This window comes from Haemaphysalis longicornis, unplaced genomic scaffold, assembly GCF_048455015.1.
Source record: "Haemaphysalis longicornis isolate Haplotype H1 unplaced genomic scaffold, Haemaphysalis longicornis Haplotype H1 scaffold_14, whole genome shotgun sequence".
NCBI classification, from domain to species: domain Eukaryota; kingdom Metazoa; phylum Arthropoda; class Arachnida; order Ixodida; family Ixodidae; genus Haemaphysalis; species Haemaphysalis longicornis.
In genome coordinates this window covers 54,623,343-54,764,292 of record NW_027526245.1, presented here as the reverse complement: position 1 = coordinate 54,764,292, position 140,950 = coordinate 54,623,343, and the positions used below count along the sequence as shown (strand labels likewise).

The following is a 140,950-nucleotide window of genomic DNA, read 5'->3' as shown; positions in this document are numbered from 1 at the left end:
GCAGTCTGTGTTAATTTCGGGAATAGTATTCAACAAAAGTACGATGGACATGTCAGCACACGACAGAGTCGTCTTGTCGTGAGGTGCGCGCCCGCAGACCTTTATCTGCTACATATATTATCTGCGAGCAGCGCGGAGACGGGCTTACAATATAATCTGCGTCCGCGACTAAATATCGTCATATGGCACAGGGAGCCTGCAGAATAAACCAGAAACTGAAATCAGAGGGCCTTATCACATACCACACTCTTCCAACGACACGTTTCATCGCTTGTTGAACGGCCTACCCTGTATACTTCCAAAAATGCGTCCGCCGTACCACGGCCGCTCGATGGAGCGGCCGTGGCCGTACGGTCAGCTCTTCGTTGAAGTAGAAAAACAAAAGAAAATGAACGCGAGATTTATGTGTGGGATTACTAAAACGTTCATTTCGTGATTCCGCTCCGCATTTGTACACGGCGTCCCCCTCCCCCCCCCAACCCCCACCGATTTCTCGCGAAATAGCAGTGCATTTCGCGTATAGTTGGTCTAGTTGAAACATACCTGGCTTAAGTTTAGATGAACTTCTTTAGCATGCCAGAAGCTGCACTGTTTTTTTTTTCAGTTCCGTTAGAGCTATTATGTTTGTAAATTCCGCATTGGCACAGTATTTATTTTTCTGTGGTTTCATTTCCTTGGTTCTCGCTATATGGCGTGTGTGGGCACATATTTAACGACGCACAGGCTTGGAATATACTTTACATTTTCGCATGGTTTATATTCTTATAAAAGGCATAAATTATTGTCCGGGATTGGGTAATCACATCCTCGAAACATATTTTTCTGCGGCGTATATATGCGAAACGAAGCCGCATTCGTTGTCCACCCTGCAAAATGAAGCCAACCTCTTATTGTGCCAGTATCAGGTCTAAACGAGGCGTCAGTAGAATTCATTTGTGCGTGATGTTTTGTAGGTGACATGGGTGATATGTTGCGGCCGTCGCCGACGCCAGGAAGAGCGGCGACAAAGCGCGCAGAACCGCGTCCCCGGGTAGCTCTTGCAGGCGATCGCGTACTCTACGAAGACGCAGCTGCTTTTTAAGTGACATAAACGTACTCTTTGCCTATAGTCGTCACCATAACAAGTTTTTTTAGGGCGCGGAAAGGCGAAAAGAAGCGAAATAGAACCAAAATACTGCACGAGCCCCTATCAGTCACGCAGCGCAAATCCCGTCAACGCCGCGGAGAAGCGGCGGCAGGCGGCGCAGCGATCGCGAAGCTCGAGGCGTATATACTTCCAGTTATTAGTTCAGCGCTGTCTTCTGTCTCATCTTGTCTTTGTCCTCATCGTGTCGCGCTGTTTTACACCATAAAATATGCTCTGTATACATAACAGTGCCTGCTTTCTAAGTGGACGTACCCCAGCCATGCTGCCAGACAAGAGAGGGTTGTCTGAAAGCAGACCGGCCAAGCAGCTGCAGGAGGCACTTGACGCAGAGCAGCAGACTGTGGCCAAAGAGACGCCAGCATACATTAGAATTGCCAACAGCAGTTCCTATCAAAACCATGGTTTTGAGGACATGGAATCTTTCAGCCAAAACATGGACAGGAGCATCGCTGAGCGAATTCAGATGTTGGCAAGAGAAGGAATTACACCTGTATCAGATGTGAAAAAGTTCCTGCACTATTACGTGCAGGACGTACTTTTTGCAAACAAGGAAAAGCATGATAGCAGCTGCAGGGCCTTTTTTCCAACACATCGTGATACCAGCAACCAGATCCAAGCTGTGCTTAAGAAAGACCGCTTCAGCACAGTTGATCAAGAGAATGCTAGAATCTTAATTGAAAAGATCAGAGGTGAGCAACCCGAATCCTCTGTTGTCTATCGGCCGTATGCAGTACGCAGCTGCATGGGTAGCAGCAACTTGAACAACGTGGAAGAGAGTGTTGCCAGCGAGTCTGAAGACACGTCGCTGTCCTGCTTCCAGACAAAATTCATGAGAAACATGCTTAAAAAGTATGGAGGCTCAGTAGTTTGCCTGGACGCAACACACAAGACTAGTGAGTATGCCCTACCACTTTTCTTGCTTGCTGTGAAAACACCTGTGAGTTGTGAAAACATGGAAAGTGTCTGTAAGCACAGCCATCACCGTTCCGTTTCCGCGGCCGTTATGACGTTAAACTGCCATTTGCGTTAACGGCCGTTATTGTTCCCGTGTAACAGGGGTATTAGTCTCCTGCGTGGCTCCAGCAGTGACGGTAGAGTGCCTACGCGTAGCATCATCGCACTGCAACTCACAGCAGAACAGCCCCCCCAACAGCAACTCTACCGGGACTTGGCACTGCCTCCATTGCTGTACAGCTATGATAGGAGTAGCTAGTGGGCTCTGACATCAAGTTAGAAAAGCATCAGTGCAGCATTTTCCCCACTACACAACTCGCACGAGAACAACTGTGCTGCAGGTACTCTGTTCCGCGATGCCACACTTCTTAACGAACATTCAACCATGGTCGATGGGAGATCGTGGCCCACACACCTCCCACGCACATCCCGTGAGCTTCTTTAGATGCGCACGCTTCAGCCAACCACTCGTCGTGAACGCGTGGGAGCCGCTCGTGAGCCGTAGAAGCGGTGCACCTTCGTTGCTGCTGCTGCCACCACTGCTGTTATCAAGCGGGCAAGTGGAACGATTTGACAATTTGCGTGAACACTGATAGAAAAGCCTAGGCACCTAGGCATTGCGTCAAAAAAATCGTTGCTAAAAGCTTTGGCATCATCTTGAGATGGCGATGGGTGGGACGAATTTTTGCTGTTTCGACAGTTTCGGTTTTGTATCCGATTCTAACAGGCATGCGATTTTTCGGCTTATTTTTCTAGAAAAAAGTGCGCATTAGAATTAAGTAAGTACAGTAAGCTAATGTTACACAACCAAACTAACCTAACCTAACCTAACCTAGCCCCACACAACCTAACATAAGGTAACCAAACATCTTAAGGTTGGGGGGCGGCCACTGTAGGGCCTCTCTCCCAGGCGTAGCACACCACCGCGAGAATGGGGCACACCACCGCGAGTGCAGCTTCTGCCGTCGCATGGGCGAGAGGCGCTCCTTTTGCAGCGCGCACGTCCTGCGCGACCCGCTGACCAACGCGGTGGTGTGCCCCATTCTGCGCAAGCACCGCTGCGAGATATGCGGGGCCACGAGCGACAACAGCCACACGCGCTCCTACTGCCCCATGAAGCCCGAAGGGACGCACAACATGGCGCTGCTCAAGAGCACGCCGCGGAACAGCACACACAGAAGGAGGAGGAAGTGAACGGGGACAAATAATCGATACGAGATGGCCTCATGATCCTCTACAAGTTAATCATTACAATAAAGCACCTAACCTAGGATAATTGAAATGGTGATTAACCAAGCCAAGTTACTTATTCCCATAAATAGCACTTGGCACCTTCCACGGCCCCTGATCACTTAGCGCAAGAAAAACAGCTTAAAAAATTAATTAGTCTTGATGAAACACCCCGTATACCCACACATTTCTTGTACCCATTTTTGATTTACTACCCTTACTTATATGTTGTCGCACTGTATTCCTTCACGGTCCACTACATCAAGGGATTCGAGAATGTAGGCGCTGATTTTATGAGCCGTGTCTAGGCCCTAGCATTTTTTTTTTTTCGCGCCACTTTTGCCTTTTTACATCCTCCGCCATTTTTTTTTTCGCGAGAAGTTGTGAAAGTGCACGTGTTCTCACCCGGCAACTTTCTTGTGCGGGGGGTGATGTCATGAAGTGGCCTGAGCGCGGGAAATACAAGAAGCAACGGCGGGGAAAAGGCGCAGCAAGCGTGCGAGTGGCAAAGTGAAGAGAAAGAAGCGAAGATCGAAAAGGGTCTCTAGACAAGGGAGAACGAGGAGGAACGAGGCTCGGGGGTTCGAGAAATATCGAGAAGCGATTGAGGGCAACCAGCGGAGCGTCTACCCCGTGGTGGCCTGGCGGACCAGCGGCAGTCGACCGGACTGCGGGTACGCCGATCCTGAAAAGATCCTGCGCTCCAGCGGCAGTCGTCCGGACTGCGGGAGCGCTACCCCAAGCACTGCTCGTGTTCCCGCCGACCAGCTTCTCGGGCAGACCAACGGTAACGTCGTCATGGCGCGGTGACTGTGCTCGGATGCCGGGGCCACGCCGCGTCAACGACAACAACCACCAGTGGTAGCCGCCTTCGACGGGAGCTTCTACTCGCCGCCGCTCCAGCTGCCGCCAAAAACTGTGAGGCCCTTGAGCATTTTTGCGCGGCTTGGACTCGGACCCTTCTGGCAGCGACGGCGTATTCGCGTGCTACGCCGGACTTCGCGGCATGTTTATTCTTTTTTTTTCTCCTTCCTTTTCTGCCTTTTATTTTTTTTTTATAAATATTTCCGTTGTTTGAATTTGGTTACCTGCCTCGTCACTTGTGAGTCGCTCCCACTACGGCCCTGAACCTGCCATAACATCACACCTAAGGAAGCCCGCGCACCAGGGGCCGGGGGCACGCCTGTACTTTTTAACCGGTGGGTGTCCGGCAGTACGGTTTGAACCAGCCACCTCCCGCAGCCGCTGCCGTTGCAGGTGACCCCCTTTTGTTAATCGTGATCTCACCATGCGTTTGGACAGTTTGCCATGGGCATTTTCTGCTCTCGTAGCTGCACCTGTCACTGCCATGTCCGCAGCTCGTTACCCCAAACACCTGAATGTCCCGGTACGTGATAAACATGAACAGAAACAACATTCGCGAGAGAAAGGATGTGAACTACGGTGGATTGATCAAACGGGTCATCAAGGGCGGTTAGGACAGAGAGAGGCTGTTGGTGTAGATGCGAACCGGAGAAGAAGGTGGATTATGAAGTAAAAACTGAAATAGTTTGTCCAGGGCTATTGCTTCTACGTCGAACAAAGAGTTTGGGGTAACGATCGGGTAACGCCGCACTGCTGTAATAGAATCAGGCCCAGGCATGATAACAAAGCCAGCACCAGCTGAAGTAGAGGTACCGTATGCGATCCATCTGTGTAGGCGTGTAGGCCAGGGATTCCTCATCTTTGGTTAGCATCGGCAGCAGTAAGCCTCTCGCTACGAATTCGAATCAATCTGGCTGGATGAGTGAGAGAGTCAATGAGAAGGTCTACGTTGGAAGGTTCTGTAGTAGTAGTAGTGTAGTGTAGTAGTAGTAGTCGTGGTAAATGCCTTCGAACTCATAGACCTAAAGGCGGTTCTTCAGTGCATAAGGCATGCCAAACTGGACTTCATTAGGAAGTACTTGGCCAAGGAAAAGACGTGGCCATTAGTGAATATCGGGGAGAACGCCAGTCGGTGCCTGAAGATGGCTCGTTTTCTCAAGGCGGAGCCCCAAAGTGTTCCCCACCAGAATAAGTGCGGGCGTTTTGACACGGCAGAAATGGATCACATCACAGTCCTCCTGAACATGAAGTTTGATTGGCTTAAAAACTTCAAGTACATCAAGGATAGCCCGATTTGCTCGGCCGGTCCTCTGTGGTGAAACAGTACCTTGCTGATGACCGCTCCCGCCCTGCTGACTGGAAGGACACACGACTTCTTCTGTTCCACCTCCTCAAACCCGAAAGCAAAACTGACCCCCGGTCCTACATGGCTGTATATAATGCAGGAGACTGGGAGCAGATAACTAACTACCTCGTAATTCGGGTGGTGCCGAAGGAAAAGGAGCACAAGATTGTGATGAGGGGGTTTGGGTGCAAAACTGCGGAGGACCGAGTGAGAGGCATTGGCCAGGAGGAGTACGCAGGGCGATTTCTCAATGCTTATTCCGACGAGCATGTGATGACGCTTGGGGAGATCCAGTTGGCCAAAAAGCTACTAGGATTCTAGAACCCGATGTCAGTCGATTCTAGTAGCTAGAACAACCAGTTTCGCGCAACGACAGTTGCACCCGTGGCTGGTGCAGTTCTTGATCCGGTATTTAACATCCACATATTCGAGAAAACGCACACGGCTTACCAGAGATCACTCATTTATGTTCCAGATGCTGATCGGGTTTTCTGGTGGGACGGACAAGAGTGGGGCATCGAAGGACTTGACAAAGATACCTGGTTGTATGTTTACCTCCAGCAAATGAAGGTCTGTATAGAAGACCAACCATACCCTTCCTACCTGCTGGTGGTGGTGCCACCACAGGTTCTGGTGGTGGTACCACCACAGGTTGCTGGTGGTGGTGCCACCACAGATGATGGTGCCACCACAGGTTCCTTAAGTCACGTCGCTTGGCCCCATTAAGAACGAGGCCCTGTCTCGGAGAAGGGCAAAAAGTATGGGCATGTCATTAAAGTAGAGGACCCGTACGTTTCCGAGACATACTTTGCGTACTCCAAAGAAGCGTACGTTAAGAATGTCGAACAGCCACAGTCTTTCTGGAAGGTTTTTTAAAAAATGCTACGGCGCCAACAACGCATTCATGACTACCATCGATGACTACATTGGTAGCTGATCCTGGACAATAACATGTACACGGAAAACCACGACAAAGGGAGAACAGACTGACACTTTGAGCCCAGCATACCCCACTCCCACCACCGGCCGAACACATCCACACCCGTAGGGTGGCACCACCCCATCATGACAATGTTGCAATCCTGCTCTCCCACTTTCTGCAGTGCACAAGAACCTTCCAAGCACCCAGCAGCATTGCGCCGTTACAGCTGGAAAAGGACATTATACACCACAGTGAAGATAAATCCTTTACGTACAAATGCATGGATCTCAAGAGGACCATGACAAAGGAACGGCACTTGCAGCTTTCAAGATGAACTTGTCGCACACTGAGTTGCACCTTGCAGATGTTGTAGTTGCCTGTGATGCCATGGAGGAACACCGGGAGCAGTGGAGTAGTGCAGATATGTCTTGCGTGAGCCCTGCCACTATCCGAGCTACAGTCGAACCCCGCTACAACAACGCCGCTTCAACGAAATTTCCGCTTCAACGAAATATTTCCAATTCCCCGTCAGCTAGCCATAGAAGTCAATGCAACAAAGTCCTCACCACAACGAACCATTTGTGAGGCTTGCTTTCGCTTCAACGAAATTTTCGATGATTTGGGCTGGGTTTGAACAATTATTTGACAATAAAATAAGCATAGCGCCAGCTATCTGTAACTTTTTATACATTCAGGACGCTTAGTTTCACCGAAAATGCGCGTTGCGACCATACTGCCACCCAAAACAAAACAAAAAATAACTCATAGGCGCACGCCATTGCTTGATGGTGATAACGATGTGGCTGGCCGTCTTTACACGAGGCGCAGGCCCGCTTCGCTAAGGTGGCTTAGCTTCGCCAAGGCGGAGCCCCAGAGCTACAGCCAATCCGTATCCAGTTGAAATTGCATGAATGTGCTCCGCTGCTGGCGCGGTGCCGTCATGTGAGCAGCTGTCCTTGCCGTTTTCCTTCTACCATTCTTCATAGCCAAGAGCGAAAATCATGTTTGCGCGTTTGGTCTTGAAGCCTAGTCATCCTATCTTAGTCGCGAGCGCGCGGTCCTGTTAAATGCAAGCGCGCGCGTCTTGCCTGCCAAGGTCAGTAGCTGCCGTGCCCAGTCAGAGGATAAGATAACGGCACTGCTCCTGCCACAAGCGAGAGGGGGGCTTCCCACGGCCTAGCAGCTATCTGCAAGTAATCAGCTCGGTGGACACGCCTCCGTAACGCGTTCTTTGGGTGGTGAAAAAACAGATAACCATTGGTATGTTTGTTATCCGAATAAACATGAGTTATTGCGCGTCACTCCTTTTTCTAAACATTGTATTATGCTGCCAATGTTGCGGAAACGCACAGGGCTATTTTTCTGGCCTTTCCGTGGTGTGTTGGGGCAGATTTCGCCTCAACGAATTTTCGCTTCAACAAAATTTTTAGCACGTCCCGTCAATTTCGTTGTAGCGGGATTCGACTGTAATCGGCCTCACTGTTGGTACATCTACTAAATTCCCTCAGCAATTTACTGCCAAGCCTCCTCCTGCACCCCAGGATACAAGTATTTCGAGGACCCAGGATGAAGAAGATTATTCTTTTAGATTAGAAGATTATTCCTGGCAGAGGTGGCTCGGCTAGCCCCCAACCTACGAGTGCACCAGCCCTGTCCGCGCCATGAATTCCACGGTGCTGCAGCAGCCAGTCGACCAACCCCAGGGGAACCAAGGGACTTCTTCTTTGGTGGGGTTTTTTGGCGCAAGGGCATCTAAGGCCAAGAGCGCCATTGCTACGATGAGGTAAAAATGTGCTAATGAAATGAGTGCAAATAATGCATAAAATTACTTCGGTGTAAAGGGCCGGATCCAAAAGATGAGTGAGGAGTGTGATGAGGCATGGAATGAGCTAACGGTGTATAGGGCCATGGTAAATAGAACCCTACGGATGAACAAGGTAATGAGGTGGACTTTGGTGGGGTTTTTTGGCGCAAGGGCATCTAAGGCCAAGAGCGCCATTTCTATGATGAGCTAAAAATGTGCTAATGAAATGAGTGCAAATAGTGCATAAAATTACTTCGGTGTAAAGGGCCGGATCCAAAAGATGAGTGAGGAGCGTGATGAGGCATGGAACGGTGTATAGGGCCATGGTAAATAGAACCCTACGGATGAACAAGGTGGACGAGAATGCTACTTTCTAAAACAAACCTGCTTTAAAAAACCGATAGCATCAAGGTATTCCAAAACTCTGCTGAACTCGAACACAGGACAGTCTGATAAAAACATTGCAATGTGCCGTGGCATATTCTTACGGTACATTTCCGGGAAATAGCGTCTCCTTTCTGGTTCCATGGCCGAGCACTCAACCAAAACATGGAGGACTGAAAGACCCTCACCACATCTGGCACAGTTTGGAGGCTGGTCACCAGTCAGGAGGTAGGAATGCGTGCCATGTGTGTGTCCTATTCGTAGTCTGCATCGCCAGACCTCAAAGGCCCTGTTTTTTTCCCTGGCAGCTGATCGGCCGATTATAGGTTGTACCAAGTGAAGCTTGTTGTTGACTTCTCCATCCCATTCTTTCTGCCAGAGCTGAAGGAGTATGTGTTTTACTGCTGGTTTCATATCCAGGTAAGGTACTTGCGTGATGTCAATACTGGTTCTTTCAGCTGCTCTGGCAGCAGCCTGGTCGGCTTCCTCGTTGCCAGCTATGCCACAATGGCCAGGAACCCAGCACACTATAATTTCTAAATTTAGCTGGTGTGCTTTGTACAGAGCTTTAAGAAGCACAGTAAATGTGGGATTCTTGGTTCCCTTTCCTGTGGACAGGGCTGTGACAACGCTGAGCGAGTCTGTGAAGATCACAGACTTTTGTGTTTTGCTTGTGATAATGTGGTCCACAGCCAGATATACTCCGTGTGCTTCTGCTGTAAATATGGTTGTGTTTTTATGCATTGTTTTTGCTATCGAAACATGCTGTCCAACAACTGCACAGGCCACAGCCGATTTGGTTTTCGATGCATCAGTGAAAAACTGAGCAGCCTTGTACTTGTCTTGGAGGTATGCGAAGTGCTGTTTGACTTCCAATAGTGAGCCTTTCCTGTCTACTTGTCTAAATGAGGTGTCGCATGATATGATGCTTGTATCCCAGGGTGCCACGCATTCATCTGGAGTAATTTTGAGGGTGTCATCAAACGAGATCGATAGTTTTGTAGAGATGGAGTTGATCAGCAGTGGAAACGGTTGAGCTAAGGAAGGTCGATTTGAAAAGAGCAGCATTCTTGAGTTATCTCTAATCAGGGAGTCACACGGGTGCTCGGGCTGTGACGTAACCTTCAGGGCATAAATAATACCAATAAAAGTTCGCTGGTACTCCAGAGACCAACAGTCTGATTCAGCATAGAGGCTCAGTACTGGACTAGTGCGGAAGGCCCCTGTGGCCAACCTGATGCCCAGATTGTGGATAGGATCAAGCATTTTCAGTGCAGTGCTAGAGGCTGACCCATAAACTACACATCCATAATCTAGGCGGGACAAAACAAGACTTTTGTACAGGTGTAGTAAACACTTCTTGTCAGTGCCCCATTTCATGTGTGCTAGTATCTTAAGCACATTCATTGCCTTCAAACACTTCAGTTTCAGATGCTTCAGGTGGGGGGTGAACGAGAGTCTCGAGTCGAAAATCAATCCGAGAAACTTATGTTCTGTTTTAACAGGAAGCAGCTGTCCATTTAAGTAGATTTCTGGTGGAGGGGCAATGCCCCTTTTTTTCGAGAACAGTACACAGGCACTTTTTGAGGGGTTAAACTTGAAGCCATTCTCATCTGCCCATTTGGAGAGCTTATTCACTGACAGCTGAATTTGGCGTTCACAAAAGGAGAGATTGCAGGACTTGAAGCCGATCTGCACATCGTCAACATACACTGAGTAAAACATGGTTGGCGGAAGTACAGTGCGTAGGGAATTCATTTTTACAATGAAAAGTGTGCAGCTCAGCACACCTCCCTGCGGCACCCCTGTCTCTTGTGTGAATGGTTTAGACAGAGTACTGCCTATCCTTACACGAAATGTCCTATCAGAGAGGTAGCTTTCAATTGTTTTTAGCATATTTCCTTGTATCCCAAGGGCACAAAGATCTCTCAATATACCAAACCGCCAAGTAGTATCATAGGCCTTTTCAAGGTCAAAGAATACAGACAGAAAGTACTGTTTATGCGCGAACGCATATCTTATTTGGGACTCCAAGCGCACAAGTTGGTCAAGCGTGGATCTTTGTTCTCGAAAGCCACACTGGAATGGATCCAGGAGCCTGTTTGCTTCTAGAAAATGCATTAATCTTCGGTTGATCATTTTTTCAAATACTTTGCACAAACAGCTAGTCAGAGCTATAGGTCTGTAGCTAGATGCAACTGCTGGGTCCTTCCCTTCCTTCAATACTGGAACAACAATGGCCTCTTTCAGCCTTGGAGGGATATATCCATTGTTCCAGATCCTATTAAAAAGTGATAGTAATGCAAGTTGAGTTTCTGGGTGCAAGTTCTTGATCATTTCATAGTGAATATTGTCAGGTCCAGGTGCTGCTTTACCAAGTGTGTTTAGGCAAGCTTCGAACTCAGCAATAGAGAACTCAGCATTATATGCTTCACTTGGAGGTGATTTACGATGAAGTTGCAGTTTTTCTTCCTTACGTTTCAATTTAAGAAACTTCGCTGAGTAGTGCGCTGCGCTTGAAACCGACTCAAAGTATGCTCCCAGTGCATCCGCCTGATCTTCCAGAGTGCCACCAGCATTATCAACTAGAGGGCGGGGGCAAGTCTGCTGCCCTTGCAACTTGCGTATCCTATTCCAATGAGGTGGACGAGAATGCTACTTTCTAAAACAAACCTGCTTTAAAAAACCGATATCATCAAGGTATTCTAAAACTCTGCTGAACTCGAAAACAGGACAGTCTGATAAAAACATTGCGATGTGCCGTGGCATATTCTTACGGTACATTTCCGGGAAATAGCGTCTCCTTTCTGGTTCCATGGCCGAGCACTCAACCAAAACATGGAGGACTGAAAGACCCTCGCCACATCTGGCACAGTTTGGCGGCTGGTCACCAGTCAGGAGGTAGGAATGCGTGCCATGTGTGTGTCCTATTCGTAGTCTGCATCGCCAGACCTCAAAGGCCCTGTTTTTTTCCCTGGCAGCTGATCGGCCGATTATAGGTTGTACCAAGTGAAGCTTGTTGTTGACTTCTCCGTCCCATTCTTTCTGCCAGAGCTGAAGGAGTATGTGTTTTACTGCTGGTTTCATATCCAGGTAAGGTACTTGCGTGATGTCAATACTGGTTCTTTCAGCTGCTCTGGCAGCAGCCTGGTCGGCTTCCTCGTTGCCAGCTATGCCACAATGGCCAGGAACCCAGCACACTATAATTTCTAAATTTAGCTGGTGTGCTTTGTACAGAGCTTTAAGAAGGGCAGTAAATGTGGGATTCTTGGTGCCCTTTCCTGTGGACAGGGCCGTGACAACGCTGAGTGAGTCTGTGAAGATAACAGACTTTTGTGTTTTGCTTGTGATAATGTGGTCCACAGCCAGATATACTCCGTTTGCTTCTGCTGTAAATATGGTTGTGTTTTTATGCATTGTTTTTGCTATTGAAAGATGCTGTCCAACAACTGCACAGGCCACAGCCGATTTGGTTTTCGATGCATCAGTGAAAAACTGAGCAGCCTTGTACTTGTCTTGGAGGTATGCGAAGTGCTGTTTGACTTCCAATAGTGAGCCTTTCCTCTCTACTTGTCTAAATGAGGTGTCGCATGATATGATGCTTGTATCCCAGGGTGCCACGCATTCATCTGGGGTCATTTTGAGAGTGTCATCAAACGAGATCGATAGTTTTGTAGAGATGGAATTTATCAGCAGTGGAAACGGTTGAGCTAAGGAAGGTCGATTTGAAAAGAGCAGCATTCTTGAGTTATCTCTAATCAGGGAGTCACACGGGTGCTCGGGCTGTGACGTAACCTTCAGGGCATAAATAATACCAATAAAAGTTCGCTGGTACTCCAGAGACCAACAGCCTGATTCAGCATAGAGGCTCAGAACTGGACTAGTGCGGAAGGCCCCTGTGGCCAACCTGATGCCCAGATTGTGGATAGGATCAAGCATTTTCAGTGCAGTGCTAGAGGCTGACCCATAAACTACACATCCATAATCTAGGCGGGACAAAACAAGACTTTTGTACAGGTGTAGTAGACACTTCTTGTCAGTGCCCCATTTCATGTGTGCTAGTATCTTAAGCACATTCATTGCCTTCAAACACTTCAGTTTCAGATACTTCAGGTGGGGGGTGAACGAGAGTCTCGAGTCGAAGATCAATCCGAGAAACTTATGTTCTGTTTTAACAGGAAGCAGCTGTCCATTTAAGTAGATTTCTGGTGCAGGGGCAATGCCCCTTTTTTTCGAGAACAGTACACAGGCACTTTTTGAGGGGTTAAATTTGAAGCCATTCTCATCTGCCCATTTGGACAGCTTATTCACCGACAGCTGAATTTGGCGTTCACAAAAGGAGAGATTGCAGGACTTGAAGCCGATCTGCACATCGTCAACATACACTGAGTAAAACATGGTTGGCGGAAGTACAGTGCGTAGGGAATTCATTTTTACAATGAAAAGTGTGCAGCTCAGCACACCTTCCTGCGGCACCCCTGTCTCTTGTGTAAATGGTTTAGACAGAGTACTGCCGATCCTTACACGAAATGTCCTATCAGAGAGGTAGCTTTCAATTGTTTTTAGCATATTTCCTTGTATCCCAAGGGCACAAAGATCTCTCAATATACCAAACCGCCAAGTAGTATCATAGGCCTTTTCAAGGTCAAAGAATACAGACAGAAAGTACTGTTTATGCGCGAACGCATATCTTATTTGGGACTCCAAGCGCACAAGTTGGTCAAGCGTGGATTTTTGTTCTCGAAAGCCACACTGGAATGGATCCAGGAGCCTGTTTGCTTCTAGAAAATGCATTAATCTTCGGTTGAACATTTTTTCAAATACTTTGCACAAACAGCTAGTCAGAGCTATAGGTCTGTAGCTAGATGCAACTGCTGGGTCCTTCCCTTCCTTCAATACTGGAACAACAATGGCCTCTTTCAGCCTTGGAGGGATATATCCATTGTTCCAGATTCTATTAAAAAGTGATAGTAATGCAAGTTGAGTTTCTGGGTGCAAGTTCTTGATCATTTCATAGTGAATATTGTCAGGTCCAGGTGCTGCTTTACCAAGTGTGTTTAGGCAAGCTACAAACTCAGCAATAGAAAACTCAGCATTATATGCCTCACTTGGAGGTGATTTACGATGAAGTTGCAGTTTTTCTTCCCTACGTTTCAATTTAAGAAACTTGGCTGAGTAGTGCGCTGCACTTGAAACCGACTCAAAGTATGCTCCCAGTGCATCCACCTGATCTTCCAGAGTGCCACCAGCATTATCAACTAGAGGGCGGGGGCAAGTCTGCTGCCCTTGCAACTTGCGTATCCTATTCCATACTTTATTTTGGTCGGTGTAAGAGTTAATGCCCTCTATGTACTTCTCCCAACTCTCACTTTTTGCTATCCGTCTCACTCTTCTCGATTGGGATTTGATGCGTTTGAAGTTTATGTAGTTTTCAGTCATGGGAGAGTTACGGAAGAGGCGCCATGCTGCATTTTGTTTTTTCCTAGCACTTTGGCAGTCCTCATTCCACCAAGGAATCGGCTTTCTTTTTGGGTTACCAGAACTTTGTGGGATACATTCACTAGCGGCTTCAATTATGTGCTTTTCGATAAAGGAAAGTGCGCTATCAATGTCCAGTGAATCTAGATAGTCACGTGGAAGACAGGTGAGCTGTCGAAACTTTTTCCAGTCAGCAGACCCCATCCTCCATCGTGGTACACTGTTCTGATCATGTGTCGACATTACCTTTTCTTTCAGCACGATTGGAAAGTGGTCGCTTCCATAAGGGTCATCCAGGACATGCCAGTCCAGTAGTGGGAAGAGAGTAGCAGTGCAGAGAGCTAAGTCAACTGATGAGGATGTTTTGTGCGTGGGACTGAAGTATGTGGGCTTCTTTTTGTTCAATATGCAAGCTCCAGTGGAGACTAGTAATTTTTCTATCATTCGCCCTCTTGAGTCGTAGTTTTCACAGCCCCAGATGGGATGATGGGCATTGTAGTCTCCTGCTATTATGTACGGCTCTGGGAGCTGGTCCATTAGATTTTCAAATTCAGATTTCTGTAGTCGCTTGTCTGGGGGAATGTAAATGGAGCAAATTGTTATTAGTCGCTGCAACCATATAACTCTCACAGCTACAGCCTCTAGTTCAGTCCTGAGTTTAACTTCCTTAGCTGTGGTTGACCTATGAAGGATAATAGCCACACCACCCGATGGCTGGTTGGTGTTTTGCCTGTCCTTTCTGTATGTGATGTACTGGGGTAAAAAGTCTGTGTGTTTGCTGCTTAAGTGGGTTTCTTGGAGACACACTGCCAAAGGTGCATGCTCCCAGAGCAGCTCTTTAACATCATCCAAGTTTTTCAGAAGCCCCCTGCAGTTCCACTGCAGTACACTACAAAAAGCCATTGCTAGTATTGAGACGTTTGTTACTAAAGACAGGCTCAGCTTGTTAGGTGCCAGAGCCTTTTCCAGTAGGAGACACCTTAGGGAGCTCTGCTTTTTTGGTCAGTTCCTGGGAGTTCGTACGTTCCAGAGGTTTGTGGCGATCCTTCGGCGTGATTGACGCAGAGGATGGCTCACTTGTGTCCATAGCCTCCAAAGAAGGCTTCTTTGTTGACGGTTTGAGACCTGGGGCCTTGGCTGGCCTCCGGTTCTCCTGTGAAGTTACGACCGTCTCAGTGGTGTTAGTCAGCTGTGCAGACCGCGAGGCTGCAGCTGACACATTGACCGTTTTCGGGCCACCATTTCCTTGAGGTGCAGCAGGTGTCACTGTTTGCACCTGGGGGGCTGAAGATGTCTCCTCAGGCCCTCTCAACGAGGTCCCTGATTGGACAGTTGCCGCACGTGACGCCGCCCCCTGACGCGCCACGTCGGCGTATGCTATCTTATGCGTGATAGCGAGACGCCTGCGTGCTTCGGGGTAAGAGATGTTTTCTTTTACTTTCAACGCAATGATTTCTTTTTCTTTTTTCCATTGCTGGCATGAGCGTGAGTATGCAGCATGGTCACCGCTGCAGTTGACACAGTGTGGTGGGGCAGTGCAGCTTTCCGACACGTGGTCGGTTTTGCTGCATTTTGCACATGTCTGCTTACCCCTGCAACTCTGTGATCCGTGGCCAAATTTCTGACAAGTATAGCACCGGCGCGGGTTGGGGATGTAAGGTCTGACTCGGATTTTCACGTAGCCAGCTTCTACGGTCTCCGGGAGAACCGTTGTGCCAAAGGTGAGAACAATGTGCTTGGTGGGGATTTCTTTGTTTTCGCGGCGGATGACTATCCGCTGAACTTTGATGACATTTTGCTCATGGAAGCCTTCAAGAAGTTCATTTTCAGTAAGGTCTAGGAGGTCTGCTTCACTTATGACACCACGCACGGTGTTCATGGAGCGGTGAGGACTGACAGTAACAGCGTTGTCACCAATTTTGTCAACTTTGAGGAGCTTGTCACATTGAGTCTTATCTTTAACTTCAATCAGCAGGTCGCCATTGGACATTTTTTGTGCCTTGTAGCCAGCCCCAATGAGGTTCGATAGACATTTGGACACAAGAAATGGTGACATCTTTCTCATTGTTGTGTTCTCATTTTCCGAGTGCATCACGTGGAAGCGTGGAAAACATTCTTGCCTCTTTGAAAGAAAAAATTCAAAGGTGGTTGCCTCGGTGCGCCCCCTTTTAAGAGAGCGATTCATGAAAAGGGATTAGAAGATGCCATACAACAAGTATGTGTTCGGTGGCAAGGCCGGTCGCCCACCACCGAGCCCAACAAGGGAACGTGGCTTTTTCAGCACACGCTAACCGTACCTTGCCACTATAACCCTATGCTTGAAATCAGGAGTGACATCTTTGCACAGGGTTAACCCTCGCCGCCTGGAGAAAAAACGGAGAAATAAGGAAGAGAGAAGACGACAGGACAGGGTTAGGAAAGACGATAGGAAAGCAAAAGAATGAAGAAGAGGACAGGAAAAGGCGACTGGCTGATTCCCCCCAGGTCGGGTCAGACTGGGGGCACCGTCTACGGGAAGCGGGGGCCGAAGTGGTAACCAAGGGACTTCACCAGCCACGAATGGCAGACCACCGTTCTTTTCTCAACATGTGCCAGCGTATGCTAAGCAGCAGAGCAACAACAATGGCAGCTGGGACCAGGCACTTCGTTTCCGCACGAAACAACGAATGAAGAAAGCCCAGGCGATCCTCGAGCAGATTTGAACACCTGACAAATGAAGGGACAAGAAATAGAGTTCTCAAAATGAGGTGTGCACACTGCTAGCGTCGAAGCTTACGCAGGCTACAGCACTTAATGAGTTCAAAACAGCACCATGGGTCGCCCCAGTCTATGTTGGACGTATGTGGTACCATTTCGAAGCTCATGAAAAACACACACACAAAGGCAAGAAAGTCAGTTTGAGAATAACCAGAGATTACTGAAGTCTAACTACCATATCTTCGTACTTATAACCCGCACCAAAAATGCGAAAACTTCAGGGTTAAAGAAGAGGTGCGGATTATATGCGAGGTATTTTCTTCGGTGCAGCTTCACGGCGATGTGCATTGTGCAGTGAGGCCCCTACAGCAGTAACAAAACCTAGGCCACTCTTATCCCACGGACAGTGTTCATTCTGCACACACACAGCTAACAATATAACAACCTGAGCAAAAATATTGGACAAGTCAACTAGAGTTTTCCACAAAAAGAAAAGTTCCTTCAAGAGTAAAGAGAGTTAGTGCCACCTCCCAAAAACACCACAAAAACACGGCTCCATGCAACGGCACCTGGGGGCGCTGCATATGAGCTAATATTGGGCTTCTTCGATTTACCAGTCTCGGATAGTCCGCGGTGAGTCCGAATTCCTGTTTGGACAGGAAGTGACGTCACAGTGACGTATGCATACAGTTTTGGCGGCGAAGTTCTGCGCTCTCCGCCAGGCACCGCCCGGCAAAAAACGAGAGGCGGGAAAACATCGTCTGCTCTCGAAGATGTCACCGGAAGATGTTAGCGCTCTTGGCGCTGTGCTTAAATTACCGGAATCTGAGAGTTCACATTCCGATGGAAGTGACTGCGACAGCGACGACGAATATTCCGCCAACCTCTACGTTGCGCTGCTGATATTAACGAAGCTGGAGAGGGTGCCTGGATGCGTGCGCACCCGCCTCCCCGTTCAGAGTGGTGCCATTCTTTGACGGAGCCGATGCCACCAGAACTGGTTTGCTCTCGATGCCACCGCCATGCCCATGCTCGACGACACCATGTTCATGCCCAGCTAGCGCGCCGGCCGGTGCTGGTAGTGGGAAATTGCTGCCTGCGAGCGTAGTTCGCCAGTAGTCGTCGGCACAAAATGCCCTGCTGCTGCATGCCGCAGTGCAGTAACCACTCCAGGAATGGTTTGCGAATGTTTCAGTTCCCAAGGGATCCGAAAAGAAGAATTGTATGGACTGCAAGAATCAAGCGGGACAAGTTGCAGCCTACGAACACCTCGTGTTTATGCAGTGTGAGTACAGCGGCGCTTCCTCGGAATAGTTTTTTTTCGCGTGAATTTTATTAAGCGGGAGTGATGATCGCAGTAGACTGCGGATAATATAGTCATGATTGGGCCAGCAATTAGATTACAAATTACGCAAATTAGTAGCAGTAACGTCAAACTGTTAAAAAAAACAACACCGTCTCCTTCACGCTATCAAAAGCTATGTCAGCGTCTGTGTTATTTGTGATACGGTGTTTTACACATTTGTAAGTGTTCTTCCAACTTTTCGGTGCTGCAAAAAAATCAGTACGAGTTGTGCATTTCGACCTTCCAGACGGGGCAGCTCAACTAGGAGAAAGCTGTGCTGAAGGGACCGCCCACAGTTTACCAGATAATGTTCTGGCCCCCCATAGTATAACCAATGTTCATTCACGTTTATTGGACGTTACTCGCATTTGCGGAACAGCTTGCAAATCATAAAAGTGCGGTTTTAAAGGGGTCCTGAAATACCTTCCGCCGATGCATGGATGTACATGTAACCAAATAAGACAATGTATTAGCAATCTCCTCCCGCAAGAATTTTGTTAAAGCGATGAGTATTAGCTGAGAAATCGTAAATCAAAAACCGCGCATTATCGTCACGCCGCGTTTCCTCCTCCTTTCGCTGTTGACGGCGCGGGAGCCTTCCCTCCCATGATGCTGCGCGCTTCAGCGGTGACGCACTTCCGCTATGGCGCTCCGCATACTGCCGTCTGCTACGGGCAAGCTTTGTTGACGCCATGAATCCCGCATTCCGCTCAAGGCTGGAAAAGCGAATGAAAAATCTGGCCGCATTTGTGCGGCGGCCTGGCCTTGCCCTTTCGCGGTGTGCGTTGCTGCAGGGCAGCACGTGACTTTTAATCGGCGGCGAACTCGCAGCCGCTCGGGGTGGATCGTGCGCTCGGTCCCTTTCATGCACCGCTCACTGCGCCGTATCAGATGTGGCCCCGCTGGTGCCGGGTCCTATTTTGTGGTGGTGGTTATTCCTGCCGGCAGCATGTGAAAAAGACATTTTAAACCGATACAGAACCCGTGCACAAAACGCTTCAATCATGTGACCAGTTAAGCTTGGGGCGACACGTGGTGGAGAGCGGCAACGTTGGCAAAACATGCTCCGGCGCGGCTCTGAGCTTTCTAGTGCTGGAGCGAGCGCCGCTTCTTTGACAATCTCAAACATCAGTTGCCTTGGCAACAAGGCACAAACCTCCCCAGAAGTCAGTTACGGTTGCGTGATCCCGGTTCAGCTCGGGGCCCCACCTCGCGACATGTGCGCACTGCAGGCGTACCACTCACTCCCATTGGGAAGTGTGAGATGCGTTTGGCATTACAGGAGGCGATGGTGTGTGTGTTGTGGACGCCTTTGTTTCGCGATGAAATGCGACGTTGTGCTTCTGCGGGTGGATAGTGCTTCCCATGGTCTGGATTATCTTTCTCGAGCGACGTACGACTCAACCTCGCATGGGGTATGTGCAGTGTGCGTGGCTAAAAGCCATCTCGGCTTGCGCGCCAGAGTTAAGTGACTTGCTGTTTGTCCCCGCAATCCGCGCGCGAGGTGAGTGCCGAATTTATGACGGGCAGGAGGAGGCAACCTATCGTCTGTCAATCGCGGTTCAGACTTGCAACGCATGTTGTGACGTTGTGTTCATTCGAAACGCATCTCTGGATTGTTTTGAAGTGGAATAAAATGTATCCGTCAAACCCGGGCATTCGGCTCAGGGCGTTCTCTGCGATTGCACGAAAGAAGTGCCACGGGGCTTCAACGCTTTCTTTACGGAACGTACTCAGGTAAGAGAATATCCATGTCGTGTTATGGCCGTGTTGCATTCAATACGAACGGTTAAGCGTTTGTTTACACTTGTTTCGTTTGTCGTAAAATGTCCAAGCACTCCGACACTCCGCTGGCAGATCAGCCGGCGAGCCGACGCTGAGCGGATGACTCATCTCTTTGCCGGAAGTGCGTGAAAAAGCCGCCCAATAGCAGGATGTCTAGCTCATGACGAACATCTTGGAATCGATGATGCAGACATGTGAAGATGGCGGCGTCCAAAAACACGAAGGAAAGGGTGACAAAAAAGTGACAAACTTTGCAACAAAAGTGTGAGCTTTCCGCTGCGCGTAAAAGAGTAATACTTGGCCCAGATGACCTTGACGACCCAATCTAACGATTGCGCTACCTCATTTAGTGTGCTCAAAACGCCTTTCAGGGCCCCTTTAAATGTCGCAGTTGCGGTAAAGTTCGCAACAACACATTAGGAAAATAGTTAAACACGTATGAAACACAGCAACGTTGGTGTGCGAACACGGGTGATATCTCGCGAAGGAAATAATTTTGCGACCTTCCATGAACGCGCAGGCTCCTTTTGAAGGGGACAGGTTCGAGCAAAACCGGGCGGATGGTTGGAAAAAGATAAAGCCAAATGCCGTGCCTACAGTGTTTTCCTTCAGACGTCAGTTATTACTTCCTTTTTTCCGCGTGCTTTTACAGAGAATTTAGCATTATTTGCCACTGCAATCTTATGACTTCATTGTGTGGCCGTGTACGCATGCAGCGCTTTTTCGTGTTGATAGCAGCGCTTATAATTACAATAGTGCACTAAAAAAGCAGGTCGAACTTTGTTTTGTTTCTAGGTGTTAGAGTTGCGGTGGCGGAACTTTGCCATTTGTTTTTGCTTTTAAATATAACGAACGTAAGCCCATAGGAGTTGATTTCTTTCTTGGACGGTGTCGGATGTGACGTTGGATCACAGCTCTCTGGAAGAAGGGGGAGGGGCGGTGTTCTTATGCTGTTTTTGCGGATGTAAACTAGTAAAAAGGCGCCGGGAATGAAGTTTGTGACCTTGCCCAAAAATAACGTTTCGTCTCTTTGCAGAGGAATACAGGCGTTTTAAATGTGCAGCAAGGGTAGCGTGCGGATGTTCAGACATGAAAGTGTAAAGACATTAAGAAAGCCAGTCGCGGCATGCCTAATGCTGTTTATGGGATGCAGTTTGATGTTCTCCTTTGCTTTTGCAGCTTTGCCTCGTCGCAGAAAGGCACCACAGGAAAGGACCGGGACCGCTCTCGTCTCAGCTCTACATGGAGATCAGCACGATGTAATCACTGATGGTCATGCAGTTGCGATCGACGCAATGCCGTCGCCGGGCAGCCTTGGGCTGCCTGAAGGACAGAATTGCAGCTCACATGAAGCCAGCTCAACTGCACCGGTAGCGCACGAAAAAGGCCTGCAAGGCTCAGCCAGTGGAATGAAAGCTGGGGTGTCTGACCCGGAGTCTGCTAATAAGCTGCTAACAGACCTGACACGGAAATGCAGCAAACTTCAAGACTTGCATACCCAGGCAAACTCAACGATCCAAGGCCTCCGAAAAAAGGTTAAGAAGCTCGAAGGTAACATAGAAACCTTTGGAAAGAACATGAAATTTCTGAACGAGGACCAAATACATCCACTGTCGCGCGACAGCAACAAAAGGTCTCCACAAACTGTAAAGCAAGCGCCTCAAAATTAAATTTTCATGCCGGACGTCCGGCTATGAAACCTTAAGGGAACTCCGGTACCCGCTGCCGGCTAACAGGATTCTTGCGCGTCGAGTACAGGGACTCAAGTTTCTGCCTGGGATACTCACAGACGTGGTAGACCTGCTGAAAACGAAAGCAGAAGGCATGCAAGACATTGAAGAGGACTGTGTTCTTTTACTAAATGAGATGGAGATCTCCCAAGGCTATGAGCTCGATCGCAAAGCTCGAACTTCTTATGCAACATGAATTTTTAGGGCTGCATAATAACCTGTTTACAAGCAATACAGGTTCATCGTGCAACTCTGGCGGAAGAACAGCAATGCTAGTAGCGTAGAAATTTTCTCACTGCTCTATACTAACGCTTGCGTTGAACGCGTTATTTCTGGCTGTGAAAGAAAATCACCCAGCGCCGTACAAGTGCATTTCTGTAGTTACATATGTAAAAAAAAAAAAAAAAAAAATGCGCCACGCTGACCAGCGTTTGTATTGCGTTTTAAACGGTTAATTTCAGGTGACAGCTTTGCATAATAGCGTGAGACAGCTAACCTTCAAGTATTGTTAAATTAAACGCCACCAAAAATATTGCCTACTTCACTGTAATGCCGCCGTAGTGCCCTTTTTGCAGTGTTATCGTCCGCACAAAGGCGCATCGCTTCCAACATACCGCTTGACACGCGAGCGCCGCACGGAGTGGGCATGAGCACGGCGGCCGCCGTAGCAGACGACGCGGTTGTCTCCACCCTGAACGGGGAGGCGGGTGCGCGCATCCAGACACCCTAAAGCTGGTGAGGGGGGAGCACCACCGAGTGCCCCTGTATGTTGAGCGGGTCGTCTCCACGTACTTGGAGTTTGAATTTCGCAAAATGTTCAGGCTCTCACGGTCCACAGTCGCTCAGCTTGGTGCTGAATTTGAGAGTTCTGAATTCTAACCTGCTGGGCACCGTGGACGAAGAAAAATGAGCTCCGAGAAGACACTGCTCATCGCCCTCACGTACATCAGTACGCAGAGTGCGGTGTACCGGATTGCGGACAAGTTCGACGTCGCCGAATCTAGCATGCACCTCCCCATCAACCGGGTGTTGGCATTCTTCTATTCCATCAGCACCCGAGAGATGCGGTGGCCGGACGCTGACGAGCGCGGAAGAATGAAGCGGGCGTTTTTGTCACTCGGTCGTCGTGGTGCTCTGCCGGACGTCATTGGGGCCGCCGATGGATGCCACATCCGCATTTCCACACCATCTGAGTCGGAGGAAAGCTATTATAACAGAAAGAAGTTCCACTCGATCATCCTGCAGGGCATCTGTGATGTGAATATGTTGTTCACCGATGTGTTCGCCGGGTTTCCGGAGAGTGCACACGACGCCCGTGTGTTGCGGGAAAGCTTCTTCTTCAAGAACGCGACGTCCAAGTGCGAAGGTAAGGACTGGTGACCTAATAACTGCAAACTGTCTGCCGCAAATACAGAGCCATACGTAGGTCACTTGTGAAGTGCTGATTAATAATTCCATGTAAACCATCTCCCTGTTTCGGGCCGATGCCATATCGGCGATAATGTGCACATTTCGTTGGGCCAGATGTTCCAGCTGCCACGCATGCTGAGCTTAATACCTTTTGAGGTGGAAAAGCTCAAGGAAAGATCATGATAGAGAAATGGTAATGAGGTGGGTACATATTTACCCATTAAAGTATGTACTACAGTACGCAGCACTTCTGTAAATTCGATTGAAATTTGCAAAGCAATAATTTTCCAACAATGGCGTTCTGTGGTGATAGCACCTATGCCGCCTGTGTTATCTGCTGCTTTCGCCCCGACGCACCACGTGCAGTTTGTACGTGACGTCACTGTGGTCCCATGTGTGTTTGTTATATATGTATGCTGGTGGCATGGAATAAAGGTTGTCATTATCTCGCCTTCATTGTCGGCAGCTCTGTCCCTTTCCCGGTTCTTGCGGCAGCCCAGCTGCACTCGGCCTACTTCTAGGCCGCAACATGACATGGTGTCAGAAGATGGCGTCTTTTGATATTCAAGGGGTGTTGCACCAATCTTCAAGCACTGCCATGTCAGAAGACAACAGAGTCAAGCCATTCCCCGGCATGTTTGCTGTTCCACCTCCGCCAACGTTTGACTTCAACCGGACATCCGAATGGCCTTCTTGGATTCAGCTCTTCGATGACCAGCGCTTTGCCTTGGGCTTAAACGAGCGAAGTGAAGAAGCACAAGTCCCGACTCTGCTTTATACGATGGGAAGGCAAGCCAGAGAAATCTTCTCAACTTTCGCTTTATCTGAAGAGCAACAGAAGCAGTATGAAGTCGTCAAAAAGAAGTTCGACAACCACTTCGTGTCCGCACGGAACCTAGTTTATGAGAGCGCATGTTTTCACCGACGCATTCAACAACCTGGCGAATCAGTCGACCAATTCATCACTGCGTAGCACATGCCGGCGGACCGGTGCGACTACCAGGAAAAGGAACGCATGATTCGCGCCAGGTTTGTCGTCGGCCTGTGATGCGAAGCTCTCCGAGTCGCTACAAATAGATGCAAATTTGACACTCGAAAGTGCTTGGGCAAAAGTTCGCTTGAAGGAGACCGTCCAATGACAGAAGCATCAACTGCGAGAAACCAGCGATGAACCTTCGGCAGCGGCAGCCAGCAACCTGGACGCGGTCAGCAACCAAGGGCAGCCCCGGAAGAACTCTTCAGGACAGCGCCCCGGCAGCTCGTCAAGGAACAGTGCACCTGGCATACAAGGTCAGCACACCAGAGAACAGTCCTACTGACCACGCACCCCCGGTCTATGCCCCAATTGCGGTCAAGGCGCGCACCTTAGGACCTCATGCCCGGCAAAAGCTGTGAAATGCAACTGCTGTGGTTGTTCCGGACATTTTGCAGTGGTATGTCGGAAAAAGGCTGCAGGCGACCGAAAGAAGGTGCAACTTTCTTCTCTCCATATGGACAAGGGAGCATATTTTGTTGGCGCGGTGCACGGGGAGCACTCTAATTCTTGGTATGCTTAGGTTGTCATAAACGGCACTCTGATGTGCTCTAAACTAGACTCGGGTGCAGAAGTTTCCGTGGTACCCTCAACGTTTTCTGGATTGCCTAGCAGGTTAGACAAGTGCGACATAACCTTAACAGGACCCGCGAATGAGCCACTCCATGTTCTCGGAAAGTTTGTTGCCAATATCCAGTGGAAACAATGCACGGTCCGACAAACTGTGTACGTTGTCTCACCCTTACGCTCCATACTTTTTGGTCAAAGCCAGACAAAGCCAGAAGCGTACGCCACACAAAGTGAGGCAAGAAGCCCTTAGCATGGCTGCACGCTTTGTTGTTGTTGTGGACCAACAACATACCGGTTGAACAACAAGTGGAACAATTGTGGAACAAAAACATACAACACAGTGGAACAACAAGATACAACCTACAGTGGAACAACAACATGCAGTTCCATACAACGCCTCAAGCCACACTGGAGCAGGTATGCGATGCCATGGAGCCCAGACCAGAAGTATGGTGCAACGACAAGTTCCTAGTGGCTTTCCCCCCCCCAGGCAAACAGAATATTGCAGAGTTAGGACAAACACCCAAAGAAAACGCCGAGGCCTTCCTGGCCTTCCCGAGCGTATGGCTCTGGTCTGTCCTAGCTGGTGCATAATCTACGGTGGGAATCAGCTTGAATGTAAATGAACAGAAAGGAAGAGGGATCATCGGAGCGTCATGTTTCTTCCTCTCCCTTTGTGTTCGTTTACATTCAAGCTGATTCCTATCGAAGATTCCCGAGCGAATCTCCAAACCAAGGTTGACGCGCAGGCGGAAGTCGCCCAGAAAACCTCGCCGTGCTTCAGCAGCTGTGCTCAACGAAACTTGCAGCTACGTTGAAGCTTCCGTGAGTGATACGTGCGGAGACAGTGCTGGAAAGACGACGCCTCCCTACTCGTTAAATTTGCCATGAAAAACTGGAGGCTCGAGTTGACTGACCATGAAACCAGTGGAAGAACGTGTGGCGTTTTCTACATGTGGGAGCTCGTGGCAGAGTAGCTACAAGTTACTCAAACAGCAACCATAGGTGAAAACGGAATATGTGTCGTGAATGGTTCCAACAAGCAGCATAAGCAGCTACTGCGAACAGCAACCAGTCTGAAAGCGATGGTCTGGGTGACCATGGTTACTAGAAAGCAGGAATTCATGGTATGGTAGTGTATTACCTTGTTGGTTATGTCCAGAAGAAGGTGACGAAAAATATCTATTGTGAGGATAGCCAGAGTATACTGACAGCTTCCCCGAGAAACTGAACTTGGGTCATACAAGCCAGGGTGTCTTTGAGAACCGTCGTTGAAGCTGTACACAGTAGTCAAAAGGATGGAGAAAACTGTTTCCCAAAAACTGAACAAGTCTCCTGTGTCTGATGACCTGTTTTGGGAAGTGATAGACAAGATGGAAAAGGCTTCTCTGCCTGCATTGGGATGTGATGAGCACTGTCAGGAAGTTAGCATCACGGTCATCAAGTTTTATGTTATCATGTGAATCAACTTCCATTCAAGGAAGGAAAACGGTGAAATGTTGGTCACTCAGCCAGTACAGCAAGCAAGGAAAAAGGCGAAGCTGCTTTAAGCCATCTTTGTTAGACTACTGCTCTCCAAGAATGGCATGCTCACTCAGTAAAGAATATTCCTGCCGGGAATCTGAGTTTTTTTTATTCAACTGATAAGAAGCATAGCTGCTGGACACTTGTAAGCTTTAACATGATTCTTGAGTGCCAGCGCTGAAATACCATGTTTTCAGCTCCAAATACATGCAACAATGTTGCACTGACTGGCGTGCAATGCTGGGTGGAAAAGTAAAACCCATATGCAAGTGCCCATCCAGCCCGCCACTTAATGCATTGAAAAGAAAGTAATATAAACGAGTGGGAGATGAAAGCGCGTACGACTTTATACACAACATAATCACACTCAGGTTTGCACATATTGAATGCCCAAACCCGAGCCTTATCTCGTCACAAAACCTGTTCAACCACGTGAAAAAAATAAAGCGCCGTGAGTAATCACCCCGCAACACACATTAGACGCATGCATTCGCAAATATTTGAAGTTATTTACGTTTGGTTGGTAAGTGCCCGTCAAGCAGTCATTTTAATCATGGGAAAATCCCCACTACACAAGCTAAAGCAACGAGAGCAAACGAGATAGTTGCAAGTCAGCGCCGTCTTTAGCATTCTTCTCCGTCGTTCGCCCGTTTGCACTCACACTTTCACATGACCACTCATTTGTTAGATTTGAAGGTTCGTCTTAAGTTGTGTAACCTGGGAAGGGTGGGAGCTAGCAGATGCACGACACACACACTGGGGTACGTCGCCGCCTTTCTATCCTAACAGACGACACGCCAGCTGCTGAGCAAGACTCAACTGCATCGCCGTTAGTTCCCCTGACGACTGTTCCAGCCGCGCCGAAGACAGGGCGCGTATGGGAAGCTGCGAAATTAAAGTGGTCTAGAAACGTTGCTCTATGCGCCATTACTAGTTTTTCTCGTGACTGGGTCTGTTCGACCATGCATTCCTACAAGGTGGCCAAAGAAATCGAGGTCGAACAGTTGTTTTTGTATTACTTCAAAAGCAGTTTTAACCCTTAATTGCGTATCAAGCAAAAAAGCAGCAGTTTTACTATTACCTCAACTGCACAACAAGCTAAAACTAGTACCGTACATAGCATATCCAAAGCCGAGCATACAAAGATGGTGGAACTTGACAGTGTCAATGACGACGAGTGTGAATGGAAACGCGTTAGTTGCATACATGTTAGTCTGAGCTTAGTGCCTGTGCGAAGTGCAGGCATTTCAAGTGGAAAAGGAGTCGTCCATGTCAATATCAAAGGATATTGAAGATCGCATTTGTGCAAACAACTTCGTCACCACCATGGTGTGGACCGAGGCTTTAGCACGTCCCAAACCAAAACTCCTGTGCCTGCCTCACCTGATATTTCGGACGGCGGACTCTTTATCTGCAAACTGAGAAAATCACCAGTGGCCAGGTGGTATGGCCCAACATCAATGCAAGCCCACCTGCCTCATCTGCAGTGAGAATCCCCTCACGGGATCTCAAGCCTGCATAGGAAAATTCAGGCAAATCCAGCACGCACCCCCGAAATCAACCAAAAACCGTCCCCCTGGCCGGCGGTGATAATAAGTGACCCGGAGTGAGCCGGGGAACAGGCAGGCGGGTACCAGCCAGCCAGAAAAAAAACATCACAGCAGCAGCTCAAGATAGCACGGGACCACAACGGTCCTGCACTCAGCAGCGGTGATTTCCCTGCTCTTGGAAGCAGTGGCTGAGCCACGTCATCTCCAGATACGGCTTCCCAAGCAGAGATAAACACGGTAGGCAGCTGGGCTGGGGTAGCCTCTCGCTTTCTTTGCCCTCCTCCCTCCCCTGAGCTCAACGAACTTTGCCAAGAGCTAGTGGCACTTTGAGCAAAAAACGCAAAACTAATAAGATATCTGCACTGGAAATAAGATTACCATCCCTGAAGGAGATTCCTGCAGTCGAGGTGGAGCACATGCGCGAAATCCCTCAGCTGGAGGAATATCTAAACCTTGACTGTCTGAAAACATGGGTCATAGCCCTCAAAGGCGGCATGGAAAGCAGCGGTCACCCTCGCAGTTTCCCACGGTTCGTCTAAATCCATCCTTTTGGATTCGAGAGCAGCGTTTCGGAATTTCGAGCTGGGTTGGATCACTATCACCGCTCAAGCAATACTGCGAAGAGCTTGTCGGGACAAGGACCCCACCTTGCGATATCTCGTTTGGACTCCAGGTCATCAGGGCTTACCAGGGAACGAGGCTGCCAACTCGGACGTCCACACACTCATCTACCAGGAACCCGGCAATTTCCTAGGGGACCTAAAGCCAGACAGTTATCCAGTATTATCATTTAAAGACATCTCCGCCCAATACAGGGGCAACTATGGTTTTATGGGTAAGATGCGTGAATTGTCAACCAGTTATTTAACAGATCGAAGTCAGCACGTAACAATTGGGGACTTCATATCTGACCCACCAACAGTGTTAACCGGTATACCCCAGGGCTCAGTCTTGGGCCCGATTCTATTCTCTTTGCACATAAACGATTTTCCATCAGTTTGGAAACATTCACAGGCATTAATGTTTGCTGATGACACGGCTCTTATATTCACAGGTGCGACAATCGACGAAATTCAGCCTAAGATAAATCCCGATTTCGGAAGTGTAGTGGCGTGGCTCAGCAACAGTTACCTCTCCCTTAATCTTGATAAAACCAAATACATCATTTTCCACTCAAGGAGAAAGCAATTAGGTTCCAACTGGTTACCTATTTCCTTAAACAACAAACAAACTCGGCTGCTCGGCTGCCTGGACCTACTGGCTCAACAGGCCCTGGTTCAGCATGCTTGAACAGCGGTCACGACTAACAGGGTCCCCCAATTGCGATTTCGCCTACTTTTGTGAAAGGTGTGCTACCCAATAATCTCTCTAAGCTACCTTTCTATAACATATCAGTTAATAAATGTTCATCATCATCGTACCCACAGCAGTGGTGGCTGAAAGTTTGTTTCATGCAAGAATGACTTTTTAAAGGAATGAACGGTGGTTCGAACGAACCTTGCGACACCTGCGTGGCTACCACTTTAAACAAGCTTTCCGGGTAACGCCCGTTACATTCAGGTACTTGGTTGAGTCCTGTCGACCTACCCTGGAGGCCCAAACAACTGTGATGAAGGACCCAATCTCCATTGAAAACGCGGGGCCATGGCCTCTACAACCTGTGTTGTTATGCCGAGGACAGGACGATCGTCAACCTGTTCAGTATCGGGCGATCAGCTGTGAATGTGCTGTTCAGGGAGTTCTGTAATCAACATTCTTCAAGACGACTGGGTGGGGATGGTTCCTGCAGATGGAATGGCCGCACACATGCGCGAATCCCATGCAGTCACAGGCTTCGCCTAAGCAGGTAGTGGCTTAAATGGGTACCACTTTCCCGTCTCACTTCCGAAAGAGTCAGCAGCTGACTACTACAACTACCAGGGCTGGTAGGTTCTTCAGTTTTTCTGTAGTTCAATTGCTGAAACTTATTTTGGTGCGCCTCATAAAAATGGCCTTACTTGCAGCGACGCTAAATGACTGCATGTTTCTAAATTCCATTTCATTTAATTAAACCATTCTGTGTAACCCCGAATTGGTCTGTACTGCCAATCTAAAGTAAATAAGTAACTATTTTCGGTTTGGTGAACTGATTGTCAAAGATGTTTACTGATTTAAAGGATCAGAACTTGCAAGTGTTTTCCCTAGCAGGTATAGCGATCATACCTGCCCCGGTCGACCACCGCAACCAGTTCCAGTATGTGAACATTAGCCGGCCAGGTGGATGTCATGATGCTAGTGTTTACGGCGCTTCAAAACGGTGTACAACCATGTAGAGCGAGGACTTCAGTTCCCCAGTTGCTCTCATGAGCGGCACTGAGGTGCCAGTCATTATTTTGTGCGACCAAGCATTCCCATTGGGCAGCCGTACGCACACACTGCCAGCAACTCAAAAGAGGTCCCATACAGCTACAATTTGTCAAATACTAGGCGTATTGTAGAGAACGCGTTCGGGCGACTCAAGGCACGGTTTTGTTTCATTTGAGAAGCGTTTTGAATGCCAAACAGGATATCAAAGCTGCGCGCATTCTGCACATGTGGGAGTCCCCGAAGGACAGTTTGGAGCGACTGCGGGAAAATGAGGCAAGTGCTCTGCACGCAAAGCCCGCTTGTACCACACAGGCGTCCAGTGACAGGGGGCACCAAGTCCAGGACACCCTTGCCAATTACTTTTGGAGGCAGGCCTAGCGCATCGCTTAAGCCCACATTACATCCAAAGAAATGGAAAAGTGCAATCGTCCAGTGTCAATCCTACATATCCGTTCTGGTCTACCAAAGAGAACTTGCACCAGTAATTCTTGGTGTGCTTGATTTTTCTCTTATAGTTTAATCATTTTCGTATTATTGTGTGGTGCTGGTATTAGTGCCTCCTTTTGTACTTATTTTTAATTAGGCACAGTCAAACCTGACTATACTGAACCTGTTCAAATCGGATTATCCTTTATATCGAACTATTTCTGGACACAGTACAATTACAATGAGAATATAGAGCAAAAACTATGCTTATATCGAACAAAAACACCAGCGACAGCGAATATATTGAACGTAGGCTTGTGCGAATATTCGACGCTTCGAATAATCGAACGAATATCACAGTATTCGAATTCACTTCGACACGAGTGTAAACTTTCGGATATTTTGGAGTATTCAGGGTGAACAAAAATCAAAACTGCGTTAAAGTACTCTCAGGAGTTTTGGTTTTGTTACGCAAGCCGCAGTGCCATTGACATCAGGCCTACATCTTGACTACATGTGGAGCCAAGACAAGCTAAGCCACATTCAGGGCGTTCTAGCCATCTTAAGAGCTCCCCTTTCACCGTTTCGAGCAATGAACCGTAACTAAACAACTTTGTGGCATGCATGCAGTGACCAGACGTTGATCGCACTCCGCGCTTGACTTCAGTGTGCCTCAATTGTTCCAAGTGACACGGCCAATGGGTGCCAACCCAATATGGAACTTTTTTGTGAAGGTCCCGCCAGGCCAGGAAGCTCGGTGTCTCGAATGCAACGCTGTTTTGAAGATGCCAACGGAGACTACGACAACTTTGGCGACGTGTTTGAAGAGGCATTCGGATGCCTTAGTGGCGTATGAAAAGGAGCGTTGTGCACGGAAAAGTGCCAAGTGTGATGAGGTAGAGGACAGTGGTGGTGCGCGCATCGGAGACAGCCTCGACGACGACGAAGTTAAACCATTAAAAAACGTGGACAATCACTTTGTGGGGGTATGTTCCGGCTAGGTGTCGCCCAAAGAGAACTTGCATAATAGCTTAGGCAATAATGTGACGGCGGAGAAGAAGAAGAGAGCGTGTCTGGGTAACAGTGGATGATTCGGGAGAACACGGTTCTCAGGGCTACCCACAAGACGCGGTAGCCGTGCTCCACCGAGGCCGTCGTCAGGACGCCCGGGAAACCAGCAAGGCTGCAGTGCCATCCGTGCCTTACCTGTGTCGACCGCGCATTGAATCGCCGGAATCGACTGTGACGTCGTGTTCCCCCGTACCAACCTACCGACCGCCTCCGAGAACTGGGACTGGCCAACACCTTATCATTGAGTGCGCCCTAACAAGTGAGACGTTTTATCGATCACGGGTGTCCCTTCAAGCGTAACTGTGAACTGTTGATTCCTTTACGCGCATACAGAGCTTGGTGTCTGTAGGATTGACTTTAGTGTTGCAGCCTATTTGTAGCGGTAGCGTACTGTGATATCGTTAGCTCGTCTCGTCTCGATAAATGTCCGTCTTCGTCTTATGTGTCATAGTTTCTCAAGTGCCTGTGTCGTTTGTGCGACGTTAATCCCGAGTCCTAGCCACCAATACCATCACACAAGCCTACTCCTGCTGCTAAGCCTAACGTGCAACCGCCATCAGTAGGCTGTAGCTGACTGTTTCCAGCCCAAGCTGAAACATACGGCGCCAAAAGCACAGCAAATGACATAGGCTATTGCCGGATTTATACTGCGCGGGATGCGTTCCTACAGTATTGTTGAGTAGCCAGGCTTTGTGGCTGTTATGAACACTGCTATGCCCGAGTACGTTGAGCCGTCGCGAACGTTTTCCAGAGCAATCATTCCAGAGCTCTACGGTTCGAAGAAGCAAAACTTGAGCAGCCTCAAGGCGGTGATTGACAGTGGAGTAAAGGCGACTTCAATAACGACGAACGGTTGGACATCGCGTGCTAATGAAAGCTACCTGTCGGTAACATTCCACGTCATGGACAGCTCATTTCAACTGCATGTGCAAACACTGGCATGTATAGAGATGGCGGACACTCACACAGCCAGAAACCTGGTGCTCTTTCTGAAAAGCATCATGGAGGAGTGGGCACTTCCCGATCCAGGTGCTGTGCCAGTGTAGATTGTTACAGATAATGGGAGAAATTTCACTGCAGCAATTGCTCAGTCTCCTTGGATAGGCATAAAATGTTTCGAGCACACGCTGCAGTAGTGTGTGAGCGATGTCAAGAGGGATGTACCTGCATTTTCCCAACTGTGCACGAAGGCCAGGGCTATCATTGGCCGCCATAAGAGAAGCTTAAAGGAGCCATGAAGACAAAACGAAAGTTCGTTTTATTCGAGCAATTACGTGTTTCATAGTGCCCCAAGCGCTTTCCCAAAAGGAAACGATGCTTTATTCACTGAGAAACAAGGCAATTTAAGGCAAAATTTTAAATCTTCAGTTAAATTGTACATTTTGTGACATGAACAATGGCATCATGAGCTGGTACATGAAACAGATGCTTAGTATGTCGACTCCATATAGCACCCACACGCGGGAATCAAACAGAAACCGAAACTCGTGCCAAAACCGAGACGGCGGCCATTTTAAAATTACTAGTAAAACCTAGTACACCCGCAGCCCTAGTCCTGGAATCGCCTGATCCGGACAACAAAACTCTCGCCGAGGAGCTCGGGCTTGCATTTAACAACCTCACACTACTTAAACGCTCAATGCTGGAGTTGAAAACCAAAACTCCTGTGCCTGCCTCACCCAATATTTCGGACGGCGGACTCTTCATCCACAAACTGGGAAAATTGGCAGTGGCCCTCACCACCTTCATGGGCCGCAAGGTGCCCCGGTATGTACATTACAACAGTGTCATCACCGTGGTGCGCGAATACAAGAAGACAATCCCGGCCTGCTTCCGCTGCAGGACGATTGGTCATCGGGCTGACCTCTGCCCCACCCCGAACGACAAGCGCTGCACCCACTGCGGCCAAGAAGTGGGCACCACTGCGGACGGCAGCACGGCCCCACATCGCTGCAAGCCCACTTGCCTCATCTGTGGTGAGAATCACCTCACGGGACCTCAAGCCTGCACAGAAAAATTCAGGCGAATCCAGCACGTACCCCCGAAATCAAACAAAAACCGTCCACCAGGCGGGCGGTCATAATAAGCGTAGCAGGGAACAGCCAGGCGGGCACCAGCCAGCCAGAAAAAAACATCACAGGAGCAGCTCAAGACAGCACGGGCCCACAGCGCTCCTGCACTCAGCAGCGGGGATTTCCCTGCTCTTGGAAGCGATGGCAGAGCCACATCACCTCCAGACGCGGCTTTTCAAGCAAAGGTAAACCAGGTAGGCAGCTGGGCCAGGGTCGCCTCTCGCTCTGACCTCCTGCCTCCTTCCTTCCTTCCTCCCCCCCCCCCTTGAACTCAACGAACTTCACCAAGGGCTAGCGGAGCTCCGGGCACAAAATGCAAAACTAATAACTAAGATGTCTGCACTGGAGGGGGGCAACAGGCTCCTTTGCCCGCACCGTCATTACAAACCCCCCCCCCCCTGCCCCCCTGGAGATTCCCGCAGTCAAGGAGGAGCACACGGGCGAAATCCCTCGGCAGGAGGAACATCTAAACTTTCACAGTCTGAATACGCGGGTCATAGCCCTCGGAGGCGGCATGGAAAGCAGCGGTCACCCTCGCAGTTTCCCACGGTTCATCTAAATCCATCCTATCCGATTCGAGAGGAGCGTGCCGGAATTTCGAGCTGGGTTGAATCACCACCACCACTGAGGCAATACTGCGAAGAGCTTGTTGGGCAAGGACCCCACCTTGCGGTGTCTGATTCGGACTCCAGGTCACCAGGGCTTACCAGGAAAACAGGCTGCCAACTTGGCCGCCCTCGCACTCATCTACCGGGAACCGGGCATAATCCCAGGGGACCTAAAGCCAGATAGTTATCCAGTATTACCATTTAAAGACATCTCCACCCAATACATCTCCACCCGCCCACGCCCCAGCTGTGCGTGGCCTAGCCGGTGTCCAAGGAAAAGAGAATCCTGGTTGCTGAGTTGACGCTGAGGTTGTTTGTGGACCTTTACGGCCCCTCAGCTGAAACAACACGCAACTTCGACCACCACTTCTTGCAGACGGCACCCCAGGACTGACCCGCCCTGGGGAAATCAGCTAGCCGCCTTTTCCTATCCTTCCTCTCTCTCCTCTTCTTTTCTATCACCTTTCCATCCCTGTCCTGTCACCTATTCTTTTTCTGAGCTTCTTCCTTTCCCCCTCAGGTGGCAAGGGTTAACCCTGTGGTTATAATCAGCCTTGTTTAGACGTCATGGGGCTATAGTAGCGCTGTATGGTTAGCGTGATAAAGTCTTGTTCCTTTGTTGGGCTCCGTGGTGGGCGACCAGCACCGCTGCCGAACACTTTACTTTTCATGGAAAAGAAGAAAAATCTTGACCCTGATCGCCCTCCTAAACGAGGGCGCACCAAAGTAAATGCATTGCAAAGCTCGAGCAATACGAGCAGTCATTCACCCACCGACACGACTTTCCCGAAATTTCTGGTGACGAAATCTGACGACGTTCAGAAGCCCCTGAGGAATGTTTCGCCGTTTGCCGTAGCCAGAGAGCTGAGCAATCTACTTGGACCGAGATACAGCGTTAAAAAGATGCTGACCAGGGATCTCCTGGTGGAAGCCCAAGCAAAATTTCAGTCAGATGCCCTGCTGTCAATGAAAGAGCTTGCAACACACAAGGTTCCCGTAACTGCCCACCGCACCTTAAACACTAGGTTGCGAGTGGTGTCGGACGAAGACCTGATGGATGTATCTGAAGACGAGATTCTGGAGGGGTTCAAAGAAGAACAGACAAATGTTATTGCTGTGCGAAGAATAAAGATCCGCAGGAAAGATGAGGAAACTGCTATGAAACATTTGGTTCTCACCTTCAAATCCACCACTTTACTCGACAATGTACACCTAGGCTACCTGAATCTACGCGTCAGACCGTACGTACCAAACCCCAGGCGCTGGTTCCGCTGCCAGAGGTATGGGCACACGCAGCAGTCATGCCGCGGAAAACTGACCTGTGCACTGTGCGCTAGCACCGAACATGGAAATGACGCCTGTGATGTAGAAGTCAAATGTGTGAATTGCAGCGGTGAACAACCTGCATACTCCAGGAAGTGCCCACGATTCAGGCGGGAGAAAGAGCTGCTAGCGATCCAGGTGAAAGAGAATGTGTTCTTCCCGGAGGCCAAACTAAGGTAGCCCGTCAGGGGGTGGGGCTGCATCAATTTCCGGCACTGGCGCAGTCCACTCAGGGGAACTGCACAGATCCACAGCCCCCTAAACGAGTCAAGCCGGCAGCCAAGCTCCCGGCCACCAAAGAAAGTGGTGTGGCTTCCAAGCCGCCAAAAGACGGTGCAGGCTCTGCCCCTGCGATACCATCGACCTCCTCTCCTTCAGTGACGGTCGACGTGCCACAGAGGAGGGCGCCCACAGGAAGTGGCACTGCTGCAGGTGCTGCCCCTGGGCGGCAACGACCTGGGGACCCCCCCCCCGACCCTCGACAGAAGCCAAAGGGCCGGGGAAAACCACCTAGTCCCTCTAATGGTATTCATGGAAATGAAGGCAGTGGAAGAGAGGTAGGGGAGGAGATGGAGGTGTGCCCTAGTGCCTCTGCGAGCATGTCTTCGTCCACACCTACTTGACCCAAAAAACGACAACTCTAGAAGACACCGGTATGGTGCAAATAGTCCAATGGAACTGCCGTGGGTTATTGCACAATGTAGATGATATTCACGCAATTATACACAAATATGAACCCAAAATAATAGCTTTGCAGGAGACAAATTTAACGAAAAGACATAACACCTTTCACAATTTTACCCTCCTTAGGAAAGACAGAGAAAACTGCACTCACGCCTCATGCGGTGTGGCTTTAGCTGTGGTGCCAGGCACAATTCTCAAGTCTATACAACTTAACACTACGCTGGAGGCTGTAGCAGCGGAAGAATATATTAACAAGCTTGTCACTATTGTTTCACTGTACTTGCCACCATCAGATCCTGTGTCCTTACAGGAACTTAATGACCTCGTTGAACAACTTCCTTCTCCAATAATTATTATGGGAGACTTCAATGCTCATCACTTCCTGTTGGGAGGTGAAAGAATAGACAGCCGGGGAAAACTCATTGAACAGTGGGTTAATTGATTTGATTGATTGATTGTAGGGTGTAACGCGCCGACGCAGCGCAGGCGATGAGGCGCGCCGTAGTGGAGGGCTCCAGATTAATTTTGACCACCTGGGGATCTTTAACGTGCGCCGAAATCTCGTACGCACGGGCGTTTTTGCTTTTCGCCTCCATCAGAAAAGCGGCCGCCGCGGCCGGGAATCGAACCCGCGACCTCGTGCTCAGCAGCGCAACGCCTTAGCCACTGAGCCACCAAGGCGGGTAACAGTGGGTTAATACCAACAGCTTAGTGGTTTTCAAAAACGGAGACAAGACGCATTTTTCTGCATGCAACGGAAGTTTTTCTGTTCGGTCGCCGAACCTCCAGATGGATGATGAGTGGAGTGCTGTGAATGATCCGTACGGAAGTGACCACTTTCCTGCCTTACTGCGCGAAGTGCAAACCCTTCCTTCCCTCAAGAGCTGTGCACCCCGATGGAAGCTCGAGAGGGCACATTGGGAAAGATTTAAGGAGTTAGTTTCCTTTGATCGATTTGACAGCAGCATGTCCATTGATGAGGCAAATACCTACATCTGCGAGGAACTTCTTGCAGCTGCAAAAGTTGCAATCCCCCAGACACCTGGACGGATTCCCAAGCAACCAAAGCCGTGGTGGAACGATGCATGTCGCACATCCTGGAAAAAGCAGAACAAGGCTTGGGGTGTATTTAGACGGTACCCCACCTTAGAGAACTGCCTGAGCTTTAAAGCAGCCCGTGCTGCCGCCCAGAAAATCAGAAAAGTGGCCAACAGGAATTCATGGCAAAGCTTTGTAAGTACAACAAATACTGCCACTCCCGATTCTATTCTGTTTGCACATAAAGGATTTTCCATCAGTTTGGAAACAGTCACAGGCACTAATGTACGCTGATGATATGGCTCTTATATTCACAGGCGCGACAATCGGCGAAATTCAACCTAAAATAAATCACGATTTCTGAAGTGTAGTGGCGTGGTTCAGCAACCTCAATCCCTTAAAACCAAATACACCATTTTCCACTCAAGGAGAAAGCAATTACGTTCCATCTAGTTATCTGTTTCCTCAAACAACAAACAACTCGGCTGCTCGGCTGTCTGGACCTACAAGTTCAACAGGGTCTGGTTCAGTGTGCTCAGACAGCGGTCACGACCAATGGAGCCCCCGAATAGGAACTTCACCTAGTTTTGTGAACGGGTGCTACCAAATAGGGATGGCTCTCCCCAAGCTACCTTTCTGTAATGCATCAGTTAACAAATGTTCATCATCATCATCGTCGTCCCGGCAGAAGAATGTCTTGTCAGAAGAATGAACAGAGGTTCAAACAAACCTTGCCACACTTGTGTGGCTACCACCTTAAACAAGCTTTCCAGGCAACGCCAGTTACACTCAGGTACTTAATCGAGTCCTGCCAACCTACCCAGGAGCCCCAAACAACCTCGATGAAGAACCCAATCTCCATTGAAAAACGCGTGGCCGTGGTCTCTACAACCTGCGTTGTTATGCCGATGACAGGACGATCGCCCACTTGTTCAGTATCGGGCGAACAACTTCTCGGCATGTGGGGGTCCGTGCTGACCAGTCTAAGAACCGGGGCGACAGAGCGTCGGAGGTCAACGGTGAATGCATTGTTCACGGAGTTCTGTGCTGCGGAAATCAACATTCCTGAAGATGACCGGGTGGGGATGTTTTATCCAGATGGAATGGCTGCACATATGCATGAATCCCATAGAGTCACAGGCTTCCCCCAAGCAGGTAGTGCCCAAAATGGGTACCACTTTCCCGTCTCATTTCCGAAAGGGTCAGCAGCTGACTAATACAGCCACCAGGGCTGGTAGGTTCTTTTGCTTCTCTGTAGTGCGAGTGCTGAAACTGAATTTTATGGGCCGCATAAGAATGGCCTTATCGACAAAAGTCACGCTTTTCCCACCGTTCATGATTAAAAACACACGATAAAAAAAATAGAAAAGATAGCGCAAAGTAGCGAACGGAACGATGCAGGCGATGGCGACTCACAAGCGGTAAGAGCCAATGGCGGTTCCGATTTTGCGTCACGTGATTTAAATACCCAGTAGGAGCTCGCAAAACAAGCAGGAAGAATTTTTTTTTTTTATGCGGAGATACGAAGCTGGCGAGCGGCTCAATCAAGAGAAGGCTTGATCTACCTCTCTGAAGTGACTGAAATGGCGGCGGGCCACACTGCTGTGCGAAAAACATTCTCAAACACGGCCGAAATTCGGCTTGATTGCGCGATTTCTTGGGTCACCGCGAGTCATTCCGACACATTTTTCCCCAAGTTCTTATTCGTATTTCGTTTTCATTTTTTTTACGCGTGAAGGAAGGATAGTCAAAAATGATAATGCAAGCAAAAACAAAAAATCGGAATATCTCGAAAAAATCACGTTTTTTCAACCCGCGTGTCCCCTATGGTAGGGTAAACCGGCCAAAAAATCAAATTTGCAATTTTGGCGCAGAAAAATCGAGCGCACTACGAGGAACAACCCTGTGGAAGCGCGGCACAATATCGTTGGCAAAGTGATCAGCGGGGAATGCGCAGAGGCAAATGCAGTTGGAGCCACAGACTGGCTTCATGACCGCGTTCCTGGCATTCTCGCCCCGTATGACCGCCGCAACATCTACTAAGCCGACGAGACGGCCTTGTTCTATCGTCTTCTGCCCAAGAGGACCCTGGGCCTCAAGAACGAATGCTGCCACGGCAGAAAGCAATCCAAGCAATGGCTGACCGTGTTGTTGTGCGCCAACATGGATGGCAGCGACAAATGGAAGCCGCTTGTGCTAGGAATGAGTGGACGGCCGCGTTGCTTCCGAGCAACGCGAAGGCCTGGATGACGCGAGCCTTATTCAGCGACTGGCTTGAGGAGCTGGACGAAGATATGGTGCAGCAGAACCGGAAAATCTGCCTGCTTTTAGACAACTGCTCGGCTCACCATGTTGACATGCAGCTCTCTAACTCTTTCGGGACCGCCGGAAAAAGTGATGAAAAAGGGAGGTCGCGGTACAAATTTTTTATTACATAAAGCAAAGGCACCATCCTGCCTTAGCATATACCACAATGCAGCTAATTATATGCTCTTTGACATACAATACCAAGTTTTACTTCAACACTGACGATAGAACCATGAAAAAATCTGAAAGTAAGAACTTCGTAAGAAAACTACAGAAAAAGATAGAAAAAAGCGTAAATATAAAAATATTAAAACATAATAAAATTATTTCAGGATATACAAAATTTAACACAATGCTTTGTTTCTTCATCGCAAAAGTTTGATGCGGCTAGGTGTAACTGGTTTTTTGTTTCGTGTATGATCTTTTTGGCTAAGGCCATGGCTACGTCGTCGCCCAGGTACACGCCGGGCTCTCGTCTCGGCGAAAACTTCATCCGTTTCTGCACTGGTGGCAGGAGATCACCACCATAGGTAGTTAACACCCTAGCGAACAAATATAAACCAGCCAGAGCATATTTCGAGCGCACATATTTACTCCAGAGCCAATTGAAACCGAAACCAACACCCACCTTTGAGCGCGATTTGATGTTCCAGGCTGATCGACACCCGAATCCTCACTCGAGCTGAAATCCAATCTCTAAAGCCACATTCCGACTCTTCACTGCCTCTCTTATCGTTAAAATCCACAGTAGAAGGCGAAGATATGCGAGACGAGACGAGGCGGATTTGTTATCGCGCTCGCGCGAGTATGACGCCATGTTTGTTTACATTTGAAACCACTGCCCGTCAGAATAAAATATCTGACGCGTTGCCGCCTGGCGATAAAAAAAAAAACTTCACAAAAGAGAAAACTCCAGTTTTCAAACTATCTCCTAGATGTCGCTAGGTGTTCCATCGAGCGAAAATTTGTATTCTGCAGGCTCGCGAAACCATCGATCATATGTGATCGAAGGCCTATGGAGCGGTCCCGAAAGAGCTAATGTCGAGCTGGAATATTTTCCCGCACACTGCACTTCGCTGATCCAGCCATTGGATCAAGGTGTGATCAACAGTGTTAAGTGTGCGTACAAGAAGCGCATCATCCAAAGGATTCTGCTCAACATGCAGCATGAACGCGACACCAAGATTGACGTGTTTATGGCCATTGAAATGTTGTCTGCATCATGGCAGTCAACGAACAAGGACATCGTCGTCAACTGCTTCAGAAAGGCTGGCATTCCGGGACTCTACCATGGTGCGCGTTTCGCGGCCTCTTTTACCTCGAACCATCAGTCAAGATTTCGAAATAACTTCCCTATACAACGCTCGCCGGTCGGTTCGTTAATAGTTTTGTCTAAAATGATTTGTAAAATCAATATCTTCATGATTACATCATTTGTGTCACTGAAAGGCAAAAATATTGATGCAACAAAGTTCGCGATAGAACGAATTTTTTTCCAGAAAGTACTACTTTGTTATATTGAGGTTCGACTTTATTACTTTGCCTGGTGCAGCAACTTAGTACTCATACGTGCAGGTGTTCATTGCCAAAAGTTTGCATACCACAAGGATGCAAATGAGCTACTTTGAAGATTGGCATAATATTGTGCATAACTCCAACTTTGATGGAAGGGGTTTTTTTTTTTTTTTCACTACTTTTGACGTTCAAGGCATCTAATATTTCTCACAGCACAGTCAGTATGCCCTACGCCATAGATTATATGCATTGGTATCAATAATTTCCTTGAAAAAATCACTGTTAAATGCTGCGACAGTAGGGTAAATTTTAAGTGCGAATGCACTTCTTAAGCGAGCCTGAATCGTCCGCCGCCGTCGTCCGCATAGCAACAGCTGCGGGTGCGCGCGCTCCTCGTCTTCCTCGTCTTCCCTAGCAACGGGGGGAGATGGGCGCGCGCTACTCTCCTCCTCCTCTCTCCACTCAGTGACTGCGGGTGTTGGGTGCCTCCTCTCCACTCCAAGATCACGATATCCACCGTAATCACGCAATCAACAACCGTGCATTCGCACTTACACACTCTCCCCCTCGGGGAAGTGCGAGGGAATTTTTTTAACGCAGAGAACATATTTTTATTCCTATTTCAAACCTGTTTGCATGATTATTAGAAGTGCACGGGAAATGTTGCGCAAGAAAGGCGATATAGCTCGCGCGCATCGCAGCGCACGCTTAACGCGCCATATCGTACTTTGATTATCCCTGATATGGCTTGTCAGGTCTCTTTTAAGATTAAATCTAACGTCGCAGGCATTAATTACAACTACTGGCGTTCAACAGTAACCGGTTGCGCAGACATGTCATGCTCCAATGCGCATCGGCTATGCCGTGCGCGCCGCAGCGTTTGATGCGTCGACCGTTTCTTTCCCAAGGCTAGCGAGCCCACAGTCAAAACACAGCAATAACTAAGCGTGTAAACATCGCAAATCCGACTAAAAGTTCACTTCACGAACCGCTATCGCAAGCGCACACACCGCGTCACCCTCCGCGGTCCGGCGACGGTAGAGTCATGCGCACCACGAAGCGTTCGATGACCTCCGCCTTTCGAGCCACACAACTTCCCGTAATCTGGCCCGTGATCTCAGGCCTTCCCATCGCGACAACGTCCGTGTTTAATATTACAGACTGAACACAAACTTGGCCGAGCGAAGCAGCGAAAATAAACTCAAACCGCCCATGCTACGCAGTTCAGGCGACCGCCATCTTGCTTATGCACCTTGACACCCAATCAGGAGGGTCGTCTAAGCCCGCCCCGACCGGAGGACGAATAGCGCTTCAGCATCTATTTCTAGCTTCGTTTGTGCGTCGTTTCTTTTCTGCCGTTCGTGCATTTGTGAATGAACGGCTATTTTTGAATGAATAAAAGAGACGAGCGGAACCAGAAAGACGAACGCTCGGCCGATCTAACGATATCGAAATGGTCGCGCTCGGTGACACCGCGGCGGAGATACAGCGCTCCGAAAATTGCCGTTTTTTTCGCCACTTTGTGACGCTTTTCAGCGGAAAAACTTTGCAGATGCACAGAATAGGAAACATAGAAGCCGAATATGTGGCTTTCAAAAAAACGATGTTTTGGCCATTTTTGTGAAGTTGAAAGCCGCGTCCCCCCTTAATGAAGCGCTTTCAGCAGTCGATGTTCTCAGCCGATATTGCTTTTGAGATTGAAGGACACGGACTCAAACTGGTGGAAACGATGTCTCATGTAGAGAATATTGTGCTCGCTGACGCCGCCAAAATGAACGTTCCAAAAAAAATCACCGCTTTCTTTGCGAAGTAGGCAAATAGCTTTAGTAGCTTTATTGCTTAATAAATGGACTGTTTTGAGTGTGGCAAGTGGCATACTTAATTGTGTTCCCAGCCGCGCCCGGTCAGAATGCTGACTCCCGAGCTCCCGCTGGTCCAGATGGAGGCAGAGGTCCACGCCCTCGCCATTGAGGCCTTCGCCGCAGCCATCGTAGCACGAGTCTTCGCTATGCCCGCCTCCGCTGCTGTGGAGCTTGAAGACGTCATTATGGTGCCCCAAGCCTCGCAGCCCCAATAAAGTACGCATGCATACCCCCTTTCCCCTCCTTGCCTGTTCCTGCCTTTTGGCGGCTGAGTTGCCCGGTCCGTTCAGACCGAGCTCGGTCTTGAGGAGGGGAGGATGTGGGGAGCCGTTTGATCCCCTTTTACTCTTCCTGCGAGAGTAGCCTTCAAACTTGCGTGCTTTCCCGCGCACGTGACGGCACCTCGTGGGCCAACGCACCCACGGGCACCAACCGCCCCGCTGCCGCTCCTCCACGCCCAGCAACCTGCCTCCTTTCCCCGTGCACCTTTTGGCATGCGCATTTGGCCGCTCTGTTGGCTCTCTTGCCCCACGGATAGGCGAGATGGGAGATTGAGGAGATTGGAGCCGGATAACCGGGACGCTGTTTGTCTTACCTTGCGAGTGGCCGACATGCAACCTTGGCCATGGCCGCCCCTTGGGGCGAGGCCTTGAGACGTGCGTCGGTACAGTGCAGTTCTTAAACCTGTCTTGGCGTTCATTATGCGCTGTACCACTCGGCCAATAAACCCCCTCGTTCATCCTGGCCCTTTGGAGCCTGTCGTCGCCATTGTCACCGAGTCGAACCCGTCGCGGCGTCTATTCTGGCGACGTTGCTAGTCTGGCAACACGGGAAGCTTTTGGCTTTCTCTCGTCGCATTTCGCCCGTTTCGCGCGTTTGCAGTGTATTCTGGCTCTCATCAAATTTCGTGCTTTCAACATTTGATCTGTGCACACTGGGAACATAGACGGGACTCCTCCGCGAAGTTCTCACGGTGCAATATGGAACTTCTTCGATCATTCCGTTCAGACTGTGAAGTGTCGCACATGTAAGACGTGTTTGAAAACACCAACGGAGACCACCACAACCCTTGTGAATCCCTTGCGGCTTCACCCGGGACCATTTAAAGAGTACGAGAAGATCCGCACTTCTGAGTGTGCTGACAGCCCTAAGAAATCAGCAGACAACAAAAGGTCAAACGTGAGTTCTGCAAGCCCTCCCCCCCACTTCAAGCCTCTGTTAAGTAATGACAGCCAGCGGGCTAAGATGCTCACAAAAACGGTTGCTCAATTTGCTGCAACTGCGCTGTTTTCATACTCACTCCTTGAAGAGCAAGGGTTTTCGGTGTTAATGCATGCCGCCGTACCAGAGTACAAAGTACCGTCAAGAACCACATTTTCCCGAACTGTTGTTCCAGATCTTTACACTAAAGAAAAGGAAAAAGTGCTAAGCGGGTTGCGCAATCACTTTGAGAAGGGGACGCCGTGCTAATCCCTAGCACTGACGGATGGACGTCCTTCCAAGATGGACCCATTTGTATTCAAAAGGCGCGCGCATGCAAGCTTCTAAGCGTTGTCGATAGATGGCGCACGCCGTGTTGTCTCTCATGTTTGCTTGCCTTCTAGGAGCGTTTACGTTGTGGCACGATGGGCAAGCCCCTGAATAGCTACACGGCTGGTCGAGCACAGGAAACAAGCCACCGGCAGGAAATTAGACGTTGACGAAAAGTGTGTTTCAACGATGGTGCGCTCAAAAGAAAAGGAAGCTTTGGAAAACACCAACAGCAAAAAGCGTGCTTTCCGAGGAAAGCTGTGCAAGTTTCTGGAACTGGAAGAAGACTTGTTCCGCTATGTGACTGAACTGCGGAACAATGGTTTTGCACTCACAACAGACATGCTGTGTGTGAAGGCATGAGCCTTGGCATGTGCGAAGAACATACTGGCTGGGACTTTCAAGGCTAGTGCTGGCTGGGTGCAAATATTTCCGAAAAGGAAGGGGCTCTCCTATTGGCGAAGGACCACGTTGCGCCAGCGGATGTTGTATCCCGAAGCTTTAAGGTCACCGGTATAGCCAACAGCATGGATGGTGCTGAAGATGACTGCTTGTGGGAGGACGATGCTCCGCAACACACCATCTCGGACTCCGAGTCTGAGGACTCGTTGAGTGACGACGATTAAGCACATATGCTGTGAGCTGCAATAAACGCTCCTCGTTCGGTAGCTGGTATGTTCTTTTTACTTTCAAAAAAATGCATGTCACATGTATGGGCCGCACCCTGAAAATTGGCCCTCATTTCTTCAAGAAAAAGTGCCGCCTTTGCATGCATTTATACGGTAGCTACATTCTGCAGAAACCTTAATAATCAAACAATATTACGCATGTTTGCATTATGCTAGCAGGCGCATGCTATCATAACCAGGTTGCAAGTATCAGAAAAAAAAAAGCTTCTTCGGAGCTTGATATGCTGCTGTTGACAACTAGACTGCTACATCACAGAGTGTCCACAATGCCTCAGAAAAAGAACACCAAAAAAAGGAGTGTGTGTGTGTTGCCAGGCAAAGCCTGGGCATGCGCAGAACGATGTCAAGGAGCAGAGCTTTCACCCATCTGTCAAAGCAGCGACTCCTCCAGCAGGAGCTTCGCACACCTGCCAATGCGTCCTCCTTCGACGCAGCCGTCATCAGCACCCAGGGGAGCAGCACTTGGCACAGCACACCGCAGCACTCCCTCCCGGCGTTGTAGCCCCTGCTGCACCTCTTGGCACTGAGGGAGATGGTGGGGGACACAAGACCAGCCCAAGCTTTAATACATGCTCGAACGTCACCCAAAAACACTGCACACACGAAACTATAATGCTGTTCTACCACTACACGTAGGCAGTTTCAAGTGTCTTCACTGGGTCTTAAAGACGATAGCCTTTCTTTGGGCTACTTAAACGCGAGAATTTTGGTCTGTCTCTCTGTGTGTGTCTGTGAGTCGATTCGGCCACCTCGCCAAAGTGAAAATGAATCTCCGCAATAGTCTTATATACCCACAGCCAAATCTAAACGTCTAAGTACAGAGGAAATGTTCATACTAATTACTTGTCACCATTGTTGAACAAGTACAAGAGAGTACACAAATATACGGCAGAAAATCAATGCATAAATGATATTTGCAGAGTTCCTTTATAAAGAAATTCATGGATGCTTGATTTTTGCGATAGCAAATGAAATACTATCCACCGCAGAAAAAAATTCATTCCGTCGCCTGCTGTCACCCACGCCACAATAGCTCTTGGCGACATTTGAAAAAATATTAAACGGCAAACACAATGAAAGTTTCCACCAGATAGGTACCACGTTCCACACTTGATATGCACATGGACTAGGGCAAAGTCGTTATTTACAGTTGAACCCCGCAATAACGAAACCGCCGAGGAAAGCCAAAAAATTTGCTTTTGCGGTAATTTCATTGCTGCGAGAATGAAACATAAATGACAGGAAAATTGGCCACAAGCCAAAATTTATTTCCGAAAGTTGGTTATAATTACTTTGCTAGCCTTACCTTGCAGCAACTTCCCATCCCAGTTCTCACACTACAATGAGTGCTTCATTGCTAGTCGTCGTGTGTGCCTAAGAACGACCGGATCGTATCATATGCATCCAAAACAACCCGCAGGTTCGCCTTCTCTGCACGTTTTTCTCCTTTTTGCGCACTTGTGCCATTAAAATGTGACGGCCTTGCTTTTCAAAATGGTAAAACTAGGTTCCGGCAGTTCTAAACTCGTCATCGCTATCCACCCTTTCTCCACTTCGGCCACTGACTTGGGCCTTATCTTGTAGCTATAAAAACTTCCGCTTTTGGCCTGGCGGAGGCATCTTACTGAGAGCAAACACGCCGATCGCCGCACACACAACAAATGCGTGCGTGCTGCTCAGTGGTAGCAAGCTAGCATAGCCCAAGCCAAAGCCATACGGCCGCACCATGAGTCACCATGTGTCGCCCCCTGGTGGTGTTGCTGCGAGGTTGCCTCCACGACCGCCTGCTGCATGGCCTTTAGTAAACAAACATGGCAACGGCCATGCAAGCGTGCTTTGGCAAAAGTTTATGCACTTGGAGTCCGAAAAAAAGGAATTTGAGCACGTTTTGGCCACTGTTAGCCTCAAATGGGTAGGTATAGTGCCGGCCGAGCTTGCAGCAAATTTCGTTAACGCGGGATTGATTTCCAAAAACATTTCATTGCCGTGAGATATGATATACATTGGCGTCTATAGACATTCGCCGGGGATCCTAAAATATTTTGTTGCGATGGGAATTTCGTACTTGTGAGATTTCGTTATCGCGGGGTTTGACTGTAAACATTGTAGTAAGGTGCCTAGATTCACATGTATCTCCACCGTACGGCAGCGCTGGCATCGAGGCACCCGACTTAGAGCAGTCGAACGCGGTAAATTTAAACTGACTTGAGCAAACCTCTGGCGTGCTATCCTGGGAGGAATGAGATGGGAGAGTAACAGCACGAGAGTTGACCAGGAAAGAGAAAGGAGGCCTTTACTTGGCAGGGGTGCCAGTCAACTATCCTCTTCCGTCAACATTTGCAACAAAAGGAGCAGATACGCAGACATTTTTTTTAACATGAAAGTGTTTTATGCCGGGATACACAGATTTCAGTGACATCATATCCGTCGCGGAAATGACGCCAGTACACCTTTGTCGAAGCGACCCGCCATCAGGACGTCGCTCGCCAAGCACACCCACAAGACAGCCACCGACCCGCGAATCATGCTCAGCTGCAGATTTCGCTGCACATTTCACTTTCGTATTTTACCGATTCCTATGACAGAGGAATCTTTATTTGTCAGCCCCACTCTAATTAAGGCAGTGTTTTTTCTCGCCAGGAAATGATTATTGCACTCGCTGACATACTAAGATGTTATTCATGTTCATCAGGCCTACTGCACATCAAAAAGTAAAAAATATGAGCAATTGTTTTTCGATGGGCAATCAGGACAGGCAAACTTTTCCGAATGTAAATAAAAATCAGCACATGCTGCCCATCATGGAGACTGGTTGTGTATGTCCCGTAGGAATAAGTTATGAGAATTTGCATCCAACCTTGCTATGAAAAGGCCATTGTTCACATTGTGAGCATTTTAATCTAGCCCACAGCCACGTTTGGTGCCCACTCACACTGTTGTTGACAAACTTCAATGCTGCATAGAATGAAAGCGGCACACGTCGCTATAATTTCAATGTTTAATTCTGAGCCCAACACTCCAAAAAAGGTCTGCCCGACATTCACAGCATTCAAAATGCCATTTTGTTCAATCAAAAGCAAGAATGCCCGTGTGTACAAGATTTCGGCGCACGTTATACATGCCCAGGTGGTAAAAATTAATCTGGAGCCTACACTACAACATGCCTCATCACCCATGAGGCCTGCTGTGGCATCACCCATGAAGCCATCATCATCTGTCAACATTAAGCCTCACAATCAAATCAATTGATGGATCATGATCATTGAGAAGAGGCCTCTTGATTGATTGATTGTAGATTTTAACACGCCGATGGAATGCAGGCGATGAGGCGCGCCATAGTGGAGGGCTCCGGATTAATTTTGAGCACCTGGGGATCTCTAACGTGCGCTGAAATCTTATACACGTGGGAGTTTTTTTTTTCTTTTCACGTTTATGAGAAAAGCGGCTGCCGCAGCCGGGAGTCGAACCTGTGTCCTCGTGCTCAGCAACAGAATGCCTTAGCAACTGAGCCACCGCGCCAAGTAGGAGTTGACCCCACATTCTTGTTCTACTCCTCACGACACCTAATCAACAAAACAATGAGTAGTAGTTCTACACAGTTAATGACGAGCTGGTTGCGATACGTTGACGAGCTGAAATGCACACACAAATAAACAAATTTTCCTTCCCACCCAGGCAACATGATATTCTATTATAAAACATTCGGTCTGTTTTTGTACTGCTGCTGTTCTGGCGCCTTGGCAGGGCTCTAAGGAGTTCTAATTGATTTTGATTGACTACGAGATTTAACGCACCTGCGCTACACAGGTAATGAGGCGCGCCATGGCAGAGGGCTCCGGATTACTTTTGAACATTTGGAGATCTTTAACTGGCGCTGCAATCTGGAACGCACGGGTGTTATTGTTTTTCACCTACATTAGAAAAGGTAAGGAATTCTAGAGACTGATATTGCATGGCTGTAGGCACCGGTTTTGATAATGTGACCGAAAGAATTTTGGGCGGCACTGTCATGACAGGAGCCAGGCCTGCACAGCTTTAGGCTGCACACACATCTGTGCAGGAAGTTCATGCCCCTTCAAGAGAAGCGAGGGAACTGATGCTTTGACAGCTTTGGGAAACACACACCTAACTGCTGGGGAAGAAAACAAATTGGCACATCGATAAACTGCAGCAGCAAAAACACAAACGCACACTGTCCGATGTTTGGAGCATACCACATGAGGCAGGCACTGAAGAACAAAATGATACAGTCAACAAGTGCAACAAGGCGTGCAACAGACCTGTGTTCGCAACAAGCTCGGGTACCTTTTTTGAGGACGTTAAGCAGACAGCGTAGCTGTGATTGCATGCATGCTTCTGTAAAAATGTAAAGAAAGAAAACCATCCCCGTTTACCAAACGTCATTTTATAAGGGCATCTTATCAAGATTGTTTTTCCCAGCCTTTTCGCGGTATGTTTTTAATTTCCCCAATGCTACGTAACTAGCAAAGCTTGTCTCCACAGGAGGTTTGTCTTATTCAACAAACTTTGTAGCATTTGTCTTGTACTTCCGGCGTGCTTTTTAAATTTTTGGGATGTGCAAAGTTTGTCTCTACAATTTTTTTTGTTTTGTTCATTGTACAGATAGAACTGCCTTAACAAATCTCTCTGTAGTCCTCCCCCAGATTCACAGCTTACGATGGCACTGCCGGATAGTCTAGGATGCCGTAATATGCTTCGCACCTTTTTTCACAGAAGCTGCGGGGCTTCATCGAGGCATCGGTGGTGGCCGCAGATGTGGTACCCCGCAGGGCTGAGTCATCAACAGCCACTTCCTCTTCAACCTGGTAATGGTAGCACTGCAAGACTGCCTGCCTAGAGGTGGGGCACACAGGGTGTCCGTCTGTGTACACCATCGACGTGGCCCAGAGGCACTGGGCCCCAAAGGGGCCATCAAGGTGTCGTGCTACAGCTGCAGGCGGCCCTGGGTCCGGTGCGGGCCAAGCTGGCCAGCGTCGCCCTGCAGCTGTTGGCCAGCAAGACGGAGGTGATGCTGGCGCACCCGAACACCCAGTCCCGTCGCATGGACAGGTGCCTGCACATTGATGGCAAGGAGCTCAGCTAGAAAACCTGGGCATTCTACAGTACAGCCCACTTATAGCGAACCCGGTCTTAAAAAATTCCCGGCTATAAAGAACAAATATTCGTTCCCCGCTACCTTTTGTATACATATGTTTTATGTCCAGATATAGTGAAAAATGGATATAACGCGTTGATTTCTGCTTCCCGGTGTGTTTGTTACAAGTGGGCTAGACTGTACCTGGGGCTCACACTGGACCACCGCGTCAACTTCCACCAGGCCACCAAGGAGCTCTGAGCCAGGGCCTAGATGGCCACCACAGCCCTGAAGAAGGTGGCCACCCGGGACTGCGGCTGCTCGTAGCGGATGGCCCTGCAGCTGTACAATGCCTCGGCCGTGGGGCACTCATGTACGTGCTAACACTGGTCACTCTGCACAAGCCAAGCAACTGGTCACTCTGCACAAGCCAGAGCAGTGCACCCTGGGTCACACTGACTGGCTGCGGTGGGATGAGGGTTGCAGCCCTCTGCTGCAGCGGCTGCACACGCCGCCACTCGTGCATGAGGCTCATGCGGGCACCCCAGCCAGCCGCGCCCCTGCTCTGGTGGCCGAGGTGCACATGGAGATCCTAGGCCTGCGCAGCAGGCGGCGGACGTCGCACTGCGGGCGGCTGCAGCGGACCCAGGCCGTCGTCCTTGGAGGGCCGCACCACAGCCTACACCGACTGCTCCATGCAGCAGCGGCAGCAGTGCTGGGGGAGGCCACCAGGCAGGCCCAGCTGCACGACGCCGCATCCTGCGCCACGGCCAAGCTGGTAGGCGTAAACCTTGGCCTGAACCTGGTCCTCTATATACGTACAAATGTATCGTCCCCCAAACTGCTTGTTGTGGTTGTTTTTGTTTGTGTTTCCCTAGTGTGTAGTCCCTATACATACATCCTCTCCCCGTATTTCTTGTTCTCCCCTTCCCGTCAGCCTGTGTTCCCACACCCCCACACCAGCACGCGTTCCGGTGTCCACCTTTAGGGGAGACAAACTACGCCTGCTGGTGGACTTCCCTCTCCATAGGAACAATAAATTCATTCATTCATTCATTCATTTGGTGGGCTCACTACTTCTGCTCTGGCCTGACTTTCACCATTGGAAACCCCCCGTCTATTCATGTAGCACTAATCTTTTCAAAGTTCTGGGCACACTTATTCCTCCAAAAAGGCGTGAGTCGCACTGTTTATGTCTGCCGCTGCTAGACTGCCTCGCGACACCAACGTTCAGGGACGTGTTTCGTGACGAAGCGGGACGAGCCCACACCGACAGCGCGTTGAGCGAGCTTCTGCAATGACACTTTAAGGGGGGACATGGCTCTTTTTATAGCTTCCTCTAATTGTTAAGTAAACTCCGCGAAACTTGTCAGTTTTGCTGGTTCTTTCCCACTGATTTCAAATGTGCCACTATTTTTTGAGTCAGTAAATTAGCTACCAAGAAAATTAGACATAATTAGCCATTTTTGGAGGAACAATATACAGAACAGGGCTGGTCATAAAACTGTAATCTTTATATTTTCGAACACTATGAACCCTGGTGGGTGCAATAAGAGAATCCCCTTTTTTTTGTGCACTGCTTAAAACTAACTTTACAGCTCATTAAACTTTGGTGTTTGAAATGGGTGTTCGAAATGGTCCCTTGCCACTGGTGCCACCAAAGTTTAAAGAGCTCTAAAATTAGTTTTAAGCAGTGCACCAAAAAAGCGATTCTCTTATTGCACTTACCAGGGTTCATAGTATTTGAAAATATAAAGATTACAGTTTTATGACCAGCCCTGTTCTGTATATTGTTCCTCCAAAAATGGCTAATTATGTCTAATTTTCTTGGTAGCTAATTTACTGACTCAAAAAATAGTGCCACATTTTAAATCAGTGGGAAAGAACCAGCAAGACTGACAAGTTTTGCGGAGTTTACTTAACAATTAGAGGAAGCTGTTTTAAGAGCAGTGTCTCCCCCACTTAAGATGAAGCAGGGCAGTTGGTGCGATGGACCTTTTTCCACTAGCAATCTGCGCATGTGCAGGCTGCTAGTCCGCCATTCTTGGCAGTACCTCGGGCGAAATGAACAAAAAGTGCCCCCTCAGCTTGCTTCTCAGGGAGCAGCTATGCTTCCTAGGGTTGCCCACTTTCATTTCCTGTTTTCAGACAGTTCGCAGTGAGCTTGTACCACATTCCAGTTGATGTTGGTTCGTACGTGCACACAAAAAAGGCTTTCAAAGGAAAGGGGCAAGCTTCGGCCACTGCAGAATTGTCACGCAAGCACGTGCCTGCTACCGTGACACTCATGTGAAAGGCACAAGAGACGGGTGGGTGCGCGAGGGACTGCAGGACCAGAAAGTTTCGTGCACGAGTTCCCCGAAAGCTGAACATTTAGGGGGGCATGCCTTACTGCCAGTTTAGGTGCGCCGTGGTGTCTGCTAGGAAGACTGGTACTGGAAACAGGTCCACTGGTTTTGCCGAGATTTTTTTGTCGTCGTAGATTCTCTACATCGGAAGCTTGTTAACGCGACCCCGCATTGACAAAATTCACAAAAACTGTCGTACTGCCGTGCAGGCCCACACGGCCACCCCACGTGTTTTTTTCGTGGAGCAATATGGCGGACGCAGGCATCAACAGCAGGGCTCCACCTCCATCCCAGAAGTTTTTTTTTTTTTAACCTCCTTTGGCAAGTTATTGTGCCAACTGAAGGAACAACCGGTGCAACTGCTTTTCTCAGCCGGATTGTGAGCATCAGGACCGTATATCTGAAAAAGTGGTGCATATGCAGCGTATGCGGCATAATGCTGCGTAACTGCTGCATGTCTTTATGCACAAGAAATGCCAAAAAAGATCCTGGCATCCGCTACCACGAGTTCCTGTGCGACGCTGAACGACGGGCCGTGAGGCTGAACAACATTTCCCGGCAAGGCACCGTGGGAAAAGCAGCGAGATGGGAGCCCAGTGACCGGTCGTTGGCATTCTCTCTTCATTTCAAGAATGAGGATTACAAAAGTACAACAAAATACAGAGCGTTGTTGCCAAATGCCGTTTCTACAATAATTCCAATCTATCCGACCCACATACGGAGAGATATCGCACCAAAAAAAAAAAAAAAGGAAGCAGCCTTGGAGAGATGCTCCACCGTGTGCGACCGGTGAATTAGTAGAAGATGGCGAATTAAGTGGTCGCACGAACTCGGACCTTGCCACCCACTTAGAACTCATAACTTCCGAAATGAATGTAGACTTGTGTCAAGACACTGACAGATACCAGCGGCGTGTTTACATCATTAGCAGACGGGATGTAGCAAACCGACTTGGATTTTCAGCGCACGATGGAGAACATGAAGAGAACAACTCACCGTTTCGTGATGAAATTCTTTCGCCGCAAGCAAGCATTACAAGCACTACGACAAAAGCACGATGAAGCGCCCGAGTGCCTGCAACACTATGATGACAGCAAAGAAATCCAGCAGTTCCTCTATGTGCCGGAGGCCGCTGAACAAGGCGACAAGTAGGATTTGTTCATTAAAAATCAAGTTTCGTGCTGCAATGTGAAGAAGCCGACGTACAGTGAGACCGTCATCAGAGAATGCGTCCTTTGGAAGGCATGCTCCAACAAAGGGTATGGTCATGTCCGATACTGAGGCCTTTTCACACTGCCCTGTCGTTCGACGCTACAAAAGTATGTGGGCAAGTCTGCAGGAGAAATCGGAATCACCCCGGTAATCATAGAACGCCTCCGCGTGGAAGTGGAAGGGCTGAGCCTCGAACAAGAGCAATTTTGCTCACTCATATTAGACGAAATGTCGATTCAACAGAAGGTCATCTACGATCGGCAAATCGACAAAATTTTTGGCCTTGTCGACATGGCTTCTGAAGATGGTCCGGAAGAATACTCTGCAACAACCCCTGGAGTTGCGAATCGATTGTTGTGTTTCGTTCTGAGAGGCCTCTCCACCCGATATGTCATTCCGGTTGGTTATATTTTGACTCAATATTTGAAGGGCGACCAGCTTTATTTCATGGCCATCAAAGTGATGAAGGCCATTCAAGAAGCGGGGTTTCACGCAGTGAGAGTTGTGACCGACAATCACCAAACGAAAGTTTCCTACTTCAAGAGCCTTTCAGGCGAGGACACACTTGCGCACGTGGTACCTCACATCCCATGCGTGAAAGCGATTCACTTTTTCTCTCGCTTGACCCGAATTCCCTGATCAAAAATCTGCACAGCAATTTCCTTGAACAGGAGATTTTAGATGCAGGGCAGCTAATTCAAGGTCGTGTGTACCTGAAGAAGCTGTTTACGAGATGCAAACCTGGCTATTTGTGAAGCCAGCCAGATTCCTTACGCGGGCTCATGGGGAACCTGGATAAAATGAAAGTAGCTAGAGCAACGCAGACCTCAGCTGAAGTGATAGCCACTTTCGATTCTTCAGCAAAACACAGAGTGCCAGTCAGACGCTGAATATTTTCAGGACAGCCTGCCCACCATTGCTTTCATGAAGATGGTTTCCAAGTGATACACCCTTCATGACATTAGTTCTGTGAGAGCTTGCCAACGGCAAGAACCATTCTCTACGTCAGACGACGAGCGGCTTTCATGGCTAGAGGTAGAATTCATCACCTGTCTTGAGGACCTCCAGCTCTCCGGTGGCCCATTGAGAAACAAGATGTCGAACGAAACGTACGAGGTGACACTGCTAATGACAAGGTCGACAGTGGCAACAGTTGAGTACCTTCTCGACCATGCAAAGTAAGTTTCTTCTCTCATCACACTTTCTGCTCTTTCCTTTTGAACCAAGATTTTAAAACTGACTTTTTTTTTTCGAATTCCAGCTTTTGCTACTTATTGACCCATAGCTTCAACAGTGAACCTGTAGAGTAGTCGTTCAGCTGTGTGAGGCAATTCAATGGCAGCAATGACCGAATAGATGCCAGGACAGCAGTGTTCACAGTGGAGAACTAAAGGTACGAAATACGGTGATGGCTTGGCACAAAAGAAAAGCTCATTTCGCATCTCCTTCCAGGTTGGCATCCTCCACGCTGCAAAGAGTGGGAACGCCTCCTCCAGCTCAGAGACCAGGACAACCCTCAGTTTAGCAGTTCAAGATGACGACCTTGCTGCCCGACCTGCTGTGGTAGAATGGGCCTTGAGAGAGAGCTTGCAGACGAGCTGGAGTTCGTGAATTACTCTTCCAAAGCAAAAGCTGACTGAGATTTTCCCACTAGCCTTTTTGGCCTGCTACATCGTTCAGGCTTGCGAAGAAAAGGTATGGAATTTTGATTCTGATGATGATGGTTGGATGTTTATGGCGCAAGGCCAACTAGGACAAAGAGCGCCAGAACAGTGGTTATGTATGAAGGATATAGACGTAAACTCTGAAATCGTTCAACAAAAACAAAAAGTAAAATCAGTAAAAGACAATGCAGATGGCTGGTGTAAAAGGCCAGGTTGTGATTGTGCGTGGCATGAAATTAGGTTTAAGAAAACTACGCGTGATAGCAAATGAGGTGTGAAAACTTGATGTCGCAAAGAAACATAAAGGTGCGTTGTAGAGGAATCGCGGGATCATCTGCTAAAAAGTGCTGGGTGTAGTGGAATGTGTTGTCTTTAGAGTTGAGGGAAGTGTTTGCGTCTTGTTGTGTTGAGTGCTTTGCATGTAATGAGAATGTGAATTACGGATAGGCCCTCCCCACACCTGCTACAAGGGTCTTGGAGATCCAGTGAGCAGATGGGAGTGTGTGGCATATCCGCAATCTAGCTAGGGTAACTTCGGTGAATCTGTTGTGTGGTCAGTAGTGTATCGTCGTATGTGTGGTTTTATGATGTGTAACTTCTTCTCTGTCTGTGTACTCCAGTTGGCTTGCCATGTATTGCGAAGGTGTTGTCTTATGTGTGGCTTGATGTCGGTGTAGGGTATTGTTGTTACGTCCACTGTGTTCGTATGTGCAGCAGAGATGGCCATTTAATCCGCGGTCTCATTCCCCGGGATTCCAGCATGTCCTGGAACCCAGCACAGGATTAGTTGAAAATTTTTAGCATATACAGACATTATGGCATTAAAAACTAGACTGACAATGTGGTTTTTCTGGGTCTCTGTGACAACACTCGCACAACGCTCAAACCATCTGTAAAGATGACAGACTTGGGAATTTGTTTTTGATTTCTGTTCAATCTCACGCTATCATTTTGTCCTTCTCTTGTGGCGATCAGACTAATCCTGTCGACCTTTTCTTCTTAGTTTGGGCATTACTGTTCCTTCAGTTCAATTTGAATCTGTGCAGCCGTAAGCTTCACAAAACTATGTTGGGCAGTTCAGTTCAGTGCTGGTAGCAAAACTCAATTAACACTAACATTAACTCGTGGTGAGGCTGACTCACGTTCTGCTTGTATTTGTTTTTGCCATTTGCGATTCCAAGGTGCAGTGCAACAAAGCATGCAAGGCTCTGCTGCAGGCGCAGAACCCTACTGCAGGACTCTACAGCATGATAGAGCGGCTGGATAATGGTCACCTGAAGTACCCTTCCACTGAAATTATCAGCATCTGCAAGCTGATGTGCACATTCGTTAGCAAGGTCATGAAGTCACGAGAGTTCAAACAGAGCGGTAAATTGTGCAGTCTTCTTCTTTCAGCATTCCTGCCGCACTTCCCGCAGTGTTCCGTTTTGACCTGCAACGTGGATGACGCCAACCCCACTTTCCGAAGTTCTCAAAAATCTACTACAACCTTTGCTGGGCAACTGGGTAAGAAATGTCAATGCAACCTAGGATTGGATTGTAAAGCTAGCCCAAAAGCCCTTCTCATGAAAGGTGCTGAGGCTTTGATGTCTTGTGGAATCGCTTTTCATTCAACTTTGTGAAGGGCCGTAGGATGATCTGCGAGGTCCAAATAAAGCACGTACATTACCCTGAATGAGTGCGGAAACACATGGGAGTTATGCGTTCTACTGTAAATTGATTATTATCTGTGTACGCATTTCCTCATGGCAATTTTGTAGAGTTTGTATACGCAGATGCAAGTTCTGCAGGACATTCCCACGCTTATAGTTGCACACTAACAATGGCCCTATTGTTGCTCTGTGTGTATATTTCAACTGTGGTGTCAAAATAAAAGCAAAGTTCCGACATAACTATCAAAGCAATGTCACTGTGTTTCACCAAACAACGCACAATCAAGTCTTGTGCGTCTAACGGTGGCGTTTTATTTAGTGCACTAGGAAAAATGTATACAATCGTAAGTTACGCCATGTATTCTCTTAAACATTCAAAATAGTGCCTTTACATACTCTCATGTAGTCACAGCACGCTACCAAAACGCGAATCGCTGCCGGTTCTCACGACACAAAGAGCATGCCTGGCAATGCGAGACACAGCAATGCTAGTAGAGTAGGAGGGTAACACCATGTAATACTGCTGGCGCGAACGGAATTTCAACTACCGTCTTGTTCGAAACAAGCTCGGCAGCCGTTAATCATCCCAGGCTTGTAACAAGCATAACATGAGCACAGGGAAATAATGCCTTCTCTTAAGCCTATAACGCCGGTAATAAGCACACATTTCGAAACCACGACCGCCACGAGTGCGCGAAACTTGCCCGAACACGAACCACGTCCCGCAACCGCCGCAACCAGTCCCGAAACGGTAGCGCTGCGGTGGTAGTGATGGGCACTAGGCGCCCTCACGCAGCTTTGGGGGCACACGGCACGCCTCTCATCCAGCGGTCGTGCACATGGTCAGGGTAGGAATAGCAAACAAACCACACGACTAGAAATATTGGAGGAAGACAAGGTTCCGAACCACGTGATCATGAGCAATAAGTCGGAGTAGGTATTTAATGATTTCTGGACGACAATCAAGTTAAAATCCAGTAAGCGAACACGAAGGCAGCGAAATTCAAATGAAGCTAACGAAAACTGTACGCCAAAAGGAAAAAGCTCTGTGCTGATGGGCACAGTTATGCTGTGCACGAGAAGGTGAACGCCAAGTATTACGGGGAAATGTAAATGCTACGAAAAGTGTGGCAGTTGTATAGTGACCCCGTGATAAGACGTAAAAGGTCACCACATTGAGAAATGGCAAAAGGAGCGCAAATTTTCCAATCTCTATGAGGGCAGAGGTGTTGCAGGCCAAAGGAGCACTCCAAGACATGGCTGTGGCGTTTGCCTATGCAAATTATACAGGCAAGGATTGTAGTTCGGACCTCTATTAAATGTAACTAAGGTTCTTGACCTTTTTTTTTTCTTTTTTCAGAATGTTTCAATCCCTACTACAGCAGAAACACACCACTCTCTGGGATGCCCAGACATGCTGTACAAAGTGATAGGCTCTGCTCGCACTGCCCACTTTCCCCTTGAGCCTTTAGCTTGATTTGAGAACAGTTTTGGGGTACATTTTATTAAAATGATCAATGACAAGAACTTTCTGCATGGCGTTCCTACAGGCAGAACAAGGATCCTGCTTATCGCAACTTCTGGGAGACCGAAACACCTTGCAGACATAAGTGCGCTTGCTGAACGCTGGTTTTTCTAAACTTTTCTTTTGCGTCAGTCCCCTACCATGCCCTGTGACGGAACATTGAAAACAGTGCCATGGCAGTTTAGCAACTTTACACCTTTGATGGTGAAAAGGAAATTGGCGACTCCCCTTCCATTCGCATATGCTCTGATGTCCTCTAAGAGTGAGGAGGCCTACATTCATTTATTCGCAGCGAGTAGCTCCTTCACTTTACTTATTTTAGATATGCACAACTGCTCAACACCCGTGTTGTTACTTTTGTGCATTTTAATCCACGCAGGAACTCATAAACGCGGCCAGCCACCAAGGATTATACAAGTGTATACAAGATAACGGCCACCAAGTGCATACAGGATAACGGTGTCGCGTTGCGAATTCACTCAGCCTAATCCGTTGCCGTCACAAAGGCTACCTTTTTCTACGATACCCGGTGTTTCGGTTCCATTACTCGCGCTGCTGCGCTTTAAAGGCTGCTGTATCATCACCTCCACCCCTTCTTTGACGGCGAGCTGTTGATGACTTTCACTCCTACGTGAGCCTCTCGTGTGTTGCACTTGCGCCGCTGGAGAATGTCCTTATCATGACCAATTACTTCCAGAGAAAAAGTACGGGTGAAGCTCTTTTTTTCACCTTGCCCCAGTACCTGGCAGAGATGCCCACACGATGGAATTGTGTGGCTGACGATTATCGTCTCGTGCAAGGAAGACCTGAAGTCCTGCATGGAGTTGTGACAAGTGTGTGGTGCCCCCCAACCCTGATATTCGTTGGCCGCTAAGTTCAGTGGCCCCACCAGGCTCAGTGGGCAACATTGTGGGTGACCGGGGAATCATCCGTTGGCAAATGGATCATCCGCTGGATCATCCGCTGGCAAATTGCGGATCATGGCGGCAGCCTGGCAGCGTGTTTGTTTTGTGAAAAAAACATGCCCGCTTTTGACTAAGTGTTAGTGAATCGAATGTGTCAGTGAATCGACGGTTTATTTTTCCCCTGGTTTTCCCAAGTCTCCCTCTCAGCAATGGGTAAATCGAAGCGAGATGCGTCGGCAAACGGTCCCCCGAGGAGTCCCGTGCGCAGCAAGACGCCTGATGAATGGGTGATGTGTGCACAGTGCAACATGTGGTGCAGCCTGGCTCAGACCCCTTTCCGATCGATGGAGGAGGCCAAGGCGGCGCCCCCTTACACGTGCCCGCGCTGCGAAGCCGTAGCCAAACTCGGCGCGGAGTTTGAATCGAGGATGCAGGAGGAGTCGGAAGGACGGAGGTTGGCAATCGCGGATCCGTCAGCCCGTCTGGAAGAAATGTTCAACGCAAGCACCAAGGAGCTGAAGGTGTTGGAGGCTCAGCTTGGCGAAGAGAGGAAGGCGCAGGAGACCGTGGAGGAAATGCTCCGTGAGGAAAGGAAGGCCAGGGAAGCATCGGAGATAGAGTTTCGGAGCCTGGTAGAGGCTGTGCAGTGCGAGGTTGTGGAGCACACGTTGGCTAAGCCACTGACCCCACCGAGCACTTAAGATGTGCGCGGGTTTGCGGGTGGCAAGCCCGGCCCGAAAGAGGCGTGCGAGACACCGGCACCGCTGAGCGTAGCAAACGCACAGCCCCCCCTTCATGGGAGCACGGACGACAACAACAACGGTCAAACCAAGGCAAAACGTCAGCGCCCACCCCGGCGGCGACGCCAGTCTTTGACTCCCACCACCCCCACCCAACATTGCGAAGGTGCTGGGCAGGAAAACACATCTGTGGGGACAGCAAAAGAGCGCTGTGCCTTTATATATGGCGATGGGAATGCTGCTACACTAAAAGCAGTTGCTCTCTGCACAGTTCCGCACGAAAGAGGACGCCACACTGCAGGAAACACTGGAAGTGATTGAGGAGGCAGAAGACGTCTGGTCTGCCCCCGAGGCCCTTGTGGTCATTCACGCTGGCCTGAACGACTTGACGCAGCCGGGGGCATGCCCGGAGCAGTCTGCCAGTGCCCTTCAGAGCCGGCTCCAATTATGGCATGAGAGGGCTAGGAGACACAGTTTCCTGATCTATGTAGTCCCTGAAGCAGTACATGAGAGCTCACCCCTGACCGACCTTTGCCGCCAATGGAACGAAACAATGCAGCAGACCTGCAAAGAGCTGGGACCCCACGTAGAGTTTGTTAGAACCAGTCGGGCTCTGCACGACATGCTGACCAGCATGCAGTACAACAGGGAGGCCGCTCAAGGTCTAGGATCGCGTCTGGGTCGCCGGCTGTGCGCTTTTTTTAGCACTCCGTGCCCATGGTGGTGCTCGGCAGCGGCAGAGGTGGAGACCCAACCAGGCCTTCGCTCTGATGGAAGCCCTGGGGCAGGCTTTCTTGCAGCTGGCAGAGGCACCGGGCCAGGGAAGGAGCAGCATGAGAGGGCACCAAAACAGAAGGCACCTCCCACAAGCAATGGAGATGAAGATGGCCTACCCAACAACGTGGCAAGGCGGAATGCAAGACAGCAGAGTACAGCCAAGAGGAGAAGGCGACAGCGCAACACTCGCAGCAAGCAGCCAACCTTCTTCTACCTAAACATGAACGGCGGACGCCAGGAGAGGAAATGGGAAGAGCTGTTTGACGTTGTTGACAGGGAGGATGTGGTGGTGGCCGGTTTCGTCGAGACCCACTTGAGAGATATGGAAGCTCCACCACCGCATAAGGGGTACATCTGGGAAGGCCTCAACCGCCAAGGCAGCGAAAGGAGAGGAGGAGGCATGGGATGCTTCATTAAATTGAGCTCCCAGTGGGAGAGACACTGCCCCGACTGCTCCGAACACATGTGGTTAATAGGGTGCATTGGCCAACTGTGTGTTGCCTTTGGCCTGGTGTATCTGTGGACAGGCAAGGAGTCGTCGCATCGCAACACGCAGACTCTTGCGTGCATGGAGAAGGACCTGGAGAACATGGCCATCCCTGCAATTCTTCTGGGCGACTTCAAAGCACACATAGAGCCTCTGGACAAGGTGACTGACAGTGGCGGCCGACTCCTACTTGAGTGGGCAGGCAGGACGGGACTGATGGTAGTGAACACGACAGACAAGTGTGATGGCAGGGTAACCTGGGCTGCTCGCGACAAATCCTCCTGCATTGATTACTGCCTGGTCTCCCCTGTTTTGTTCCCCCGGCTGGGCAGCATGGTAATTGACACTAGTGGTGGGGAGAGCGCTGGCAGTGACCACAACAACATCCAGCTCACTTTTGGTGCTCGCAGCCCCCTTCACCACCAGCCAGGGCTAGATCCAACCAGGGAACACTAACTGATGACAGCATCGAAAAGGTCGCCGACATGCTAGAGGAGGAAGCTGGTGTGATCCATTTGAAGAACTATGAAGACCTCGAAACATGGATACAACAAACAATCAGCAGGGTCCGGGCCTCCATACAGTCACCACAACACCGGGGGAGAAGGCGCAAACAGTGGTGGGACAGGGAAGTTGCGGAAGCTCTGAGAAAACGAAAGACACGGAGCCGAGAACACCGTCATGCAGTCAGCCATGGAGCAGGGGCAGCAGAGGTGATGGAGCGGTGGGACGCCTACCAAGAAGCCAAGAGAGAGATGGCCATGCTGGTGCAACGCAAGCTCAAGGCAGTAAACGCCAAGCAGCTCCAGGACATCCAGTCAGCAGGGCGTGACGCCGGCCGGAAGTTCTGGCAGCACATTCGGTCACAGCAGCAGACAGCCCCTTCCGGCTCCCCGATGTTGCGGGATACAGCGACAGGCATGGAGCACAAGGTACGGACTGCCTCCAATTCATGGAGGAATACATGGCGGCCAGACTGAGCACACAGGTGCAGGACACCCCCAGCTTCAAAGAGACAGCGGTAGGGCGGGGCACCTTTGAAACAATCAGACAGGGTGAGCTGCAATGAGCCTTAAAGCACCTCTCAAGACAGACTGCCGCAGGACTTGACGGGATCCCCCCACGGCTCCTGAAGAGGATGGGGCCAAAAACTCGGCAGCTGTTGCTGGATGCTCTGAATGCAGTTGTGTGCGATGGTGTCATCCCGGATGGATGGAAAACGTCCCGGATGAGGATGATATGCAAGAAAGGTGGTGAAACGTGCCGGCCTGAGAGCTACCGACCCATTACGGTCACGTCAGCCCTGTACAGACTCCTGGGCCACATCCTGTGTGCACGTGTGATGACCTGGGTGGGAAAGGACCAAGTGTTGGGGGAGCTGCAAAATGGTTTCCGACCCGGGCGGAGCCTGGAGGACTAGCTGTTCGTAGTAACGCAGGCAATGGAGATTGCGGCAAAAGAAAAACGCACTCTCTTGCTTGCATTTCTAGACATCGCACAGGCATATGACACTGTGGAACACCCAAGCTGTGGGAGACCCTCAGGGATCTTGGCCTGCCGGATGAACTCTTGCAGCTGCTGATCAGCCTATACACCGGCACGCAGGTGGTGATCCACTGGGGAGACTCGCTCACAGGACCAGTGGAGGTGTCTCGAGGGCTGCGCCAGGGTTGCCCGCTCTCCCCGTTCCTGTTCATGCTATTCCTGGCCGGAATGGAGAGGCACCTCACGAACAGTGGGCTGGGGTTTGACCTCAGTTACATGGAGGACGGACGGCGGCGTGAACGCAGGTTGCCCGCCCTGTTCTACGCCGACAATATTGTTTTGCTGGCGGGGAGCTCGCAAGAGCTGCAATCCACACTCGACATCGTGTCCAGCGAGGGCGCGTCATTGGGGCTCCGTTTCAACGCCAGGAAGTCTGCCACCATGTCGTGTTGCCCAACCGAGGACACTGAGGACCCACCACTGCTCTTGCAGGGTGACCCAGTTCAGTGGACCACCAGGTATAAATACCTCGGTGTGACGCTCTCAAATGAGCCCAACTACTGCGCGGCCTACGAGGAGGACCTTCGGGCGAAGGCGGTTGCTAGGCGCCCTATGGGCCTTCAGCCGCCTCGAGGTGTCCCGGGCACTGTGGAAGGCGGTGGCGGTACTTTGTACACAGAACGTGCCAGGCAGCCACACAATGAGTGACTTTCTCAAGGAAGTGGGTCACATGAATATGTCCCCACATGAAACACTGCTCACTTTTTTTCTGTATACTAAAGACAAAGTTGCAATTTGGACTAATAAACAACTCACCTACCGCAACCTACCGCAATCACGAGTCATTCTGCGTTAATTCATTAGAGGCGTTCACATTAATTAACAGAACTGCAGTAGCAGTTTTTCACACAATATTTTTCACACTGCTACACTGCCTAAACCATGTAACTGTATATTAGCGACATAGCTCATTGAAGCCTATACTGTGTCTTCTGGAAAAAAAAAAAACAAGAGTAATAAACAGTAAATACACAACGAAATTTGTTTTTGCGCCCGACCCCATGACGGAATTTTCCTGTGTGACGAACTGGCCAATGACGAATGATCCTATGTGACCAAATGACGTATTACAAACCGTCCCACGACAAACAACGTCATGTGGCGAACGGGCCTACACCCGCATGAAAACATGCAGTTTGTGCATAAGGAATGCCTTGCCATCTTGCTGCAGCTTCGTTTCGCCCACTGAAACTCCAAGAATATGCTAAAACATTCGCGATATTCCGCTATTTTCCATCAGTAGCTGAAAAGCCATCACTACAGGTGTCGACGACTTTTTACGTGGTCGAAGTACTGATTTGGGACCATTTTGTCCGGTTTTCCATTCGGATGACTTTGACCAGGACCAGTTTATGCGGATCCCGTCCCCGTCGGAAGTTGGTGCTTTCCTCAAGCATCGTACGAGTGTCATATGTTGAAAAGTTACTTGAAAGTAGGTCATTTTCACGAGCGCCTTCTCCCGTCTTTTTTTTGCGCGGTGAAAGTTTTACAAATGGAGAACAGGGTAAACACAAAGCGACGCCCCAACGCATGCGCAACACTTTCACAAATGCACGGCTTAGGAAGAGCCAGAACAAATTACCTGCCCGCCGTTCACCGTCGAATTCTTCGTACTCCTTCGCGGTACGAAATTTCAGCACTGACACAACGACTGCCGAACGGGAGCCCCGAACAAAGCAACAGCACACGAGCAAGCGTTTCTCCGTACGGCCGGCTGTCAACTACACGAACACTTATTGGCTGGCGCCTCACTTATTTACTGCAAGGTGTCGTTCGTCGCCGGTACATGATTGGAAAACTGCATTTATACGACTTAATACAAACACCATATCCATGGCAAATGATTCACGTACTACGCTGTGAACAATCGTATCGACAAGCACATGTGCACACATGTAGCAAGGGCTACATCAAAGCCTGCCGCGCAAATTTCGGCAGAAAACTTGAAAAACTCATATCCAAATGACTGGTTTTAGCATTCGCCGCAGAACGACGCCACCAACGAAACCACCGCGTATCGTGATATCGGTTTCACAGGACCGCAATATTCAAAATTAGTTTATTTCTGCACGCCAGAATTGTATAATGGCACTCTCACAAAGTTTAAGTTATATGTGTGTACCCATTGTAAAGCTGTTCCACACCCCGCTGTGGCGAGGCGGTAATGGTAATTGTGGCGGGTAATTTGAACATCTGTTTACCCCCCTCGGTCCCTTTCTAGCAACCGAAGAACCGGCTTACGGGTTTACAGCTATTGAAAAACGAAGTACTGTAGTAATTTATTTCCAGACCCAGAGATTTAATGTACTATGCTAACTAAATGCAAAGGTGGAGTGAAAGACAACATTAGTAGGGCGCTGTTTGTTACTGCCTCTGGCAGCACTCCATCTTAGTCATGTACAGCGCATTCCAACGATTAACTTCGCCCGACTGCCGATTCAACTAATTTGAAGTACATTAAATAAAACGTTGTACTCTTGTCACAGACAGCACAATATACGGGATCGGACAATCTTACGCCTCGTTGCCCATTGCGCAAACAATGTCACGTCACTACTCGACAGAGAAAAGGTTATGAGGATCATGAGGTTGTCACTGACCGAACAGTCGTGTCTCCTCAAAGCCGCATTTAAACAGCGCAAAAGACAAGGAAAAGAAGAAAACGGCACAGATCAAGTGCGGCCCGTGCAGTTCACTGCCTTGTTTCGGTCTTATGCGCTGTTTAAATAAAAATATAATTCCAAACCAACTGGCCAAAATTTCCCTTATGTTGCCCCTCGTTGTCGCCCATTATCTGAATCGGTAACTAAAATATCTTTTTTTTTTTTAGTTTCGAGTGTTTCGCGCGTTGGAGGTGCACGTGAGTTATAAGGGGCTCCCGATTAACTACGACCGTCTGTGATCTTTAACCTGCGCCGAAATCTCGACACATGGGTCGGGCGTTTCTGTTTTCCGCCTCTATCCGCCTCTACCTTTACTATCGCCTCCTGTGTACCAATGGGTCTGCACCTGCAATTTACGGTTTACCGAAGATGCATAAGCCAGGCGTTCCGCTACGGCCCATCGTCGACTTCACAAGGTCGCCGCTGCACCGACTTTCGGGTTACCTACACCAAGTGTTGGCCCCGCTCGCCGGAAAGACAGCAACTCGCATTGCCAATTCTTCAGCTTTCGTGGAGAAAGTGCGCGACATTTCCCTGGATGAAGAGGACGTATTGGTGTTCCTTGACGCCAAGTCGCCCTTCACTTCGGTTCCTGTCGACTTGGCCGTAGCAACATGCAAGGAGGTCCTGCTGGCGGACGAAACGCTCGCGGAACGCACACCTTTGGAGGTTGAACACGTGTGTGAGTTGCTGGAATTTTGTTTAAAGGAGCACTGACACGAAAATTTCATGTTACACTTTTATTGCTTTTATCGATGCTTAATGGTCTGGCGAACCTGAAACAGCACTTCAAATACTTCAGCGCGCGATAGTTAATTACATTGAACGGCCTGAAAATCGTTTGTTTCAAATTCCCGCGCTTTCATCCTGAACGGCGCATATGACAGCCTCCCGGTTTGACATCACCGCTTTGCGCGGACGTCACCGGCGCCCGTTTGAGAGGGTGTTGCGCCCGCTCGCCGCTCGTGGGGCCGCGCGCGTGAAGTGATGTCACGAGTTTTTGGCGAGCGCTGTCGCGTCACTTCTTTTTCCTCTCCTGAAGTGATGTCACGCTGATGTCCATTTGCTGAGTGCCGCTCCGCGCGCTGCTCCGTCGGCGCGATAAATGCGATCCAATTGAACTATGTTCTTCGCGTCGCAGGCCGCTCATATTTCAGCCAGGGTATTCTGTTGAGTGAAGGAAGCGAACTGTGCAATAATATTAACGCCGAAAATTGGTGTCAGTGCTCCTTTAAGCAACACATAGTTCACCTACCGCGAGCAGGTTTACCAGCAGATCCACGGAACTGCCATGGGAGCTTCCATATCCGTTACTACGGCAAATTTGGTCATGGAAGTCATTGAACAGAAGGCCCTCGCTGGTTTTGATCCCAAGCCCAAGATATTCGTCCGCTACGTGGACGACTGCTTCTGCATCATCAATAAGAACGATGCCCCACGGCTCCTGCTTCTTCTTAACTCGATAGAAGCCTCCATACAGTTCACTGCAGAATATGAGTGTGACAGCAGCCTTCCTTTCCTCGATGTCCAGCTGAGGCGTACCGGAACTAGTCTTTCGTTTGCTGTGCACAGGAAGGCGACGCATACCGGACATTACTGGAATTTTAATTCGTGCCACCCAGCCTGTCACAAGCAATCCGTCGTTTCTCGTCTTGTCACGCGGGCAACACGTATTTGCTCAAGTGACGACGAAAGGATGAAAGAACTTGAAACCATACATCAAGAATTACTGACGAACGGGTACCCGGAGAAATTTATTAAGAATGCCGAAGACAGTGTTCTCAATCCCAGGCCATCCCAGGGCAAGTCATATGGAAGACGCGCCGGCATCCCATACGTTCCTGGGGTCAGCGAAGCTTTAAGCCGTATCTTTTCAACGTATGACCTTCGCGTTGCCCACATGCCGTCCAACAAGCTGAGGAATCAGCTCGTGAACGTGAAAGATTGCTTGGACAGCAAGAGATACCCCGGTGTTGTCTACAAGATACCATGCGCAGACTGTAGCTGCAGTTACATCGGCGCAACTGGCAACTTCAGAAGAAGATTAAAGGAACACCAAACGGACGTGGGCAGCAACAAGAAAGCGTCGAACGCCCTGGCCGAGCATGCCGATGATCACGGTCATTCCATCGACTGGGATAACGCCGCTATAATAGCCAAGGAAAAGAACCCAGCCACGAGATTACTTTTGGAATCCGTGTTCATTCAAAAGACCAAAGACACTATCAATCAGTGGCGTAAATCATGGGGGGGTCAGGGGGGCCCTGACCCCCCTTGTGTTCGGGCTGGGGGGGACATCCCTTGCAAGTGTCCGCCCCCCCCCCCTTGAGATTCATCTTTCATTTACCTTTGAAAGCTAAAACAACTGTTGTTTTTGTCACTAATAAGTACTGCAGGAGCTGAAATAACCATCCCGTTCCCGCTAAATAAAAAGAAGGTTCGTTTTCCACAATCGGCGACGTGCACAAGGTGCAAGCGGAATCACTGAAAGCAGGTAAAACCTGTTTCCCCTGTAGTTCGCCGAAATAAATTAAAATTATTTCTGCCAATTTGTTTTGAAATTGCTTGCGGTTACCGGTCTATATAAAACGCTGGCTTTCATATGAGCTAGAGAACATATACGCGACAAAAATCGGTTGTCTGTCCCGTTAAGAAAATACAGCTGCCAATAAATACTTTAAACACCCAGAATATGTTAAAGAAGCACTTGAAAATATTTGACTTTGGCACACGTTCATCAAGACAGTATAGACCTCATAACGTTGCCAGGGTTGTTGAAAAACTTGGTCAGTGCGTGAAAAAACCGCGCTCTCGTTTTTGGACCGTCTAGAAGTGTCGAAAGCTAGAAACATGTCATAGGTGATCAGTACTCATATTGTACAGAGTATTTCTTATTGATCTTTTTTTTAACGTCTGCAATAGCACAGTGCAATTACGTGAGGTATGAAAGCATGCTTGTTTTTCTTATTTTAATTCAAATCACGATAGTAATTTGTATGTAAATGAAAATAAAGCACAAAACAAAATGGCCGCCTTGGCAAGATGTGTGTCCCCCCTTGTGATTTTTCTGGATTTACGCTACTGCTATCAATAGGACAGATGGCAATCTACCGGCAAGCTACACCCGTTCATTACGTCACATTTTAGAATAAGAAGCGACTTACGGCTCTTGCCAGCTTAGTGTGATCAAGGAACCCGTCGGGTTCCGAAACGTCTCTGTGTTTTCACCTTGACTTGGTCAGTGACCGCATTTTGTCCTTATCAGGAAAGCAGCCGCAGCGGTCGGGAATCAAAGCCACTGCCTTGGGCTCCGTGGCACACCGCCCTAGTCACTAGTCACAGCTGCACTGACTCAGCTTGTTAGTTAGGTGTTCCTTGGGGTTGTAAAATTCCATTTTGGAATTCAGACACTTACGCAGAGAAAGAAACAGCGAAAAAAATTAAATTTACGCCCCTAAAGGGGGCAATATGAATAAATTGCCCCCTTTGGCGGCGTTTTTTACTGTTTTTTGTTTGTTGTTTCTGCTGTCTCGTCCTTTCATGCTGTCTTGTTGCTTCTGTTGGGGAGAGACCGTGATGCGATCGTGTGTACGCAATCCAGTGTGATGCAATCCTGTTTGAAGGGGTGTTCACTAACAATAGCCGTCAAGCAGCTCCAACCAGGTCAGTTCATGTGTACCAGATCCGTGAATTTTGCATGAAAATCTAGTTTTCTTTTCTAGTTTTCTTCAGACACGAACACCTTCAGCACCTTCTACTACTCCGTCAGAATTAGAGCAACGCTTGTAGCCTTTCCTTCGAGCCCGACAAATGGTTAATTTTGGTGTGGAACATCTCATCACAATGCTTTCGTTGAAAGCCGTACTAATCGGCGAAATATCCCCGTCAGCCACTACTCCCCCCAATTATTCACAGCCTGTCTGGAGAATATGTTCAGAAACCTTAGGTGGAGAAAAACAGGGGTGGAAATTGATGGGGAATATCTCAGCCACCTAAGCTTTGCAGACGACACTGTCCTGCTCTACAAACGTCTACAAACGTCTAATCAGCATGGACTTGCAGCATATGCTCTGCCAATTGTGCTCCGAAAGTTTGGCCGCGGGGTTAAAAATCCACAAAAGCAAATTGAAGGTACGTGTTCAATCAGCATGCATCAACACGAGATTTTAAGGTAGGTAACGAAGTTTTGGAAGCAGTACGCAAGTACGTGTGTCTTTGACAAATCTTATCTGCTGATCCAAATTAAATTATGATACGGAAATTACCCGCAGGATTACCATTGGATTGGCTGCGTTCGGTAAGAATTCAGGTATCCTAACTAGCAAGCTTTCGCTGACCCTCAGAAAGCTTTTATTTAATCAGTGCGTTCTTCCAGTAATGACGTACGGGGTAGAAACTTGGGGTCTCACCAAACGACTTGCGGGCTATGGAAAGGAGAATGCTAGGGGTCACCTAAGGAATAGGAAACCAGCCGCGTGGTTTAGGGAACAGGCTAGGGTGGAGTACATTCTAGTTCAAATTAAGCGAAGGAAATGGGCATGGGCGGATCACATAATGCGTACGACGCACAACAGGTGGACCATCCGTTTAAGAGATTGGCTTCCAATGAATGAATGAATGAATGAAACTTTATTAATGATACGGGGGGCTTGGTAGCCTAGTTGGGGAAGAGGGAAGAAGGGAAAAGGGAGTAGGGCGGCCGTCAGAGTCGTCCGGTCAGGTCTGCCGCTCGCACGAACTCCCACAAGGAAATGATCGTGCTCGCGGCGTCCAAGTGAGGGGGCGGGGTTGTCCATTCTTCCAATGATGTAACGCCGGCGCCCTTGTGCCTGTTCCTAAGCGGTGAAAGGTCAGGGCAGTCCCACAGTAGGTGCCTTAACGTTGGAGAGGCACCGGTATTGCACGTGCAGCACGTCGCAGTGGCTGCCTGGTCGCCCTCCTCGTTCTGATCGGTGATGTTGGCTTCCAATAAACCGCAAACGCCATAGGGGTAGGCCGAGGAAAGACGGCGAGATTAGTTGCGAAAATTCGGGGGGAAAGCATGGACTCAACTCGTACTCGATAGGCGTGGTTGGAGATCTTTGGGAGAGGATTTCGTCCTGCAGTGGACACAACCAGGATGATGATTATGATAATAATGATGATGTGTCATTACTTGTAGATTGGTAGAGTCACCCCTCCACCACTGCAAAGGTCTACAGTTTAAGGTGAAGGGGGCGTCCTAGGCCGGTGTTCGTGTCTTCCTTCCTTCCCATCTCCAGTCTGAAGATATTTTTTTCTTCTCTCCTTTCGATATGTCCCAACCAGACTAAGTTTCAACACTTTGGAAACTGGTTTAGCTGAACGCGAATGACGCGGAACTTGACGTATGCTACCTTTGTGTAATAGTTTGAACAAAACAAAAATAAAAATTGTAACTATCTACGAAGAGCCATGCAGAAAAACTTTGGACACGTTATGCTCACTTCCCTGCAAATGTCACAGTTTGCTCTGCGAGCAACGTTTGGAAATTTTCATGAGTGGTATATTTTGCAGTTTTGTGAAAGAATTGGTGGGGGACATTTTTAAGTTTCTTTGGTAACACACCGGCAGTGTAGACCAGAATCATGCGGTAAGTACTTTTTAGAATTCTGGTGCATTTATGCCCACGCCGTACGTTCGGAAACGTACATGGAGAGACCAAATTCACCGATGTCTTCTTTTGTGGACACAATGTCTTTATCATCCGCGAGGAGCGGCCTGGGTCGCTGGTGACTCTTGCCAGCATAATGACGAAAGCACGCTACGGAACGGCCCGCTGCTAGCGCCCATGGTGTTGCCCATCAGGGCGTTGTACATTGTACGGTGTTTTCTCGTTGTGCATGGGGTACAACAAACCTGTGCAAGTACGGGGTACCACTGTCAGCTAGTGCGTGGTTTAAAGGGACCCAGATAAGCTTTGTGAAGGTGGCAATCAAATGCATTCAGGTGGTAGAACACACAACGGTGGATTTTTGAGCCAAGTGTGAGCCCCATACGTTGCACGGATAATTTGTAAACAATTTTTGAAGGTCGCCTTTCTCAGCCGATGAGCGCACCGCCGCAGCGAGCCGACCGCAGCTGACGCAACGGCGACCGCGGCTGACGCAACGGCGAGGCGCCCTCCTGATTCGGCCGATCGTCGGTCGCCGGCAACGTCACTGCCATTGGCTTCCGGTTGCTCTTCCTCCTTCTTGCGTGATCCCGAGGCAAAGGCGGGTCTGCAGCGATTGACGCGTGCCTAGGCGCAGGAATGTAGCTAGAGAAGAACGGAAGTCGAGCGTCGCGATGTCACATGGCTATTCCCAGTGTTTCCAGCTGCTTTGAAAGAAGCAGAGGGGGAGGAGGAATCGATCGGCAAGGGGTGAGAGGTGCACTTAATTGCTACTGGCGCAGCTAATACTGAATGTACATCAATAATTCCAACGGCATTGGATCGCTATATTGGTACTACGCGACAATAAAGGCCTTTTCTAACTTTTACAAAAGGCTTTTCTGGGTTCCTTTAAAGGGGTGACGGCACCGGTCGGTCATGTTTACGTTGCAGTTAAATAGGAATAGTCCCTTTGCAAAATACTATCAGGTATAGCGGACAAGCGGAAGGCCAGTCGAGCAACATTGCGCGCGGCCATGATGAAGGAAGCAGAGCGTTCAGTGCGCTCGCATGACGCATGCGCTCAGCGCGCTCACGCATCGCCTAAGGTCGGACTTCACGGACTGGCAGTACTGGGGTACTTGATGATATGGCGCCTGCGTCGCGGGGATTGGTCTTTCCTACCACCGGGTGGGACACCAACCTCTCTGGTATACCGCGTTTGAACGACGAGCGCATTCGTGCCGTTTGCCGAGGGGGACGCAGCAGTGAGTCGTCATGACTCCTGCAGAACTCGTAACCGCATGTGGTGATAAAATAAGAACAGCAAGCAAAATCTCAGAAACCTATCCGATCAGACTGAACGCCGAGGCGACTACGAGTAGCTCTAAGCGCCACGCTATGATGGAGCAGCGTTTTCTTTATCATGGACGACGTTTGCGAATGACCTCAGTGTTGTCATCATGAAAGCTCGCGTATGTACTATGTTGCCAACTTTTCTGAAAAGGGTCTATTGGTGTATGGGTGGCAGTTCACGTCGTCCTTTGCATATCCCCTGAAGTGGTTGTGTGAGAATTATGGGTCAGTATGGTGATCTCGCAACCAAACGGTAATTGGTGAAAGGGCCGGTCTCCTCTGACGGCAGCAATCACCATCCCTAGCAAATCCGGGGTAGTAGATATGTAACGGGTGGTTTAAAGGGACACTGAAATGATTTGTAAACATTGTAGGATTACTAGCGCAAATTGTAGTCCGGAGACCCTTGGCCATGTTTCGACCACACTGAGTGCGTTAACGCGAATTTATTTAGTGGGAAATTAATTCGAATGTGCTGTCCTCCTTCGAAAGTGCTGACGGGTCGTCGCAATTCGCTCGCTCAGTTGAAACTAAACCACGACACGTTTGTGAATCGAAGATTGTGCCTTCCCTTAGTTTGTTAGTTTGTACACTGTATCAAGCTCCAAGTCCAGGTCACTCCACACAAACGCTGCACAAGCGCACATACGACGCTTCACTGACTGGTGCGCTAGTAGGAAAATCTAAGGCCAATTGAAGGCAGGAGAAGAGTTGACGACGTTAATATAGGTACTAAAGAAATAATATCAGCTGACCGTAAAGCGTAAAACTAGGGTTCACGAAGCACTTTTTGCGCTGGGTGAACAAGCAAAGCGGTCAGCAGCACGACCACACATCAGCGAACGCTTTTACGTCTAAGAAATGCAATTTCTACACGTGAGGTATTGTGGAAATTTGGGTGACGCTTACTGCATGAGCGCTATACAACAAATAATCATCTAAGCAGCTTGAAATGCTAAAACGAAATAAAATGTAAACTGGTTATACATTATATACCATATATTTCCAACCCCCAGCCGCGGCTTCTTACAGGCTCGGTTTTGCCTCGAGTACATATTTAACTCTTCGCGCGAGTCTATTTCCAATGCCCTGGTTTCTGGGTTTTTCCCCATACCTTTATATCGTGTTCCGTACCTCCAGTGTCCGCACCAGGATGTCCTCAATAGAGTGTGTAAAATGTGTGGTCCGCTAGGTGTTAAGACATTTTTCTTTATCTTATACACTAGCACGCACCCTGTTAAAGCTGGGATGAAAGACCAGGGTCTGTTTACAACTTGGTCGACAGACTGTCAGCTCTGTTCTCGACAAGAGACAATTGATCACTGTTTTGCAGATTGCAGATGTGCTGTGTTTTTCTGGGAAATTTTACAGCGAACGCTCAGAAAAGACATGAATATTACGCCTTTTTCAATCCGATTTTTGTCTTTCGACTATCCTGCTGAGCCACCCTATGACATGTGTGTGTTGATTGGTTTGTAAAATCTTTGGCGATGTCGCTTATGTTATAGGCATGCTGAGCCACCAAGATCAGCAAAGTCATATTTCCGAGAAACTGTGACATTTGCACGTAGTGTGTATAATTGACTTGACCAACCACCTGACTGGTTCCCTCTTTTGAACGCTTGTGTGTGTTTGCCTGATTTTTTATGTATTTGTGCTTCTTCTAACTTCAGTGTATTCTTTTGTTTGCTTGACAATGTAGTCCTCGTACTGGACTACATGTAATACACAAGAAAAAAAAAGGTGGATTGTGTCCGAGTGGTCTGGAGCGCTAGATATGTTATTTTGCCAGTCGCAAGTTCGAATTCCCGAGTGTACATTCCTGTTTGTTTTAAGGTGATTTTTTTCATTTTCGGCCGATGTTTTTTATACTGGATTCACCATTTTTGCGCCGTAACGTTCGTTGTTCCACGAGAGAGTGCGCAGAACGCGCGCAGACTGACACTGACGCGCTTGCGAGTTCTCGTTGGCGTGTTGTTGCCATAAGTACCGACTGCTTGCGGGCAGTGGGCACAGGCCAGAACCATCCGACCCTTGGTCTGGTGCGAACACGCTTTTTACAATAAGGGCATCAGTGTGGCAATCTCCGAAGATGGGGGGAAAGCGCATGGCATTTAGCGTCTGTAGTGACGCGGAGGGCGTTCATCCACTGCATAGGCCTCGGATGGTGCTTGCTACAATTCTAAGCAGTCCTAATAGGCTTATCTCAGGCATTTTACAGCGGACAACATGATAGAAGCACGGTATGGCGATTATTGAGATAGCGAGAATGGCCATCCAACGATAACTTCGGATGTCAATTATGTTGGTTCACAGAACCGAAACCGAAAATTGTTCTAATGCTAGTCGTGGACATCGTCCAATAACATAGGACCTTTACCTGACGTCTCTGCGGTTAGTTGGTGCAGCCGCCGCAAACCGCGCATAGCAGTTGGGCTTCTTTCAGGCTTTATAAAATAAATACCGCCTTATCGCCCGGATAAACGATGAAAAGTGTGTTCATTTTACCCAGTCCAAACAGTGCAAGCAAAATCGGGAGCTTCACAAATTAACTTCAGTGTCCCCTTAATTCAGTCTAGCAACGTCGCAAGAAAAGCTCCACTGCTTGTACCTCCAGCTAGGAGTGCATGTTGTCAACGTTCTCCAAGTCGAAGTCGATAACGCATACACTAGCGTTCTCTGCGCCTGGAGCTGGAGGCGTGTTGGCCAGGAATACTGATACGTTAAACGTTTCTCGTTACGTTTCCTATTTCTGGACGTCCTCGTCACTGCTCACCGTTCTGAAAATCATCAACGACGTCAAGCACAATAACACTCCCGTAATAAATACCACGTGCAAGTTCATTTCAACCCCCATATGCACGATGAAAGGTTTGCGTAACGGCGATTCCCACCTGTGGGTAGGGTGTGATACGCCATTTTTGCTTGAGTTGCGCTGCTGAGCACGAGGTCGCGGGTTCGATTCCCGGCCGCGGCGGCCGCTTTTCTGATGGAGGCGAAAAGCAAAAACGCCCGTGTGTACGAGATTTCGGCGCACGATAAAGATCCCCAGGTGGTCAAAATTAATCCGGAGCCCTCCACTACGGCGCGCCTCATCGCCTGCGTTGCGTCGGCGCGTCAAACCCCACAATCAATCATCATTTTTGCTTGAAATCTGAAAAATTAATTCCCATACACCCGCCAATAAAACTCCGCAAAGCGATACTGCAATCTTTTGGGATTATCCTTTTTTTTGCATTTAGGTTGGAAGCAGCGAAACTTGTGCATGGCGACACGCGTTTTTGTGCCACACGCTGCCGTCTTGTGAATGCATCAACAGAAGAGCGCCTACTTGATGTTTTTCACTGTCTTACAGCGTCGCCAAGGAGACAGCCATCATAGAGTGTTTTTTCTTTATTTTATTAGGAACTCAATTCATTTGCTTTCATTTCCTGCGCGCATTCAGCTATTTTCGTCTAAATGGTTCATTTACTGCGTTCGCATGCGCCAAACGGCATAATTCAATTCAAATCAAATAAAATCAAAGCTTTATTTTCATTTTCAACAAAAAGGATGGAGCAGCCGCAAAAAGCTACTGTGAGAAGTAGCTTGACGAGGCGAATGCTCCTGTATTGACACCGTTGGGAAACATACCAAGGAAAACATTCTATTAAAGCGTCTTCATGACGCCGAAAAAAACCAAAATAGCAGTACTGTACACAATGATAGTCGCTAATTCACCTGGAAAACACCAAGGAACACCCCCAATAAACACTAATTCCTAATATAAAAACGTCCTCTGACGAGAAAAAAAACATTTTTTGCACACAGGGCATAAGAAGAAAGCATTGTTCTACAGAGGAAAAAAAACCTTGTTGGCCACAGGGATAGTCGCACAGTTGCATACGGGTTCCTTGTTTTACAGTAAATTCTGGCAGAAAAAAAAACAGTTCTTGGACAAATTCACTTCACAAGTGTACACTCATACAAATAACAATAAAAAGGTTAACAAGAAATCAGATATGACACAGTCAGACGACAGAAGAACACTGTAAACGGCTCTTTGCCCTCTGTAAATCTCTGTAAATTCTGTCAATTCTCTGTAAATTGCAAAGCTCTGCAAACTCTCTGAAACTCTGTAAAACTCAGTAAATTCTGTGAATTCTCTGTCCTGACCTCTCCCGATTCTGCGCGCCTGCAAGTCTTGATGATTTGGTTGTGTCATGAACAAGAAATGGATCTTGGTTTCTTCCCAAATAGTGAGTTCGACGGTTCTTGCTGCCCATAAACTGCCTTTGCCTCCCGCCTCTTCGTCATCTTCACGCTCTGCTGTAAATGCCAATCTCGGATTCCAAGAACTACTACTTACTGTAACTTCATCAGGTTTTAAGTTACTGATATATTGAAGACACTGATAGAGAGAGCTGCTCTTTGACATCGAGAACCAACTACAAAGGTATATTATGATTGGTCGGCTACCGGGTGCGCCATTTCTGACACCAGTTACCTTACTTTTATAACAATCTTCAAAATAAATCTTAATTGTTTCAAGAAACACTTTCAATGCGAGAAAAGCGATACAAGCAGATACCTGTTTTTTTCTAGTGGTAAAACCCGCATCCTGGGGCTGCCTCCTGCATCGTTTCATGGCTACAGTAATTCAATCCTCCCTCCCCACTGCTTGCATTCCTGAATGACCCACCAGGGGGATGTTAAGGGTGCGTGTATAAATCCCTGTGCGCGTTAAAACCACAAAATCAAGGCCTCCACACCGAAGGTGACACTCACAACTCCGTAAGTGAGTAAAAAAAGGTACGTTTATTTTTGGGTAGCCCTACGAGTTAACATTGAAACTTTTGATGGTTGGCTTCCGAATGATATCGCAGTAGTTGTCCGCTCGGTAGGCTCAGAATGCACGTTGGGAAAGGGAGAGGTGTTTGGATTGACGCATGTGCCACCGACGAAGATGCCTGGTCTCCGGCCTTTCCCGCGGCGCTGCAATTGAGAGATTTCGTAAGAAGTTTCGACATACACAACATGAAGTATACACATCGCTCTTTTGTAAAAATCGATTTCACAATTTGTTTCTATGATACCCTTTCGTAGTTTGTTGGGTATTTCAACTGATATTTATAAATGTACCTGACGAAGTTGTAGAGGGGGGATCTGTTATGCTATCACGAACAGGATAATAACGGGGATCCTGTTTTTGTGATCGGGCGAGCTCAAATGCATGCGTTGTTTTTGATGAGTGCATGTTTTAATCTGTTACACAAATACGACTGTATACTACGTGAGCGCATGCATGTATGTATAAGTTTAATTTTTTGTTTATACGTGCGTCAATAATTGCTGCCAGTACCGGGCCAGCCACCTCGTCAAGATGCTTGAGACAGCAGCTTTTTGTGGCTGGTAATCATTTGTAACAAACGCAAAAAAACATTCGATTTTGTTTTAGTTTAAGTGAGACAGCGGCAGTGCCCAGAATCTCCGAAACATACAGAGCGATCCACTATTAGAGGGAACACGTCAGCGCGTGGCCAAGAGCCCATGGAGCGGGAACTGCCGGCAAGATTTGTAAACGCGAAACATGCGCATGAAGTCTTACGGCCTGTGCGTGCATGCCCAGCGTCGTTACGTCGTTAAGCGTCGAGCGATTCAACTGCAGCGACCGCCACTCTCGGTGTTCACATTGGCACGCCGTACATTCGACGGCGACTACTTTTTTTGCTTCTATTGTTATTGCCTCTCGCTTGGAGCGTCCCTTTACGGGAGTTTCGGTTTTTACATCGCACAGTATCCAGTGCTAAGGCAGTATATGACGTCAGGAGTTCACGTCTTCTCCTCCTGCGTCGAGAGGGACGGTGCGACGGTGGCGGCAAAAATTGCTCGAGACCAATCGCTCTTCTCGCGCGGCAAGAGCGATGCCGAGCAACAAAGAAGATAACAACCGTGTCGCCTCTGTGGCTTTTGCTGCTCTAGCGGTAAGTGTGAATGGGCCTCCATGGTTTTAAAGACGACAGTCTTTCATGGGCTACTTAAACGAAGAAACTTCGCTCTGTCTGTCTGACTGTCTGTGACTTGATTCTGCCACCCGGCCAAAGTGAATCAGAAACTGCGGAATAGTCTTATGTACCCACAGCCAAATCTAAACGGTATGTTCGGTGTTAATGTTCATACTTGTCAACATTGCTGAACAAGAACAACACATTACGCAAATATGACGCAGAAAATCAATATATGAGTGATATTTGCACTGTTTCTTTATAAAAAAATCCACGGATGCTTGGTTTTTGCGATAGCAAATGAACTACTACAACAACTGCAGAAAACTGTTGCCCGCGCTACATACCGGCATTTTGAAAATTCAAACGGCAACAGCAACGAAAAGTTCGAATAGGTAGGTTCCACGTTCCGCTTGGAACTCTTGTGGAGTATTGGCCGCGAGGGCCACCACTGGAGAGGCCGGCGCTGCGGTCGTTTTGACGTCACTTGTAGGATACCCGTTCCTACCTTGCTGCGTTGTTGGCTTGCCGCGCGTGACATTTCGTTTAGGTCGCGCTTTCTAAGTGCATTTCCGTGCGAATTTTCGGCGTTTGAAGTTCATTATCAGTGCGTGAAGCATAGTTTGACCTCATGGGGACTTTATAACCGTGGCAGGCTGCCCGCAAACAGCTTGAGCGTGGTGGTGCATGCGGACGTATGTGACCGAACCCGGTGTAAGCGTAAGCTGCGGCTCGTTTCCACGATGAACAATTAGCTCGGCTACGATGATCACCGAGCTAAATTTGTAGATTTCAGTTGTCGTTCTCAAGGAATAGGTGAAGGAGGAAATCATGAAGCGTTTACTGCTCGCAGAAACGCTCCGCACACACGTCCGCCGTGCCTACAGCCCGCCGGCGGCTCGAACTGACGTAGGCCGAGAAAGCAACACATTGTTGCCGCTTTTTTAAATCACACTGATCGCGGAAAAGGAGATCCACATTCGCGAAAGTGGATGTTAGTGTGGTGAAAAATTGTGCTGCGTAGTGTCAGCTGCGATTTTGAAGGCGATGTTCAAATATCCGCCGCGATCTGCGGCGACCGCGCCGCCGGCCCGTTCGCGGCTTCGCGCATGGTGCGACGAGCGGCCGAAGGGTGCTACGGCGACCGACCGCGGATGTCCGGCCCCGCGCCGCCCGCCCGTTCACGCAAGGTGCGGCGGGCAGCCGAAGGGTGATGCGGCGACCGACCGCGGATGTCCGGCCCCGCGCCGCCCGTCCGTTCGCACACGGTGCGGCGAGCAGCCGAAGGGTGGCTACGGCGACCGAACGCGGATGTCCGGCGCCGCGCCGCCCGTCCGTTCGCACATAGTGCGGCGAGCAGCCGAAGGGTAATACGGCGCCCGGCCGCGGATGTCCGGCCCCGCGCCGCCCGCCCGTTCGCGCACGGTGCGACGAGCGGCCGAAGGGTGACTACGGCGTCCGGCCGCGGATGTCCGGCCCCGCGCCGCCCGCCCGTTCGCGCACGGTGCGGCGAGCAGCCGAAGGGTGATACGGCGTCCGGCCGCGGATGTCCGGCCCCGCGCCGCCCGCCCGTTCGCGCACGGTGCGGCGAGCAGCCGAAGGGTGCTACGGCGACCGACCGCGGATGTCCGGCGGGCGGCCGAAGGGTGCTACGGCAACCGGCCGCAGATGTCCGGCCCCGCGCCGCCCGCCCGTTCGCGCATGGTGCGACGAGCGGCCGAAGGGTGCTACGGCGACCGGCCGCGGATGTCCGGCCCCGCGCCGCCCGCCCGTTCGCGCACGGTGCGGCGGGCGGCCGAAGGGTGATACGGCGCCCGGACGCGGATGTCCGGCCCCGCGCCGCCCGCCCGTTCGCGCACGGTGCGACGAGCGGCCGAAGGGTGCTACGGCGACCGGCCGCGGATGTCCGGCCCCGCGCCGCCCGCCCGTTCGCGCATGGTGCGGCGGGCGGCCGAAGGGTGCTACGGCGACCGACCGCGGATGTCCGGCGCCGCGCCGCCCGTCCGTTCGCACATAGTGCGGCGAGCAGCCGAAGGGTAATACGGCGCACGGCCGCGGATGTCCGGCCCCGCGCCGCCCGCCCGTTCGCGCACGGTGCGACGAGCGGCCGAAGGGTGACTACGGCGACCAACCGCGGATGTCCGGCCCCGCGCCGCCCGCCCGTTCGCGCACGGTGCGGCGAGCAGCCGAAGGGTAATACGGCGACCGGCCGCGGATGTCCGGCCCCGCGCCGCCCGCCCGTTCGCGCACGGTGCGGCGGGCAGCCGAAGGGCGATACGGCGACCGGCCGCGGATGTCCGGCCCCGCGCCGCCCGCCCGTTCGCGCACGGTGCGGCAAGCAGCCGAAGGGTGCTACGGCGACCGACCGCGGATGTCCGGCGCCGCGCCGCCCGTCCGTTCGCACATAGTGCGGCGAGCAGCTGAAGGGTAATACGGCGACCGGCCGCGGATGTCCGGCCCCGCGCCGCCCGCCCGTTCGCGCACGGTGCGGCGGCAAGCCGAAGGGTAATACGGCGACCGGCCGCGGATGTCCGGCCCCGCACCGCCCGCCCGTTCGCGCACGGTGCGGCAGCAGCCGAAGGGTGGCTACGGCAACCGACCGCGCACGGTGCGGCGGGCGGCCGAAGGGTGCTACGGCAACCGGCCGCAGATGTCCGGCCCCGCGCCGCCCGCCCGTTCGCGCATGGTGCGACGAGCGGCCGAAGGGTGCTACGGCACCCGGCCGCGGATGTCCGGCCCCGCGCCGCCCGCCCATTCGCGCATGGTGCGGCGGGCGGCCGAAGGGTGATACGGCGCCCGGCCGCGGATGTCCGGCCCCGCGCCGCCCGCCCGTTCGCGCACGGTGCGACGAGCAGCCGAAGGGTGTACGGCGACCGGCCGCGGATGTCCGGCCCCGCGCCGCCCGTCCGTTCGCGCACGGTGCGGCGGACAGCCGAAGGGTGATACGGCGACCGGCCGCGGATGTCCGGCCCCGCGCCGCCCGTCCGTTCGCGCACGGTGCGGCGAGCAGCCGAAGGGTGATACGGCGGCCGGCCGCGGATGTCCGGCCCCGCGCCGCCCGCCCGTTCGCGCACGATGCGACGAGCGGCCGAAGGGTGCTACGGCGACCTACCGCGGATGTCCGGCCCCGCGCCGCCCGCCCGTTCGCGCACGGTGCGACGAGCGGCCGAAGGGTGCTACGGCGACCTACCGCGGATGTCCGGCCCCGCGCCGCCCGCCCGTTCGCGCACGGTGCGACGAGCGGCCGAAGGGTGCTACGGCGACCGGCCGCGGATGTCCGGCCCCGCGCCGCCCGTCCGTTCGCGCACGGTGCGGCGAGCAGCCGAAGGGTAATACGGCGACCGACCGCGGATGTCCGGCCCCGCGCCGCCCGCCCGTTCGCGCACGGTGCGGCAAGCAGCCGAAGGGTAATACGGCGACCGGCCGCGGATGTCCGGCCCCGCGCCGCCCGCCCGTTCGCGCACGATGCGACGAGCGGCCGAAGGGTGCTACGGCGACCTACCGCGGATGTCCGGCCCCGCGCCGCCCGCCCGTTCGCGCACGGTGCGACGAGCGGCCGAAGGGTGCTACGGCGACCTACCGCGGATGTCCGGCCCCGCGCCGCCCGCCCGTTCGCGCACGGTGCGACGAGCGGCCGAAGGGTGCTACGGCGACTTACCGCGAATGTCCGCCGCCGCGCCGCCCGTCCGTTCGCGCACGGTGCGGCGAGCAGCCGAAGGGTAATACGGCGACCGACCGCGGATGTCCGGCCCCGCGCCGCCCGCCCGTTCGCGCACGGTGCGGCAAGCAGCCGAAGGGTAATACGGCGACCGGCCGCGGATGTCCGGCCCCGCGCCGCCCGCCCGTTCGCGCACGGTGCGGCGAGCAGCCGAAGGGTGGCTACGGCGACCGACCGCGCACGGTGCGGCGAGCGGCCGAAGGGTGCTACGGCAACCGGCCGCGGATGTCCGGCCCCGCGCCGCCCGCCCGTTCGCGCATGGTGCGACGAGCGGCCGAAGGGTGCTACGGCGACCGGCCGCGGATTTCCGGCCCCGCGCCGCCCGCCCGTTCGCGCACGGTGCGACGAGCGGCCGAAGGGTGCTACGGCGACCGGCCGCGGATGTCCGGCCCCGCGCCGCCCGCCCGTTCGCGCATGGTGCGGCGGGCGGCCGAAGGGTGCTACGGCGACCGACCGCGGATGTCCGGCGCCGCGCCGCCCGTCCGTTCGCACATAGTGCGGCGAGCAGCCGAAGGGTAATACGGCGCCCGGCCGCGGATGTCCGGCCCCGCGCCGCCCGCCCGTTCGCGCACGGTGCGACGAGCGGCCGAAGGGTGACTACGGCGACCAACCGCGGATGTCCGGCCCCGCGCCGCCCGCCCGTTCGCGCACGGTGCGGCGAGCAGCCGAAGGGTAATACGGCGACCGGCCGCGGATGTCCGGCCCCGCGCCGCCCGCCCGTTCGCGCACGGTGCGGCGAGCAGCCGAAGGGCGATACGGCGACCGGCCGCGGATGTCCGGCCCCGCGCCGCCCGCCCGTTCGCGCACGGTGCGGCAAGCAGCCGAAGGGTGCTACGGCGACCGACCGCGGATGTCCGGCGCCGCGCCGCCCGTCCGTTCGCACATAGTGCGGCGAGCAGCTGAAGGGTAATACGGCGACCGGCCGCGGATGTCCGGCCCCGCGCCGCCCGCCCGTTCGCGCACGGTGCGGCGGCAAGCCGAAGGGTAATACGGCGACCGGCCGCGGATGTCCGGCCCCGCACCGCCCGCCCGTTCGCGCACGGTGCGGCAGCAGCCGAAGGGTGGCTACGGCAACCGACCGCGCACGGTGCGGCGGGCGGCCGAAGGGTGCTACGGCAACCGGCCGCAGATGTCCGGCCCCGCGCCGCCCGCCCGTTCGCGCATGGTGCGACGAGCGGCCGAAGGGTGCTACGGCACCCGGCCGCGGATGTCCGGCCCCGCGCCGCCCGCCCATTCGCGCACGGTGCGGCGGGCGGCCGAAGGGTGATACGGCGCCCGGCCGCGGATGTCCGGCCCCGCGCCGCCCGCCCGTTCGCGCACGGTGCGACGAGCAGCCGAAGGGTGTACGGCGACCGGCCGCGGATGTCCGGCCCCGCGCCGCCCGTCCGTTCGCGCACGGTGCGGCGGACAGCCGAAGGGTGATACGGCGACCGGCCGCGGATGTCCGGCCCCGCGCCGCCCGTCCGTTCGCGCACGGTGCGGCGAGCAGCCGAAGGGTGATACGGCGGCCGGCCGCGGATGTCCGGCCCCGCGCCGCCCGCCCGTTCGCGCACGATGCGACGAGCGGCCGAAGGGTGCTACGGCGACCTACCGCGGATGTCCGGCCCCGCGCCGCCCGCCCGTTCGCGCACGGTGCGACGAGCGGCCGAAGGGTGCTACGGCGACCTACCGCGGATGTCCGGCCCCGCGCCGCCCGCCCGTTCGCGCACGGTGCGACGAGCGGCCGAAGGGTGCTACGGCGACCTACCGCGAATGTCCGCCGCCGCGCCGCCCGTCCGTTCGCGCACGGTGCGGCGAGCAGCCGAAGGGTAATACGGCGACCGACCGCGGATGTCCGGCCCCGCGCCGCCCGCCCGTTCGCGCACGGTGCGGCAAGCAGCCGAAGGGTAATACGGCGACCGGCCGCGGATGTCCGGCCCCGCGCCGCCCGCCCGTTCGCGCACGGTGCGGCGAGCAGCCGAAGGGTGGCTACGGCGACCGACCGCGCACGGTGCGGCGAGCGGCCGAAGGGTGCTACGGCAACCGGCCGCGGATGTCCGGCCCCGCGCCGCCCGCCCGTTCGCGCATGGTGCGACGAGCGGCCGAAGGGTGCTACGGCGACCGGCCGCGGATGTCCGGCCCCGCGCCGCCCGCCCGTTCGCGCACGGTGCGACGAGCGGCCGAAGGGTGCTATGGCGACCGACCGCGAATGTCCGGCCCCGCGCCGCCCGCCCGTTCGCGCATGGTGCGACGAGCAGCCGAAGGGTGTACGGCAACCGGCCGCGGATGTCCGGCCCCGCGCCGCCCGCCCGTTCGCGCACGGTGCGACGAGCGGCCGAAGGGTGCTACGGCGACCTACCGCGGATGTCCGGCCCCGCGCCGCCCACCCGTTCGCGCACGGTGCGACGAGCGGCCGAAGGGTGCTACGGCGACCTACCGCGGATGTCTGGCCCCGCGCCGCCCGCCCGTTCGCGCATGGTGCGACGAGCGGCCGAAGGGTGCTATGGCGACCGACCGCGAATGTCCGGCCCCGCGCCGCCCGCCCGTTCGCGCACGGTGCGACGAGCAGCCGAAGGGTGTACGGCGACCGGCCGCGGATGTCCGGCCCCGCGCCGCCCGCCCGTTCGCGCACGGTGCGACGAGCGGCCGAAGGGTGCTACGGCGTCCGGCCGCGGATGTCCGGCCCCGCGCCGCCCGCCCGTTCGCGCACGGTGCGGCAAGCAGCCGAAGGGTGATACGGCGACCGGCCGAGGATGTCCGGCCTCGCGCCGCCCGTCCGTTCGCGCACGGTGCGGCGAGCAGCCGAAGGGTGATACGGCGACCGGCCGCGGATGTCCGGCCCTGCGCCGCCCGCCCGTTCGCGCACGGTGCGACGAGCGGCCGAAGGGTGCTACGGCGACCTACCGCGGATGTCCGGCCCCGCGCCGCCCGCCCGTTCGCGCACGGTGCGGCGAGCAGCCGAAGGGTGATACGGCGACCGGCCGCGGATGTCCGGCCACGCGCCGCCCGCCCGTTCGCGCACGGTGCGGCGAGCGGCCGAAGGGTGCTACGGCGACCTACCGCGGATGTCCGGCCCCGCGCCGCCCTCCCGTTCGCGCATGGTGCGACCAGCGGCCGAAGGGTGCTACGGCGCCCGGCCGCGGATGTCCGGCCCCGCGCCGCCCGCCCGTTCGCGCACAGTGCGGCTAGCAGCCGAAGGGTGATACGGCGACTGGCCGCGGATGTCCGGCCTCGCGCCGCCCGCCCGTTCGCGCACGGTGCGGCAGCAGCCGAAGGGTGATACGGCGCCCGGCCGCGGATGTCCGGCCCTGCGCCGCCCGCCCGTTCGCGCACGGTGCGACGAGCGGCCCAAGGGTGACTACGGCGACCTACCGTGGATGTCCGGCCCCGCGCCGCCCGCCCGTTCGCGCACGGTGCGGCGAGCAGCCGAAGGGTGATACGGCGACCGGCCGCGGATGTCCGGCCCCGCGCCGCCCGCCCGTTCGCGCACGGTGCGACGAGCGGCCGAAGGGTGACTACGGCAACCGACCGCGGATGTCCGGCCCCACGCCGCCGGCCCGTTCGCGCACGGTGGGGCGAGCGGCTTAAGGGTGGCGATACCTGCGCGCAAAAATCGGCCCAGGCCGTGGCAGGTATTTTAATAATCGATGGCCTAAATGCAGTCACCACGCACGGATACAAACTTCCACATACGAGAAAAGGGGTGACAGTGAGGGAAAAGTTGTGTTAGGGACTGTCATTCGCGACTGTAACGATAGCGGCGATGAAATATCTGCCGCGACGCTAAGCCTAAAGTTTCCAACATCGGACTCGGCGCATCCGAAACCGGCGGCGAGTAAGCTGTTGGAGATGACCCTCTTCTTAGACTCGCCGTGCGCCAGCGTGTTGCTTTGGGTTCCACGAACTTCTTGGGGGCCTCCAATGCTTGGTTCCCTTACTCTTAAAGTCCCAATTACCCCACGACGTGTTTCGCCTCGTACGCAACCATGCCTTTCGTGAGCAATCGTGAGTTCTCGTACTTGATGCTAGAGAAAGGCGCAGGCTCATCGTAAATAGACAAAATCCCGTGTTGCAGAGGTCTTAATTAAAAAAAAAACACAGCCAAGTGTAAACCCGATTGAAGGCGTTAAAAAGTCGCGTCAATACAATTCGTACACTGTGGACAAGTTGTCGCGAAAGTAAAGATATAAGCAGTACAGAGTACCGTTAATCAAATCAGGGCATGAATATAAAAAAAAACATTTGAGGATAAATAGGCACTGCTTAAGCCAAAGTGCAGATCGTACCAGCACTTTTAAGCATGTGCGGAGAAGCAATCGCTCACCGGTCTCACGCAGTCATTCATTACCACGCAATGCGCGCAGTGCGCGTGGTGAGATCCAACTGAGCGGCATGTTTCTGTCGCTGTTGCAAGGTCTATTTTCTTGCACACACAGTCGCGTACATGTCACGTCGCAAGTATTTCATAATGAATTAACAGCGTACTTTTCTAGGCACCAATTGTATCGTCCTTGGGGTTAGCTGGCTGCGTACGAGCTGTCGGTGGCGATGGTAGCAACTACCCAGCCGCGGCGGTGTCGTCGGGAACAAGCGAGCCGTTGATTGCTAGCCCGGATTATTTGGTATGTAGACAACTTTCTTCTGTAATTTGCTACAAAGCCGCGAGGAGAGGGCACCCGGTGGCCACAACAAAAAACTTGCGGGCGCATAAGCACAGGAAATGTGTTCTAGCAGACGACAGCATAACCCGGCGTCCTACAAGTGACGTCACTCGTAGGTGGCGCCACGGTATGTCCTCGTTGCCAATAGAGCAGCGTGGTTGTATAAACGTTGTAGTAGGGTGCCTCGATTCACGCGTGTCTCCGCCGTACGGCACCGCTGGCATCGAGGCAGCCGACTTGTAGAAGTGGAACGCCGTCAATTTCAATTGATTTCACCCAACCTCGAACGTGTTATCTTAGGAGGAACGAGACGCGAGAGGAACAGCATGAGAGGTAAGCGGAAAAGAGAAGGGAGGCACTTACTTGACAGGGGCGCTAGTCTACTATCGTCTTCCGCCGACATTTGCAACGATAGGAGCAGATACGCGGACGTTTTTTTTCCTAGTGCGAAGGGACTGATAACAAGTCTGCCTTCCGCTTGTTGAATTGGCAAACATTATATGCTTGAAAAAGCAAGCTTGGTACAGGTTGCTACATTAATGCTCAGTTGCTTTTGCTGCTATAAAAAGTGGCCAGCTTGGGCGAGTAATAAGGAAAAAAAGTTAACGCAGTTCCACTCAAGGTGGAAGCTGTCAAGTACGGAGCAGTGACTCACTAGAGGGGCTGTGGTGCCGTTCTCCGCCCTTTGCCACCTTTCTTAATGAATTGAACATGTGTTTGTTCAATGAATTCAAATTTTCCCGCCTTCGCAGTGCCCCTGCGCCTTCTGCTGGGACAACTCGCATCCTTTTATTTATTTTTTTCTTGTTTTACTTGGAACAACAAGACGCAGAGTTCCGTTCTTATAACAGCGTAGCTGTTTAGGCCGAGCAATATCCGTTCGTTGCACCAAAAAACCTCGAAGTGTGAGGAAAAGTGGGGAGGAGGCAAGACGCCAACGTGTAGGGGTTGGGGGTGCACGCCTCAAGGAAAAAATGATGTTAGGGAGGTACCGGAAATCGAACCCAGGACCTTTACGCCGTGCAACCGGCAACCTAACCACTGGGCCACCCCAAACAACCGAGGGGTGCAGGTTTAGCAGCGCCGGGGAACAAACACATCTGCAGCCAATTGGAAAGGAAAAAAACCTGCAAAATTAAGAGAATTGTCAACTTATGCGTTGCATACTTGGGCCGCTTGTTTTGAGTGTAACTTGTTACAGCCGATTTTCTGGGTTTTTCTAAATCCTGTCCGACCAACTATGTCCATTTACGCTATTATAACGAATACAGGTGTTACTTGCGCCAAATATGTATTTTTTTGAAATGAAGGGGGTTACACGGTTCGCCAATTGCAGTATTTTTGGAAAATTTTCTTTTTTTAGTTTTTTAATATTCTGTACGACAAATTTACCTCCATTTACACTGCTATAACGATTCAAAGTAGAAATTCCGTGAAATATGCATTATTTTCCGCATTTTCTGCCATTTTACGCATTTTTAAAATATAGCGTTAATTTTATTTTTCCAAAATTTCGTTCCCCCAATTATCTCTATTTACGCTGTTAAAACAATTATGCGTGGAACTTTCCTAAAATAGGCACTATTTTGGAAATGCAGGGTGTTACACGGTTCGCAAATTTCCGTATTTTTAAGTACGTTTCTTGTTTTTTAGTTTTTCAAAATTTCTTTCGACCAATCATCTTCATTTACGTTATTATAACGATTACAGATGGAAATTCCACGATATCTGCATTTTTGTGGAAATGCAGGGCATTACACGGTCTTGGCTGTAAGGGTTTCTCGGCAAAGATTGCTGCGCATTAAAACAACGCGCCCGTGGTAGGAATTGAACGTGGGTCCCTTGCGCCATGGAACTGGCTTCTATCCGATCGAGCTACCAACGCATTCCGGGCGCGTCGCATTTCTTTTGGGTTCGTAGCGCGGGCGTTGGCATGACTTGGTCGCGGGTTCTTAAAGTTCGGAAATAAATGTTAGGTGCGAAAGCCGGGTGAAGGGCGAGGGGCCGCCCGCTCTGTTTCTCCAGCAGAGTGGTTTCTTGGACGAGTTGGTCATTCATCGTGTAAGTAAGCGCAAAATGAACAAGGACGAACGAAGTGAGCGGGACACGGCGCTACTATCAACTCATTTTATTTTCACTATGATGTCCAATTTTATACGGCAAGATACACAGTTAATGAAAGAAAGGAGGAAAGGGGGAGGAGCACAAGCAAGTACAAAAAAACAAAAAAGTGAAGGAAACGGTCGCGTTACAAATGCACTTTTCCACGGTAAAATCTAATGATTTGATAAGTATTGCAGTTCTTTCTTTGTCAATGCTAAAGAAGCTGTGCTAACGCAGTTGTCTTTTAAGGAAACTATCTGGTGGGCCTCGATGATCTCTCGTGTCAACTGATCCTCGTGTCGAGCTACAATCCTAGTCTTATCAAAAAGTGGCTTACACTCACAATCTCTGCAGTCTCTGCAGTGTATGCCCAGATGTCCTTTAATCGTCTTATCTACATTATTCCTATGTTCTCTAAGCCGATTGTTTAAGCGACGGCCCGACTGTCCGACGTACTGCCTGCCACACGGTAGAGGAATGGAATAAACTGTGCCTACTGAGCAATTCACGAATCGGTCGCGATGCTGCGTTGCGCACTTGCTTTTCTTTTTTTCTTGTTCATTGACTCTGTTCATTAGCTTCGACAATTTGTTGGGATCAGAGAAGACAACGTTAACGTTGACGCGCTTTTCTATTTTCTTGAGATTGTGCGAAATACCATGTAGGTATGGCACGACAGCGCACTTCAACTTTTCTCTTTCTTCCTCCCTGGGTTCCACGTCTGGCTTGTTCCTAAGCTGTTTAAGCATCTTATCCGCGACCGACAACAGAAGAAATGGAGGGTACCCGGCAGATGTTAGACGTATTGTCTGTTTTCTGAAACTATCTTCCACGACGTGGGAGCAGGATTTCATCAGCGCGTTGGTAAAACAATGTCTCGCGATCCCACTTTAGGTCATCTTTGAGTGTGCCGACTGAAAAGGCAGAATCGGTTTCTGGCTACGCGGATCATACTCCCGACAGACGTGATTGGGACCGAACGAGAGCCTGAGGTCGATGAATTTTATGGACCACTCACTTGGAGTTTCATGTGTCAAAACAAGAGGGGCGAGACACTGTCGAAAATGTGACAAAACACTGGTTACGGTGGCCGTGAAAGCACTACGCCCACAGTCTAGGAGCACAAGGTCTAGGAGCACAAGTCTAGGATCCGCGTAGCCAGAAACCAATTCTGCCTTTTCAGTCGGCACACTCAAAGCTGACCAAACGTGGGATCGCTAGACATTGTTTTACCAACGCGCTGATGAAATCCTGCTCCCACGTCGTGGAAGATCGTTTCAGAAAACAGACAATACGTCTAACATCTGCCGGGTACCCTCCATTTCTTCTGTTGTCAGTCGCGGATAAGATGCTTAAACAGCTTAGGAACAAGAAAGACGTGGAACCCAGGGAGAAAGAAAGAGAAAAGTTGAAGTGCACTGTCGTGCCGTACCTCATGGTATTTCGCACAATCTCAAGAAAATAGGAAAGCGCGTCAACGTTAACGTTGTCTTCTCTGATCCCAACAAATTGTCGAAGCTAATGAACAGAGTCAATGGAAAAGAAAAAAAGAAAAGCAAGTGCGCAACGCAGCATCGCGACCGATTCGTGAATTGCTCAGTAGGCACAGTTTATTCTATTCCTCTACCGTGTGGCAGGCAGTACGACGGACAGTCGGGTCGTTGCTTAAACAATCGGCTTAGAGAACATAGGAATAATGTAGATAAGACGATTAAAGGACATATGGGCATACACTGCAGAGACTGCAGAGATTGTGAGTGTAAGCCACTTTTTGATAAGACTAGGATTGTAGCTCGACACGAGGATCAGTTGACACGAGCGATCATCGGGGCCCACCAGATAGTTTCCTTAAAAGACAACTGCGTTAGCACAGCTTCTTTAGCATTGACAAAGAAAGAACTGCAATACTTATCAAATCATTAGATTTTACCGTGCAAAAGTGCATTTGTAACGCGACCGTTTGAAATGTCATCCTTCACTTTTTTGTTTTTTTGTACTTGCTTGTGCTCCTCCCCCTTTCCTCCTTTCTTTCATTAGCTGTGTATCTTCCCGTATAAAATCGGACATCATGGTGAAAATAAAATGAGTTGATAGTAGCGCCGTGTCCCGTTCACTTTGTTCGTCCTTGTTCATTTTGCGTTTACTTACACGAGGTTTCTCCAGCATTGTAACAGTAGTGTGGCCGCGCAATTTTTTTGTACTTGCTGTCATCTCGCATGTCCTGGAGCGTTTCCGCGCCATTTTGAAATCGCCGTTTTTTTTTGTTCTACGGTTACGTTATTTGCTTACTATCCTAAAAACCATCCCGACGAGCATACCTAACTAAATGAACTGCTTAAGTGCCCACTGCCGCTTTTAAGTACTCATACAGTTTGCCTGAAATATACCTGCACTTTTCTTTGCGCTAAATAGTGGGGAGATGTATGACCAGTGTGAGCGGTTCCTGGAGTTTGGAACGGTTCTGCCTATGCGAACCTGTTATTCAAGTATCCTTTAACTTTTGGTTGGAAGGCTGAATCGAGGAAGAAGCGGGTATTTTTTCGAAGCCTCTGTTTGGGTCCGTGGCGCCGCTGGTCTGCGGTGGCTAGACACCGTGACAACGGACGAGCTACAACGACAGTCCGAGCCACAAAGTGCTCCGCACTGAAACTATGCGACTCGCTAGCATGGCTGCAGAAGTTGCGGGCTTTGTTAAGTGCAGAGTACTTTAGGGTCCCGCTTTGTCGTCTTAGCTCGTTCGCTGTCACGCTGTGTCACCACCGCCACAATCAGGTGGAGTAGCGACGTAACGGACCCAAGTGGAGCCCCAAGGCGTAGCGGCCTAACGGACTCAAACAGATGCTTCGAAAAATAAAGGGTTTTTATAGTTATAACCGTTGGAAACTCCTGAACCGCTGTCGCTTGCCATACATCTCCCCGTTGTTTAGCGCATAGAGAACTGCAGGTAAATTTGAGGCAAAATTTGTGTAAATTACCGGTGGCCCCAGCGTTCATTTAGTTAGGAATGCCCGTTGGGTTGGTTTTTACTATAGTAAGCGAAAGACGTGACCACCAAAAAGGGCGCTTTCCAAATTGAGCAGTAGGGCACCGGCACGTGTGAGATGAAGGCAAGCACACACACAAAAAAAAATGGCCACGTATCTGCTCCTTTCGTTGCAAAGGTCGACGAAAGACGACAGTCGACTGGCGCCCCTGGCAAGTAAATGCCTCCATTCGCTTTCCCGCTCAACTCTCATGCTGTTCCTCTCCGTTCTCGTTCCTCCCAAGATAAGCCGCTTGTGGTTTGCAGTTGAAATTTATCGCGTTCCTCTGCTCCAGGTGGGGTGCCTCGATGCCAGCGCTGCCGTACGGCTGACACGCCCCTTAATCGAGGCAGCCTACTCCAACGTTTATAGAACCAGGTTGTTCTACTCCATGTGCGCTCCAAGTTGAACGTGGAACCAGTCTAGTATTGTCATTTGATTTCTTAAAATGCCACCAGGAACTATAGTAGCTCGGGCAATGGCCGGCGATGGAGTGAATTTTTTTCTACCTTTAATGTAGTATTTCATTTACTATCGCAAAAACCATGAATTTTCAATAAAGTAACACTGCAAATAGCACTTGTGTATTGATTTTCTGCATTATATTTTTGCAATGTCTTGTTTTCGTTCACCAATGTTGACAAGTATGAACATCGACACCGGATTTACACGTTTAGATTTGGCTGTGGGTATATATGACTATTGCGCAGCTTCTGATTTACTTTGGCGGGGTGGCTCAATCGATTCACAGACAGACCGACAGACAGAACGACAAACAGACATACTGACAGACCAGAATTGTTGCGTTTAAGTAGCTCAAGAAAAGTAACGCGGAGTTCTGTTCTTTTAAAGGCCTTCGTCTTTACAACCTCGTTCTGTTCCAGACGGAGAGCGCGCTAGCACTGAAAAGTAGGTAATGTTGAATTGCATTGGACGAACCCTCCGTTCAATTCACCAAGAGAGGAGTGAGACAGGGAAATAAAGATCGTGAGGGGCGCTAGAAATAAGCGGATAACGGCACCACAGCCCGTCTGGAGGATTAACCACTGCTCTGCCCTTCCGACCGCCTTCACTCCGAATGGAACTGCTTTAATTTTAATTACTCTTGCCTGCTCACTATCTAACGAGCAACAGGCAGTGTGGCGGCCAGACAAGTCGCATCTAGGAAATACAGCAGCGCTTTCCGAGCGCAACGGCGCAAAAGTAGCAGCCGACGCGGGCTACGCACCGCCCTTACGAGTCTATGCGCACGCGCCGCGTTCACAAATACCGCCAGCAGCTAGCGCTCCGCGTACCACCGGCCACGCCCCTGCGTGTTTTCTGCTAGAGTAGGCCGTAATGTACAAATAAATCAGCAGTTTTCTCCTAGTGCTTGTCGAGAATTTGGTCTGGTAAGGCTCATGAAAACATATAGAGGAAGCAATAAACGTGGCTCATTGAAATCAACAACAATTCGCAGTAATGATTTTAGAACTGACACCAAAATCGGGAAGCCAAAGACAGTATTTTCTTAGGCTTATTCACTCTGGCCTGGAGAAGCATGCCTAAAATTATTTTTACAGACGACTATAATGACTATGATACAGTTTTTATAAGATGAATTGTGGAAAGCACGGACATCCACAGGCAATATCGTTTGCTTCTGTTTTTTTACTATTACGGCATGCCTTTATCAGTGCCAGCCCTGCGCATTCAGTCTTAAGCTGCTACGGAGCCTGGAGCACAATCTCTGCAAAATTGCTATTCTGCAATTAGTGTGTGCTATGGCGGTGGACAAGGACCACTTGGAGACTACACTAGCCACGGATTCAGTGAGCCAGAAAACCGTTATCACGCGCGTCTGAGGCTGAGTGATAAGCTAAAATTTTAATCATTTCCACGCTTAGTTTATGCGCTTGTGGTGCAAACAGTTCCACGTGCGTACTATCCTTTCGTTACGAGTTTATATTTGAACTTCAGAATTTATACAACCGTTTTTTAAGCACCAGTTGGTGCGCTTTACTGTCGTACTCGCTATCGGCGACCCACAATTCCTGCGTGGACGAGGGCAACACGTACGCAGCACCTCGAGAGAGAGAATGCCGTTTAATGATACTGACGTAGCTTGTCCAGCAAAGAGCCTGATATGCTGCGCCAAGGGTAAGATGAAGCCACGAGAAAAAAAGAAAGCAAAGAACGAGAAGAAAGTAGCGAAGGAGAAAAATAAGAAAAAAAAAGGAATGAGAGTTGAAGTTTTGAGTCATGGAGCTCGATATAAAAATGTAATGTTAAAGTATAATTCAGCACCACGTGACCACATTCGTGCCTAGCGCACTGAGGCTGCTACAGCGCGCCTCCCGTAGATTTTCGATTTGGATTTATAATTCGTGCCGCAATAACGGCTGCCATAATCAGTGCCCGAGAACCGGGGGTTCCCAGCACGCATATCGCCTGCCGGACACGTTACCTAGCGGGTGCATGGAACACATCAGAAGCGTGAGATTAAGCTACAAGAAGTCTTACATGGATGCGCAAAGCTTTCCTGAATTTTGACGTTAAATGTATTAAGGATACGTGGCGAAGTTTTTCTGGTCACAAAATGTCCCGCTCAGACAAGGGACCTACGTAGGAGTGTGTCACTGAAAATGATGACGGAAGAATTGCGTCCCTGCAAACTGCTACTGGCATGGTGGGTAAGCGTTTCACGTGATTTATATCTTCCTTTTCGTGGAAGGAACCAATTTACATTATGTGTGATCCGACAGACAATTAACATCGCTTGTGCCAAGAACCGGTGCCATTGTTGCGCCTTCGTTCGAAATCCTATGGGAGATGGGCCAAAAAACTTAGATCACTCAAAAAACTGTGAAAAGTTGGTGCGAAGGTGCCCAAGCGACACGCTGTTGGTCGAAAGCAGTATGGTTAGCTGTTACACAGGTTTGTTGCGTCCACAGAGGGACACAAAGTAATGCGACAGTGTTTCGTCCACGCGACTGCGTCAAGCTCCTGCACGTATTCATCCTGGCGCTTAAGTAAACACAGTTGATAAATACTGTTTTGAAAGTTTGCTAAATTCTTCCGTGGTGGTTCGCGTGAGGCTTAGCTAGACTAGGAAACAATGTTCACGTGAATAAGAAAGCATCTCAAGTTTATAAAACGCCAAAGCTGTACATACTTGGTTTCTGCCCAGTGTTATGAAGGGCTGTTAACAGGCGGAAATAAAAACCGTGAATTATGTATGTTGCGTCCCTCTTTACAAAACGTTTGTGGCCAGCCTGTTTTATATCTTTTCGCGCATTTGAATCACGCTGTCATTTATGTTAAGGTTTCATTCGTGAATGGCAATGCAACATACTGTGTGCTTGGAAACTGACCATTTGGTTGCACCTTGGCTTTGCTAAGGGTTAATTTTTATAGTTTTGCTGCCCCTACGGTCTACATTCGGTTAGACAAGGGAGAAAAGGCTGCCAACTCACGTGGCAAAAGGTGCCGTCCTCTGCAATGCCGATGCGGACTGGCCATCCTTTGCACACGTACTTGCACTTGGCTTTCGTGGTAGACTTTCTCTGTCGGATGAAAAACGATGGAGTGTCACGGCAACTACACGTTTAAACCTCCCGCTAGCAAAACGGAGTGTTCATCACCGGCAACCGGTTATGTGCGCTTGCTTAGAAGTGAAAGAAACCGTCGAAATGTCGCTCTGAAAGCCCTTTAAAAGAACCATGAAGAGAAAACACAAGTTTCGTTCATTCAAAAGATTGCCTCGTTAGAATCATTACTGACACAACTTTTACCGTAAACTTCGCTCAAATAAGCTACATAATTAGGAAAAAAGGGAATGGCCATGCGACCCACTAGCTCATTTCCCGCAACAGAACCTATGATGGCACATGTGACAGCTCTGGGATTAGCGGAAGGCGGCAAAAGCAAACACAAATTAGGCAGAGCTTATAAGCTTGCCGAACGAGCTATTTGTGCTCAAATATAGGGCACATTCTTTTCAAAGTCGTAATAATTTTGGGACAAACAGTGGAAGTTACGAAAGCACACGTAAACAGAAGTGCCGATGCGTACTGCTGTTGGTACTGCGCGCACTATGCTTGGTTAAGCTGCAAAACTTTTGGGTTGTCTCAGACTACACTTGCCGATTGACGCAAGGAACAGTGTCTTACGTGACCACATTTGTCAAGCGAGCACTTTGTTTCACGAAACGATTATTTTCTCCATGAACAAAAACAAGCCCGGTTTAAATACGGTCAAAAACAAACCAAAGGCCACGGAGAAAGAAATTCTTGCTCTGGGCCAAAGGCAGAAACGGCTTGCTACGGTATGGTGGTGCCATCTAGGTTCACTAACGGCAAACAAGGCCTCCCAATCGGCTACAGAGCTATGGCCCCTAGAAATATCTTTCTAGGGAAAATGGCAGAGTGGTCGGTTCCTGTGATGTCATTGCATACCACGAAAACGCATGATTTAGCGGGAAAATCGAAAGTTTAACTTGAATTAACTATTTCTTTGCGAATAAAGCATCGTTTGCATTCGGACAATCGCCAGGGGCACTATAAAACAAGAAATCTTTCGAATAACAATAACTTGTATTTTGTCTTCATGGCTTCTTTAAGCTGAACAAGTGATAATGGCGCACTTCAGCGTTGCAAGCGGGCTACTTCCTGTTCAGTTGGGAGGGATTCGCAGCTGCTCGATGAGCTGGAACCCAAGCAGTCAACGGTGGCGGCAGCGGCTTTCCGTTGTTTTTCCGCCTATTCGCGCTTCTATTGGAGCCGACGCTTCTTCAATTTCCGCTCTTCCTCCAAGCGAATGACATGCGTCCGTCCTAGAGCGAGCTAAATGTGGAAGGCCTAGAGATTTATTCTAGTGGACAAACGTGACTGTTCTTTGCTCCCCCCCCCCCCGCCACCGCAGGCAAGTTACTGTCTACGTGACACACCATCCCACACCTTAACAGTTCGATTACGGAGGACAGCTGACAGGGCGCATTGGGTGATGAGTCTTCCACGTTTAAATCTCCCACAAGCACAACGGGCACGTCATCGGTAGAGACATGAAGCGCAGCTGTGCTTGCACTCCCCACTCTTTCTACTCCCAACCCGAGCACGTATAAACCGGCGACCGGTGATGGCTGCACACTTGGGCGTGAGATACACCGGTGAAAATGTCGCTCAGAAAGCCTTTCAAGCTGAAGTAGGGTTAAGGGCTCACGCCAACGTTACAACCGGGCAAGTGGCTCTTAACCGGGAGGCATTCGCACCTACTATGCGAGGTGGACATTGAGGCGGCAACGGCGGCGGCGACTTTCGGTCATTTTTACGCCCGTTCGGGGTTCGGTGTATCCTCCGCAATCATCTGATAACGGAGCTACCGCCATCGTCAGCCAATTGCGCAGCTTGTGAAAGACGTATGGGTGTTGGTGAGGGGAAGAACAGTTGTGATGGGGGGGGGGGTGTCAGTGGTGACGAGTAAAAGTCCTACAGCAGCGCCGAGTAAAGCGGCTTCACCGGAATGAAAACTGGGGGGAGGTTAGACATATGCTGCTTCACTGTAAAATGAAAAAATAGGTGTTTCCGTGAGGAACAGAACGCCGTAAGAGCGGCTGATACAAGGCAAAATTTTTAAGCTCTTGGTACAGTGTTGCAGCAGCAACTTTTGTCTCACCAGTTCAGCTGGAAACTTTCTTTCGCAGTTGGGGTCCACCGGCCGTCTTTTACGCTGTGGGCTTGATGCTGTAACGAAGCAACGAAGGCATATAAAAAGGTGCTGTGCCCTCTTAATATGTGTCGAAATAGCATGGATTCAAATAGGCAGCATAGAACGGCACTGCGGGATTTGCTGGTCGCAGCAGATATGCCTTGCGTTTCTGTTTTGCTTTTATGGCTTTCTTTTTAACGTGGACGTTGAGTGCGTACCTTGCTGCAACTGAAGGAAAGCCAGCCAATAGCCGCTACACCGCTCTATTGACGTAATTGAAGCAGCCGAAGAATGCGAGAACCGGGAAAGAGAGAAAAATCTTTCGAGCATATTTCTATGGGATTGGCCTGGAGCAGCAATTTTTGGCTGAGCTACTTTGCGACCCCGTAATCTAAGTACTGGATGTGTTGGTTGACTACACTCTGCAAGCACTGAGGATGTCGAAAAAAGGTGAAAAAAAAGCGTTGCAGGGTCCCTTTAAACGCTGGTCTGCGCAGTAGCTTCCCAGTGCTGTATCAATTATTCCATCTTTGCACATTGCTAGCGTTGTTGTCGTTGTTGTTCCTTTCTTCGGAGCGCAAAGAAACTCGAGGCATTGTTTAGGAATCGGGTGATTCGAGGGGCCAGTGTGCCCGCTTAGCCTGTGAGTGGGTACGGACTCGGTCGAGTCGATCTTGTGGAGGCATTTTGTCCGTGCTTCCAATATCTCGAAGAACAATGTTGAAAAAATATGATTTGATTTGCTTCACAAAATTCACAAAACTATGGGCCAGAAACGTGAAAGCTGTTGAATAGTACGTGCGCTTGATTCCTGAACGTGAGTGCACGTGAGTAGAACAGGTGCAGACCAGCCGTGGAAATCCCTGATTCCATGGAAGCTGTGACATGTGCCAGTCTGATTGCTGACGTAATTCGCGCCGTAAGACGAAGAAACAAACTCGAAAAAAAAGACGCATAAACGATGTACCAGAAAAGAAGGCGGTCTAGGTAATTTGCATCAAAGACAAAATAACGAGAGGGGAGAAACAGACGCAGATAAGAAGCAGCCGTCAAGAAGTTGTCAATAACTATGGACAGGATTTTGCCTTCACAGCATGTAAGCCCATTCTCTCTGTTCTCACAGCATGTAAGCAAATTCACAGCATGTAATCAAATGTGGGGTCTCTCTGAGATTTTCGCGTGTTACATACACCTGGAATGACTTATTTTCGTTCCCTCCCATTGCCACCCATATATCAGATGTTTGTCAAAACATGTGACACCGAAATACAGATGCTGGCTGCGATGTGGCGTCTTCGGTTTCCAAACTCTCCAATCTTTGGTGATGACTAAGGGGAGCACATGCGGTTCACTGAAAAGAGTGACTGCGTTCTTTCTTTCACAAAACTTCAGCGGGGTGGTTGGACATCCCACTTACGCTGATATATCATAGTTGCAGGGCATTGCTGTCATTCACGATTTTTATTACAGATTAGTGAATGTATGATTGAATCTGAATTTTTATTACGCCGACTTATGTTGTGTTAGACAGGCCAGGAAACTAAACTGTTTTCCTGATTTCTGCGAAACCACCATTCGCAATCCTCGCAAGCGGGACACGATGAGCACTTGCGCGGGGTTTTGAAAACACTTTCACATTGCGAAGATTTTTGCCCTTGGATACAGATAACCCAAGAGAAGGCCTTCCTCCAGTTACTCGTACTTTTATTGTAAGTGCTGTATTGAATGATCCTATAAAAGTAATAGAGGAATGGTGGACCATCTCTATTTGGGAATAAGAAGGCGATGGATGTTTGAGAGTGTTTGCATTGGAGTGCCAAGAAAGGGAATAAAAGCGACTAACAACTGACAAGGACGAAAATAGGACGAGTGCTAAATGTCCGCCCACCCTGTCGAACATTTGTGAAATAAATAACGCGGCCACTCTACTGAGCAAACTGTTTGCGCCCCTTACTCATCACCAAAGGCTATAAGCTTCTATACATGCATCACCAACACGACCAAATGTCGAATCTTGTGGGTGCCGATAGTCAACTTTGCGACTGTTGGCCGAAGGAAAAACTTAAAAAAAATAATTTGAGCCTAAACAGCATACCACCTACAGGAGCTCTGGGGCCATGTAAATGCAGGTAGTTTTTTAATATAGCATGTCACCTGTTCACGCATTGCCAACAAAAAGAAAATTGCTTGTGAGTGCTATGAAACATTGTTTCCCTTCTTGTCACCTGACTTTAGTACTGGGCTATCAAAACATGGTCGTACACTGAATACTGCGGTTCATGGTGCATTGGGAACACGCGTTACACTGGTGAGCTTACATTTTAGGAACGTCGCTAATAAAAACACTCAACAAAGGCTGTGTTCTGAAATGGGTGGGGTTCCCCTCGAGACAACCCTCGGTGGGGTGACCCTCGAGTCAGAAAAGGGGGATACAAGGCGGTAGCCTCGGTTAGAACCAAATGCAAAAACAAATGCAATATCGTTTTGGGAACATTTATTGCTCTTTTGAACAAATGTGTTTTGTTCAAACTTAAAAACAGGCGTGTAAAAAAGCTTTGAGGTTTCCGAACAGCTCGACCGTTATTTCTTGTGATTTCTTTTTTTTTTACTACATGAGCCCTTCTCTGCCAATCTGTTTACAGATCGTGCTCCGTCCTTAACTTGACTTTAAAAGTCAATGACTGTCGCAGATGAAGACAAAAGGTGGAAGCAGAATTTTGTAATATTCATAATTATTTGTAGTACAATTAAATGCCTCGGCCCTACACTAAATATAGGCGCACCTTCAGGAATATGAACGTTTTTATTGAGCTCAAGCGAAGGCGGCGGTGACCCTGGGCGGCCTACCGGAATAGGATGGCCACCCACCGGACCGTACTCTTTCTCTCCACCTTTGCTCTCCCTTTTTCTGAATAAACGTTTTCCAACAACAACAACAACAGCCTGCGTTCCACAACGCTACAAACTTAGGACAAACTGTGCAGACCACAGCGTGACAATAGAGCCGTATTTAAGTTTGTTTGTATCGACGCGTAGCGTGTGCTCCGGGAATATGAAGTTCATTCTTGCGATATGAAAAATCCCCCCGAAGTAAAACTGCAGATGGCCAGGTTTTGATTACCCGCCGCGGTGGCTCAGTGGCTAAGGCGTTGCGCTGCTGAGCACGAGGTCGCGGGTTCGATTAGCGGCCGCGGCGGCCGCTTTTCTGATGGAGGCGAAAAGCAAAAAAGCCCGTGTGTACGAGATTTCGGCGCACGATAAAGATCCCCAGGGGGTCAAAATTAATCCGGAGCCCTCCACTACGGCGCGCCTCATCGCCTGCGCTGCGTCGGCGCGTTAAATCCTACAATCAATCAAATCAACCAGGTTTTGATTGATTGTAGGGTTTAACGCGCCGACGCAGCGCAGGCGATGAGGCGCGCCGTAGTGGAGGGCTCCGGATTAATTTTGACCCCCTGGGGATCTTTATCGTGCGCCGAAATCTCGTACACACGGGATTTTTTGCTTTTCGCCTCCATCAGAAAGATGGCCAGGTTTTGTGCTTGTAGGCAGGTTGTGGCATACAATAATCGGGGCTATACTTCGATCGGGATTATTGGTATAAACAGTAGGAAGACAAATTAGCCTACCTTTCAGGTTACGTGCCAATGACTTATCGCTGACTGATTGAAAGTTTAGAACACCGCAAAAGAAGCGCACCAAAAACTCATTCCGACTTTACCAAGACAAAGTCGAGAACTCCTTCAGTGAAAAAAATTCCCCCGCATTTCCCCGAGGGGGAGAATGTGAAAGTGCGAATGCACGGTTGTCGGCCCGCTTGCGGCGCTTGCGCTCGGCCCCCGCAGCCCACCCCCTCGCCGCCTTCTCTTCCATCTCTTCCATCGGGTTTGTAGTATCACGTGCACACCACGCAGTTATCAAGCCGCTATAACGCCGCTGAGTCGCCAACGCACGCCGCTGACGACGTAGTTTGAATGCGTTAAAGATATAAGGCGCGTCTAACACTGATATCACCGTCGCGTCTGTGGCTTGGTCGGTAGCGCGTCGCGCTGCGGCCCGCAAAGTCCTCGGATCGAAACCTGGCGCCGGATGCTGTTTTTTCTTTAAAGAGCACTGCGGACGCCGCCGCCGACGCCGGCGGTGGATGGTTTGGGGTCGCTTATAAAGAGCATTCGCTCTTAAAAAAGGCGGTACTGTTTGCGGGAATAATGAGGTACACAGCACTCACTCGTCGCAGAACTAGCCAAGTGAGCGCACACTCCGAAGAGGACGAGGCAAATCACCAAGCTCTCATCACTGCAGGCATTACTCGAGGTCAGTGTAGGTCCACAATTACCGACTGAGCAGCGCGAGTCTGCGTCCCTGTAACTTTTAAATATTTCAGCGCCTCGCTTATCACAGTATCATAACTCCACGGATAAGCCGGGGAAGTACGTGGCGCTGTTTGTCGCTCACCCGAGGGAAAACCCGCGCAGTGTCCACCACTTCGTGAATCGGTACTGGGGGCCCGTTATCCCGTCCACGTGTGTGAATACTTGTGCGCGGGTGCGGTGATAAGGAGGCAAGTGTTTTGATTTGATATGATACAACATATTTAAATGAGTCCTTTCCTCAGCTGCTTTTTTAAAATAAAGTGATGCCGAGGCTTACCTTCACCAAACCGTCTCCGCGCTGTCCATCTATGATGTCAATCAACAAAGCAAAGTGAGGAATTTATTAAATACGATTCTTAGCGTTTGTATAACGCAGCGTGAACGTTAAACTGATTTACAAAAGTGTCTTAGGTACAAAAACGGTTGATATTAACAGCGAAGCTGTTTAGCAAATCGTAATTTTTCTTGTCCGCAATTACAAATACCAAGAAATTTCCAAGCACGCGCACGTAAGGGTGGGTTCGCGGTGAGCGTCCGGCAGTTAACAAAACCGAGAAAGAAGCAGAGCGCTCGCGTGTGCATGTTCAACGGCGACCACTCATCGTCTCCGGCGCAGTATTTTGTCGCACAAGTACGCGTCGTATTGCTTCAACGAGCAAGGTAAAGTGGCTGCGGTAGTGGATTGGTTGCGCTTGTATTGTGGCGTAGCTTTTTGCGGTTTTCGCAGAGTATAGGTACGAACGGCGTTGTACAGCCACAGGTCTTTCAGTTTTTTTGGTGGTATGGTCCCATTGCACCGAAGGAGGAGGAAACACTTTTATTGCGGAGCCCGTCAGCGCTAAACGCGCTGGATGAGAGTTGATCCTTCTTCAAAGAATTCCATATGCTGCTTTCGCCACCTGGCCCCTGGTAACCAGCTGTAGCTGATCCGCCAAGGCGGGGCTGGACAGCAAGATCTCCCATCGCTCGCTTAGGGTAAGGCTGGGGTTCCTAGTGGAGGAGTTGCGGATTGGGGGGGGGGGGGGTGTTTTGGGCTGACGTCGCACTCCCCTATCATGTGGAGAAGAGTACCGAGCTGCTTGCATAACGGGAAAGTCTTGTCGTACTGATTTGGAAACATGCTATTCAGTAGTGAGGGTGAGGGAAAGATCCTGACTGAATCTGTCGATACAGTACTTGCTGCTTCCGCGTTAGTTCTGGGCGCGGGGAGGAAGTTTCTGCATTTCACCGAAGCTGTGCCCTGGATAAGCATGAGATGCACATGGAAAGATGTGCGAGTGAACTGCCTCTCTCTCGCCCTACAACAAAGTATACCCCAGTATCTTCGAACAGAACGAAGGTGCGCAAATGTTTTGCGGATTTTTGAAAGTTAGTCAGAAACCTTCTTCTAGTTTAATAACTTTATAATGTTTGCTTTGCTGCTCAAAATAGAAAAGGGTTCTCCAAGCACTTTATTGCTTGCGGCCGTCAAACAATGCAAAGGGCCCCTTATCAGAGGCTCGCCACTCAGGATAAGACAGGAACGTCCACGTTGTCACTTATCACTTGTGGGGTTTACCGAACACATCAAGAGCTGCTTCGGTCTCCTCTACCCTTTCGTTCAACCGCCACCAAAGCGTATCACACTCTTGACGGGGGGAATACCTGAATGCAGATGCGGTGATTGGTAATGTAAGTGTTGTGCAGTGTTGCACCAATTAATAAAACAATCAGCCAATGCAGAAAAACGCTTTCCAACCCCTGTTCTAATTGCACGAGCTAAGAGTGCTTCAAGATAGGCTTGTATTTATTTAGCGTACATTTTACTGCAAAGGGGACACGTGACGACTAGATGGGAGTAAAAGTTCTAATCACAATGTGCGCCGTGTTTGGCTCCTGTTCCGAACAAAAGCAATGCAGACATCTCTGAGCACAAAAGAAAATGGCCCAGTGCGTTTGACTATTTTTGTTGCTATAGCAAATGATCCCTCGGATTTAAAGAGTTTTTTTTCGTGGTGCGACATTTTTTCTCTCCTTTCTTAACTAATGAACGCCTAGGACCACCTTGGATACCCCATACGGCTACATAAAGCAAGGTATTGCTGCGAAGAAAATAAAATCTAGTGAGAATGCTGTATTTCGGCGAAAAATGTATTCCAAAAAGTATCGCGAAGTGTGCTACAACCAGGCTTTACTGCAATTAACTCGCCGTGAAACAACAGCTGCGGTGGTCACATGCACGGCGCCATTTTAAAAGCCTGTCAACCAAGCTCGGAAGGCACCTGCTTGTTCAAGCTACTTAAAAGCATTTTGACCCGGACACGCAGTACAGGTACGATAAAAATGCCGAATTTTCGGAGTATTATCGCGCTGAATATTGACTTCTAATGGTCCTCACGAATTGTCTCATTTACTTGTCTGCAGAGGTCTTAAACCGTATTGCTTAATATTTCTGTCCATGTAACAATGCCTAATTTTAAAATTCTGGTCTATATGATAAAGGGGCATTGAAATTTATGAATTATCATAATGAGGGAAACGAACCCCACGTAATGGTCACAAAAAAAATAGCCCGACCAAAAACAGAACCCGAATAACCAGATGACGCCCAAGCGCTGTCGTTTCCAGCAGTAAGTAGTTCAGTGCATTGTGTGATGGCGTCGTACCTCAGTGATTATCGAGAAACCTGCTCTATGTAGGCAGTAAGTCGTTCCTTGGGTAACGTACCACACATTTATTGGAAATACCTTGCCCAAAATATAGCATCACTGATAGCTTAACACATGGAAATTTGCGGATATTGTGGAAAAAATAGCCCATGCCTCGTGGTCGGAAAGTTGTAGCTTCTAGCGGTATGCACCACGAACTTAATGTAACCCGGGGGAAACAAGATTTCTTGGTAAACTGGCGTTCAAAGTTACGATTTTCAATGAGTAAAAATTTTCAATGCCATTCAAACTGCAAAAAGTGAGAATTGGTCAAACAGAACCTGCGCTTAAATGAGAAAAAATCTAGTAGTTTGGGGGTTTTCTCATAAAGGCCCGGGAGGAATAGAACAATTGAGCTCCCTCCAGAATCCGTCGTTGCAGAGCGAACCCCTCCGAAATTCCTCGAGTTACTTACTTCCTACATGAAGAATTGTTGAGGGCCATTCATTCAACTAAGTAGTGTCTTACTCGCCAGTAAAAAAACCTGGAGGACCACGGAGGTCGCATGGTCCAGATGTAGTAATACAAAGTGAAATTTGTCATTTAAGCTTTGTGACATGCACGTTCTTTCTCACCCCCCCCCCTCCCCACCTCCCGTCCCGCTTTAGGGTCGGAGGAATACGGTCACTTTATATATCCTCGACTCATCAGGCATGCCTCTTGTTTCTTTGGTGTAAGCGTAGTTCAGTGCCTACGTTTACCGTTTTGCCCTCCCCCACCCCGCACTTATGTAACAGGCCGCAAAGGACCCTGAACGGAATAAATTAGGATGATTACAATGATAATGATGATGAAAATGAAAGTTTGGTTCATACACGAGATAGTATCGTTGGAATAACCATGACGCAACATTTAGCATAGGAGCTGTTGTACAAGCCGTAAGTTCGCCGTTGCAGAAAAAAAATACCAAGAAAATGCCAAGCACTCGTGAGTGCGTGCCTCGCGGCGACCGCCTAGTCCCCGGCTCGTGCAGTAGCTTTAGCACAAACAAAAAAACTCCAGCGCTGTCGTCAAGCGCTAAGGCACATGTGAAGAAAAAATATGTGCCTCCAATCCACGATGTGAAGGTGGTTGGATTGCAAAGCTGCAAACGACACCCGCAACGACTACCCATGCTACGCCACTGAATTCTCACACGTGGCTCTGCAAAGAGCGTAACCATAGTCAAGTGAAATGTAATTAACCACATTTTGTATTACTCCGTAGGTAGCCAGGGAACGCCGCTAGTGGGCCGAACTATGCGGTCGTGCCTGGCATCGCATAACGTCTCGAATATTGTTCAACCGTTCTGGAACGTCGTTTCGCTGACAAACGTAAGTGGCGAGACAGTTTCCTTACCATGTGCTGACCACCCTGGATGACCATTCGGCCCCACCGGACTTTTCGTGCTCGTAAATCGTTCAACGCAGCTATCAAAAGGCAGTTATTCCTAACGAACCGATGGCGTGCTTCTTCGGAACCAGCGGTGGCGGCCGCCGCAGCCGACGCAGCTGCCGGCGCAACTGCAAGTGTGGCCAAAGCTTCCGCGCCGCCACTTTGTGATATGAACGCGGATGAAATCCAGCAGACTTACATGGGCAGCCACGGAGCTCATGAAGTGCCACCGAGCGCTCGCTCCAGTCCAGGTGGCCGCTACGACGCTTCACAAGATGAAGACGCCGAACGTGATCAGCTGATGAACGAAGACGACGGCGGTGAATGGCATCGCGTCTTGCCTACCAAGAAGAACAAGGTCACCAAAACCGAAGGGGTAAGTCGGACTTGTTTCTCGATGCAGTTGAGACCACTGTTTAAGATGAAAGTACGAGATATCCCCAGACAGGCCATAGCTAACGCCAATGGCTCTAGCTCTCCCAGCGCCGAATTTGCTGAAATGGCTGCTATTGGGTATGACAACGCGGCTAATAGCGCCCACATCACCCTCTACGATGCCGAACATGCTGCTAGGCTTTCCCGAACTGACCACTTCACGTACCGGCACAACGGACGACTTGAAACCATAGAGGTGACGGTCGACCTAATGGACTTCAACAAAAACACGGTTCGTGGAGTTATACGGGTTGACCCGGCTGAAAGTAACGACACCATCTTCAATTGGCTGCGTTGCGATTAGGCCGAAATACTACGAGTTCAGAAGGTAGGAAAGTCGGACCGCGCCATTATCACCTTCAACTCTGCAGTCCTTCCACAAGTTGTTAAGTACTACATTGAACTGGTGAGAGTAGCGGAACACAAGCATAAGAGGATAGTATGCTTCAACTGCCACACACTGGGCCACATGGCGAAATTCTGCCCTGCCTCGAGTGTCTGCCGGGACTGTGGACGCCCACATGCCAAAGAAGAAGAGTGCGATAGCAACCCCTTCTGTGCGGCGTGCAAGGAGCCCGGTCACCTCGCGGTTAGTCCAGTATGCCCTAGCTGCATGGGAAAATCGGCCGACCTAGATCAAGATACCACAAAAAAGGAAACGTCAAAAACGAACAAGAACACATCGAAGCTCAAAGATGGGATCTCTTGGGCCAACGTGGTCCACACCCAAAAAAAGGACGACCCTTTTCCTCTATCAACTCGAACAATGAATACTATCATAAAAAGAACAACAGCCTTAAACAGGAACTTCAAGAACTCCGTGCAGAGCTGCAGCAGCTCCGCTCGGAACTCAGTCAAGCCCGAACACAGCATCAGCGACGACAATCCACCTCTCCGGGTCGCGTATTCCCAAACCATATCCCGTAGGGGCCCAGGCCAACCACACCCCCTTCAAACGGCGACGTCACAGCGTGACGTCACTTTCGTTTCGTGTGCGACTTCATGCGACGTGGATTTTTTTTCTCGTTTTGGGCGGCGGCCGATGGTTTCGCTGCGTACGCGAGGCTGGGGCTGAGGCACTGGTGAGCTGACGCAAATTTAGTAGAAGGTAAATGCCCAACCACATGCAGCGTGCTTTCGGCGTTTTCTCGCGTGGCGACGCGAACTGACGCGCGAGCAACGCTGATGTCTACGCTCGCCAGATATCGGCGTCGACGCAGCTCGAGAAAGCAGCGGAAAGCTGGCAGCAGCGGTCGGGTTTCACGTCCTTCTCGTGGTTTGGGGTCATTCCTTTACAGAAGAGAATAAATTTCTTTTTAACTTGCGGTTATCGGCTGCCTTGAGACAAATTGCAAGCTATTTCTGTTCGAAAGGGCTCATTCATTTGTGGCTTCTTTGGTTTTCATCGGGGAGATCGGGTATTTGCGATAGCTTTTTTTGAGTTAAATAAGGGAGCTCTGGCTACGTCGTTTGTAGTATTAGCATGATGGGACTTGGCTGCAAGATTGGTGTGTGACGACCAAGCCTTATCAACGCCAGAATGCTAGCGGCGCATGCCATCCCATTCGTTGCTACCGTAGCTTGCGTAGGGAAGACCGAGGTTTTGCGATGGCTTTTCTCGACTCCAATAAGGGGGCTGTGGTTAGATCGCTTGTAGTAATAGCATAACTGCCCTCGGATCCAAGATGGGTGCGTAAGAAACAAGCGTTACCACGGCTCAAATCTCTCAAACATGACCACTCGACCATATTCGTTGGTAGCCTCTGTTAGGGTACCAAATTCTTGGGACCCGCTTCTTCTCCTGGCGCGGTGGAGCGGTTGCGCACTTGTGTGCTGGCGTTTTGTTTTGAAAGTCCATGGTTCGAATCTTGGCGAAACCTCGTTTTCTTTTTTTTTTGCAATGACGGTTTCACCGGCTTTTCTTTTCTTTTTCAAGCTAAACAAAGGGGGCCAGAGTGCCTTGCGGTTTAACCTACAAGTGACGTTCGACGGTACCCTCAGTATCAAGGCAGCCCCGAAATTTGATTTGCTCATACTTTGAATACCTATGAAGCTGCAGTCGGTACATAACATAGATTAAATCAAGTAGCAAGTAAAGTTGTGCTAAGTGCGTCTTCGTTCATCATCCTATCTTACTTTTTTTCAGATTTGACGGTAATAACACAATTATGAAAACGGATCAACACGCTCGCTGATGTTAACAGCAGATGAGCGACCGACGTACGCGTGTGCTTTCGACCGATTGGGAGCAAACGTTCTGCGCTTCGGTACTGAATCCAAAAGACCACCAAAAAAAACAATTTCGTCTTCACTGTAATGATCGAGAGTGCTCGCTTTCAGGAACGTAAGCAATGACCACATGTACGTGAAAAAGCGTCCGCCTGCGCGCGCACTTAGAGCACCGTGCCCAGCGCTAGCTTAACTAGGAACAGGATGGAAGACGAGCGTCTGCAGGCTCGCAAGAGAGTGCGGAGAGTGAGAAGCGAGAACAGGTATGCAAATGTATGCTTCGTGCTTGAAACTTCCCAGCGCGCACGTCATTCTCGCACACGGAGCGAAACCATCGACCGCCGCGAAGCAGCGCGACCACAAAAAGTCCAAAACAAATTTTGTCTTTACTTTAATGAGAGTACTTTCCGGAACGTATAGGTACGAAAAGGTTAAAGTCCTAACCACATGGACACGAAATCACGCGTCGCGCGAGCGTCGGCGTCGTTCGGCGGCAACGCGCAGACGCGGGCACTTTCAATCGCGATTGAAGTGAATCGCGATCGAGGTTTCGAACGTGCTCGACGCACTCCCGCTGCTACACGGCACGTTTCAATCGCGATCGAGAAGTTGCACCGGTTTCATTCGTGTACGTCAGATGGTCCGCTTTCCGCTGCTTTCTTGTGTTGCGTCGACGCCGATATCTGGCGAGCGTAGACATTCGGCGTTGCTCGCGCGTCAGCTCGCGTCGCCACGCGAGAAAACGCCGAAAGTACGCTGCAGGTGGTTGGGCCTTTAACTTCTACTAAATGTGAGTCAGCTCCCCAGCGCCGCAGCCCAACTTCGCGCACGGAGCGAAGCCATCGGCCACCGCCCAAAACGATGATGAATAAACTTTATTGGAGACCAGGTGCTGATGTTAGGGCACCCGCCCGGTGGGAGGCTTCCTTAGTCCGGGATGCCTTGGGCTATGCTGGCCATCCGTGCCCTCTCCACCAATCGTCGCTGGTGTGGAAGGTCGGAGCTGGTCAGCAGCTCCACCCACTGCTCATAAGTAGGGTTGGGGTTAGGGGTGAGGGAAGGGGATTGCTGGCACTCCCATACAATGTGGTACAGGGTGCCTGGGTGGGGGCAGGAGTTGCATGTGGCAGGGTATTGGGTGGGATACATGGCATGTAGCAGGGTGTTATGAGGGTAGGAGTTTGTCTGTAGGCGCCGGAAGGTAGTAGCTTCATCGCGAGAGAGGTTCGGGTGGGGGAATGGGTATTTGCGACGCTCGTTCCTGTAGTGGGCGAGTATTTCGGCGTATGTTTGCAGCGGGGTGGGCTTAACTGTTGCTTCCGATGGGGGTTCGTGGCCCTCGTGGGAAACGGCCCGGTGTGAGTGAGCGCGGGCAGCGGCGTGTGCCGCTTCGTTACCACCGAGGGATTCATGACCTGGAGTCCAAATTATTTGCAGTTCTGGGAGTAGTTTCGCTTGTTGCAGAATTTTCAAGGCGGGTTGTGATATGCATCCTTTTAGGTAGTTTTTAGGTAGGTAGTTCCAAAACGAGAAAAAAAAATCCACGGCGCATGAAGTCGCGCTCGAAGGGAAAGTGACGTCATGCTGTGACGTCGCTGTTTGAAAGGGGTGTGGTCGGCCTGGGCCCCTACGGGGTATGGTTTGTGAATACGCCTCCGGGTCTGCCACCAGCGCGCCGAAGCCGGTCTCGAGTGAAGAAAAAAATTTTGCCGCAGCAACATTCGGACAACACGCAAAAAATTAAGAAATGCATGCTGGCACAATGGGACGCGCATTTGAAGTTCGAAGCCTCCAAGGAACTACAAAAAGCATTCAAAGGAATTCATGAGTTACAAGGGCACGTACACACGCTAAAGGCCGACATTCAACAACTAGCCAATCAGCTCAGCTCATTTATTGAAACCGCGACCCCCGGGGAGACAAAGCATAAGAAAAAGCATTCCCAGCACTGACTTCCCGCCTACGACGCGATACCAATGGGCTCATGTACAATGGAACTGCCGTAGTTTTCCACAGAATGGCCCCCTTCTACAGCACCAGATCAGTACCCACAATCCCATAGCCATCCTGTTACAGGAAACACGGGGATCATGTAAACTCCGAAATTATACTACCTTTATGGATCCCGCCATTGAGCATGCAGGGAGGCATTCTCCAGTCATTGAAGGACAAGCAGCCATTTTAGTTCGCAAGGACTGCCGTGCCGTTCAACATAGATGGGACCGCGCCAGCAACGCTAATAGGGAGGTTATAATAGTATGCATCGAACCACCTGGTAACCGGCGCCTGCTTCTAGTGTCTGTGTATTATCGCCCGCAGTGCAGCACTGGTTACAGAGATACCTACGACTGGATCTCACACATCACGTCTCTCCGGTTCGAAGGCCCCATTGTGATTGGAGGGGAGTTCAATGCACGCAGCACACTTTGGGGTTACTCCCACACGGACATTAGAGGGAAGAACCTTGAGAATGCCCTCACATTAAGCCACCTTATCCTTCGCAACGAGCCATTTCACCCGACGCGGGTAGGCCTACACCTTAATCAAACTAATACCGTGCCAGACCTTAGTTTTTCAACCCCAGGATTTATCAAGCGATGGCATCCACTGAACACGACATAGGGCAGTGACCATTATCCCAATTTTATTCATATCAACATTAAGAAGATGCGCCAACGTACCACCCTTAAAACCCTCAACTGGAACACTTTCCGAGATAACTTTCGCGTGGAAAAGGACCCCGCTCTACTCGACTTTGTACACAATGTCATGGATGCGAGGACTATGGCTTTTGAAACTGTTACAAGCACAGTCGATGTAGAGGTTCCTGACGCTCACACGACCCCCCTCCTTCGGACAGCCGAGCGCCTTACTGAGCGGTAACGCACGGGCGGAAAACGGCACCGGGATCTGATGCGCCTGAAGAAATATTATAAAGTTGTTAATGCCTACCAAAGAACGCTCCAAACAGAGAAATGGCACAATCTCTGTCATCGCTTGGCTCAAGAGAAAGGTCTTGGCCATCTGTGAAGCATTTTTCGAAGTTTGGCGGGCATGACAAAATCAAAACTTCCTGTTGTTGATGAGTTGATGTTACAGACAGATCCCTACGATGTTGAGGACAAGATTATTCACACGTTCTTCCCCCACGCCGCGTGCGATAAGGCACAACTGCCCCGTCTACCCTGCCTCTCAGTCCCCAGCCCACAGGAGTCGCTTGATGAACCCTTCACCATGGGCGAGCTGCAGGTGGCTCTGGGACAAGGCAAAACTCGCTCGGACCCTGGACATGACGGGGTTACGTGGAAGGACCTCCGTAATCTTCCTGCTGCGGGACATGAGGCGCTTCTCAAACTGATCCACTCTTCCTGGGAGCAAGGCCAAGTAGACGACCACCTGAAGCTTACGGTCATTCACCCCATCTCCAAACCAGGTAAAGACTCCCGCCGACCGGAAAATTTGCGACCGATCGCACTAACACCGACGATATGCAAATACATAGAGCGCTTAATCAACAACCGAATGCAATATCACCTAGAACAAACAGCGTGGTTTCAACCGGCACAAACTGGTTTCCGGCCCAATCTCGGAACTCAAGACTACCTACGGTTGTTACGAGGAGTTATAAATCAGACTTCACGAAAGCTCACACCAGATTACCTCCTGGCCGTAGACATGCAGAAAGGGTTTGATAACGTTAGCCAAGAAGGCATACTCAAGGAGCTCGCACTGGCCTACCCCAGTCAACGAGCGCAAACCTGGATACGCAACTACCTTGAACACCGCCCACTTCGGCTCTCGAGCAAAGATGATAGATGGACCCCACGCACATTATTCTTCGATAGAGGGGTACCGCAGGGTTCCATACTAGGGCCAATGCTTTTCAACCTGGCTATAAACAGAGTGGCCAGATTTCTCGAATAAGACACGTCCGCTCGCTTTGCTATCTATGCCGATGACGCCGTGGTGTGGACGGAAGCAGTGGACTATCCAGACACTGAGCACATGGAAACGGAACTACGAGCAGCTGTGTTCAGCCTTGAGAGATCCCTCACACCCCTGAACTTGCAATTGTCCCCAACCAAGATAAAATTTCTCAGCGTCGATGGCCACCAGGCCACGAATCCGGTTTACCAGTTAATACTTGACATGGGCAATACTACACTTACGTCCCAGAATGGCACCATCCGGCTCTTGGGCTTGCAAGTTAGCAGCTGCAACAGCCCCAATGCATGGATTCGTAAGCTAAAAACGAGCCGGCGGCAAACTTTGCAGTTAATTACAAGAATTTCCAGCAAATACGGTGGAACCCAACAGTGCTCCTGCCTCACCCTGGCTCGAGCCGTTGCAATAGGCCGGATGGCCTATGGTTTTTCCACTTACAACCTACGAGATAGACATATGAAATACCTCGGTGTATTGCATCGTGCCACTATATGTGCCATTACGGGCCTCCCGCGACACTCCGGAGTCGACCCCCTTGAGAAGGCTGCACCGCCTCCACCGCTCCCCATCCTCGTGGAAGAGACAAAATTGCATCACCAACAGCGCCTTGACCTTACCCCTCAAGAGAAAGCTCTCCAACAATAGGACCACCAAATCAGCCACACAGATATCTCCAATATGCCGCCTGCTCTTCCGCCATGGGAACGCCCGGCACTCAGCCTATTTACTTCGTTGCCGCCCCACAGAGCGACGCCGAAAAACTACACGAGCAGTACATTCCCCAGTTGGCTAACGACAAACGCCCCGAGGAGTAAGACATCTTTACAGATGCGGCTATTAGCGGCATGAGCGCAGCAATAGCCTGGACTTGCCCCGAAGACCCAACCCTGAATGGATCTCGGCAGATCAGCAACACGCACGGCCTTACTGACGATGTCGAGCTATTTGCCATTTTGGAGCACCCCAACAAGTTCAGACCTCCCAGCAGCCCGAATATCACCATTACCGCAAAATTACCGATTCACACGTTGCACCCCAGGAACTCAACAAGGCTTATATCCATAATCTCACCGCCAAGCACATTATAAGCACCATTCGATCCTTGTGCCCACGTTCCCACCCTTTCCTGAGTGTTTTTTGGGCTCCAAAATCTTACGGCATGCATGTAATCGATTCTCCCGCGTGCGTCACGAGAGAAGGAACTCTTTCTTGTGGGCTGGAGAGGTCAGCTCTGCTAGCGGCACTGCTTGCTATGCCAGATGGGGGTGATTACAATGCTGTGAACTGAGTGTGAGAGATCGAGAAAGCAACAATAGATAGAAAACAAAAGTTAAATAAAAATGGCAGGCAATGAAACTCAAGAAAAAAGTTCGAAATGAAGCTAAGTAAAACAAAAAAATAGCGAATGGAGATCAGGAAGCGCAGAGCGCCTAACAAGAAAAAGGAGTCAAAACGTACATGACGACGCAAACGCGTATAGACGCAGCCATGTACGCAATGGAAGAATTACAAAGTTTTGTCTAGTCCTGAATCTCGCAAAAAACACAGAAATTTTGCCCCTAAAGATAGGTAGGTCATTGTTGTTGTACCAGGGTCCAAGAAAGTGACACAACTGAAGGCTTGCTCCACGTCGAATACGAGACAGGCAGCTCGCCATTGTTACTTGCGCAGCGGAAAATCGCGGGCATATACACAAGTGCTCACTACTCTCGCGCACAGCGTACGTGGAGCACAGTGGTGAATCCTCCCACCCTATTTTGAACTTGAAGCTTCGGGTGTAAGCCACGTTGAGACGCAAACGATGCAGTACACCTTCAAACGCTTTGGTTAAGTCGGGTAGAACCCGGAATTTACAGAAAAGGTGAATTCCATGCCGAGGTGGATATCCGCTGCGAGGGTGCTGCAACTTCAATATTTGCTCACTCCAACCAGTTTGTCACGAAGCAGAAATCGTGCATTTGGAGGGCTTTTTATCGCACTTCAGGCGAAGAGGAGCGTTTTCTGCTCAGCGTCGACTGGTCACGGTGGTGCCTCCAGTTATGTAGAGCTTCCTGCAGCAGGGTCACCGCTATCGTGTCCTTCCACATTTATTAAGTGCAGAGAACTATAGGCGCTCGCATTGTTGTAATAGCTCGCTCGCTCGACTCAAGTATATAGAGCACCAAGGCGGCGACCCGGGGTAACGCTGTTGTTCGCGGCGTACCGCAGAGACTTCGAAAGCCTAGCGGTTTATAGTCACAAGCGTTCGAAACCCCTGAAACGCTGGCGCTTTTCATACATCTTCCCGTTGTTTAGCGCAAAGAAATTAAGCTGTAGGTACATTTGAGAGAAAATATGCGTAATTAACCGGCAGCGCCCGCGTTCCTTTAGTTAAGGGCGCCCATTGGGTTGGTTTTTACGACAGTGAACGCAAAATGTGGCAGTGCAACGCCCGAACGTGGGGGGGAAAAAGCAGAAAGAGAACAGAACTCCCGCTGGCACAGTTTCAGGCAGGGGGCGCGCGAGCACTGCGAAGGCGGGAAATTTGAATTGCATGGGGTGCTAGGAGTTAGCGGATAACGGCGGTACAGACCATTACGGCGAATCACTGCTCTGCACTTCCGACAACTTTCACATTGAGTGGAACGGCTTTAATTTTTCTTTACTCTCTTACCACACTTCCAGTTAAGCCGCGTTGGCTAGGCCGACACGACGACGACACGACCGCGACGCCTAATTCCGAGTTGGCTGACCGCATTGTCACACGACACCGACGGCCGCGCAAAAACATCGGCCTATCGAAAGTCCGCGTGGTGGGACTGGCTCGCTGACAGACGCCGACAATATCGACCGGCCGAACTGGAATTGATCTGGAATTGATCTGGAATTGATCTGAAACGATCTGGAATTGATCGTTAAAGGGGCCCTGAAATACCTTCCGCCGACGCATGGATGTACATGTAACCAAATAAGACAATGTATTAGCAATCTCCTCGCGCAAAAATTTTGTTACAGCGATGGGTATTAGCTTAGAAATCGTAAATCAAAAACCGCGCATTATCGTCGCGCCGCGTTTCCTCCTCCTTTCGACTTACTCTCCGCTGTTGACGGCGCGCGAGCCTTGCCTCCCATGATGCTGCGCTCTTCAGCGGTGAAGTACTTCCGCTATGGCGCTCCTCGTACTGCAGTCTGTCCATGGCCGTCTGCTACAGGCAAGCTTTGTTGACACCATGAATCCCGCACTCCGCTCAAGGCTGGAAAAGCGAACGAAAAATCTGGCCGCATTTGTGCGGCGGCCTGGCCTTGCCCTTTCGCGGTGTGCGTTGCTTCAGGGCAGCACGTGACTTTTAATCGGCGGCGAACTCGCAGCCGCTCGGGGAGGGTCGTGCGCTTGGTCCCTTTCATGCACCGCGCACTGTTTATCCAAAAAGCGCCGTATCAGATGTGGCCCCGCTGGTGCCGGGTCTTATTTTGCGGTGGTGGTAATTCCTGCCGGCGGCATGTGAAAAAGACATTTTAAACCGATACAGAACCCGTGCACAAAACGCTTCAATCATGTGACCAGTTCGGCTTGGGGCGACGCGTGGTGGAGAGCGGCAACGTTGGCAAAACATGCTCCGGCGCGGCTCTGAGCTTTCTAGCGCTGGAGCGAGCGCCATTTCTTTGACAATCTCAAACATCGGTTGCCTTGGCAACATGGCACAAACCGCTCCAGAAGTCAGTTACGGTTGCGTGATCACGGTTCAGCTCGGGGCCCCACCTCGCGACATGTGGGCACTGCAGGCGTACCACTCACTCCCATTGGGAAGTGTCAGATGCGTTCGGCATTACAGCAGGCGATGGTGTGTGTGTTGTGGACGCCTTTGTTTCGCGATGAAATGCGACGTTGTGCTTCTGCAGGTGGATAGCGCTTCCCATGGTCTGGATTATCTTTTTCGAGTGACGTACGACGCAACCTCGCATGGGGTATGCGCAGTGTGCGTGGCTAAAAGCCATCTCGGCTTGCGCGCCAGAGTTAAGTGACTTGCTGTTCATCCCCGCTAACCGCGCGAGGTGAGTGCCGAATTTACGACGGGCAGGAGGAGGCAACCCATCGTCTGTCAATCGCGGTTCAGACTTGCAACGCATGTTGTGACGTTGTGTTCGTTCGAAACGCACCTCTGGATTGTTTTGAAGTGGAACAAAATGTATCCGTCAAACCCGGGCATTCGGCTCAGGGCGTTCCCTGCGATTGCACGAAAGAAGTGTCACGGGGCTTCAACGCTTTCTTTACGGAACGTAAGAGAATATCCTTGTCGTGTTATGGCCGTGTTGCATTCAATACGAACGGTTAAGCGTTTGTTTACACTTGTTTCGTTTGTCGTAAAATGTCCAAGTACTCCGACACTCCGCTGGCAGATCAGCCGGCGAGCCGACGCTGCACAGACGACTCATCTCTTTGCCGGAAGTGCGTGAAAAAGCCGCCCAATAGCAGGATGTCCAGCTCATGACGAACATCTGGGAATCGATGATGTAGACATGTTAAGATGGCGGCGTCCGAAAACACGAAGGAAAGGGTGAGAAAAAAGCGACAAACTTTGCAACAAAACTGTGAGCTTTCCGCTGCGCGTAAAAGAGCAATACTTGGCCCAGATGACCTTGACGACCCAATCTAACGATTGCACTACTTCATTTAGTGTGCTCAAAACGCCTTTCAGGGCCCCTTTAAGCGTAAACTTCGCGGAGACAAGATTCGTTCCGTAATGAATGCTGCTGTGTTCTGTTAGTTCCTAGTGTGTAATAAATATAGTACGGTCCATGAAGTTCATGCAACTCAACCCTAGCGATGGGATGCGATCCGTCTTTCGGCTTACCACGCTTCGGCCGTTCGCTTTGGCGAAAATTCGTTTCCCAGAGTTCTAAATGCACATTTTTGGGTGACCAGCAACGCTTGTAAAAACCATAAGCTCAGTTAAGAGTTGGAGAGGCGCCACAGAAGGTTTATTACGTAATAAGCAATGAATATCTATCAAAGTGTTCGGCGTAAAGAGTAAAACAGAAGCACGGTGATCGCTATTCCCGCAGAGCGAAACCGCAGCCGCAGCCGAACCACAGCCGCAGCCCTTGGCGTTTCTCTTGGCGTACCCCCAGGACTGGTCTGCGGCCCTGAAGTCGCCGCAGACCAGCTTCTTGTAGCCGTTTGCCTGCGAGCTCACCCTGTGCAGGAGTTTCCTGAAGCGTTGTTTGCGATTGCTCGGGTTGCTGTTCACGTTGAGGACGTAAACTCTTTCATTCCACTTCATGCGAATTACCACCTTGGGCATTACGTCGTCGACCGCGACGTTCTTGAGTTGAATTTCCTGCACAGTCCCCTGCTATCTTCCTCGGCGAACCAGATCGCTCTTTTGCCGTAGAGTGGCCGATGCGTCGCCAGGGTTTCCTGTAGTAAGATTAGGTGCGGTTTCTTCTTACTGTTCTCGAAGTGTTGCAGTAGTTCCATCCGTTCCATTTTCGCTTCCAACTTGTTCAATCATTCGTCCATGCGCGCCTCGATGCCGGTAAGTCTTTCTTCCATGCTGGCTTCGATGCTAATAATCAGGGGGGTAAAGCGAGCTCCGAGACCGTACGAATCGTGGGCGCTGACATGATACAATTCCCATGGTTGCCAGATCAGTTGTATTCAGCTTTCTAAAAATTTCTGTCATAATTATTTAACTAAAACAAAGAACTGAAGCAAAATAGTTACAAATAATTGCCTCAGTAATTAAAACTAGCTTTATAAAAAACTTTTAGTGTAATTAAGCTCTAATTAGCGAAGAAAGAGTAAGTGCGTAGTTCAGTTTTGGTTTCGATTTTTTTAAGTGTGCTAGGAAGTGGCGAGGCCCTTGCATCTGACTTGCGCAGTGTGTGTGTGTGCAGTCTCCGGCTCAGATCTGCGTGCGTGCAAAACGTATATAACTTATACAACTCGGATGCCCGCGCTGAGCAAGTGCCTCCCCGGGCGCTTGCGAGGCTGTCATTCTTTCTCCACGTAAGCACCCTATCTATTGCCCCTCAACTGACGCCGGAACAGCGATTCCGATCTGACCTTGATTACCGCAAGTTCACTACAGGCTGCGGAGTGGCAGCCAGCGATCGTTCCCGTTAAAAGAGAAATAAAAAGAGCTCTTATAATCCTTCGGTTCCAGTTGTTTTATTCATGAAACTTCTTACAGCTCTTCATGCTTCGAACTTTCGCGCCATCGTTCGTGAAGGTAGAACGAAAAAATAGGTAACGAAATGCGGTTTCTTTTTTAATGAGTCCCAATAAATCAATAAGTCAGTGTTCTCTCCTCGCGCGCTCTGTGCGGTAAATTACTGCCCATTCAATACTGCGCATTCAGTCCCGCAAGCTTTCCCTTTGAAGTAGTGGAAAGCAGCTAGAACTTGACTAATACAGACAGAAAGGAAAACGGGACACGCCGCGGACTGTATTTCGCATACTCCCTTGGCATGCATTCTTCCACTCCGTTTGCCTGCGATCGACCGCGCTCTTTTGTTCCTGTGCTTCAAAGCGCCGCGACTCATCGGTAATATCAGCGTTGGCCCGTGCGATGTTTTTTTGTGTGTGTCAATAAAGGTTTTACATTGAGCTAAAGCCACAGTTCACTTCACTTCGTTTGAAAAGCCTTGAGCGACGCGCAAAATGTCACAGAATGGCAAATAAAACAGCACAGCGCGAAAATGCACGAAGATCATACGGAGATTCATTTTTCTGTGCGCCCAGTACGGATAAGCTGACTCCTTGGCGTCCTCGCGCATGCGATCAGTCGCATTCGAGCTTGCGCGCAAGTGTTGTGTGAGCGTTGCCACATCTTGCTCAAATAGTCTCAGTACATATAAGTCACACGTACGCTAAACCGAAAACACGTCGGTTACCTACCCACAGGAGATAAACCCCGCTGTAATGCCTGAAAGGCGCTGTGGGTACAAGAGTAAATAAATAAAATAAAAAATGCTGTCGACGCCGCCTACACAAAAGCCGCTTGGCCAGCGGTCCGCCATGTTACAATTAATCCCGGCATGCTTCGCTAGCCGGACGCGGAAACGCCACAGTAGCACGTTGCCAGATTACAACCCATCGCTTTCGCCGTTTTTAGTAAGCAAAAACTCAGCTGGCAACCTTCAAATTGTTGTAGCATGTCTGCCAGTGTGTGTCGTGCGGTTCCAATGCATTGGCTCAGCGGCGCGCTTTCCCTCTAGAGTCAGTATATTATCTCTATGCTCTTAATCTCCTAGATGCCGCGCTTTTTCGTCGTCTCATTTATGGCCGGCTTTCTGGGTTCCGAGACGTCTCTCGTTACATCCATGGGCTGCGCTTTTTCCGGGGTTTCCGCCGTCGCCACGACCGGGGAGCTCGGGGTATAATCCCCGTTCTTCTTTTCCGTCATGCTCTGTATCTTTTTTCATCTCTTCCAGCATTCTACATAGTTCTCTCTTCTCCTCTCGAAGTACTTCCATGGCATCGCACTCTTTGCTCAGCTTTTCTTGTTGCTTCTGATCTCTTTTTCGCCACTCCTCTTTGTGCCCTTGGCCTTCGCTGCCCAATTTTGTCCTCCCATATACTCCCCAGAGGTTCGTTTTCACCTGTCCTCTAGTGGTCCTCCTTGTAGGAGTTTTTTTACTACATGGAACAGGGAGGTTTTGTTTACCTCCTCAAAACAAGGCGTTTTTAGGTGATAGAAAGGCGGTATTTAGGGAGTGTTCAAAAATGTTCGGGAGAATTTAAGGAGATCAAAATGGAGCATTTCTTACTCCTCAAGGGCGTTTTTAAGTGATGTTTACGGAATTCTAGGCGTTGAATATGAGTCTATAGTTTTGGCTTCCTTGAGAAGTATTTATGTTATTTTAGGGGCGTTTTTAGGAGGTTCAAGGGAAGCATTTATTTCTTTTGAAAGGAGTTTTACGAAAGCTTGTGGAGTTTTGTAGGCCTCGCGAGGGGAGTTTTTTGCAGGCCACGAGAGAGGATTTCTAGTTCGCTGCGGGAGTATTGGTATCACACGGGTTTTCTCGGTTCCAGGCTTATTTAAAACGAACTGTCGCATAGAAGTTTACAGGGTACATGGTGTATACAAAGAGGATCCGAAATAAAAACTTAGGCCGACCTCCTATAAGAAAGCTTCAAAGTTAGACAAATGGCTTCAAAGTTAGACAAATCGAGGAAAAAGTTTTTTCCTTAGTCGATATTGGTGTCAGTGGATGTCTTGCGTTATCCCGAACATGTTGAGAAATGTCACTGTTAATTTGCCACTAACTGCAGAGCAGATGTTGAGCACGCCAGCTCATGCGCAGCCTCACGTGCATCCCAAAAGCTAAGAATATACTTAGTTTGCGGTAATGTGTGCGGAAAAAAATACGCCATGTTCCCGTGGGGAACCCTGATGAGGATGCGAAGCATCATGGGGGTTCCGTAAGAGGTTCCATTGTGTCGCCGTTATGTTGAGTGATCTGGTGTTTAGTAGTGCAAGAGGGAATTCTGAGTCCGGGTCCACATAAGTGGCAAAGGCACGCAAGTACTGTTGTGTTTTGTGTTGCGGTGAGTAGGCGGTGCTTCTCGAGGCACCGAAACTCGTCCATCATGTTCTTGTCGATGTTGTCGTCTCTGTGGTAAAATCGGTAGTCTCCGTCAGCGGTGGTGAGGTAAAGGTTTTTGACGTTGGTGCACCGGCTGAGAGCAACGTAAATGCCCTCCTCTTCGCAGCTTTGTCTTCTTCTCCTTCTTCTTCTTCAGCTGTTCCCCTACGGGAAGATGACGACGGTGGTTGAACGCGAAGCTATCTCGTGATGGATTCTTTGGTTGGCCAATCTCTAGGGGCACCCTGCCACAATCATCATCAGAGGCGCTGCGGACGGGGCACAGACGCGGGACATCCCCCCAAGCAAGAGATGCTTCACATCTAAAAATGAGTCCACCGACCACCCAGTCACCCGTCTCAACTAGGTGACGAGTTGGTTGTTCTTTACTCGAAAAAAACTAATCTTGTGAGGTTTTACTTAGCATTAAGCTGAACAATAGTCGCTAGCATAAGCTAAAGTGCAAAGCGAAATCCGAAATAGCAGTCACAATCCCTTGCAAGGCTATAAATTCGAACATCACTTGCAATGAATCCCCATGCTGTGCGAAGTACTGCACGCTGTTACACTTCACTACACATTTTATACCAAGTCTCCTGCGTAGCCGCCTGGCGGTAGCGTATTGGATTCATTGGGGGCTGTTGCGGGGGTCGTGGTTCAATTCCACGTCGCGCTTTTTTTTTCTTTCTGGGAGTCCCTTACGACGGGCCGTCTTTGGGGAGTACCGGAACGCACCAACCGGGTGGGGACAAACTGTTCGCCCGGTCACGTTTAGTCGCCAAAAGGTGTAATGATTGTGGCGAAGTCAGTTATTTTTCCACGTTGCGTGAAGTACTGCATGCTGTTGCACGTCGCTACATCTTTTATATCAAATCTCCTGTTTGGTCGCCTGGCCGCCTGGCTTAGCGGTAGCGTATTGGATTCATTGGGGACTGCTGAAGGGGTCGGTGGTTCCATTCCACGTCGCGCTTTTTTTTTCTTTCTGGGAGTCCCTTCCAAAAGGTCGTCTTTGGGGAGTACCGGAACGGAACAACCGGGTGGCGGACAAACCATTCGCCTGGTCACGTTTAGTTGCCAAAACGTTTAATGATTGTGGCGAAGTCAGTTATGCCTCCAGAAGACGAACTTTTGGTATTTATTAGATCTGTCATGCAGCGTTGAGCCCACAGGGTCGATTTGTACCTCGCAAAGCAGCGCTTTTTGCATTTTCTCTTTTGGTATGCCTTCAAAGCATATTAATATGAAAGCCTACGTCGTTATGTATCGGCCAGTCAACACATCTTTATCACAAGCTTCACTTCACCGATGAATCCGCAGATCTTGCCACTGGATAAACTGGCCGATGATGCTATCTACCACCAGGAAAGGAAATTTAAATTTGGGTTGGAGGTCAAGCGCGCAGCCTCTGCTAAGGAGGTTACCTGGGTGGTTTATTGATTAAAATTCTGTTAAGTGACGAACATGGCTAGCAGCGGTGTTGCCCCCGTTTCTGCTAAATCATTAATGTTTGGCAGGTCCCGGGTGCTCTCGGCGGTGCCGCTCGCTACTTTCGTCGTTAAGCTTCCTTTCACCTCTTTTTGTTGCAGTCGATTAATCGTGTATACGGAAAGACATACAGGACCCATATTGTGGTTTAGCGTGCCTTTATTCCTCGAAAACCTTTTTTTCGCAGCAATATTGCACCGAAATCATAGTACCATACAGAATCATTTTTAACTTCCGGAGGTATCGCAGTTAACGGAAGTTACTACGTAAGTTTAAGGGCTCACACCATCCAATTGTCTCGTTATGTCGGCCTGCTGTTTTGCAAGTGCAGTTTGGACCGCAGTCGGTGGTACCCGTATTGCACTATAAAAAACAAAAAATATCAACAAATATCAGAAAAAAACGTTGTTATCCCATATTTTTAAACACAGGCTTACGTTTAAATAAAGCATTCTCTGTCAACGTCAAAAGACCCCAAGTTTCTTAGTAGTACAATAATTCTTTTCGGATTAGTGCAATAATAACAGGCGACAGCGATAAAAAATTTAAGGTGCGTTTTTCTCCAGCAGCGCTGGACAATTCGTTCACGCATTGATTTTAGGAACTTCGCCCGTCTGGGGGGCCGGGGTGAAGAAAATGACTATTGCTGCTAAGTAGACCAGCTCTAAGCATTTCCTTCAGCGAAAGATAACGCTCAAATGAACAAACACTCTTCCTCAGCTGCTGTGGGCAGAAACCTCAAGCGTTGATCTGCAATTTGCTGATGTCCGCAAAGTCACTGACAAACAGAGGTTGAAAGCTGCTAAACCTTGGGCTGGGTGTGACATGATCGAAGGGTTGTAAACATCACAAGTGTTTGCCTCGCCCTTCTTGTGTACCACCCGCCACATTGTTCACTGTTCTCAATACACCGGGCGAAGTTCTTCTGGATCTCGGAAACCACTACTATATGAAGCCACATGCTGCCTATCCGCGTTTCCGCTTTAATTTGCGAGTACACAGTGAAGAAAAATCGATCCGCAAGTTTAGTTCACAGCTGAAAGGCCAGTCCAAGCTTCAACTCTGGCAATTATCTTGCAAATACGCTCCCCGACTGTATCGTGCGTGGCAAAAACAAGGCGGACATACAAACATGACTGCTGGAAAGAACGAACCATACTTTCAAAGATGCCGTGCAGAGCGCTCTAGCAATGGAAACAACAATGCAATTCGCCCCTAAAATTTCTAAGCTAACCCTTTTAGTCACGAATTATTATGTGCACTGCATAAAAATCCCATACCTGGAGGTTTAGCAGTGTCAAGTGTCAAGAGGTAGGAAAACAAAGTTCAGTCTCTCTAGAATACTTACTACGCAAATGGCGTCGCGTCCTCATACGGAGACACCATTACTCAATCCTGCTTTTCCGTATAAAAATAATAAATATCCTGAGGCAGTTTACAAACAAGGAGGTGAAATAATAATTTCTGCACATGAAGAAGGTGTTTTAATCTTTATAAATGATTTACGTCACAGTAAAAGAGAACTTAGGACGACAACTCACCGGAGCTCCGACAGAACTTGGTGGCGTCCATTTTGAAATGATGTTTCAAAACGGACTTCCGCTTCCGTAGGTTTCGAACATCAGCCGCACCGCTCTGCAGCATGAACTCTTTTCGTTTTCACGAGGAAAACGACGAAAAAATTCCCGTCTCCATATGCAGACATGGTGAGTGAAAGGGATAATACTCCAGTATTTTCGCTACTCGCCATGTCGCTTCGGAAGTGGGAGCCGTCATCCGCTATCGAAGCGGGAATGGACGCCTTGATACCAAATGCAAGTATCCGATGGCCGTCTGCAATTACAGTTACTGAAAACATGCTATTGCAACAGGGGATTTGTAAGAAGTGTTTGATTTGTTGTTCACAATACAATTTGTTTCATGAGAGTGTATAGTCGGCAGACTGGAAACGAGTTAAAGTGTGCGAATGCGTTAGCCTTGCCCTCAAAGGTTGCGCTACCCAGGGTAAGGCTGTCGGTCTGCTGTAGTTTATTATTTTGTGTTCGTGCGCAGACGTTGTATTTTCATGTATATAAATTTATTGATGTTATGAGCGCCCCAGCGGTCTTTTTGATTAAGTAAGCACACGCTCACCAAGACCCTTTCACCGTTTAAATGATGCCAGGTTATTTGTAGTGGGGGGTCGAAGAAGGACACACTTATTTTTGTTCTTTTCCTCTCGCGCATACCTAATGTCCTTGTTCCACCAGCATTTCGCTGGGTTGCACGGGGCACTGGATGACATTCCACCGTAGACGCCTAATGCCTCCCCTGCGAAGCCCAAACGAAAGGCCGTAGCCTATTCGGACTTTTCCCAGACCCGGCCGGCGCTATTATCTCAAAATGTTGTAAGTAGGCGTCCAAGTCATTTTGCTTCTCATCGAAAGGTGCCATAAATGTTTTTGGACAGATTTTTGGGGCTCGAGGTAATAAGGAACCCGAAGTTTTTCCCGTCTGGCCTACTAGCTGCCCCCTGCGAAGCGTATTCAGTGAGCTGCCGCTTAAGTTCCAGTGTTTTCTGTTCTCTTTCTGCTCTTCCCTGCTCTCGTTCGGCTCTCTTCTGCTCCTCCTGGGCTGCTCTTTCGTACATCGCCAACGCCTCCTCCTTCGTCAACCCGAGTGAGTAGGTAAGGGCTAACAGTTTTTCTGGGCCCATAACCTACCCGGCTGGATTGACGGTGACAATAAAAAACGAGGTATCCTGGCATGTCTTCCAAAATTGTGACGTGAATTCACCAAGTGGATTGGACACACAGAAAAAACTTTTAATTGCGGAGTACGATATTTTACTCAACACAAGTAGTGATAAATAGTCAAGAAGGTGTTCACGTGGTTAAAGTTCACGTAAACATCTGTGAACATCGTGTCGCCTCAAGTTAAAGTCGATGTCTTCCCATTTTATGTCGGGATCAAGTGCCCGTTGTGTCTTGTAGTGCTGCTGGTGCCTTCTTGAGCCGATGCGGTGTGGAACCCGAGCGTTGCCACCCGTAGCCCAGCAGGTTCTCGTGCCCGGAGCCCCCGACTGTGGGTTGCCGCGGGGTCTCCCTCAAGGATGGTCGCCTGGAACTCCTGTCAGAAAGCCTGAGGCGTCATCAGGCCCTGTTGACGGTGGGGGCGGTTCCAGAAGCATAGCCTGGTCTTCTCGTCTCCCTACTTCTCCGCCCGCTTGCCTCTTCCTTTTTTTCTTCCCGTCTCTATATTCATTTCAATGTTGGCACATTTTATTCGCTTCTGTTGGGCACATACGCCTTTGGTTTTTTTTCACATACCACTTCGGTAGGTATCTCATGACAATTTTGAATGTGTGTATAGTATCCCCGTGGCATGCCTGCTGCGGATATCGCTGTTAAATGTTCGTGAGCCAAAGGGGATTTTATCGGTGAGGGCGCTTTGAATGGGACTACCGCAGTTGGACGGTGTGAAAGTTGTAAGAACAAGAGATGTCGAAGCCATCACGCCTGTAATAGATATGAGCTCCTCTTCCACCGGGCCTCGCAGCTGAAGACCTTCCGTACGAAAGTGATCGCGTGGAGAATAAAGCAGGTCACGGAGCGGAAGTTCTTTGCGAATGATTTGGAAGACAAAACGTAAGTCTGTGCTTGCTTATGATTGCGTAGCCAAAGCATCCGCTTGCAAACGAACAGACTGCCATTCGTCCAGGCGCCGACAGGTTTCTCCACATCTCTGACGATCGTTTGATTTTGTGTTGCGACGGCGCTGATGCCCTTAATGATATGGCGAACCATACCGCCCGCTGGCATGCCTGCATCCTCGCCGTGACAAAGAACAGGTACGCGCTCTGTGTATGAGCTTTCCGTCTCTTCAAAGCACTGAATACGAGTGGACAGCTTTCTTTCCGACTTGGCCGACCCAGGGGTTGTCGTGCCGAATATTTGGCGGAGCTGCTGGAAAAAGTTGGACCATGCTGTGTTCACTGTTCAAAAACCATGTTTTTGACACCTCTTCGAAGTACGACATAACGATTTGCAGCTTCGACGCGTCATCCCAATGGTTAAAAGCACTGATTTGAGCATAGTCATCCAACCAGCGATCGACGCCTTCCCCGCGAAGCCCGACGAAATGCGAGGGATCGCGCTGGCGGCTGGTGACAGCAAATGCGAGAGGCGCAGGACGGGAGGCGCCAGTGGGGGTCGCTTCCGGCCTCACGCTGCATCTCTGAGCACTGCGAAGAACGGGCCACATTACATTACCATATGTGGGCCTGAAAATCTGACTCCTTCCCTCTCATCACCTCCCTCGACCAGTGGGAAGCAGTGCTGGGATCCTCAAGCCTGAACATGCAGAAGACGCTCACGGGTCGGGCAGGCACAGTCGCCGAAGCTCGACGGTGTTCGGCCACCAAGCTGCGCTAACCCTTGGTTAAATAAAGTGTTATATCTCTCTCTCTCGCTCTCTGTCTTGAACGCAAACAGCGACCAGAACGGAGCTCCAAGGGCGCGCTTGGAAGACGTTGAGGACGATACCGAAGTCAACCTCCACCCCTTCTAAGACCCTTGAGCAACAAGTTAATCAGGGCGTTTATTCGGTGACTTAAGCTGATCCGAACACGTACCCACGGTGATGGGGATGATGCACGAGCGAAGAGGGGATATTGTTTATGAGAATGATCATAGAGAGAGAGAGAAAACTTTAATGAATACTGAAGAGGTTAGCCCCAGAAACGGTGGGGCTTGCTACTTCAGATGGGGGTAAACATAGTGAGGTGAAAAAAAAGAAGAGGGGAAGAAGATCGCACCAACAATGAATAAGAGGGAGGAGAAAATAAAATCAGTTCGGAACGTAGAAAAAAATTACAGCACTAGGAGAAAAAATCTGAGGATCCCAAGTTTAAAGAACATCGGTTAGTCCCGTGTAAGACAGAAAAGTTAAAAGAGCCTTTGTCCCTCGCGCCACGTCAGGGTGATTTTGTCACGGACCAAGAAAGTGACGCAGCTCTAAAGAGTGTCCTCGTAGCAGTCGCACTAGAGTTATTTTAGCTGTTTCGCGTTGAGTTGTATGCTGCGGGCAGTAACACAAAACATGCTGTATGTCGTCTCTCACAGAACACACAGAGAACAATGGCGAGTCCGCCCAGCCTATCTAAAAAAAAAAAAACTACCAGTGAAGGCAACGTTCAGGCGGGCGTAGTCGGTGAAGGACACCCTCAGTTTTCTTTTGCAGACCTCGCGGAAACTGGAAATTGCACTGACGGTCAATCGCGTGCAGAGGCAAGGGTATCTTAAGAGGGTCCTGCCAAGCTGATAACTGCAGTTTCCATCCAAGCGCATTCACGGCCGTACTTCAGTCTTGTCTGGAATACGGAATTCCAATAGACACAAGCAGATTGTGCGCCTCTTTTGCTGCTGCGTCAGAGATGACGTTCCCCTGGATGCCGGAATGACCTGGTAGCCATTGAAGCGAGATGCGGTGCCCGTCTCGTAGCCCTAGTGTGTGCAATGCGTTTAGCTCACTCACAAGTTGGCTGCAGCGGTGGGATGGCTTCATCAGCGCTTGCAAGGCAGGCCGCGAGTCGGTAAAAATCACCCATTGTCGAGCGGGACTATTGGTGATGTGAAGGAGTTCCGCCCTAATAGCAGTTAACTCAGTGAAGGTGGACGACGTCTTGTGACTGAGTTTCTCTTTCACAGTTAGTCCCACCGACGGAATCCAAACTTCAATGGCTGACGAGTCAGACTTAACGGTTCCGTCTGTATATACCTGAACGTGGCCAAGATAACGCGAACTGATATGCTCCAACATGTATTATCCAAGGCTGGCTCAGGCAGAGATGATTTCTTGCCTATATCCCATGGTGCAGCTTTCCATGGTGGAAAGGCAGGCTTGCTTGGGCGTTCGAAGTTGGCCGGTAGCAGGCTCTGTACATGCGGGGAAGACACCTGTGCTAGAGGATGGTCAGCACACCGGGTTACGTGACGGAGGCTGGTGCGAAGGAACTCTTGGGCTTGGAGTGTCTGGGCGGACATACACCTTGCTTCGCAGAGAGTTCCATTCGTGGATGCGCACCTTGGAAGGCCCAGGCAGATGCGCAGAACTTGAGCCTGTGCACACTCTATCACTCTGAAGTTTGTCTTAGACAAACCAATCAGCTCTGGGAGGCTGTACCGCAGAAGGTCGAGGAATAGTGCCTTATAAAGTCGTAGTAGCGAAGGCACTAAGCAGCCCCATGTTTTCCTGTAAGCATCCAGAAAATGGGCACACATGCGTGCAGGCGTTCTCTAAGGATACGGATATGGGGGGCCCAAGATAGTGAGCGATCTAATGTAACTCCGGGAAATTTATGGTTGTGAACATACGGTATTTCTGTTTCATTTATGACTAGAGGATAGCGGGATACATCCCGCCTCGTAAAGGCGACTGCGGCACACTTTTCGAGTAAAATTAGCAAGCCGCAGGTGCCAAAGTACTTTTGAATTGCAAGAAGAGCTTGCTTTCTGCAGTTTTGATCGTATACTTTTCCGGTTTTTGCCAGAAGCCCAGATACAGATGTCATCAGCATAGAGAGATATGTTAACACCTTGGGGTAGCACTTTCGTGATCCGGATGAGACATGCTAAACTGCACAGGGCTTAGGACTCCGCCTTGAGGGACGCCTTGTGTAATCTCATGCCGCCTTGTGTCGCCTTCCTTGGTGGTAATATAGACGTACCGCTTATGCAAGTAGTTACAGAGCCAAGTGTGCATCCGCCCTCGTAGCCCTACAAACGCCATGTCCCTTCGAACAGCTTCATCAGAAATGCTATCGAAAGCCGCCTTGATGTCTAGGAACACAGCTACTGTGATCTTTTCGCAGCCTTTTGCCGATGAATGTCCCTCACTAAAGCAATGACGTTGTCAACGCTGCTTCTTCCTTCTCTGAACACTGACATCTCTGGGGGATACACTTCTCTGTCCTGAAGATCCCAGACGAGTCGCTGCAACACCATTTTCTCCATTACCTTCCCTATGCAGCTTAGTAAAGCAATAGGCCGGTAAGAGTTGATGTCGGTTGGCGGTTTTCCTGGTTTAAGAACCGGAACTTGGCGACCAAGTTGCCAGCTTGCTTCCACGCGGCCTGTCTCCCACGACTTGTTGTAGAAGGTAAGCAGTTGCCGGAGGGCGTTATCGCCGAGATGTCGCAAAGCTGAGTAAGAAAGCCAAGAAAGCAGGTTAACGGACGCTAACGCTGAGATAAGCTCGTGCATAGTGAATAATTCATTCGTGAGCGTAGCATTCGCACTGGAGAGCCAATCGGTCAGGAGGTCTGAAATTATTGCAGAGCTCTGGGGAGCTGTAAGCTGAGCGCAAAATTCGTCAGCTACGTCCAGTTCACGGACACCACGCTGGAGAGCTATTGATGAGAACGGATGAGCTTGACTCGGAGTTGCTCTCAGGCTGCGGAGTGAGTGAGTAAAAACTTTATTAGAGCACCCAAGAGCGAGTTAAGGGAAGGCTACCCTGTTAGGGGCGCCAGTGAGAGCGACCAGTGCTCAGCCGTCCTGTGAGGGGGATGTCGTTGTCCCAGGCAGTGTCAAACCCAAGTACCGGTGGTGTGCGGTATTATCCTGGGCGGTGCCATGGGTAATCCCCTCTGGACGGCGAGCCGGCCTCTGTTGGTCTAGTGCGTTGCTGAGTATTCTAGTGGTCCAGGCTTGTGTCTAGTAGTTTTCACTTCTCATTGCAGCCACAAACTGCGGTGGGAACGTCGTAGTGTTACTAGTAGGAGGCTGGCAGTTCCATAGTAGATGTACCAGGGTAGCTCGTGATTCTTGGCATAGACGACAGATGTACGTGGCGTACACCTCGGGGCAAACGTACCGGGCAAGGGCTGGGGTAAGAACAGAGCGAGTTTGCAGTTGACGAAAGAGGACCGCCCCCGTACGGGTTAGACCAGGGTGTGGGGGAGGCATTGATCTACTGTTGCGGTACCATGTAAAATTTCACTGTAGGCTAACAGGGGTTCTTTGCCCGTGTCGTATGACTCCGAGGCGTCAGTGCAGTCGTTCCCTGCCGTGCGGCAAACTAAATCTCGCGCTGCAGAGTGGACTGCTTCATTATGATTAGGGTTTCCCTTCCCCGAGACATCATGTCCCATGTGGGCAGGGAACCATTTGATGTAGATGGCACGGTCACTGGCTCGCACACCGCGAAGGATACGAGCAGCGTCCGCACACACTGTGTTTCTGGCGTAGTGGAGGATAAGAAGTCGCTGAGGACCGTTGTGCACCGGGGATCTGTGATGGCCAGGGTGATGGCGACTTCTTCTGCCCGGGCGATTGTAGATACTCGGACGCCGGCTGCTGATTGAAGTACTCCCGTAGTGGCGGGCATCGTTGCGGCAACGTACATGTGCTGCTGATTGGTTGCATCGACATACACTGCTCCGTTGTCCCGTGCATGGAGGTCGATCAAGGTTTTCGCCCTGGCGAGCCGTCGTTCCCGATTATGCTCAGGATGCATGTTGCGGGGTAGAGGCGATACGACGAGGTGCTGTCGAAGTGTATCTGGTAGACTTTCGTTCATCAGCTCTGGGTCGCTTGAAGGTGTAAGGCCGGCTCTTTGTAGTATGTAACGTCCAGTTCGTGTTGCAGACAGTCGTTCAAGTTGAGCGACACGTTGTGCTTCAGCTATTTCATCTAGGGTATTGTGTACCCCTAGAGCAAGAAGCCTTTCGGTGCTCGCACTTTGTAGGAGACCCAATGCGTTCTTGTAGACCTTACGGATAGTAGCATTTAAGCGGTCTTGCTCTTGTTTGCGCCAGTTGTGAAAGGCAGCAACGTAGGTGATATGGCTGATAGCAAAGGATTGAATGAGACGTAGGAGACTCTTCATGCCTGCTCTTCTATTAGAAACACGCCGGATCAGTTGTGACGCTGAGACTGCCTTGGCCACAATCTTGGTCACCGTTGCTCCGTTGCCACAATCTCGTTCAAGGAGCATTCCTAGTATCCTGATCTTGGACACTTCAGGAATAAGTTGCCCTTCTTTCGCATGCACTTGGATGTTGTGTGTATAGTCCCTTTTACGTCGGCTGGAAGGCGGGATGATCAATAGCTCAGACTTGGGCGGGGAGCATTTGAGGCCCCTACCGGTTAGTTGCTTCTCTACTACATTGACAGCTTCCTGTAGCGTTTCTTCAGTGTGGCCATCACTACCTCCTGTCACCAATAGGGTAACATCGTCAGCGTATATTATGTGCCGGACGTCTTTCACTTGTTCTAGGCGGTTGGCTACGCCAATCATAACTAGATTAAAGAGTAGCGGAGAGATAACGGAGCCTTGCGGTGTTCCCACGCTGCCCAGTTGTTTTTCCGGTAACTATATTTGGCCCGCACAGATCTGGGTGTATCTTCCCGTGAGGAAATCTCTGATGTAGTTGTGGGATCGCTGTCCCATGTTGAGGTCGGTCACTTGTTGTAGGATCGCAGAATGCTGAACTTTGTCGAAAGCATTTTGTATATCGAGTCCGAGAATTGCTCGATTATCCCGGGTGTGGTGCTGTCGACAATTTCCCGCTTGAGGAGTAACATGGCATCCTGGGTGCTCAGCTTTTCACGGAATCCCACCATAGTGTTGGGTAGAGTGCGTTGTCCTCTAGATACCGTTGCCAGCGATTCATAAGAACATGTTCTAAGACCTTGCCAATACATGAGGCAAAGGAAATGGGACGTAGGTGTTCGATCCTGGGCGGCTTTCCCGGTTTTGGGATCAGGATGGTCCTAGCAGTCTTCCATTGGCGAGGAAGTCGACCTGTGCTCCAGTAGACGTTGAAATATCTCGCAAGAGCGTCAATTGCAGTATCGTTGGGATTTGTGAGTGCTTTGTTCGATACCCGGTCAGGACGGGCTGCCGACTTACAGTTCAGGGTTAGTCATGCAGCCCGAACTTCCCATGTTTCGATGTCTCGGTCTAGGTCGGCGTTATCCATTCCGGCGTATTCCGGGTGGTCGTGGGTGGGTGTTACGGGTAAGTACTTTTCGTCCAGTCTTCTCTCTACTTCGCTTTTTCCCATGGCCACCAATGCTCTGTGGCGGACACGTTGCAACGTGTTGGGATGATGGCTCTTTGTCTTGGTGTTATCGAGCAGATGCAGGAGCAAGTTCCAAGTCTTACTCTTATGAAGTTGCCCGTCTGCCTCCGCACACAGCTCGTGCCACTGTTGCGCACATAACACCTTACAGTGGGCTTCAATTTGTCGATTGAGAGTCGCCACCTTTTTTCGGAGGCGACGGTTCAGACGTTGCTTCTGCCATCTAGCCTTGACGAATTTCTTAGCTTCCAATAAATGCGCCAGGTGACTATCTAGTTGGGGGATATCTTCCGCAGTCTCTATTTCTTGCGTGACTTCCTTGGTCGTTTGGACTACAGCAGCCGCCCAAGCCTCAATGTCATCTATCTCCATCCTTTCTGTGGGTAGAGATTTCAGGAAAGCTATCCAATCCCTATGGGTGTGTTTATGAACTTCCGGCGTCTTTCCAGAGAGGGGAACGGTGATTTCGAGGACATAATGATCACTGCCTAAGTCCTTATGGGTGTTTCTCCATCGGACAGGCCACTGAGTGTCCGGCGCATTGACAAGTGTTAGGTCAGTGGTAGTGTCTCTTGAGATCGAAGTACCACATCGAGTGGGATCGGTTGGGTTCGTGATCATATGGAAACCGACTTCGGTTCCATCCTCTATGAGGTAAGGGCCTTTGGGTGTAGAAGTTGGATAGCCCCAGTCTTGATGTGGAGCCTTGAAGTCTCCGCCGATGATGAGTGTGTTGTCGTTTGCGAGCCTCGACGCCTTGTGTAACAGTGCGCGAAGACGTTGCTGCCTGTGCTTAGGGTTACTATACAGTGTTACGAGGAAAGTGCTTCTGCGCTATTTCTTCCTGGTGATGACATCTATAGCACAATGCTCGATAGCGCTGCGTTCTATGAGTTAATGTTCGACAAACGTGACGCCTTTACGGACAAAGATGGAAACTCCGCGCCCAACTCCTCGTGCTTCTGCTCTTGCATTAGGTGGGCTAGCGTGCGTGCGGTAGCCAGAGAGCTTGGGTGCAACTTCACTCTGCGTTTCCTCTACCATTATAATGTCCGGTTTGGGGGCAAGCGTTGTGAGGTGCTGTTGCAGGAGTGCTTTTTTACTTGGGTAACCATTGCAATTCCACTGCCAAATGAGGATATCTTTTACTGTGGAGGCCATGATGGGTATTGCACCGGGGATGGAACTTGGGGTAAAGGCATTGTCAGCTGTCCTAGGGTTGTAGGAACCGAAGGTATTATAGATGGTGGTGCTGCGTGCTCAAGTCGGGACTCTTGAAGAGGAACAAGAGTGTTAAGCTGGGCTTGCATCCGTAGCAGCATAGTCTGAATCTGTTGAAAAAGGTCAGTAGTCTCCTTTGTAAATGCTTCGAGTCTATCCTCAAGAGCTGTGACACGCGCCTCAAGCTTGTCCTGTCGTGCTTGCCATTTCTTTTCCTTTAGCGTGGAAGAGAGCTCCATCGCCCTTTTCTTGTTAGTCCGCTCATTGTCTACTTGCGAGGTACTAGGCGTTACTGCCGTTGGTGTAGGAATCGGGGCAGGGGTGGGAGGTGCCTGCTTGGAGCGCTGCTGCATTGAGATTAGTTGAGTCATCTTCTCTTGAATATCCCTGTTAATTTGCTCCAGGCTTTTATTTTCTGCTTCATCTGCTCGTTCTCAGTTCGAAGGGCCTTCAAAGTCGCCGATTCCTGGGTGGGATGATATACTTGCATCGCAGGCGTTTTCAGGGTATCCGCCCAGGCTACACGTTCCTTCGAATGGGATGGTTGGCTATTTCGGCTGACACTGCGTTGCAGCGAACCGTTGCCGCGTTGCTGGCTATTGTTCCTGGACTACGAGCGACTTCTGTTCTTGTCGTTAGAAGGCTGACGCAATGGGGAAAAGTGGGAGTTCGCTAGGTCTAGAGCAGGGGGTTTGCGGAGCTGTTGTTGACGTTGTTGGTCATCTTGCAACTTGCGCTCCCATTTCTTCGCTTTACAACATATGGAATCCTGTACCTGTTTGCGCACTCTTTCGCCCAAGTTACGTGACATCCGTTACACTGCTGGCAACGCGGTTGGCATTGGCGGGCGTGCTCGGCGTTAGGGTTAGCTTCGCCACATGCAATGCAAACTCTTGTATCTGGGAAGGGACAAACGTCCCCCCTATGTCCTATTTTACCACACTTTCGGCAAACGTCGAAATGTTTGCGGTAGAGGCTACATTTGAGCAGCAGAGGACCGTATTTGACATAGTTGGGTACTTTATGGCCTTCGAAAAGTACAATGACCGTGGTTGTATTTCCAATTCTGTGGGCTTGCAGGGCCAAGGGTTGGCGGAATTGACTATGTTAGCATTAATATCCTGTGGCGTATCTTCAATAGCCACTGCTCTAATTACTCCTTTTGCGGTATCTTCCTGTGCAGCTTGGTACGTGCAAATATCGTGGGTCTTGCCTCCAATAAAGAGAGTCTTCATTCTGAGGTACTGCATAGCTCGTTGCTGACACGAAGTGCTGATGACTATAATATTCTGGGCAATATTATTGCAGATTGTGTCTGCGCTGGCATCTTGTTTCAAAACTCCGGATGATGCAAACAGTGCGGACATGACGATAGTTGCTTCTGTGCTTGCTAGGTTTAGGCCACCACGTGGTCGAACAATGATCTTGAAATCCTCTCTAGGCAGCACTTGCGGCATGCGAGCTGCCTTGGTAAGAGCTGTGGCTATCCTCTTGGCGAAATTGGCCCTCTCTCTGGGTCTTGATGGGCGATCAATGGCAGGGGACTCACCAGTTCATGGCTTGGCTTGTTGTTTGTTGCGCTTGCCGGCATAGGTCGGCAAAACAGAAAGAACTCCCTCAAACTCAATCACATTTTTTTTATTTACGCTGTACTCAATCAAACTCAGACTCAAAAAGTTCGTCTGTTCACAAAATCACTCGTACTCACTCATCAAATACTCATTTGTAATCGTACTCACTTGTACTCAAACTTATTTGTCCTCACGAGTATTCGTACTCAATCTGTACTCATGAGTACTGAATCTGTACTCATGAGTACTGAATCTGTACTCATGAGTACTCACTCTGTACTCATGAGTACTCAATGAGTACTACTGCTCATGAGTACTACTCATGAGTACTACTCATTCTGCACTCGCGAGTACTACTCATTCTGCACTCACGAGTACTACTCATTCTGCACTCATGAGTACTACTCATTCTGCACTCATGAGTACTCAATCAGTACTCATGAGTACTCAATTTGTATTACTCACGAATAATCAACTTATCTGCACTGTTAGCTAGGTCGTAGCTCGAATGAAAGACTAAGTAGAAAAAATAAATTGTTTAATTGATTAGAAAAACACAGGTTACATATAAATCAGGACAGAGGAAGAAAACGTCTGACGCGGTGCACTGTCATTGGGCGACTTACTGTCCGAAGGCAAGTACACTGTACATGTGAGAAAGCGAAACAGAACGTAAGCACTCGCGTTGCGCCTGGCGTCTCGTCTTGTTCTCAGGCCGGGTCGGGCTCAGGGGAGCTCGGGGCTTGTCGGTGCGGCCGTGGCCGTAAACTGCGTTTTTCTGCGTGTCTTCGGGTGGCAGCTTTTGTCATCCGTTTTCGTTTCCAGGCGCGCTGATACGTATCCTAATCATGCTCTGAATCCGAAATGCGCCTGCCCCCAGGCACAATGAAGCGTTCGCGTAGATTGACGTCCGTTCGTATCCAGATCACTGTCCGCTTGTTCACAGATGCTCGATGCTAGCGTTTGTTTTTTGTTCTTCCAGATACTAGAAACTTCGTTAACAGGGTGTTCGTCTCGTTGAGTTTCGGTGAATTTCAAATCTGCTTGATTTTATTGTGTGTGTGCCGTGGGATTCACTTCGTCAGACCTGAACTTGACAGTGTTTACGGCGTTGCGTTGGTTTCGCCGCTTCCGTCGGCGATTGTGTTCGTGTAGCTCGTCGCGTGCTTGATGCATGTGGGGGCGTAGTCGTCTGGTTTGTCCGGTGGCGAGCTGCGCTGTGTAGGGATGGCATAGTTCGGCGCGTTGAGGACGTTGCTTGAATTGATGCGTGCGTTGCGTATGGTGCGGGAGCCGTTTGGCTTTTCATTTAGTGTGCGGTAGCGGGGCGTTTTCGTAGGGTGGCATGGCTACTCGGTCAAAGTCGTTGCGGCTCCGTGCTCTCAGCCGCCGTGGTTGTTTCGAAAGTGAAACCGTTGTGGTGGGGAAGAGGGCGTAGTTCGTGCCGTCCGTTCGGTACCACATTCCTCGGAGTCGCAAGCGTGACTTCATCGTCAGGGCATTCGATGCTTCGTCTGGATCGGGTTCATTCGTTGCCGTTCTTGCCGTGTCCGTGTCGTCGCTCAAGACCTTGTCTTTTGCCCGTTGTTTCGAGAATGCTATAATCGCTATCTCTCCCATACAGGCAGGATCCGTTTATCGCGAGTCCGCTTGCTCGCGGTTGCTTCCTCTTGTACGAAATGATGTTTGTCGTGTGAGTCTCGATCGGAGTGCGGGTGCCGGTGATCTTGTTAATTCGGGCTCGGACATGCCGCGTGCGCTGGCCGTGTCTTTGCTCGTTGACGGACCTACTTGCACGAGTGTCATGTCGTTCGTCCGCTGGACTCGGGCGGGAACAGCGGGTGTCGGAGAGTTCGTACTTTGCGGTAGGGTTGAACCGCGTGCGCTGGGTCTTTTGTTGCTTGTGGCAGGTGATTTTTGCGGTTGTAACATTCGCTGGGCAAGTCCGGATAGCACCTGCAGTGGGAGCGGAGGATGTCGCGAACAGCAGTTTCCTCCGTGTGTGCTGCGGCTTCGTGGCGTTCCGTGCGTTGTGCATTTCGTTCTCCGTGGTCAGCTCCACCGGTTCAAGTTGGATGTCGTTCGTCACTTCTGGTGCGTTTCGTGCGCTGTGCGTCTCGTTTTATCTATGAAACTCCCCTATAATTAGGGTGCGGTCGTTCGCCACGTATGGTGCATTTCGGGCGCAGTGCGTCTTGCTCGCTTGTCGTGGCCATATCCACCAATCCGGATGCGATGTCGTTGGTTGCGTGGACCCGCGCCGGGACAGCACTTGCGGAAAATGTACGTACCGGCTCCGTTGCGTTCCGTGCTCTCAGCGTTCCGTTCGTGTACGTCTGTAGCGGAAGAGCTAGTGCCACAAACGTGGTGCCTTCTGGCTCGTGCGCGCTGCGTACGTTGCGCGTCTCGTTGCTAGTTGCTGGAATGACCTGCGCGTGGGCGATGTAGCTCGTGGGCGATGTAGCAGAGCAACGTGTGTTCGTGATCTCGCCAGAAATGCACTGACCTTCGACGCGTCTCCGTAATCGTGGTGATTACCTGGGAAAGGTCCGGTGAGCACTATAATAAACGTCGCGATAACACAATGTCGCACGAATACCTACTTTTATTCATTTCTTCCAAATACGGCAAATGACTGGAATCGTCTACCTAGCGACATTGCGCAGATATCTGACTTTACTCTTTTTCGTCAGACTTTATGTGCTTTTTTCGTGGGCGACGATGCGGCATGACTAATTTTCATACTATTATGTTACATGTGCGATTTAGCATGGCTTATGCTATCTTTTTGGTTGTTTTTGCAGTGCTGCTGTTCTGTCAATTTTTTGTATTACCAGTGCAACATGTCAGCCCACGTGTTTTTTGTGTGAGTGTTTTGTTAGTGCCGCAGTTGTGTTCCTTTATATTTTCTGTTTTTTCTGTCCCCCACTCCCCTCTACAATGCGTAAGCGCTTGAGGGTATGTGAAATAAATAAATAAATAAATAAATAAATAAATAAATAAATAAATAAATAAATAAATCACAATTTTGCATGCGTCGTCTCGTTCATGTGCGTGCCGTCGTGCATTCTGCCTGTGCTGGGATCTCGTGCAGTTCAGGTACCGGGGAAAACGTGTGGCCGACTCTCGCCAGTTGTCTCAGAAAACTTTCTCTTTCATCACGCAGCTTTCTGCTCTCAAACAGCGCCGCTTGCAGGGTCATCTGCCGTTTGTTGTCGGAGGCAGCCTGAAGTAGCGTTGGCACATTCGTTCATTTGGAGAGATGGCGACGTTCTTCGTTGTCCTCTTGAAGACGCAAGATGATGTCGTCCTTACGGCCAGAGCAGGGTAGCCCTCGTAATCGTAGTGCGCTCACGAACTGCTGTTTCTTCGTAGAGCATAGGACGTAGCGTTCCGTTGAAGTCAGCACTGTGTCGATCACCGCTGGCGTGAAGTGCATCGGTGCCCTATGTCTGCGTGCTGCACTCTCGTAGTCGTGGTGCGGTCCGTCCAGGTTGTTCGTCCGTTCGTCCTCCCGTGGCCTTAAATCATGATCCTGTCGACTGCAACATCTTAGCTAGGTCGTGGCTCGAATGAAAGGCTAAACAGAAAAAAAATAAAATGTTTAACTAATTAGAAATACTGAGATTACATATACATCAGGACAGAGGAGCCCGAGAAGAAAACGTCTTACACGGTGCATTGTCGTAGGGCTTCCCACTGCGCGAAGGCACGTACACGGGAGAGAGCGAAACGGGACGTACGCACTCGCGTTTTGAATCGCGGGCTGAATTGCGGGGCAGTTGGCCAGTTGTAGAGAGGGCGCATTATGTACGTGAAGCTACTTAACGGCGACCCCAGTAGCTCCCATGTGTACAGCGGGGCATGATATTAAGTTGCAATAATGAATTATCTTTATGACGGACACAGACAGACAGACTGACAGGCCAACATTGTCGCGCTCAAGTGGCCAAAGAAAGACTATCGTCTTTAAAACCATCTGGAAAGAGACGCTGCCGCCGCTGTTCCGAATTCTGCGAACATTGCGCAACCGTACCCCTCGCTACCGCGCAGCCCGCAAAGTACGAGATAAACAGAAAGACGAAAACCGGCTAGCGCGCAAAAAGCCAAAGAGGGAGGTCCCGCCGCGAAAAAGGGACAGGACGGGCACTACGCGTCGTTGTGTCTATTTCCGTTAACAGCTAGGCCAAAACCCACACGGGTCTGATCTTACTAATTTTTCTATGCGTGTGTGTGCGGTTAACCAGAGCGCCCGACACAAATTTGCTGCACCTGGCGACGCGCCGACGGTGGGCCCGATTCGCGCCTCGGCCAGCCAGCCCGCGGCAGACGTGCTGCAACTGGCGGCACACGGCGCCGCCGAGTCTACTCTCCTTTTCCCACCGAGACGGCCGCACCAAATCATGCTTGGGACGACCGGCCCGCAAAAGACACGCAGCGACGAGTAGACTCTGGAGACGGCGCCGCTGAGTCGCCTCCCCTTTCCCATTCGTGGCTCGGCTGACGCAATCACTTCGCCTGCATTCGCCGGATTCAAACTGCGGCCAGTGATAGTCCTGATTGGAAAGATTCGAACTGCACGCGGCTGCGGCGGAACCCCGGGGGTATAAAACCAGCCCTGAAGCAGCGGCTGCGCGGCGGCATTTCATCGGAGGCACTGAGTTGAGAAGTGCCTTTGTGCGAGCCATGTAACGCTCTTGCTACCTTTGTATATATTGTATATGAATGCAGCTTAAAATCACCGTCTGCTCGACAACTTCATCGCTCTCCTCTGCGCCGCGTCGATGGCGGACTGAGCAGGGCAACGTCGCAACATCTATGCATCTGTATTGTTCACCTGTGGCTTTTGTATCTATGTTGTACAACGCGCCCCTTATGTAACACCCCCTGTGGGGTCTTTAAGGAAATAAAGTGAAGTGAATCGAACAGTGGTGGCTGAGCTAGAATGGTCCAGTCCCAACAGTGTGTGTGTGTGTGTGTGTTCGGGGGGGGGGGAGAGGGTATCGGTCGCAGTCGA

At 50.1% G+C, this 140,950-nt stretch overlaps 1 protein-coding gene, 2 long non-coding RNA genes and 2 pseudogenes across 3 annotated transcripts; 3 read left to right on the top strand and 2 right to left on the bottom strand.

Moving 5' to 3' along the window:
- Positions 1–2,041, top strand: part of LOC144164912 (uncharacterized) — a 3,020-nt pseudogene extending 979 nt beyond the window's left edge.
- A 20,550-nt stretch (positions 2,042–22,591) lies between these two features.
- On the top strand, positions 22,592–23,616 carry LOC144164911 (uncharacterized). Its single transcript, XM_077695143.1, has 2 exons — positions 22,592–23,051; positions 23,591–23,616. Exons 1-2 carry the CDS (start codon positions 22,592–22,594, stop codon positions 23,614–23,616), a joined length of 486 nt encoding a protein of 161 aa, XP_077551269.1.
- Positions 23,617–23,833: 217 nt separating this feature from the next.
- LOC144164910 (uncharacterized) lies at positions 23,834–24,464 on the top strand (annotated as a pseudogene).
- A 20,979-nt stretch (positions 24,465–45,443) lies between these two features.
- LOC144165284 (uncharacterized) lies at positions 45,444–65,103 on the bottom strand. Its single transcript, XR_013321440.1, has 3 exons — positions 64,776–65,103; positions 49,966–50,317; positions 45,444–45,766 (listed from the first exon to the last, which is right to left on the bottom strand). It is a non-coding gene; the product is annotated as an uncharacterized LOC144165284 (long non-coding RNA).
- A 12,356-nt stretch (positions 65,104–77,459) lies between these two features.
- Positions 77,460–98,011, bottom strand: LOC144165108 (uncharacterized). The gene is made up of 3 exons (XR_013321366.1): positions 97,944–98,011; positions 95,747–95,836; positions 77,460–77,797 (listed from the first exon to the last, which is right to left on the bottom strand). It is a non-coding gene; the product is annotated as an uncharacterized LOC144165108 (long non-coding RNA).
- Positions 98,012–140,950: the final 42,939 nt, after the last annotated feature.

Excerpts from the sequence above, each read along its gene's own strand:
- LOC144164911 (XM_077695143.1), top strand. The coding sequence starts at position 22,592 with ATGAGCTCCGAGAAGACACTGCTCATCGCCCTCACGTACATCAGTACG. Across the intron at positions 23,052-23,590 it reads CGCGACGTCCAAGTGCGAAG|CCCAGCTGCACTCGGCCTAC; the intron begins GTAAGGACTGGT and ends TTCTTGCGGCAG.